Source organism: Theobroma cacao, chromosome 5, assembly GCF_000208745.1.
Source record: "Theobroma cacao cultivar B97-61/B2 chromosome 5, Criollo_cocoa_genome_V2, whole genome shotgun sequence".
Lineage (NCBI taxonomy): Eukaryota > Viridiplantae > Streptophyta > Magnoliopsida > Malvales > Malvaceae > Theobroma > Theobroma cacao.
The window spans coordinates 36,806,930-36,944,184 of record NC_030854.1 but is presented as its reverse complement, the minus strand read 5'-3'; the positions used below and the strand labels follow the sequence as shown (position 1 = coordinate 36,944,184).

The following is a 137,255-nucleotide window of genomic DNA, read 5'->3' as shown; positions in this document are numbered from 1 at the left end:
TATATATAGTACGTATATATATATATATATATATATATATATATATGTATAGCTAATGTATATATCTTAAATGATTCATATGTGCATATGCATGTAAAAAGACATTTTTTTGGGTTAGCTGCAAGCATTGAAGTTCAACAAAAATGGCGTCCATCGGTTTGGACTTGGATGTGAGGATGTTGTCACATTATTTGTCTTTTGTTTTGAAGCTGGATTCGGCTAGACTCCAGGGAAACGTTAAGTATGAGACTCTCCAAGCTATTGCAGTATAGTCCACGTAACTCAAAAGGTCTTCCAATTCCTCACAAACTGTTTCTAGCTAGGGTTTCTCGTCTTAGTCTTTCAATTATTCAAGTCCCAAGTACTACTAAAACAAGATGCAAATATATCTAAAGGACAACCAAGATTCAAGAGTATACTCCCGAGCAAGTGAACTCATCCCAACTTGGCCAAAGAGTCTAAAAATAGTTTGGCACTCTTTGCTATATAAGTGTGAATAAGTAATTAGTTGAAGTGGTTGATGTCAAGCTTCCAAGTACTTTGCCAGAGTTTGTTGGTATGGCATTAATGGGACCTTTCAGCCATGACCATCTTCTTGAATTTGGCAATACTCTTTTGTAATCAATGATGGATATATAGGTTTGATGCTGCCAGAGGTACAAATATATATTCACATCTTGACAATATTTGTACTTTATTTGTTCAGCAGCAGCTGATGCATGGAAATTGAAAAATGCCAACAGCTCAAAGAGAAATTTCAACTGCTCACGTTAGTGTAGGAAGCTACTAGTTTCTCTAGGAAAAATGAAAAGCTGGCTGGAAATTCCTTGAGCTACATATCGGGAAATTCAAGCTATACCATACTTTTGATCAGTGCCTCGAAAAGATTTCTTCCATTTTTGTGTTCATTGTTATTTCTCATGTGTTGGATGGATGAAATGGGCATTTGCATGATAAAATAGACAAAACTTAATCAGGTGAAATATTATTTTCAAGTCCAAAAAAGGCTGTTTCAAGCTAGGTTATACTGTTAGCATTTAAAAACACCTCATGACCATACACATATGTGCATGTGCGCACATGTGCAATCTCGATTTAAATGTATTTTGTAAGGTTTTTCTCTTTATAATTTGGATATTTAGATATTTATATCCTTATGATGTATGTGATATTATCATGATCAAGTGTAACTTTCACGTTTTAATTAATAGGTTCATATTTGTTAAAAATCTATAATATTAATATAATCAATTCTTGATTGAGAAAAAATGTGTGTGTGTGCACATATGTTACAAATATAAATATAAAAGAAATAAATAATTTTTCTTTTTTTAAAAAAGGTCATTAAATGAGATGCTAAAGCTTTAAAGAATATGAAAATGAATTAATAAAGATTATATATAGCATCCTTAATTTTTTGTGCACTAAAAAGAATGATATATACATTTGATTACAAAAGATTTTATAGTGCATATGATTTGCCTCTATCAGCATCACTGTCCTTGTTTGGCCATTCATAATAAAAGACACTATATGATGGTAACCAACTAGGATATGTCACATTGAGAACTTGTTCATTATAATATCTAACTTTATTATAAAGCCAAAAGGTGATTGGTATATAATGAATTAAATTTTTTTTCCTTTTTGCACTTATCCATGATTAGAACTTGAAAAAAATATACAAGAGGTTAGAATTGTTTGTTTCTTCTAGTAAAAAAAAAATCAAAATAACCCATAGTTTTCTGTACTAAAATTTTTTGTCAATTTAATCCTTTTATTTCAAATTTAGTTAATTTAATGACTGTACTCTTTGAGGTAATTAATCAGTTTTGTAGTAGAGGGATTAAATTGACCAAACAGCTATAATATAGGGACTTATGATGTACTTTAAAAAAAGAATTTCTATGCAATGGAGAAAAAATCAATTCATCTCTAATTTTTATCTCCTACCTAAATTTTGGAGTAATCAATGCAATGCATCGACTTTATCTCCTACCTAAATTAATTTTTAAAACAGTCAATAATTGAAAATTTTGAAAGACCTCAAACCTTAATTAATGATCTCATAAATCCTAAGCTTCTATGAGACTTTGACACAAATTCTTAAAAAAATTACAATCATTTAAAAAAAAAAAACAAAAAAAATCTGTCAATCTACTTCTTTTTGAACCACATCCATACTTTCGATTTTTTTTAAAAAGATCTAATTAATGATTGAATATATATATATATATATATATATATATATATATTATATATATATATATAGTTTCTCCATTATATTGGAAGTTGAAATACTCAAAAAAATTTATGATATTAAAATTTATATATAAATAATAACTTATGAGAAAACAAAAAATAATAATGGAAGTATCAAGAAAAAAGAGAATAGGAAGATTGCAACATTAACATTTAATTCATTTTACCACTTTATTTAATTTATATAGTAATTCCATCACTTCACGTACAGCTTGCGAAATTATGTTTCATAATTATAACCACATACATCATAATCAATACAAAGCTATTTATCTAAGTTGACTTTAATTTGTGCTTAGATATAGTATGCCAAATCTGTTTAGGCTCATCCTTCAATCTTTAGCTAATTGGTTCAAGTTGATTAAAGAAGCTAGCTAGCAACATTAATGCATCCTTCATCAACAATGTCATGATGGAAAGATCAGCTAACATTTGGAAAACACCAGATCAGAAAGAAGAGGAATTAATTGCAAGAACAATAAGCTTGAATTTGTTCTAACCCTGCATCCCATGAAAAGCTGACAACACAACAGCTCTGAGAGGTTAACTTACCTGCTTGGAGAAAAGAGAGGAGAAAGAAGATACATACAACATTACCAACATTACCAGGTCAATGGGAAATTCAAGGATTGGTACTTTCTCCAGCTCAGTTTGGGCCACTATTGACCATTAGGAGTTTTCTCTGGCTCATTTAAAGAGTCCCAGTTAACTTCTAAGGAAAAGTCCATGTTTGTTTATGTTCTAACGAACAGCTTAATTGCCGAAACCTGTTGACAGGAAAAGAGTGGAACTCGAGCCAAAAGCAACAGGATTGAATCTGGGTACCAAGACTCTCTTGCATGCCTGGCTACTAGCTATGTATGAAAGCAAAAGATTAATTATTTCTAGTTAACTGAAAGCTTTTTATAGGAGAAGAAGAGGAACTACTGGTTTGATTCATATTGGAATCAACTTAACAAGCCAACCAATCGGCTAGGACAAAGCTGCAATTTCAATATACAAGTGCCCCATTGGATCCAGCTCAGTCTCTGAGTATCAGCAAATCTCTTCAGAAATTCTACCACCACTTGAAAGATCAAAGTTAGGGTAATGATCCTAAGAAAGAGTTTATTCATTGAACACCTTGGCAGAGGACAAATGTGTTGAAAAGTGTTAATAAGACTACTAGTTGAAACAAGGCTTGACCAATGAGGTTCTTCCCATGAAAGTGGAAATAAGAGGCTTGGATCTGCCCAATGTAGGTGGCATTGTGATAAGATTTTCCTCCTCAGGTGAAGCTAAAGCCCCAAAGGCATCCATTTTTAAAGCTCCACCCACAATAATTGGGCCGCAGCAAGTGGAAATCCACCACAACAAGCCGATGCAGCAAGATTGATCATCAAGGCTGAAACTGAATGATGAATAGGTCATCTCATGGATTTTGTTTGTTGGGCTTAGTGAAACAGTCAGCCCAATCCTATGCCAATTGGGCTAGAATACAAAAAAAAGTATTTGCTCTTTTCCACAAATAAAAATAAGAATTTAATCGATTTTTTAAAATAATTTAATTTCTCGAGTAAGAGTTTATTATGTCAATACTGTTTCTTAAAAAATAAAATTTATTTTCCTCACCTATTTTTTTTAAAAGAAACTATTGCTGATCAAAAGATAAGGGCAAAAACTCCTTTGGCATTTATTAAAAAAAAAAAACCATAAAAAGGACAACCTTCCTGGAGATAAATTTTTGCAGTACAATGTTTGCAGAGTCTCGTCAAGGTCAGCCTCAAACCCTCCCTCTCTCTCTCTTGTTCTGTCTTTTTGTTGCTTTTTTCTGGTGATTTTTGTTTACATAGTTGGCTTTGGACCCCATATGTTTATTGAAAATGTCCTTCCATAAACTACCCATTTCAGCTTTTGCATCTAAGGTTCTGTTTTTTTTTTTTTTGCTGTTTTTCCATTGTATTTGATGTCTTTTACTGACCCACTTCAAGTTATCTTCATAAAGATGCCTCTTTTGCGTAATAGGGTGGCTTCTATTTTATCATTAAAATAGTAATCCTAATGGTAAAAATTGCCTTTTCCCACTTTAATTAATGGATGTAGATATGATATGCTGGAGCAAGCTTCTGGTCTTTGAATGCTTAATTATTATATAAGATTGTTTATAGTTTACTATATGTAAAAGTAAAAAAATTGAAATAATTTATAATGCCACTTGCTTCTGTGAGCCTTGGTTCTGTTTTGTTGTATATATATTTAGAACTGGAAGTGTAACAAAGTTCAAGAAGCAAGAAACAAAGAAAACTGAAGTTAGATAACCCATTATATAAAATCTCTTAGGATTGGAGAAAATTTCCCGTTAAAGGAATTAGGTGGCAGGGATATTGAGGTTGTTCCCTTATGTTATTCTATTAGCCTGTATGAGATCAGATTCATCGAACTTAATAATTGATATTGATACTGGTGTTAAACTAGGCGTTGTAACTTAGTTGATCTATTCCTGTGTTGCAGACAGCTTTTAGCTATTTATTATCAAAGGAGCTTAGTTGAGAAGTTGGAACTAGGAAGCACTTAGTTATTTGAGGAGGGTGTTAGGATACTTGAGTGATATTGAAACCATATACCTGCAGAAGCTCCAGGTTATTAGTTATTATATATGCGGTCATTAGGTTTGAGCAAAAGTTTGGAATTTTTCAATATTGGAGGAAGCAACCATGTTACGACAAATTCACCGTCTTTTGTGTGAGTCATGGGCCCCGAACATGTTTTTCTATCAACAATGTAGGACACCAATGATTGCTTTTCCACTTAAGAAACAGCCTGTCACTTTCAAGTGATAGGTTTTGTACAAGGTGCATACTTTGTGCTGATATAATTTCCAGTTTCTTTTTTTTTTTCTGAGGAGATTGCAACATACGTGTATCGCATTTGTTACATCAAGAATTTTTTGAAGGTCATGCTATGTGCTGAACAAACAGTAGAAAGGTTGACTGTAATTATAATGAGGTCATTGCAACTTAGGAGTGAAGTTCACTCTATTGATGTTGAGACAGCTGGAGTTTATACGAGGATGATGGTGTAAGGCTTCTTATAGCACCACTTTGTGCATCATGCATTCTCTCCCTTTTTTCCCTTAAAAATTTAAAATTGAGGGAATTTCATGATAATTACATCTTTTAAACATGTGATTGGTTCCTTGCAGTCCCAATCTGTATAACTTGGCAAGGAAGAATAGGTTTTTATTTATTTATCAATTTATTAATTCATGTTGGTTGCCTAAAGGACAATTCGTGAGATGGTTTTAGTTCTTCATAGATTTGCATTAGTAAGCTGGCAACAGAAAGAGAGGAATTCGAGTATGAGGTATGGACAACTCACTTTGTAAAGAAGGCACTAAAAGGTGTTTGCCACTAAACCTAGTCTTTCAAGAGATCATTTAGCTTTGTTATTGCTACTTTGCAGTCAAAAGAGAGTAAATCAAGGATTTACTCTGTGGTTAATGTAATAGGTACCTTCCTCATTGTCACACACAAACCAAAGATGATCAAACTGCTAATCAACTAAAGGGATCCTCTTTTCTTGATGCTAGCAAATTCTAAATAGAACGCTAAAACGCTAATTAAATTTTCTTATATACCTTGTAGAGTTAAGCCTTTAATGGTGGAATATTTGGATTGTTTGAAATTGTGTTTGTGTACCATTCATCATAAGATAGATTTATAAAGATTATTGTTCTTAAAAGAGCATGGACTACAAGATAAGCCTCACCTCATTATTGTGTCCACTAGAGAAAGCAAAAAGTTTTATGTCATATCTACTAGCATTTAGTCTACACTAGGAAGCCTAACCAGCATGCAGTTGTGTTCACCATTAAAAGCTTAATGAGATATGTAATTTATTTGTATGCAGAGATTGTTTTATTTCAGCATGGTTGAGTGCATAATAAGGTGGAAAACATGTTATTCGAAATTAAGACATGTGTAAGCAAGAAATGGTATCTTGATTCTTCACTTAGAAGCTTACAATCAACACTTAAAATGGAACTAGAATCTAGATAACTATTGACAAAATGAAATTGGAATCCTGGAACTGTAAAAGAAATAGCACTAAGGTTATCTTGTTATTCCTATCACCTAGATAAGAAAAGACTATCTCATGTGACTGACTTTTTGAGGATGCAAGAGGCCTTTGATCAGAGCATAGAAATGCTTCATACTGGAATCCACTTAACTAGCCAGCCAATTGGCCAGGATAAAGCTGCTAATCCAATACAAGAACCCCATTGCCCCCAGTTCAGCCTCTGAGTGTTAGCAAACCTCTTCAAGAATTCCACCATTACCACTTGAAGAATTATAGTTATGCCAACAATCCCAAGAAAGAGTTTGTTCTTGTGCAATCCCTTGAATATATTCTTTTTCTCTAGTTTTCTTGCATTAAACTCATTGAACACTTGGCAGAAGACAAAAGTGTTGAAAATGAGCGTGTTCTTGACCCTCTCATCCACACCGAAGACAGATTTTCCCCTGAACTGAAGGGTTAGTAGAACTGCAACTTGATACAAGGCTTGAGCGATGAGGTTCCTCCACATTATATTCGATATAAGGGGCTTGGATCGACCGACAGGTGGGTTTGTCATTAGATCATCTGTAGGTCGCTCAGTGGCCAAAGCTAAAGCCCCAAAGGTGTCCATTATTAGGTTCACCCACAATAGCTGGACTGCAGTCAGTGGGACTTCACCGGAAGATAATGCTGCAATAAAGTTGATGACTAGGGCAGCTACATTCACCGTGAGCTGAAACTGAATGAATTTCTGAATGTTGTTGTAGACACACCTACCCCACCTTAAAACTGTCACCACAGAGGTGAAGTTATCATCCAAGATGATTATGTCTGAGCTTTCTTTGGCAACTTCAGTTCCTTGGATTCCCATGGAAAGTCCAATATCTGCTTCCTTCAAAGCTGGTGCATCATTTGTCCCATCCCCAGTGACTGCTACAACATGACCTTTCTGCTTTAGACACTGTACCATCAGAAGTTTGTCAAACGGTGAGGATCTGGCCATCACACGGACTTTATTGATCTTCTCCATTCTCTCTTCTGGTGAGTAATTCCTGAACTCTACACCTTCAATTACAGCTTCGTTCACATCCTCGTGAGGTTGTAGAATGCCGCATTCAATTGCTATAGCTTTTGCTGTGAAAACATTGTCTCCAGTTATCATCTTGATACTTACTCCAGCATCTATGCAAGATTCTACAGCTCTTCTGACACCAGGACGACATGGGTCTTTCAAACCCACCAACCCTACCAAGGTCAGTCTGCTTTCTCCCAAAACCGGCTCGTTGTCCTCTGGAATCTTTGTGTGTGCAAATGCTATGCACCTCAAGCTTTTGGCTGCCATATTCTGAATGATTTTCCCGATTTCTGTCCTTTCTTCATCGTCCATGACTTTAACTGTTCCACTTCTATCATAATATTGTGAGCACATGGCCACTATCATCTCAGCAGCACCCTTCCAGTGTGTGTGTGTAGCACTCTCATTCTTTCTCCTTATCAAAACTCCACTCCTCTTTTTCTCTGAATTGAAGGCTGCTACTTGGATGACATCATAATCTTGCTCTGGGTTATCTACGTTCATGCCCAAATCTAATACAGCCCACGAGAGTATTGCTTTCTCAGTTGGACTACCAGAAATCTCAGGAAGTGATCTAGAATTTGGCTTATAAACAGTACCAGTTGTGTTTAAAGCAATCGCTTGTTGCAGTAACTCATGGACATTAGGTGCTATTTCTGTGGAAATACTATCCTTCATGCATTCTTTTCCTAGCCAAAACTCAGTAACGTTCATTTCATTTAAAGTAAGGGTACCTGTTTTGTCTGTGCAGATTGTTGTGGCTGAGCCCATTGTCTCACAAGCAGAAAGTTTTCTGACCATTGCATGATCAGCCATCATTTGCTTCATAGAATAAGCCAGAGTCAGAGTTACTGCCAAAGGAAGGCCTTCTGGAATTGCTACCACCACAATGGTAATTGCTGCAGAAATAATGTTCACCACTGAGTTCATTATGCTGTCTAGCTTGGTCTTGCCGTGGATATATTCTTTGTTTCCCTTGTCATCTTTTGTGTATCCAGTGAAGTAACGAATGAGCAAAACTGCAAGAACAAGTATAGCCACTGTCAATCCAATCTTCCCAATATAAGAAGTTAGCATGTTGAGGCGAGCCTGTAGTGGAGTCTCTTCATCTAAATCTCTGTTTATGGAACTCATCATCTCCCCCCATGCCGTATTCACGCCAACAGAAGTGACAAGCATAAAACCAAATCCGTCCATCACCTTTGTACCAGAGAGCATGAAAGGATTGTTGTTGCTATTGATCTCAACGTGGTCACTTTCCCCTGTCATGCTAGATTCATCTACCTTCAAAGAGTGTCCATCCAAGAACAATCCATCTGCCGGAATTTGATCACCAATTTTCAAGCACACAACATCACCCACGACAACTTCAAAGACTGATATAAATTGGCGGCATCCATCTCTGACTACTTCCACTCTTATATCACTACTCTCATTTGAAAGTTTCTCGAATTGTCTGTTTTGCTTAAAATTACTGCCAGCAGATATGACAACAACTAGAAAGACAGCAAAGATAATACTCCCACCATCATACCACCCGTCCTCTATGCCATGCTGCTTAATGCCAAAGCCCAGAGAGAGTATTGCACAAACCAGGAGCATGATAATGGTGGTATCCTTAAAAGCTTCAAAAATAAAGCTAAGAAGGCTTTTGATAGGTGGTTTCTGATACCTGTTGGCACCGAAGACATCCATCCTGTGCGCAAGATCAGCCTCATTGCCACTGATGCCATCCTTCTCATCAGTTTCAAGACTTACAGCAATCTTTTTCGCTCCTCCAAGTTTACGTAGGTTTTCAAGGTTCTTCTCTCTTACCATCTCTGTGAGTGTGTTTTGATCAACCCAGAGAGAAGGTAGGTGATGATCACTTGAGTCATGTTCATGGATATCAATGGCAATATAGGATAGAGTACGCAAGATCTGCTTATCGTTAATAACTTTCTTGTACAAAGAAACAAGAATCCTGGCAGAATATATGGCTGCAAAAACTGAACGCCACCGTCGCTGCTGACGTTTGGCCACTGGGGTATCACTTGCATCAGGCACGGCTGGTTCACCAGGTTTATGACATCTCAAAGACATGTTAAACGATAGGGAATGAAGGAGTAAAAGTTTATCAGAAGGACGAAAACTTCTTTAGGGTGCAGAAGGAAAAAACAAGATGGAAATTAAGAAAGAAGTACAAGGAGTCTGCAGGAAGTCAAAAAGAGTATGACCAAAGGATCGAATACTAGGGTTGTGATGGGAAGGAAACACTAGAATCATTGCATTTATATTCACCTATCGCCTTTCTTCCTGGAAATTTCATGCCTTCTTTCACTGTAGCTTCCCATTAACTGCCGTGGACCAAATTAACTTTGGGTTTAAGAGTTAATTTTTGTTTTGCATTTTTTATTTCCCTCCCGATTTCCTTGCCCATTATCGGTTAAGGAAGAAAGTTCTATGTAGTTTCCATCTGATATATCTGATACTGATAGGAACAAGATGTGATGCACGCAGTAAACTCTTCCAGGGCATGCATGCAGCATGCCAACGGGCTGAAAGGTCATTGCATGTGATTGATAGATAATAATAATAATTATTTCGATAAGGAAAGCAATAAATTGTGCAAGCAAAGTGGTGAAGAAGATACACGTGAGGGAGAAACTGTGCTGATTTTATGCTTCCACCCTTGTTCCTGGAAATAAACCTTTCTTTTTCATTCTCTTTAGTCAAGAGTTCACATTCTCTGTGATTACATTCCCCGCAATCAATAAATGTTGTTTCAAATTTATTTAAATCATGTTAATTAAAAATTACATAATATAATAAGAAATCTTATCACAAATATTATAGATATCTCACAGTGTCGTGCAGCTCTTTGCTATGAAATTTACATTAGTTGGTGAAGTATAAGACTTTGTGGAATTATCTCAAAAGAGGGAAAATCTCGTCAAGTTCAAGTCAAGGCAATGGGGAGAAGCTGTGACATATTTTTCCTTTTCTGTATCTAGCAATTTATAGCCAAATTTGGAAGGGAAATATAGTCTTTAGTGAGACTGGAATTTCCAATATTGACTTTGGCTTTTTGGTTTTGGTGTCGAGAAATTTCGGAAGAAAGTATTGTTTGGGCCCTCCGTCATATCCTTGTATTTAATTAATGAATTTATACAAAGTTAAAATATACTTAGTTTTATTTTATCAATCCATTAGTGTTTGTATTTAATATATTGTTAGTGTGCAGCTTTTATATATTATTAATAAATCAAATGTTGTCATTTCGTAACAAATAATTATAAAAATTGAAAACTCAAAAAAAAAAAATCATAATTTTAATAATATTTGAAAAGATTTTTAAATTTTAATTTTTACATATTTATAAAGTGATATTTTATATTTTAGTGATAGTATATAAATATTACACACTAATAGTGCATTACAAATTCGAGATTAAAAACATAACGCGGATATCAATATTAATTCATTCAAAAAAATTAAAAATTATAGCTTCATAATTAATACGATTGGTTTTATAATTGAAGAAAAAAGAAGAAAAATATTTAGACAACTCAATTTTCTAATCAACTCCTTTTAAATGTTGTTGTAGACACTTCGTCTCTTTACTATCATGAAAAATTGAATTTCTTAAGATTTTTTTTATAGCGATTTAATTAGATGCTATATTATTTTTAATTTAAAATATTAAAATAATTATATAAATTATCTAATTAAAGTTATCCTGCAATATTATTAATTAGTTAGAAATAATATTTATAATTATCTTAACATAAAAAAAATTAATTTCACGCGCATTCAAATTTGTTTATGTATCTGGAAATTTGTGCGTGCTTAACGTATGCAAACCAGCAAGTGACAATGTGGAATACATTTCTATGAAGTTACACCTTTTTTTGGAAAATGGAGAAGACTCAGCTTCTTGGTGACTTTGATTGAGACTGACTTTCAAGCTCATACCCTACGTTTTCCAAAGGATTGACTGACATGCAAATCCGAAATTTCTTCGCATTTTTTCGTCTTTGATTATATCCTTCATCAAATTGCTACCCATTCTCTAATTTTGTGTGAAAAAATACTCAAGAAATTCTTAGAGTGAGATTTACTCGACTTTAGGGTTTTGATAATCACGTGATTTAAGTTTGAAAAAAATTCTTAACCAGTATTGTTTAAAACCTGATCATTAAAAATTGAAGTATACTTTTCTTTTGCTTTACCGACAAAGCTAAACTTAACCATGTTTCCTTAATTTTTTTTCATTTTAAAAATTTTTTAATTAAATAATAAAAAATTTTAACATAAATATAAACAAGTGTCACGTGTCGAATTTTAATGATCTCAACTCCGATAACTTTCGGAATTGATTTGATTCCTTGTATGACTTAAACTCACGGGTTATGACACAAGTACATGCTTATGAAAGAAGAAAAAAAATACTTTTTAAAAAAGTTAGCATAATTTCACATTGATTTTAAACTTAAAAGGAGCACTCAACCTTTAAAGTCATGTCTTTTGCACGTAATATAAGTGCATGTTTTTTTTGCTTTTTGCAGTAGTTATTAGACTTTACACAACAAATTGACCTTGAACACAGTCATGCTAACACCCCATGAAGAAAAGCATATCACAGTACCAGTGCATGGAGCTTAACTAAACATTAAGTAACAAGGTCCTATTGCTCTTTGGACGTTTGTCCCATTGCTTTATGGAAAAACAACTTGGTGATTAAGGTTCAAACACACCACGTCATTGCTTCTATAGGCATAACTCTTTGTAATGGATTTGGAATTTAGGTGAAAATTGATATCCCTTTTAAATGTTTTGATTAGACTAAAAGGGAACTATGTACTATATCTATCTCATAATGCATATTTGGACATTTCATTCGTGATTACAATTTCCAATATCAACTTTATGTTGTTTCCACTACATAAAAGAATGGGCATTGAGCTTTTAGGTAGGAAGGCCTGCTACATTATGATATGTTTGCTGTATACATATGAAAAAGACTACAATTTTGGTCAATGTTAAGTGTTTGAAAAGTTATTTCCAGTCCAACAGTAGTGGCTTCTACACGTATAAGACTGGAAAACTGTTTGCAATTTTTTTCTGAAGGAAAAGCTTTTTGCATAAATTAATATTTTTTATAAACGCGTTATGGATAAAGAGTGTTTTCATGTGATACATTAATTTTAGTTAATTCAAATTATAATTAAGTTGAATTAATATTTGATCGCAATTATTCAAGTTTTATTTATTTTTTGATAAGATGATATACGTAAGTAAACGTTATAGTCATGTGAGATGACTATTGCAGAAGTAAAAGAAACTAGTTAACGAATTAAATATATCAATTAGCTATTCAAGGTAGATAAACCTATGCTTTAGTTTTTAGTTGTATCATTGATGTTGCTTATTGAGTAGTAATTAATTTGATTTGAATTTAGATATGGATTTTGAGTAATTTTTGCCACATATATATGTGTGTGTGTCTGTTTAGTAGTAATCAAAGCAGTGCTAAGGGGAGCTAGCTCCTGCAATGTAGTTCCCCTTTGAACACCTGTTTATCTCAAGAGTCATGTTGTGCCCACTTCCATGAACATTTGGAAGTGGTTTGTATAGAAAATCCCAGCAAATACTTTGATTGAATAACATAAGTTCATAGCAATGGTAGCGGTATTATCCAAGAAATGGGTTTGAGAACTGGAATGAGTGGTCCTTGCCATTATCACTCCAGCAATCAAAGTGTTGCTATTTAACAGTTTAATCTCGATTTGGATATGTATCCTTCAAGGTTTATGTCTTCGTAATTTAGATATTTAAGTGTTTATATCTTTATGACATTTACGATATTATCATGGTCAAGTGTGATCTTCACATTTTGACTAAGAGGTTTATATTTGTTAAAAATCTATTATATTAATATAATCCATTCTTGATTGAGCAAAAAATATATGTGTGTATGTGCCCATGTGTTACAAATATAAATATAAAAAAATTTATATTTTTTTCATTTTTTAAAAAAAGGGTAATTAAATGAGATGCTGAAGCTTTAAAGAATATGAAAATGAATTAATAAAGATTATATAACATCCTTAACTTCGTTTGCACTAAAAAGAACGATATATACATTTGATTACAAAAGATTTTATAGTGCATATGATTTCCCTGTATCAGCATCACTATCCTTGTTTGGCCCTTCATATTTAAAGACATTATACGATGGTAACCAATTAGGATATGTCACATTGAGAACTTGTTCATTAAAATATCTAACTTTATTATAAAGCCAAAAGGTGCTTGGTATATAATGAATTTAAATTTTTTCCTTTTCGCACCTATCCATGACTAAAACTTAAAAAAAAAAAAATACCATAGCTTAGAATTGTCTGGTAAAAAAAACATAAAAAAGTGTTATTAAAAATATTTTTAATAGTACATTTTAAAATATGTTATTTTAAGTCAAATTTGTTATAGTGTGTTCTCCGTCAACTGGATTTCTTCATGGTTATTGGCTATGGTTCCATCTCATGTAATTCACTTTTTCTGCTCCTTTTGTAACTATGATTTGTGATTCCCCCACTGCCCTTTCGCTTTGCCGTTGGAGAGGAACTTTTGTTTCCCTTTTGGCATCAGCTGGATGCTTTGTACAAACTTTTTGAGGCCACTGGTTTACCTATGTTCCTCTTTTATAATTATAACTATTGCCTTAAAACAAAAAGTACATAAGATAGTAAAAGTCTGATCACAAATATTGTATATATCCCAAAGTGTCATGCAGCTCTTTGTTATGAACTTTGCATTAGTTGGTGAAGTATTAGCCTTGTGGAATAATCTCAAAAGAGGAAAAATCTAGTCCAGTTGAAAGTCTAGGCCATGGGAAGTGGAAATTAATAAAGAAGCAAAAGGAGTATGAACAAGGATTGAATACTAGGGTTGTGACGGGAAGGAAGCGGTAGGATCATTGCATTTATCCTAACCTTTTGCCTTTCTTCCTGGAAATTTCATGCCTTCTTTCAAAGTAGCTTCCCAATTAACTGCCGTAGATGAAAATAACTTTGGGTTTAGCAGTTAATTTTTGTTTTGCCTTTTTTTTTCCCACCCGTTTTCCTTTCATATTATCGGTTAAGGAAGAAAGTTCAATGTAGTTTCCATCTGATATATCTGACACTGAGAGGAACAAGATATGTTGCATGTACGCAAAAAACTCTTCCAGGGCACGCATGCAGCATGCCACTGGGCTGAAAGATCATTGTTTGTGATTGATAGATAATAATAATAATTATTATTTCGATAAGGAAAGCAATAAATTGTGCAAGCAAAGTGATGAAGAAGACACACGGGAGTGAGAACCCTTGCTGATTTTATGGTTCCGCCCTTGTTCCAGGAAATAAACTTTTCTTTTTCGTTCTCTTTAGTTCAATTCATGTTCCTTGTAATTACATTTTTTACAATTATTAAATATTTTATTTTCTTTAATCAGGAGTTCAAGTTCTTGTAATTACATTCTTTGCAATTAATAAACATCGGCTTTATTCAAAATCATGCCAATAAAAAGATACATAAAACAGTAAGAAGTCTGATCACAAATGTTGTAGATATCTCAAAGTGTCAGTGTCATGTAGCTCTTTGCTATGAAATTTACATTAGTTGGCGAAGTATAAGACTTATGGAATAATCTCAAAGGGGAAAAATCTAGTCAAGTTCAAAGTTAAGGCAATGGGAAGAGGTGGTGACATATTTTTTTCTTTTCTGTATTTAGCAATTTATAGCCAAATTTGGAAGGAAATATAGTGTTTAGTACGATTCTAATTTCCAATATGAAATTTATGTCTTTCTGGTATTGGTGTCAAGAAATTTCCAAAGAAAGTATTTTTTGGATCTTCAATCATATCGTTATATATATTTAATTAATGGATTTTTACAAAGTTAAAATATAATTTTAATTTTATCAACTTATTAGGATTTGTGTTTGATGTATTATTAGTGTATAAATTTTATAAATTATTGATAAAACAAATGTTGTCATCTCATAAATAAATAAATTTAAAAATTATAAATGCTAAAAAATAAATACTCATAATTTTATATACACATCAATAGTGCATTACAAATTCGAGATTAAAAACAAAATGCCGACATCAATATTATTGTGTCCACTAGAGAACAAAAAGTTTAATGTCATATATATATACTAGTCATTAGTCTACACTAGGAAGCCTAACCTCCATGGGATTGTGTTTCCATTGAAAGCAACTGAGATGAGTAATTTATTTGTTTGCAGAAAGCATTTTATTTCAGCATTGTTGATTGCATAATAAGGTGGAAAACATGTTATTTGAAATTAAGACATGTATAAGCAAGAAGTGGTATCTTGATTTTTCACTTAGACGCTTACAACCAACACTTAAAGGGGAACTAGAACCTAGATAACTACTGACAAGAATCAAATTGAAATTCTGGATCAGTAACAGGACTAAGGTTATCTTGTTATTCCTACTACCTAGATAAATGAAAAGACTATATCATGTGAACTGACTGACTTTTTGAGGAAGCAAAAGCCCTTTGATCAGAGAAGAGAAATGCTTCATACTGGAATCCACTTAACTAGCCAGCCAATTGGCCAGGACAAAGCTGCCAATCCAATACAAGAACCCCATTGCCCCCAGTTCAACCTCTGAGTGGCCACAAACCTATTCAAGAATTCCACCAATACCACTTGAACAAGTATAGTCATGCCAGTGATCCCAAGAAAGAGTCCGTTCTTGTGCAAGCCCTTGAATATATTCTTTTTCTCTAGTTTCCTTGCATTAAACTCATTGAACACTTGGCAGAGGACAAAAGTGTTGGAAAAGAGCGTGTTCTTGACCCTCTCGTCCACATCAAAGATAGATTTTCCCATGAACTGAAGTGCTAGTAGAACTGCAACTTGATACAAGGCTTGAGCGATAAGGTTCCTCCACATGATTTTCGATATAAGGGGCTTCGGTCGACTCACAGGTGGCTTTGTCAAGAGATCATCGGTAGGTCGCTCAGTGGCCAAAGCTAAAGCCCCAAAGGTATCCATTATTAGGTTCACCCACAATAGATGGACTGCAGTCAGTGGGACTTCACCAGAAGATGCTGCTGTAATCGAGTTGATGACTAGGGCTGCTACATTCATTGTGAGCTGAAACTGAATGAATTTCTGAATGTTGTTGTAGACACACCTACCCCACCTTAAAATTGTCACCACAGAGGTGAAGGTTATCATCCAAGATGACTACATCTGAGCTTTCTCTGGCAACTTTGGTTCCTTGGATGGAAAGTCCAATATCTGGTTCCTTCAAAGCTGGTGCATCATTTGTCCCATCCCCAATGACTGCTACAACATGACCATTCTGCTTTAGACACTGTACCATCAGAAGTTTGTCAAATGGTGAGGATCTGGCCATCACACGGACTTTATTGATCTTCTCCATTCTCTCTTCTGGTGAGTAATTCCTGAATTGTACACCTTCAATTACAGCTTCATTCATATCCTCATGAGAATGTAGAATGCCACATTCAATTGCTATATCTTTTGCTGCGAAAACATTGTCTCCAGTTATCATCTTGATGTTTACTCCAGCATCTATGCAAGATTCTACAGCTCGTCTGACACCAGGACGACATGGGTCTTTCAAACCCACCAGCCCTAACAAGGTGAGTCTGCTTTCTCCCAAAACCTGCTCTTTGTCTTCTGGAATCTTTGTGTGTGCAAATGCTATGCACCTCAAGTTTTTGGCTGCCATATTCTGAATGATTTTCCCGATTTCTGACCTTTCTTCATCATCCATGACTTTAACTGTTCCACTTCTATCATAATATTGTGAACACCTAGCCACTATCATCTCAGCAGCACCCTTCCAGTGTGCGTGTGTAGCACTTTCATTCTTTCTCCTTATCAAAACCCCACTCCTTTTTTTCTCTGAATTGAAGGCTGCTACTTGGATGAGATCATAATCTTGCTTTGGGTTATCTACGTTCATGCCCAAATCTAATACAGCCCATGTATTGCTTTCTCAGTTGGACTACCAGAAATCTCAGGAAGTGATCTAGAATTTGGCTTATAAACAGTACCAGTTGTGTTTAAAGCAATCGCTTGTTGCAGTAACTCATGGACATTAGGTGCTATTTCTGTGGAAATACTATCCTTCATGCATTCTTTTCCTAGCCAAAGCTCAGTAACCTTCATTTCATTTAAAGTAAGGGTACCCGTTTTGTCTGTACAGATTGTTGTGGCTGAACCCATTGTCTCGGAAGCAGAAAGTTGTCTGACCAATGCATGATCAGCCATCATTTGCTTCGTAGAATAAGCCAGAGTCAGAGTTACTGCCAAAGGAAGGCCTTCTGGAATTGCTACCACCACAATGGTAATTGCTGCAGAAATAATGTTCACCATTGAGTTCATTATGCTGTCTAGCTTGGTCTTGCCGTGGATATATTCTTTGTTTCCCTTGTCATCTTTTGTGTATCCAGTGAAGTAACGAATGAGCAAAACTGCAAGAACAAGTATAGCCACTGTCAATCCAATCTTCCCAATATAAGAAGTTAGCATGTTGAGGCGAGCCTGTAGTGGAGTCTCTTCATCTAAATCTCGGTTTATGGAACTCATCATCTCCCCCCATGCCGTATTCACGCCAACAGAAGTGACAAGCATAAAACCAAATCCGTCCATCACCTTTGTACCAGAGAGCATGAAAGGATTGTTGTTTTCCCACTTTAATTAATGGATGTAGATATAATAAGCAGGAGCAAGCTTCTGTCTTTGCATGCTTAATTATTATATAAGATTGTTTATAGTTTACCATATGTAAAAGTAAAATAATTGAAATAATTTATTATGCCACTTGCTTTTGTGAGCCTTGGTTCTGTTTTGCTGTAAATATATTTAGAACTGGAAGTGTAACAAAGACGTTCAAGACGCAAGAAACAAAGAAAACTGAAATTAGATAACCCATCATATATAATCTCTTAGAATTGGAGCAAATTTTCCAGTAAAGGAATTAAAATAGATTACCAAGTGTTCTTTCAGTTGCTCTGGTAGTCAAATGTTGGTGGCAGGGATATTTAGGATGTTCCCTTATGTTATTCTATTATACTGTATGAGATCAGATTCATCCACCTCAATACCTGGCATTGATACTGGTGTTAAACTAGGCATAGTCGATCTATTCCTGTGTTGCGTACAGTTTCTATCTATTTATTATTAGAAAGGAGCTTAGTTGAGAAGTTGGAACTAGGAAGCACTTAGTTATTTGAGGAGGGTGTTAGGATACTTGAGTGATATTGAAACCAAGTACCTGCAGAAGCCTTTAGTTTTTTGAGGAGGGTGTTAGGATACTTGAGTGATATTGAAACCAAGTACCTGCAGAAGCCCCAGGATATTAGTTATTAAATATGCGGTCGCTAGGTATGAGCAAAAGTTATTCGTTATTGATACCAAGTACCTGCAGAAGCCCAAGAGTTTCCTCCTCAGGTAGAGCTAAAGCCCCAAAGGCATCCATTTTGAAAGCTCCACCCACAATAATTGGGCTGCAGTAAGTGGAAATCCACCACAAAAAGCTGATGCAACAAGATTGATTATCAAGGCTGAAACTGACTGATGAATAGGCCATCTCATGGATTTTGTTTGTTGGGCTTAGTGAAAGAGTCAGCCCTATCCTATGGCATTTGGGCTGGAATACAAATGGAAGCAGTTGCTCTTTTCCACGAATATAAAATAGCGAATTTTCCAGCCCAAGGGCCCATCCTCTACTCTGTTATTCCCCTTTTTTAACTAAATTATTATAAATATATTACTAAATAGGTAATTACAAAATAGTGCTGATTTTTTTAATGCTAAAAGTATCTAAACGTGCTATTTTTTTAAATGAAAATTAATCTAGTATAATATAATATTTTGAGAAAATACATTTTAAACTTCAAAGTTTGAGAATTATATTAACAAAAATATTAGAGATTAAACCCATGCTAAGTACAAGATTCAAGTTCTATTTTTTTGCTTAAAATTGTATATTTTGTGAAAAAAGCATAATATTCAAAAAAATCTTAAATTATTCAAAAAATTTTTTATTCTTTTATTGCATTCAATCATACTTTTATACATTTTATTTTAAATCAAATAAGTACTCATAACTAACAGTTGATTAACTATTATTAGTCAAAATATCATTTGTCATTTTATATTATGTATTGTTAACGTGACCTATTGACTTGTTGTAATGAATGGTGATGTAAAAAGTTGATGTGGCATGATCACTTACCCACATAACATTTTTATCTTTCACGTTAACATCACGTGAGTACAAAATGATAAATGATGTTTTAATTAATGATAGTTAATAAAACTAGTAATAACTTCTAATCATGTTTTATAAATTTATTTAAATATTTTTAAATAATTTTAGACATTTCTTAAATAAAAGTTTAACATGTCAATACTGTTTTTTAAAATTAAAATATTTTCCCCCTACTTTAAAAAGAAAAAGAAATTATAGCTGCGCTAAAGAAAAAAGCAAAGAACTCATTAGGCCTTCATAAAAAAGGAAAAAGAAAAAGAAAAGGAAAACCTTCATGTAGATAAATTTTTGCAGTGTAATGTTGTTTGCAGAGTCTCGTCAAGGTCTGCCCCAAACCTTCTCTCTCTCTCTCTGTCTGTCTCATGTTGTGATTTTGTTCAGATAATTGGCTTTGGACCCATAAAATGTCATTTGATAAATATACCCATTTCAGCTTGAAATTTGCCAGAAATCATGCTAACGAAAAAGAACATAAGATAGTAAAAGTCTGATCCCAAATATCGTATATATCCCAAAGTGTCATGCTGCTCTTTGGTATGAAATTTACATTAGTTGGTGAACTATTAGACTTGTGGAATAATCTCAAAAGAGGAAAAATCTAGTCAAGTTCAAAGTCTAGGCCATGGGAAGATGGAAATTAAGAAAGAAGTAGAAGGAGTCTTCAGAAAGTCAAAACGAGTATGAACAAGGATCGAATACTAGGGTCGTGATGGGAAGAAAACGCTAGGATCATTGCATTTATGCTCACCTATTGCCTTTCTTCCTGGAAATTTCATGCCTTCTTTTTCATTCTCTTTAGTTAAGAGTTCTTACATTCCCCGCAATCAATGAATCTTGTCTCAAATTTATTCAAATCATGTTAATTAAAAATTACGTAATATAATAAGAAGTCTGATTACAAATATTATAAATATCCTACAGTATTGTGCAGCTCTTTGTTATGAAATTTACATTAGTTGGTAAACTACAAGACTTATGGAATAATCTCAAAGGGGAAAAATCTAGTCAAGTTCAAAGTTAAGGCAATGGGAAGAGGTGGTGACATATTTTTCCTTTTCTGTCTTTAGCAATTTATAGCCAAATTTGGAAGGAAATATAGTCTTTAGTACGACTCTAATTTCCAATATGAAATTTATGTCCTTTTGGTTTTGGTGTCAATAAATTTTCAAAGAAAGTATATTTTGGGTCTTCAATCATATCTTTATATTTAATTAATGGATTTTTACAAAGTTAAAATATAATTTTAATTTTATCAACTTATTAGGATTTGTGTTCGATGTATTATTAGTGTATAGATTTTATAAATTATTGATAAAACAAATGTTGTCATCTCGTAAATAAATAAATTTAAAAATTGAAAATGTTAAAAAATAAATGCTCATAATTTTAAATATACATTAATAGTGCATTACAAATTCGAGATTGAAAACATAACGCCGATATCAATACTGTTGTGTCCACTAGAGAACAAAAGGTTTAATTTTATATATACTAGTCATTAGTCCACATTGGGAAGCCTAACCTCCATGGGATTGTGTTTCCATTGAAAGCTAATGAGATGAGTAATTTATTTGTATGCAGAAAGCATTTTATTTCAGCATGGTTGATTGCATAATAAGGTGGAAAACATGTTATTTGAAATTAAGACATGTATAAGCAAGAAGTGGTATCTTGATTTTTCACTTAGACGCTTACAACCAACACTTAAAGGGGAACTAGAACCTAGATAACTACTGACAAGAATCAAATTGAAATTCTGGATCAATAACAGGACTAAGGTTTTCTTGTTATTCCTACTACCTAAATAAATGAAAAGCTGACTGACTTTTTGAGGAGGTAAAAGCCCTTTGATCAGAGAAGAGAAATGCTTCATACTGGAATCCACTTAACTAGCCAGCCAATTAGCCAGGACAAAGCTGCCAATCCAATACAAAAACCCCATTGCCCCCAGTTCAACCTCTGAGTGTCCGCAAACCTATTCAAGAATTCCACCAATACCACTTGAACAAGTATAGTCATCACAGTGATCCCAAGAAAGAGTCCGTTCTTGTGCAAGCCCTTGAATATATTCTTTTTCTCTATTGTCCTTGCATTAAACTCATTGAACACTTGGCAGAGGACAAAAGTGTTCAAAAAGAGCGTGTTCTTGACCCTCTCGTCCACATCAAAGATAGATTTTCCCTTGAACTGAAGTGCCAGTAGAACTGCAACTTGATACAAGGCTTGAGCGATAAGGTTCCTCCACATGATTTTCGATATCAGGGGCTTGGATCGACTCACAGGTGGCTTTGTCATGAGATCATTGGCAGGTCGCTCAATTGCCAAAGCTAAAGCCCCGAAGGTATCCATTATTAGGTTCACCCACAATAGATGGACTGCAGTCAGTGGGACTTCACCAGAAGATATTGCTGCAATCGAGTTCATGACTAGGGCTGCTACATTCACTGTGAGCTGAAACTGAATTCTGAATGTTTTTGTAGACACACCTACCCCACCTTAAAACTGTCACCACAAAGGTGAAGTTGTCATCCAAGATGACTACATCTGAGCTTTCTTTGGCAACTTCGGTTCCTTGGATTCCCATGGAAAGTCCAATATCTGCTTCCTTCAAAGCTGGTGCATCATTTGTCCCATCCCCAGTGACTGCTACAACATGGCCATTCTGCTTTAGACACTGTACCATCAGAAGTTTGTCAAATGGTGAGGATCTGGCCATCACACGGACTTTATTTATCTTCTCCTTTCTCTCTTCTGGTGAGTAATTCCTGAATTGTACACCTTCAATTACAGCTTCATTCATATCCTCATGAGGATTTAGAATGCCGCATTCAATTGCTATAGCTTTTGCTGTGAAAACGTTGTCTCCAGTTATCATCTTGATGTTTACTCCAGCATCTATGCAAGATTCTACAGCTCTTCTGACACCAGGACGACATGGGTCTTTCAAACCCGCCAGCCCTAACAGGGTGAGTCTGCTTTCTCCCAAAACCTGCTCTTTGTCTTCCGGAATCCTTTTGTGTGCAAATGCTATGCACCTCAAGCTTTTAAATGCCATATTCTGAATCATTTTTCCGATCTCTGACCTTTCTTCATCATTTATAACCTTAACTGTTCCACTTCTATCATAATATTGTGAGCACATGGCCACTATCATCTCAGCAGCACCCTTCCAGTGTGTGTGTGTAGCACTCTCATTCTTTCTCCTTATCAAAACTCCACTCCTCTTTTTCTCTGAATTGAAGGGTGCTACTTGGATGAGATCATAATCTTGCTTTAAGTTATCTACGCTCATGCCCAAATCTAATACAGCCCATGAGAGTATTGCTTTCTCGGTTGGACTACCAGAAATCTCAGGAAGTGATCTAGAATTTGGCTTACAAACAGTACCAGTTGTGTTTAAAGCAATAGTTTGTTGTAGTAACTCATGGACATTAGGTGCTATTTCTGTGGAAATACTATCCTTCATGCATTCGTTTCCTAGCCAAAACTCAGTAACTTTCATCTCATTTATAGTAAGCGTACCCGTTTTGTCTGTGCAGATTGTTGTGGCTGAGCCCATTGTCTCGCAAGCAGAATGTTTTCTGACCAATGCATGATCAGCCATCATTTGCTTCATAGAATAAGCCGGAGTCAGAGTTACTGCAAGTGGCCAACCATCAGGAATTGCTACTGCCACAATGGTAACGGCTGCAGATATAATATCCACCACAATGTTCATCATGCCGTCTAGCTTGGTCTTGCCCTGAAAATATTCTTTGTTTCCCTTGTCATCTTTTGTATTTCCAGTGAAGTAACGAATGAGCAAAACTGCATGAACAAGTATAGCCACTGCCAATACAATCTTCCGGATATAAGAAGTTAGCTTGTTCAGGCGAGCCTGTAGTAGAGTCTCTTCATATAAGTCGCGATTTACGGAACTCATTATCTCCCTACATGCCGTATTCATGCCAACAGAAGTGACAAGCATAGAACCAAACCCCTCCGACACCTTTGTACCAGAAAGCACGAAAGGATTGTTGCTGCCATTGATCTCAACGTGGTCACTTTCCCCTGTCATGCTGGATTCATCTACCTTCAAAGGGTGTCCATCCAAGAACAATCCATCCACCGGAATTTGATCACCAGTTTTCAAGAACACAACATCGCCCACGACAACTTCAGAGACTGATATAAATTGGCGGTGTCCATCTCTCACTACTTCCACCCTTTTATCACTACTCTCCTTTAAATGTTTCTCGAATTGTCTGTTTTGCATAAAATTACTGACGGTAGATACGATAACAACTGGGAAGACGGTAAAGATAATACTTCCACCATCATACCACCCCTCTTCTATGCCATGCTGCTTAATGCCAAAGCCCAGAGAGAGTATAGCACAAACGGAGCGTATGATAACGTTGGTATCCTTAAAAGCTTCAAAAATAAAGCTAAGAAAGCTTCTGATAGGTGGTTTCTGATACCTGTTGGCACCGAAGACATCGACCCTGTGTGCAAGATCAGCCTCATTGCCACTGATGCCATCCTTCTCATCAGTTTCAAGACTTGCAGCAATCTGTTTCACTCCTCCAAGTTTGCGTAGGTTATCAAGGTTCTTCTCTCTTATCATCTCAGTGAGTGTTTTTTGATTAACACAGAGAGAAGGTAGGTGAACATCAATTGAGTTGCTGTCACAGATATCAATGGCAATATAGGTTAGAGTACGCAAGATCTGCTTCTCCTTGATAACTTTCTTGTACAAAGAAACAAGAATCCGGGCAGAATATATGGCTGCAAAAACCGAACGCCACCTTCGCAGCTGACGTTTTGCCACTGGGGTATCATCTGCATCAGGCACGGCTGGTTCGCCAGGTTTACGACATCTCAAAGACGTGTTAAACAATAGGGAATGAAGGACTAAAATTTTTTCAGAAGGACGAAAACTTCTTCAGGGTTCAGAAGGAAAAACAAGATGGAAATTAAGAAAGAAGTATCAAGAAGTCAAAAAGAGTATGACTAAAGGCCAGAATACTATGGTTGCGATGGGAAGGGAAACTAGGATCATTGCATTTATACTCGCCTATCGCCTTTCTTCCTGGAAATTTCATGCCTTTCTTTCACTGTAGCTATCCATGAACTACCGTAGACCAAATTAACTTTGGGTTGAAGAGTTAACTTTTGTTTTGCCTTTTTTCATTTCCCTCCCGAATTCCTTGCCCATGATCGGTGAAGGAAGAAAATTCTATATAGTTTCCATCTGACATATCTGATACTGAGAGGAGCAAGATAAAATGCACGCAATAAACTTTTCCAGGGCATGCCAACGGGCTGAAAGGTCATACACTTTGAAGAAGATACCGGGGGGGGGGGGGGGGGGGGGATGACCCTTGTTCCGGATATAAACCTTTCTTTTTCATTCTCTTTAGTCAAGAGTTCATATTCCCTGCAATTACATTTCCTATACTTACAAACGTGCGAGCAATCTTCCAACAGATTTTTGACCGGTTGAAAACGAAGTTTGGGTTAAAAAAAATCCTTATTGGTTGAAAGTGGTGTAAATTTTTAATATTCTAGCCCACATAGGGGTGGCTTTGTCATAAGATTTTCCTTATCGGGTAAAGCTAAAGCCCCAAAGGCATCCATTTTTAAAGCTCCACCCACAATAGTAACTGGAAATATACCAGGAAAAGCAGATGCAACATAATTTGTTAGTAAGGCTGAAGCGTTGGCAGTGAGCTGAAACTGAATGATGAATAGGTCATCTCATGGATTTTGTTTGTTGGGCTTAGTGTGAGAGTCAGCCCTATCCTATGCCAATTGGGCTAGAATACAATTAAAAGTATTTGCTCTTTTCCACAAATATAAAAAAGCCAATGTTCCAGCCCAACAGGTCCATCCTCTATTCTTTTTTTTTTCTATTTTTTTGAATTAAATTATTATAAATATATTACTAAATAGGTCACTAGTAAATAGTACTGATTTTTTTAATATTTAAAATGTTTAAAAATTGTTAATTTTTTAATAATATTATTTTTCATAATAAAAATAATATAAAATATTAATATGAAATTATAACATAATCATATAATATTTTAACATTTACACTAATATCACATTAATATCATAATTAATAATAATTAATTAATTATTAATTATAAAATTTATTTTATGTAAGATAAAATATAAAAAATTGATAAAAATAATAATATAAAAATTTATTTAAAATTTTTAAATAGTTTTATTTCTCGACTAAGAGTTTCTTACGTCAATACTGTTTCTTAAAAATTAAAATATATTTTCCTCACCTATTTTTTAAAAAAGAAATTATTGCTGCTCAAAAGAAAAAGCAAAGAACTACTTTGGCCTTTATCAGAAGAAGAAAAAAAAAACCAAAAAAAGGACAACCTTCATGGAGATAATTATTTGCAGTACAATGTTTACAGAGTCTCGTCAAGGTCAGCCCAAAACCCTCTCTCCTCTCTCTCTCTCTGTCTTTTCGTTGCTTTCTTCTTGGGATTTTGTTTACATGTATGGCTTTGGACCCCATATGTTTATTGAAAATGTCCTTCCATAAACTATGCATTTCAGCTTTTGCATCTTAGGTTCTGTTTTTTTTTTAGCTGTTTTTCCATTGAATTTGATGTTTGTTACTGACCCACTTTAAGTTTTCTTGATAAAGATGCCTCCTTTGCCTAATGGGGTGGCTTTTTTTTTATTATTAAAATAGTAATCTTAATGGTAGAAATTGTTTTTTTCCCACTTTAATTAATGGATGTAGATATGATAAGCTGGAGCAAGCTTCTGTCTTTGCATGCTTAATTATTATATCAGATTGTTTATAGTTTACTATATGCAAAAGTAAAATAATTGAAATAATTTATTATGCCACTTGCTTTTGTGAGCCTTGGTTCTGTTTTGCTGTAAATATATTTAGAACTGGAAGTGTAACGAAGACGTTCAAGAAGCAAGAAACAAAGAAAACTGAAATTAGATAACCCATCATATAGAAGCTCTTAGGATTGGAGCAAATTTTCCAGTAAAGGAATTAAAATAGATTACCAAGTGTTCTTTCCGTTGCTCTGGTAGTCAAATGTTGGTGGCAGGGATATTTAGGATGTTCCCTTATGTTATTCTATTATACTGTATGAGATCAGATTCATCCACCTCAATGCCTGGCATTGATACTGGTGTTAAACTAGGCATAGTTGATCTATTCCTGTGTTGCGTACAATTTCTATCTATTTATTATTAGAAAGGAGCTTAGTTGAGAAGTTGGAACTAGGAAGCACTTAGTTATTTGAGGAGGGTGTTAGGATACTTGAGTGATATTGAAACCAAGTAACTGCAGAAGGCCCAGGATATTAGTTATTATATATGCGGTCGCTAGGTATGAGCAAAAGTTTAGAATTTTTCAATATTGGAGGAAGCAACCATGTGACGACAAATTCACCGTCTTTTGCGTGAGTAATGGGTCCCGAATATGTTTTTCTATCAACAACCTAGGACACCAATGATTGCTTTTCCACTTAATAAACAGCCTGTCACTTTCAAGTGATAGGTTTTGTACGAGGTTCATACCTTGTGCTCATAGAATTTTTAGTTTCTTTTTTTTTTTTTGTGTAAATTGCCACATACTTGTATTGCATCTGTTGCATCAAGAATATTTTGAAGGTCATGCTATGCTGCTGAACAAACAATAGAAAGGTTGACTGTAATTATAATGAGGTCATTGCAACTTAGGAGTGAAGTTCACTATATTGCTGCTGAGACAGCTGGAGTTTATACGAGGATGATGGTGTAAAGCTTCTTATAGCACCACTTTGTGCATCATGCATTCTCTCCCTTTTTTCCCTTAAAAATTTAAAATTGAGGGAATTTGATGATAATTACATCTTTTAAACATGTGATTGGTTCCTTGCTGTCCCAGTCTGTATAACTTGGCACGGAGGAATAGGTTTTTATTTATTTATTAATTTATTAATTCATGTTGGTTGCCAAAAGGACAATTGGTGAGATGGTTTTAGTTCTACATAGATTTGCATTAGTAAGCTGGCAACAGAAAGAGAGGAATTCGAGTATGGGGTATGGACAACTCACTTTGCAAAGAAGGCACTAAAAAGTGATTGCCACTAAACCTAGTCTTTGAAGAGATCATTTAGCTTTGTTATTGCTACTTTGCAGTCAAAAGAGACTAAATCAATGATTTACTCCATGGTTAATGTAATAGGTGCCTTCCTCATTGTCTCACACAAACCAAAGATGATCAAACTGCTAATCAACTAAAGGGATGCTCTTTTCTTGAAGCTAGCAAATTCTAAATAGAACGCTAAAACGCTAATTAAATTTTCTTATATACCTTGTAGAGGTAAGCCTTTTATGGTGGAATATTTGGATTGTTTGAAATTTTGTGTTTGTGTACCTTTCATCATAAGATAGATTTATAAAGATTATTGTTCTTAAAGGAGCATGGACTACAAGATAAGCCTCACCTCATTATTGTGTCCACTAGAGAGAGCAAAAAGTTTTATGTCATATCTACTAGCATTTAATCTACACTAGGAAGCCTAACGAGCATGCAGTTGTGTTCACCATTAAAAGCTTAATGAGATATGTAATTTATTTGTATGCAGAGATTGTTTTATTTCAGTATGGTTGACTGCATGATAAGGTGGAAAACATGTTATTTGAAATTAAGACATGTATAAGCAAGAAATGGTATCTTGATTCCTCACTTAGAAGCTTACAATCGACACTTAAAATGGAACTAGAACCTAGATAACTATTGACAAGAATAAAATTGGAATCCTGGAACTGTAAAAGAAATAGCACTAAGGTTATCTTGTTATTCCTATTACCTAGATAAGAGAAGACTATCTCATGTGAGTGACTGACTTTTTGGGGATGCAAAAGCTCTTTGATCAGAGAATAGAAATGCTTCATACTGGAATCCACTGAACTAGCCAGCCAATTGGCCAGGATAAAGCTGCTAATCCAATACAAGAACCCCATTGCCCCCAGTTCAGCCTCTGAGTGTTAGCAAACCTCTTCAAGAATTCCACCATTACCACTTGAAGAATTATAGTTATGCCAATAATCCCAAGAAAGAGTTTGTTCTTGTGCAATCCCTTGAATATATTCTTTTTCTCTAGTTTCCTTGCATTAAACTCATTGAACACTTGGCAGAAGACAAAAGTGTTGAAAATGAGCGTGTTCTTGACCCTCTCATCCACACCGAAGACAGATTTTCCCCTGAACTGAAGGGTTAGTAGAACTGCAACTTGATACAAGGCTTGAGCGATGAGGTTCCGCCACATTATATTCGATATAAGGGGCTTGGATCGACCGACAGGTGGTTTTGTCATTAGATCATCTGTAGGTCGCTCAGTGGCCAAAGCTAAAGCCCCAAAAGTGTCCATTATTAGGTTCACCCACAACAGCTGGACTGCAGTCAGTGGGACTTCACCAGAAGATATTGCTCCAATAAAGTTGATGACTAGGGCAGCTACATTCGCTGTGAGCTGAAACTGAATAAATTTCTGAATGTTGTTGTAGACACACCTACCCCACCTTAAAACTGTCATCACAGAGGTGAAGTTATCATCCAAGATGACTATATCTGAGCTTTCTTTGGCAACTTCAGTTCCTTGGATTCCCATGGAAAGTCCAATATCTGCTTCCTTCAAAGCTGGTGCATCATTTGTCCCATCCCCAGTGACTGCTACAACATGACCTTTCTGCTTTAGACACTGTACCATCAGAAGTTTGTCAAATGGTGAGGATCTGGCCATCACACGGACTTTATTGATCTTCTCCATTCTCTCTTCTGGTGAGTAATTCCTGAACTCTATACCTTCAATTACAGCTTCATTCACGTCCTCGTGAGGTTGTAGAATGCCACATTCAATTGCCATAGCTTTTGCTGTGAAAACATTGTCTCCTGTGATCATCTTGATGTTTACTCCAGAATCTATGCAAGATTCTACAGCTCTTCTGACACCAGGACGACATGGGTCTTTCAAACCCACCAGCCCTACTAAGGTAAGTCTGCTTTCTCCCAAAACCTGCTCATTGTCTTCTGGAATCTTTGTGTGTGCAAATGCTATGCACCTCAAGCTTTTGGCTGCCATATTCTGAATGATTTTCCCGATTTCTGTCCTTTCTTCATCATCCATGACTTTAACCATTCCACCTCTATCATAATATTGTGAGCACATGGCCACTATCATCTCAGCAGCACCCTTCCAGTGTGTGTGTGTAGCACTCTCATTCTTTCTCCTTATCAAAACTCCACTCCTCTTTTTCGCTGAATTGAAGACTGCTACTTGGATGAGATCATAATCTTGCTTTGGGTTATCTACGTTCATGCCCAAATCTAATACAGCCCACGAGAGTATTGCTTTCTCAGTTGGACTACCAGAAATCTCAGGAAGTGATCTAGAATTTGGCTTATAAACAGTACCAGTTGTGTTTAAAGCAATCGCTTGTTGCAGTAACTCATGGACATTAGGTGCTATTTCTGTGGACATACTATCCTTCATGCATTCGTTTCCTAGCCAAAACTCAGTAACCTTCATTTCATTTAAAGTAAGGGTACCTGTTTTGTCTGTGCAGATTGTTGTGGCTGAGCCCATTGTCTCACAAGCAGAAAGCTTTCTGACCATTGCATGATCAGCCATCATTTGCTTCATAGAATAAGCCAGAGTCAGAGTTACCGCCAAAGGAAGGCCTTCTGGAATTGCTACCACCACAATGGTAATTGCTGCAGAAATAATGTTCACCACTGAGTTCATCGTGCTGTCTAGCTTGGTCTTGCCCCGGATATATTCTTTGTTTCCCTTGTCATCTTTTGTGTTTCCAGTGAAGTAACGGATGAGCAAAACTGCAAGAACAAGTATAGCCACTGTCAATCCAATCTTCCCAATATAAGAAGTTAGCTTGTTGAGGCGAGCCTGTAGTGGAGTCTCTTCATCTAAGTCGCGGTTTATGGAACTCATCATCTTCCCCCATGCCGTATTCATGCCAACAGAAGTGACAAGCATAAAACCAAACCCGTCGGTCACCTTTGTACCAGAGAGCATGAAAGGATTGTTGTTGCCATTGATCTCAACGTGGTCACTTTCCCCTGTCATGCTAGATTCATCTACCTTCAAAGAGTGTCCATCCAAGAACAATCCATCTGCCGGAATTTGATCACCAATTTTCAAGCACACAACATCACCCACGACAACTTCAAAGACTGATATAAATTGGCGGCGTCCATCTCTTACTACGTCCACTCTTATATCACTACTCTCATTTGAAAGTTTCTCGAATTGTCTGTTTTGCTTAAAGTTACTGACAGCAGATATGACAACAACTAGAAAGACAGCGAAGATAATACTCCCACCATCATGCCATCCGTCCTCTACGCCATGCTGCTTAATGCCAAAGCCCAGAGAGAGTATTGCACAAACCAGGAGTATGATAATGGTGGTATCCTTAAAAGCTTCAAAAATAAAGCTAAGAAGGCTTTTGATAGGTGGTTTCTGATACCTGTTGGCACCGAAGACATCCATCCTGTGTGTAAGATCAGCCTCATTGCCACTGATGCCATCCTTCTCATCAGTTTCAAGACTTACAGCAATCTTTTTCACTCCTCCAAGTTTACGTAGGTTCTCAAGGTTCTTCTCTCTTACCATCTCAGTGAGTGTTTTTTGATCAACCCAGAGAGAAGGTAGGTGATGATCGCTTGAGTCATGTTCATGGATATCAATGGCAATATAGGATAGAGTACGCAAGATCTGCTTATCGTTAATAACTTTCTTGTACAAAGAAACAAGAATCCTGGCAGAATATATGGCTGCAAAAACCGTTCGCCACCTTCGCTGCTGACGTTTTGCCACTGGGGTGTCATCTGCATCAGGCATGGCTGGTTCACCAGGTTTACGACATCTCAAAGACATGTTAAACGATAGGGAATGAAGGAGTAAAATTTTTTCAGAAGGACGAAAGCTTCTTCAGGGTTCAGAAGGACAAACAAGATGGAAATTAAGAAAGAAGTGCGAGGAGTCTTCAGGAAGTCAAAAAGAGTATGACCAAAGGCTAGAATACTAGGGTTGTGATGGGAAGGAAAACTAGGATCATTGCGTTTATACTCACCTATCGCCTTTCTTCCTGGAAATTTCATGCCTTCATTCATTGTAGCTTCCCATTAACTGCCGTAGACCAAATTAACTTTGGGTGGAAGAGTTAATTTGTTTTGCCTTTTTTATTTCCCTCCCGATTTCCTTGCCCATTATGGGTGAAGGAAGAAAGTTCTATGTAGTTTCCATCTGACATATCTGATACTGAGAGGAACAAGATATGATGCACGCAATAAACTCTTCCAGGGCATGCCAACGGGCTGAGAGGTCATACACTTTGAAGAAGAAACACGGGGGGGATGAACCTTGCTGGTTTTATGCTTCCACCCTTGTTCCTGGAAATAAACTTTTCTTTTTCATTCTCTTTAGTCAAGAGTTCACATTCTCTGTAATTACATTTCCCGTAATCAGTAAATGTTGTTTCAAATTTATTCAAATTATGTTAATTAAAAATTACATAATATAATAAAAAATCTAATCACAAATATTATAGAGATCTCAAATTGTCGTCCAGCTCTTTACCATGAAATTTACATTAGTTGGTGAAGTATGACTTTGTGGAATTATCTCAAAAGAGGGAAAATCTCGTGAAGTTCAAGTCAAGGCCATGGGGAGAGGTGGTGACATATTTTTCCTTTACTGTATCTAGCAATTTATAGCCCAATTTGGAAGGAAATATAGTCTTTAGTGACACTGTAATTTCCAAAATTGGCTTTATGTCTTTTAGGTTTTGGTGTCGAGAAATTTCAGAAGAAAGTATTTTTTGGGTCCTCAATCATATCCTTGTATTTAATTAATTGATTTATACAAAGTTAAAATATACTTAGTTTTATTTTGTTAGTCCATTAGGGTTTGTATTTAATATATTGTTAGTGTGCAGCTTTTATATATTATTAATAAATCAAATGTTGTCATCTTCTTAATAAATAAATATAAAAGTTGAAAATTCAAAAAAATAAATATTCATAATTTTAATAATCTTTTAAAAGATTTTCAAAGTTTTATTTTTACACATTTATAAAGTGATATTTTATATTTAAATGATAGTATATAAATATTATACACTAATAATGCATTAAAAATTTGAGATTAAAAACATAGTACGGATATCAGTATTAATTCATTCAAAAAAATTATAAATTATAGCTTCGTAATTAATATAGATACGATCGATTTTATAATTGAAAAAAAAAGAAAAGAAAATATATTTAGACAACTCAGTTTTCCAATCAATTCCTTTTAAATGTTGTTGTAGACATTTTGTCCCTTTACTAGCACGGAAAACAGAATTTCTTAAGATTTTTTTTAAACAATTTAGATTTTATATTGTTTTTAATTTAAAATATTTAAAAAAATTATATAAATTATCTAATTAGAGTTATCTTACAATATTATTAATTAGTTAAAGAAAATATTTATAATTATCTTAACATAAAAAAAAATTAATTTTACGCACATTCAAATTTGTTAATGTATTTAGAAATTTGAGCATGCTTAACGTATACAAACCAGCAGGTGACAATGTCGAATAAATTTCTATGAAGTGACACCTTATTTGGAAAATGGAGAAGACTCACCTTCTGATTGAGACTGACTTTCCATCCCATACCTTATGTTTTCCAAAGGATTGACTAGCATGCAAATCCGAAATTTCTTTACATTTTTTCTTCTTTGATTATATCCTTCATCAGATTGCTACCCATTGTCTAATTGTGTGAAAGAATAACTCAAGAAATTCTTGAAGTGAGATTTATTCGAATTTAAGTTTTTGATAATTATGTGGTTTAAGTTTGGAAACACATTAACTAGTATTGTTTGAAACCCGATCATTAAAAATTGAAATATACTTTTCATGTCTTCGCAATTTTTTTTTGATTTTTTAATTAAATAATAAGAAGTTTTAACGTAAATATAAACAGGTATTACGTGTTAAACTTTAATCGAATTTCGCATGGTCGCAACTTGAACAACTTTCAGGGTTTTGTATGGCACCTTGTATGACTTAAACCCACGTGTCGTGACACACGTACTTGCTCATAAAAGAAGAAAGAAAAAAAATTCTTTGTAGAAAAATTGGCTTAATTTCACATTGATTTAAAACTTAAAAAGAAGCACTCAACCTTTAAAGTCATGTCTAAAACTGCATTTTTTTTTTGGCTTTTTGCAGTAGTTATTAGCCTTTACAGAGCAATTTACATTGAATACAGTCATGCTAACAAAAGCATATCACAGTATCTAAACATTAAGTAACAAGGTCCTATTGCTCTTTGGACGTTTGCCCCATTGCTTTATGGAAAAACAACTTGATGATTAAGGTTTAAACACACCACGTCATTGCTTTGATAGGCAAAACTCTTTGTAATTGATTTGGAATTTAGATGGAAATTGATACCCCTTTTAAATGTTTTGATTAGACTAAAAGGGAGCTATGTACTACATCTATCTTTTAATCCATATTTAGGACATTTCATTCGTGATTACAATTTCCAATATCAACTTTATGTTGTTTCCACTTCATAAAAGAAAGGCCACTGAGAGGTCTTAGCTAAGAAGGCCTGCTACATTATGATATGTTTGTCTCTCTCTCTCTCTCTCTCTCTCTCTCTTTATATATATATATATAAGACCACAATTTTGGTCAATGTTAAGAGTTGGAAAGCTATTTCTAGTCCAACAGTAGTGGCTTCTACGCGTATAAGACTGGAAAACTGTTTGCAAATTTTTTTTTAAGGAAAAGCCTTTTACATAAATGAATATTTTCTATAAACGCGTTACTCAATACAATATAACATGAAGAGCATTTTCACATGATACACTAATTTTAGTCAATTCATGTTGCAATTATTTTTAGTTAATATCTTGATCGCGATTGTTTTGCGTTCTGTTTAGTTTTTTAGTGAGATGATATATGTAAACATAGTGACGGATTCAAAATTTTGTATGGAGGGTGACTAAAAAGTAATCATATAAGATTATAAATCAAGTCACGGATTGGGTTAATGATTCGATTCAAACTAACAAATTAATCATTCTTTAGGTAGTTAAGCAATGCATCTTTTCCTCTATAGGATCCTAACATATTATATTTAATAATGCAAAATATTCTAGTAAAGTTATGTCAAGTGCTCATACTTAGGTTAATCCAAGAAAATACATACTAAAGCCAAATCCTTCAAATTGTGATCAATAATGAACAATGTGTTATTAATTTTTTTGTAAATATCCATTTATGTTATCTATATCTAGATTTGGATGTAAATTAGATTGATCAACATTAGAATTTAATCCATCTAATCCCTTAGTATTATCTTCAATTTGTAAATTCTATTGAGATAAGGGGTTATTTGTTTATAAATAGGCATCTCATTTCATTTGTAAATACACACTTCAATAACATCTTCTTTCTCCCTCTAAATATTTTCTTTTTTCTCTTTCTTTAGTTGTTCTTTTAAGTTATCTTTATTTGTTCTTTTAAGTTATATTTCCATAACACGTTCTCAACATGATTCTCTAATTTTTTGGAATTAAACATATGCTTCCATATCTTCGAAGAACAATGGACATGGGCATATATTATTTAAATGTATCAAAATCAAATTTAATTGGTTATGTAGATGCAGAATATTCATTTGATCCATACAAAGCTCGGTCCAAAATAGGTTTCTTATTCATATGTGGAGGTATGACTATTTCATAGTGTTTTATAAAACAAACTATAGTTGTTACTTTTTCTAACCATGTAAAAACTTTAACAATGCATGAGTCAAGTCGTAAATGTGTCTGGTTAAGATTTGTAACTTAACATATTCGAGAAACATGTAGATTGTTAACCAAAAAGGAAATTTCAACATTGTTATATGAAAAAAACCCTACTTGTATAATACAGTTAAAGGAATGATACGTTAAAGGCAACAGAACAAAACATATTTCATCAAAATTCTTCTTCACTCATGATTTCTAAGGAAAATGTGATATTAGTGTTCAACAAATTCAGTCAAATAACGTAGATTTGTTCACCAAAGCCCTTTAACAATTGAAAAATTGGTATAAAAGATCAAAATACGTCGTTTTATAGATTTCTAAAATGCAATCATCAGAGGTATAAAATACGCACTGTACTTTTTTCTTTCATCAAGGTTTTTCCCATTAGGTTTTTCTTGATAAAGTTTTTAATGAGGTAGTATTTAAAAAACGTATTTTTGAAAAGAATTATATACTCTTTTTCCTTTACTTGGATTTTTTTTCATAAGGTTTTTTCCTTGTAAGGTTTTAACGAGACATATTCTTAATACAATGAATATTTAAGGGGAAATGTTATGAATATTTTTGTGAATATTCATTTATGTTATCTATAACTAGATTTAAATGTAAATTAGATTTGATCAACATTAGAATTTAATCCATCTAATCCCTTAGTATTATCTTCATCTTATAAATTCTATCAAGATAAGGGGTTATTTGCCTATAAATAAGCCTTTCACTTCATTTGTAAATACACATTTCAATAACATCTTCTTTCTCCCTCTAAATACTTTCTTATTTCTTTTTTTTAGTTATTCTTTCAAGTTATCTTTATTTATTTTTTTAAGTTATATTTTCATAACACAATGCATATTAATAGTTGAAGAAACTCATAGAACCTAACTTCGAGATTATAGTGTGACTTTTTGTTCAATCACTTTCAGATAAATTAAAAATACATAACAATAATTGAACTACAATATCTTTATAAATTCAAATATAAAAGAAAAATAATTAACAAATTTGGGCATACACAACAATAATTGAACTACGATATCTTTTATAAATTTAAATATAAAAAATAATTAAAAATTTTGGGCTTAGAAGGAATTGAGCCCAAGCCTTTAATTGAATGACAATATCTTTTATAAATTCAAATTTAAAAGAAAAATAATTAAAAATTTTGGACATACATAAGAATAATTGAACTACAATATTTTTTATAGATTCAAATATAAAAGAAAAATAATTAAAAAATTTCGATTTAAAAGGGATTGAACTCAAGCCTTTAATTGAACTATAATATCGTTTATAAATTCAAATATAAAAGAAAAGTAATTAAAATATCTGGACTCAGAAGGAATTGAACCCAGGTTTTTAAAATTTGATTTAAATAACTTACCACAATTCCAAATTAATTAATCAAATTTTTTTAGGGTGGCAAGGTTATATATTTTAAATTTTATACATATAAAAATAAAAAAAATTAAAAATTGGGGGGTGACGACTGTCACCCCTCTCCCTCTGTCCTTGCTTAAATAAAACGTTATGATGATATATAGTTGGATAAACCTAAGTTTCAATTTTTAATTGTTTCATTGATATTGCTTATTGAGTAGTAATTGATTTGATTTGAATTTTGATACTACTCCTTAATCCTTGCTGATATTTGTTGAAATGTCATGCCTTTTTGCTCTTAAATTGGATAATCGCAACCAATTGCCTGAGATTATATTAACAGAATAAACTTTAGATCAAAGAAACAGTTCTTTAGGACCTACCCTTTTGCAGATTTTCTTGTTACTATTCATTTTGGATTATTTGGGACAATTTTATTAGGTAATTAAGGCAGAAATTGGAGAAAAACTGACCATATATTTTCATCATTGCAGGCTGTTATAAGCTGTGTATGTCAAGGATTAAAAGCAATTCTTCCTTGGTTCTCAAGTTGGGGTCTTTTTTGTTTTTGGTCTTTCTTGGTTTTTTGTCGAGGTTGATCAGTGTGTAAATGTGTTAGGTGTCTTGATTGTGCAGATTCTCAGTTTTAAGGAGATGTTGTGCTTGGATTCCTATAATTGATTCATTGATTGGGTTTTTTGTGTAATGAAGAGACAATTTGCTTGGTTAAATGTACAGCTTTGGAAGGTAACTTTGTTGCCTCTGTTAATAAAATTCTTTACTTTTCAAAAAAAAAAAGAAGAAGCAATTCTTCGTTAATTACCTGATAATCTGCAAATGTTACCTTCTCAATAGACATGATTAACAATTGTTTAGGCAAAATCTTCCAAATTCAGTAAAATAATAATTCTTCTCAATCTTCTTGGACAAGTGATCTGTTTGCTTTCCCCCTCCAGCAAATTGGCAACAACTTTAGTGGCTACCATTATCTTTAAAATATCTCGCTGTTGGGCCATATGCACTCCAATCTTTAGGACTTCCTGCTGGTGGGATGGTACTCTCCAATGGTATCTGTTGCATGCATAAATGCCCTGATTATAGTTCTTTGGCAATCTCTTAGCACCTTCACTAGACCCCCCCCACCTCCCCTTCCTAGCCCTTTTGATTGCTTTTCTTTTTTCTCTTCCATGGTGGGGGTGTGAAGATAATATCTGGGATTCTGATGCGGTTGTAACACTCAAAGAATAACACTTTACATCCATATGATATTACTTTGAAGGAACTTTTTGATGTGTTTTCCTGGAACCTGCACTTTATCTTTTTCATGTTGGTGTCATTTTTGTTAGCTCTAGCTGGTGGAATATGGTGATTAGTTGCTTTCGATTAATTTCACAACTAAAGGCAAGAGGTATTGGCCCAAATTCTTCAAGTCAAGCCACTAGTTTAGGCACTTTCTAGTAAAACACAATATTTGCTAGTACTAGTTTGAAGTTGTGCTTTCCCTTGTTAATTATAATCTGCATGTTACAAACAAAAGAGAATGTAATTCAAAGCACATTTTCATGCATTTTGCAATAAGTATGAAAGCATTTGAAGTTACCCCAAAAATTCTGGAGAAAATTCCATTCATAACCAAAAGATGTGATAACTAGGAGCTAGATATATACAAGACATAGCTGGAATGTTCTGTTAAACAAATTGCTCTAGGACTAGTTATCTGTGACTACTGAAGAAGCTAAAATTAATTGTTAGTTTAACAAACCAGAGAGCAAAAAAAAAAAAAAAGAAGACAATCTCATAATGCCCCATATTTTATGATGAAGAAGCCCTTTGCTTTGGAAGCTGGCCGTCAACGGGAATGCACTTAACAAGCCAACCAATTGGCCAAGAGACAGCAGCAATGCCAATGCAAACCACCCATTGCTTCCAATCCAATCTCTCAGTATTGGCGAACTTCTTCAGAAACTCCACCATTACTGCTTGTAGAACCAAGGTAATTCCAATAATAGCTAAAAACAACTTGTTCCTTTGTATCCCCTTGAATATGTTCTTCTTCTCCAGATTCCTTGCATTGAACTCATTAAAGATTTGACAGAGAACAAATGTATTGAATATCAGGGTATCTTTAACCTTCTCAGCCACACCGAAAATGGATTTACCTTTAAATTGTAAGATCAGTAAGATAGCTACCTGATAAAGGGCTTGAGCAATGAGGTTCCTCCACATAACTCTGGTAATAAGTGGCTCAGTTCTACCCACAGGTGGCTTTTTCAAGAGATCATTGGTAGGTTGCTCAGTGGCCAAGGCTAGTGCGCCTAAAGTGTCCATTATGAGGTTCACCCACAATAGCTGGACTGCAGTTAGTGGGACTTCGCCAGAAGAGACAGCAGCGACAAAGTTGATGACCAAGGCAGCAACATTCACTGTCAGCTGAAATTGAATAAACTTTTGGATGTTGTTGTAGACACATCGACCCCACCTCAAAACTGTTGCCACAGAGGTGAAGTTATCATCCAAAATGACAATATCTGAGCTCTCTTTTGCCACTTCAGTTCCTTGAATACCCATGGAAAGCCCAATGTCTGCTTCTTTTAAAGCAGGAGCATCATTGGTACCATCTCCAGTGACTGCTACCACATGGCCATTCTTCTTCAAGCTCTGTACCATTAGAAGTTTGTCAAAAGGTGATGATCTTGCCATTACTAGGATATTTTCAACCTTTTTCTTTCTTTCTTCAGGTGAGTAATTTCTGAATTGTACACCTTCTACTACCGCTTCATCGTGCAAATTGTCATGAGAATCGAGAATTCCACATTCAAAAGCTATGGCCTTTGCTGTATGCATGTTGTCTCCGGTGATCATTTTGATGTTTACTCCCGCTTTTTTGCAAGATTCTACTGCTTCTTTGACACCTGGCCGACATGGGTCCTTCAGGCCAACAAGCCCCAACCACGTCAGTCCTGTTTCTTCAAGCTTTGTAGAAATCTGTTCATTTTCTTGTATAACATTTGTGTGTGCAAAGGCAATACACCTCAAGCTTTTATCTGCCATACTCTCAATAACCTTTCCAATCTGCATCCTTTCTTCATCATTCATGGAATTTGATATCCCATTTTTGTCATAATAATATGAACACATGGCTAGTATCATTTCAGCAGCTCCCTTCCAGTGAGTTGCTAGCACTCTGTCATTGCTTCTCCTTATTAGAACTCCGCTTCTTTTTTTCTCTGAATTGAAGGCCTCAACATGGATATGTTCACAACTTTGTTTTGGTTCGTCAATATTCAAGCCCAAATCCATCACAGCCCAGGAAAGTATTGCTTTCTCAGTTGGACTAGCATAAATTTCAGGAACTGATGTGGAATTAGGTTTATAAACAGTGCCAGTGGTGTTTAAGCCAACCCCTTCACTTAGTAATTGGAGGATGTTAGCTGCTATTTCTGAGCTCGGAGAATTATCGATAGATTCTTTGCCAAGCAAAAACTCCGTAACCTTCATCTCGTTTAATGTAAGGGTGCCAGTCTTATCAGTGCAGATTATGGTGGCTGAGCCCATGGTCTCACAAGCAGAGAGTTTCCGAACCATGGCATTATCCCTCATCATCCGCTTCATCGAATAAGCCAGTGTTAGAGTGACAGCAAGGGGCAAACCTTCTGGAATTGCCACAACTACAATCGTGACTGCTGCTGCAACGATACCAACAACTGAGTCCATCACATCATCAAACTTGGTCTTGCTTCCATTGTATTGGCTTTTCCCATTCTCATCTTTGGTGTGTCCTGTAAAGTAACGGATAAGCAAAACCAAAAGAACAAGTATTGCCACAGACAATCCAATGTTCCCAATATAAGTAGTCAGCTTGCTGAGGCGGGCTTGCAATGGGGTCTCCTCATTCAAGTCACGCCGTATAGAACTCATCATCTCACCCCATGCTGTGTTCATGCCAACAGAAGTGACTAACATGTAGCCATAGCCATCGGTCACCTTCGTACCCGAAAGCAAAAAGGGGTTCTTCTCATTAACCTCAACATGATCACTTTCTCCTGTCATACTGGACTCATCAACCTTCAACGAATGGCCCTCAACAAACAAACCATCAGCTGGAATCTGATCACCAATCTTCAAAGACACGAGATCGCCCACCACAAGTTTAAAGATTGATACAGGATGGTGTCTCCCGTCTCTCACCACTTGCACACGAATGTCACTGCTTTCATGAGAGAGCTCTTCAAACTGTTTACTCTGCCTGTAATTACTCACAGCAGAGACGACGACAACCAGGAAGACAGCTACAATGATGCTCCCACCATCATACCACCCCTCTTTCGGGCCATGCCGTTTGATTCCAAAGGCTAGAGAGAGGACAGCACAGACCAAAAGTATGATAATGATTGTATCTTTGACTGCTTCCAGAACAAAGCTAAAGAAGCTTTTCGCAGGTTGTTTCTGGTACTTATTTGCACCAAAAACTTTAGTTCGAAGCACAAGGTCGATCTCCTCACCTGTGGTTACCATTAGTTACCAAGAAACATGCTTAATGTCAGCCAATTTCTTGTCCCAAAAATATAAGCCTGTGTTTGGTAACAATTCATTTAAGATTAACATGCCAATTCCTACTTATAGTTGTCAAGAAACATTGATTTCTCTATATATACGTGTGTATGTATATATGTATGTACTACTTGAATATCTAAACTGATCTGGTACAGTTGTCCTACTGTTTTTCATAATTCGAAATTAAGTTACCGAAAGAAAATTTTTTCTGTGAAAAACACTTTAATGAAAACTTTAATGTTTTTTATTATTTGAATAAATTGAAAAAAATATTTTTTGAGAAGATGTCGAGGAAGGAAGAAGAGGGTGGAGGGTTTGTTTTTGAAAAATTACCTCAGGCTCCCTAGGTCAATGGGTGTGAACCAGAAATTTTTTCGGTTCACTTTTAATTTTCTCCTTCCAATTTATACTGATCACAGAAACAATTTACAGCATTCGAATAATATCATAAACATGCAATTCTATGTTCTCTAGAACTAATTCATATTCATTTCCTTGTATTCCCTCAAATTAACTACAAAGAAAAAGATAAGAACTTTTCTTAAATCCATGTTTATTTTGAGGGAGCATAGATGGATACTACATTAAGATAAAATCAATCTAATCATATAGTTTAATCATTAAATTGATATAAATCAATAAATCAGTAATATTAAAGTAACTATATATACGTCGAAAGACAAATATCTTTGATTTGATCTCTCAATTTGTTCGTTTTTTGTACAAAACATATAAAAATAAGATTATATTTTGAATAGGTAATAACCAAATTTAATTAACTTTCATATAACACAATAATTTATAATTTTAATAGTTTTAGTTTAATCTCATTACAGCCGAATTGGTTTGTTATTTTGTGTATATATGCAGGTTTGGTAAAAAAGTAAGTATTATGACTCTTTTTAGGCAGTTCTGTACTATTGTCATTTGTCGAGTAACTTTTGTAAATCTATTCATTAATCAAATATAATTTTAACTTGATGTAAAGTATTTAAATTCATATCACATCTTAATTAGTATTTACTTATTTTAATCAAATGTAAATATACTTTTTACTGAGAAAATGAATAAAGAAATTAAATTTACCATTTATTCCCTTCTTCAAATCACTTTGAAGGAGCGTGGCAACCTGCTTAACTCCTCCATACTGATCAGTCAAACTCTGCAAGCTCTTCTCTTTCACCATCTTGGCAAGACCCTGAGGATCGACGTCGAGGATAGGCACAAGTTCGTCGCCACTTCCTTCAATGTCGATGGTAACGAAAGAGAGGGATCGCAAAAGCTCGGCATTTTTTTCCACAACTTTCTTAGTCAAGCCAACGAGAAACCTAGTCACGGTTATGGCCGTAACCGCTACCCGCCACCTTCGTCTGTAGTGCTTCGAAGCTGGCGGCGGAGGGTCTTCTTGGAGGAGCATGGAGGGGAATTCGCTCGGTTTTCGCGACCTGAGAGACATGCAGTAAGAGGAAAAAAAAAAACAGAAAGGAAGAGAGGGTTTTGCTCTGGGCTTAGAGAAGGAACATGTACAGGTTTTATAGCGACGATTCGATTCTCGTCATCAAAGATGAAGTAAACGCGTCAAGGAAGTTGCACTGTAGCTTCCTCGACCAAAAACCGTTACAGTATTTATATAGCATGAACGATCAGATAAAGCATGAGGATTTACAAGGAAGGAACAAATTAAAATTCTTCTTGTGGCTTTTTAAGGCTAAGTTTCTAAGTTTAGTATATTCTCTAATAATAAGGGCTTTTTCAAAAAAGATAATAATCTCTATGAATATTCGTGTATTTGATTTAAAGGTACATATATGTGTTACTAATAAGAAATAAAGTGAGATTTTAAACTTATAAATACGAGTCTTACTTTATGTAATAGCAAGTTTTTTGGATTGTCAATATAAACCCGCGATACATGTCTTGTTAAATATATTGATAAATAATATACTAACTAAAAATCATGTAATTTAGATGAGACAACTACCTAAGCTCAATGTAAATTTTAATTATAGAGTACAAGAAAAATGCTTCAATCACACATTTTGTATGTCCTAATATAGATAGTAATACTTTAATAAATTTAATTTAAAAAATTGTTAGATTTAAATGTAAAGGAAGGAGGGGAAATATATTAAATGACAGAAGTTTATCTAAGCATATATGTATTAAAAAAAAACCGAATAAATTTATTTGATTGAAAATATTAAGTATATGATAGAGGACTTGTGTGCATAGTTTAAATATCTGGCCCTCTCAATAGTGAAACTTCAAGCCTGTGGATTCCTCATTCTTGATTTTCCTTTCTATATTTATAATTCCATAATATAGTCCCATATCTGGTCCTCTCAATAGTGAAATTTATTTTGATTCTGTTCATATATTGGTATATATATGTAAATAAATTCCATTTTCCTCTTTATTCTTCCTTCTCCTTTATCATGTTTTCAGATTATGGGACAAGTCTTAGACTTTACTACTTCAAATGTCAATTAAGGCCTCCTTGTGTTGCAAGATTTTGCAAAAGAGTGGGACAAGCATAGGATTGTGGGATGTGAAGTTGGCAAGAAATTTCCACTTAGATATTGGGAAGTGAATGTGATTTCTCTTGGTCTCTAGGTATAATTTCTTGTCAAAGAAGAAATACCCCCAAAAGGCCTGCATGATCACACCCTATGTCTAAAGAGTTGTTAAGACTTGTCTCTTATCAATTTATAAATCAATGACTTTGAAATTGACTTAGTTGAAACATGATATCATGTGCTTTGTGTCAAATTGATATAATTTTCTTTAGAATTCATATATTTCCATCAACGTACTGAAGGGGGAAAGTATATATATATTTATATATATATATATATATATATATATATTTCCATTTATGGATAGTTTAATGTTGGCAATAAAAAATCATAGGAGTGATCTTTGGGTAATAGCAGAAACATGTTGAAAAGAACTTCCAAAGAGAGATGTATACATGTCGGGAAAGAGAAGGTCCTATAGAATCAAATATTTTCACTAAGAAGCATGTGCATTATGCACCATATATAGCAAGTTCCCACTGATTTCCTTATTGTACATAGCAGGACTTTTCCACCATTTTTTTATATAAAAAGATCCAAAAAATTCAAACCCAAACTTGGAATTTGAATTCTGAGAACCTTTAAGCTTAAATTTAAAATTTTAGTGTGATAATCCGATTAACACAGTAGTTAGATTCTACTAGATATGGTTAGGAAAAGAAGAACAGGAGGCAACAAGATATAAAAATAAATTTGCTTTCTTTCAACCTTTCATCTTCATCATTTTAATTAAAAGGCAAAAAATTAGGTTTTTCTCTTTCTTTCCTTTTCTTTCCCCTTTCCTTCTACCAAACATTCTTAAGAAAAATTTAAATAATAATAAAAAAGAAAGTGGATTCCTCCACACCTTGATGGGATAAGGCATCTCCATTTGCCTTCGAAGCACGTTTCTCACTAATTCCCTTAGCCTTTCAATTATTTAGTCTAAAGCTTTTTTTTTTTATTTTATTTAATTTAAAAAAACATATTTTATGCATCCGAATATTGGGTTTAATAGTAAATATGCATATTTCTTTTCAAAAAAATAAATTTAAATATTTTTCTCGAAAAAACACGACTTTCTTTTTTCAACAATACTGAATTCAAACTAAGATGCCACAATTTGATTTTGGCTATCAGTTTGGCTCTTCGTAGGCAAGACGTAGAGGCAATAATATTCTTCTTCAGTATCATTGCTTGAGTGAAATACTATTGCTAGGCAAGAATCCACTTTAGTCAAGCATTCTTTTGAGATGCCTTGCACTCTAAGGTCAATGAAATTCTTGGGGTTAAATCAACTTTCCCTGGCCAATTGCATTTACCCTTTAAGTCTGTATATATACTACCAATTGCAATGCCCTAGACTCATTTTTCTAAGCCGGTGCATTAGTTTTCCACCCTTGTTAAAGAAGAAAGCGACACTACTAGAGAAAAAATCTTCCTTCTTCCCAATATATAATTAGAAAGAAGAAGGATAGTTAAATTAATTCATGGCACTAAATATTAATTAATCTATATACCTATCTTCTTACTTTCTTACTTTGCTTTTACTTGTACCTTTTGCTATAGCCTAGATTCGTGGTATCCTTTTAACTCAAGTCTTTCCTTACAAGTAATTCTCTCCACCTCTTTTTCCTATGGAATTGGAAGATGCAATGTCAACATTAAGGAGGAAGACTAAAGGAAAGTATATGAGAGAAAGATGAATCGAGCTTCAACTTTAAACTATTTTAAGTAGAAGATGGCCTTTTGCTTTTGACATATGAGAAAGAATCATATGAGTTTCTTTCCACTAATAGCAATTAATCCGATTGGTTACCTTTTCCTTCTATGTGAAGTCTAAAGTACACAGTGAGTATGCACTTAATCTGTCAATTGACTCATTTATTAACGAGAGATTAAATCAATTGATAAATTCATTCATTTCGATTGACAATAATTTTACACTCGTAACTTTTTATTGGAATTAATTTTTAGTGTACGATCCTTATAGAATAGGATATCTTATCTTAGCATATATGGGTCGGGAACTAAATGACCTATATAATTTCGGATTACTTGTGTTAATTCCTATCAATGAAGGCAAATTGAAGCCCTATGTTCAAGAAATAAGAGGAAGGTCTTACAGTACAAAATAACCAGTAAAAAGAGATGAATTTTCCTAAAGCTGTCTGAATGGGAAGATCTTCTCGCTATTCTAACTAGATTTCTCATAATGGTGTTAGTTGGTGCCGATGAATTTGACAATTGTGTCGGTTCGACAATTTGGATTTTTAAAAAAAAATCAAGATGAGTTAATTCAAAATATTAAGGGTGAAATCGAAGATAATAAATGTCGATTTAAATCTATTTTCATGAAATTTCGACAACAGGTTCGATGCGACGTTACAGCTTTTGACTCAACGCACACGGTAAAGACTCCAAAACAGCCAAGAAACCCGTAGCATCTTTTTACCACCATCCTTACTGTAAGCAAAGCACACACCCCAGATCAAAGACTATACAGGTTTAAAACCTGGCATGGACAGGTCGTGCACCCCTACATCACCCACTGATTTTGTGCCTCAGACATGCATATGCGAAGTAAGAAAACTACTTATCTCGACAAGCTCGAAAACTACCAATTCCAGGGCCTTCGGAAACAAAACCATATATGTTCCAATTTAGTTGCCAAAAAATATATTAACCCACCAATAAGTAAATTATTTATTTTGTAATATTTTGGTGTCTAAATTAATCTAAGATCTACTATAGCCGAATAAAAATCTTCTGTCCTCATTTGATTAAGGGTGTCAAGGGTAGGCTACCCGTTAATTTTGAAGTACCCGAATCCTAACCCTATAAAAAATCAATTACCCGAATTCTATTAACTACTCAAATAATTTTAAAAATTACTACCCTAATCCTAATCTTATTACATTTGTACTACCCATATTTACCCTAACTTGTTTGAAAACCTTATTAGATAAAAAATTTATTAAAATCTTATTCATGGATCCCCAATTACCTGAACCCGAATCCGTATACATGTACAATAATATTTCTCTACGTATTTTATAAAATTAACTATTAATTAAATTAATAAAAAAACACAAATAATCAAAATTTAAATTTAATAATCAAAAACAAAGATTTTAAACATAAACTTAAATAACTAAAAATAAATATCCAAATAACAATATAAACTTAAATAACTAAAACAAATATTCATACAACGATATAAATTTAAATAACTATACATAAAATTTTTCTTATTTAGGTTCTTGACCCTTACAGTGTAAGACATGGGTTGCTCTCACATCACATGTGTAAGGCATAAATGGTGGGAACCAAACAACAGCATTCTTACCAAAAGTCAAGTCTGAAAGTACTTATTGCAATTTAGGGTAATGAAAAACTCTCGAGTAAACTAATGACAACATTGACATTGGCATGTTCCATTAATTCCTAGGGTCTACACTTGAATATCTCCATCCATCAATTAACTTCAGCACAGAGTGAGCCTTGAGGATAATATATCATTACAGAAAACTTATGTTGAGAAGATTCTGACTACAAAGAGTTTTGGATCAAAGATTTGAAACAATAGCAACTCATCAACTCCAAAAAACTGTCTGAAGCAGTCAATAAACTAGTATCATTTTTCAGTAACAAACAATACTAATTGAAGCAGAAAATCTTGTTTGCATAACAATTATTAAGAATGAACCTAGTTTAACAAAATCCTATACCAAAATCTCAATTGGGGAAGAACAAGGGCGTGGGGCTTGGGGCGACACCGAGGCAACCGGCAGGGCGTGGCTGTGGCTGGGCGGCTAGGGAGAAAAGAAAGATGAACTGATGAAGGAATCGAGCATGGCGTGGTAGGCCGGCAGCTAGGGAAGAACAAGGGTGTGGGGCTTGGGGCGACACCAAGGCAGCCGGCAAGGCGTGGCTATGGCTGGGTGGTTGGGGAGAAAAGAAAGATGAATTGATGAAGGAGCTGAGTGTGGTGTGGTAGGCCGACAACTGGGGAAGAACAAGGGCGTGGGGCTTGGGGCGACACCGAGGCAGTCGGCAAGGAGTGNATATATAATGTATATATATTTAAAAACATTTCAAGTTAATTAATAATCATAATTTAATGAATTAATTTAATTAACTATAAAAGTTTATCTTTAATTATATGAAATTAAAAAATAATTAGATTTCAAAACTATTCTAAACTCAAAGACTCACTTTAAGCAGATATATTATAAGTTATAATTTTTGTAATGTTAATACAAAACAAAAAGTAAATACATTTATATTAAAAATTTATATAATAGTAATTATATTCCTTTGTAATATGATATGATATTCATATTTAATTAATAATCTAATAATTTTTTAATTTATATATATTAATCTCATCACATTAATAATTTGACTAATCATATTTTTAATATATTTGTCAACATTTAATAAAAGAAATTATTTGCCCACATGATAAAAGTGGATCATTTTTATTCAATTATTTAAATAATAATAAAATGTATATACGGGTATTATAATTGGGTTCGGGACGAGTACTCGCGAAACTCAAATATTATATAATCGGGTTCGGGTAACGAGTACCTAAAAAGTGATACCCGAATCCTACCTGAACTCGATTCGGATAATGAAATCACTATCCGAACTTGTTTCGAACCTGTTTATTGAGTACTTTAACTCGGTGTAACTGGGTCGAGTATCCGCGGCTACCCTCTGATAGGGTATCCATTGACATCCTTACATTTGATATCTCTTTCATATTATTATGTCACATGCTTACCCTTTTATTTATCAACATCTTACTTGGATTTAGCCATTTAGAGTGTATTGCGATTAGCTTTCAATGCAAAGAGTGGACAAATGACATAATAATAAGAAAGAGACGTCAATATAGAGATACCAAATGGAGACACAAAATTTTTATTCAATTCAATATTGTGGCGGGACGAGTTTGAATTAAGAAAAGATAAGAGTAGAGTTGAGTTCGGAATGGTCAAAAAATCATCTCGCCCTACCCCGTTGTCATGCCTAGATTATTAAGATGAATAGGAAAACCATCCTTTTGCCCCACTTAGGCCACAACCTTGTTGCATGCTAAATTTTAGCAAGTCTTATTCGTTTTAATTAATCTAATAACTTATTGTTTTTCCTCATCTAGCCTGGCCCAGGCTCAATTAGGATTTGGTGGGCTTATCTTCATTTGGGTTGCTTGGTGCCAGCCTTTTTAATTTGCTATATATGCTTCAATTGCTTACAAAAATTTGTCAGATTGAATCGTTTGATGAGATCAATGATCCAATATTTCTAGTTTCTACAATCATTAAGCACTTCCTTATTCATCAAAATTATAGAACATTATTGAAAACTCTATCATCAAGTCGAATCCAATGTAATTAATCCTACTAATTGGCCTCAAAATAGTACAGATTTCTATAATATTATATCAAGGTTACAAGAATCAATTTTCATTTCCTTAGTCATATTCTCTGGTCAGCCCTTCCTATTCTTAATTTAAGTATACAAAGAAGTTTAACTTATAAATACATGGGCATATTGATGAATCTAAACGCATGCAACCTAAGTTGTAAAACAATACTTTAATGCTAGCACATGAGCATTTAGCTCATTAGTTGATGTATGATTCCCTATTTAAAAAATAGGATTCGAATCTCCTTTCTTTTAATTATTAAAAAAAAATACTTTAAACCTATTAAGTTGCAGGAGAAGTAGTTGGTCAAGCAGCCAACATCATTCTAACGAATTCCTCATAATTAACTTGACCATCTCCATCCAAATCTGCCTCTCTAATCATCTGCTCTATCTCTTCATCTGTCAGCTTCTCTCCTAAGTTGATCATCACTTGCCTCAACTGCAAATACATTCAAAATTAACAAAGAAGAATATAAGGTACCTTTTTTTTTTTTTTGCAAATCAATGTCCTATTTGAAGGGTTAATTGAAGAATTAATCAACCTCAAAAGGCGATATGTAGCCATCTTGATCCTTGTCAAATACCCTGAAAGCTTCTTTTAGTTCCTCCTCTGCTTCTGCTTCCTATGAGCAAAGTGCAATAGAAAAAAATTCACGTAATCAGTCTTGCTTGCTGCTAAAAATTAAACTGTATTATCAAGCTGGTAACACCACATATGCATTACCTTCATTTTCCTTGCCATGAGATTCAAGAATTCCCCGAATTCTATAGTTCCATTACCATCAGTGTCAACTTCATTGATCATGTTTTGCAGCTCTTCTTCTGTCGGATTCTCATCCAATGACTTGATCGCGATAGCCAGTTCTTCCATGGTTATGCAGCCTATAGTATTAATTAACAAATCAGTCCAGAAGTAATTAAACAGAAAAGCATAAGGGCGCTATTTTCCCATTAAACAGAAGAACATATCTTAAGAAAGATAGAGAAGAAACGTTACCATCACCATCTTTATCAAAGAGAAAGAAGGCTTCTTGGAACTCAGCAATCTGTTCTTCAGTCAGGACTTCTCCCATGCTTGCTAATCAATGTAAAAACACCCAGCTGAAAATAACAGAAAGAAACAGTGAAGAATGCTTGGGTACCGGCTAGAACTTATGTTGAATCACAAGAGGGCTAGAACTTATGTTGAATCACAAGAGGTTCAAAGCATTTTATAGTGAAACAATGATGAAGACCAGAAGAATTGCAGTGAGTGAATTTCCTGAAAGTTGTTGGGTTTTATTAATTAATTTCAAAGTCCATTTCCATTCAAAAGTCTCGTGATTGGTTTTTGGGGTCATATTCAATGACGTTTTCCATGATATTTTTCAAAAGGAATTAGGCCTTTTGCAGCTTGCCTAGCATTATAATGACATGTGAATATTTTTGTTCCCATTAATAATATATGACTATTCACCATTTGGACCATGAAATTAATCTTTCCATGCATGCATATTTTCTGGGTGATGCATGCGCATACGGCCTTGGGATATAAACTATTACCTAGTTTTGCTAAGAGCTAGCTGCATTGAGTTGCAAGTCACGCCAACTTGGGGGACAAAAGTTAAATTAAATTACACTTTATCAAATACCCCAGAAATTTCATTTAATACTAGAAAACAGGGGATTTTAGCCCTGAAAATTTGCCTCAAAATCAGATAGTAGAATTTTTCTTTTCTTTTCTTTTCCCTTTTTTTTTTCTTTTGGCTAAATGGGTAGAGCACTATGAGTTGTATTGGTACCATTCTTCAGCCAAACCCTCTACAAGCCAAGTGGGGGCAAGTGGCAAATATAGACAGACTTTTTAGTTTGTCAAAGAAAATGCAAGCTAGGTTCATAGCTTCTCCCCATTCATGTTGTGAATTTCCCCTTTTTGACCTTTGATAAAATCAGCAAACTCCAAAATTAAAGCTTTTGCTTAGCCTTATCTATGTCAGCAACATTTTAAAAATTGTTATACTAATATTTTGTGATAATTGGAGAGTAGAAAAAAATTCACCAAGTTATCACGACTGGATCAACGAAGAGAAATAAAACTCCCTTTCACAATAAAAACAATAAACTTTTAACGTAACACGTAAAAAAATATCAATGAAATGATTAATTTGATTCGAATGAAATATAAAATATTAATTTTAAATGATATAAAATATTAATTTATTATTTGATGTCTTTTTCAACACTTTACAATTGAATCTTTCGTGGGGAAAAGTATGTTATCAAACATATCTTAGTCGGTGCTAACTACCACACGAAGAAATTAAAAAAAACACACTGTAAATGGTGTTTATATATTAATTTTTGAATTACATTGATCTGTCAATTTCTTGAGATTTGTTAGTCTTTTTATTTGCTATGGTTTTAATTCGTTGTCTCCATCAGTTTGTCCATGCAAAGAAACTTCAACATGCTAATTGAATTGATAAGGGGAGTAGTGGTTGACGAACTGAGACTGACTAATTCAAATAGAATTCTGGAACTTCGTAATGATCGAATGCCATATAATTTAATGGTTTCTTTTCTTGACCAATGTGTATTCATCGATTAGTTTGTTAAACTTTTGAAATAATTCAAGTTCATTGCAATTCTTTATTATGGAAATAAATTTCTTGAGAAAAATTAGTATAGCTATCGATTTAATCGTGTTTGAATTTTAATTTTAGGCACAAAGAAATAAAGTAAATCGAGAAAGTCAATAATTAATTATGACAGCTCAAACATATGCTTTGTACCTAAATCTCATCTTACCCTTAAGAATTTAAAATAAATCCAAGTGGTTATAACACTAAGATATTTGTTAAATGATATATAGTACTATTAATTAATTATGTGATTATTTGAAACTGATCTTAAGCAAATTGGACCCAGACTAGGGACCAAGCCAATGTGCAACTTTCTCTTCTTTCCTTGAACTTGGTCTGTATGCCGTACAATTTCAACATAGAGAAGGTGGACTTTCTTTTATTAGTTCATAACCATTTGTTGTCAGCTTATTCGTAAAATTGCATTATATTTCAAACTTGTGATGAACACGGCACTTTGACAAAATTTTCTGTTCCGTATCCATCAATTAAGATTTTTTTTTTAATTTTCGGGTAAATAAATCAAACAAATATTTCCACGACACTCGTATCAAAATGTCACATGGAATAATTACATAATGATTTTTTTTATTATTGTTGTTTTCTTTCTCTTTCTGTGTTGGTTAATGGATTTCATTTAGTAAATTATGATAGGCGAAATAGTTTTGAATATAAACAGTTGCCGTAAGGGTCAGGTTGGCTAAAGTTCTACTTTTGCCAGTCTGAAAGCTTTCCGGAAACTAGTCCCATGAGCTTGGACTTGATTGAGGGCGCTGTTTGACATTTCTCTTTGTGTTTGTTTCATTCTAATACCTGTTCTTTTCCAGGAGAAAAACAGTAAGGAAGAATGTAAGTGGTGGAGACAATCTCATACAGGGAAGCAGTTTCTTAAATTTTTTTTTTGAAATTTAATAATATATTGAAGCCAAAGAGAGATAAAAATCTTCACCTCTGGAAGTGAAAAGGAAAATTCATGGCTGTCACTCTCTGATCGTGAGAATAACAACCCAGAATCTCCTTCAAAAGTTCACCTAAAACACTATACAAAAACCAGGGAACTCATGGCTCCTGTACACGATAAAAAGCTCCCAAGAGCTCCCCTACAGCATGAGGTATCCCCATACCTCCCATAACCCATTTACAAAAGGATAAATTCACACCGTTTAATCACTTTTCAAGCATCAGCTGCCACGCCAGAAACCTTCCTTCCTCTAAAAGGTGCCACCAGCTAATTAAGCCCCCTGACAGACTTTTGTCCCCTGAAAATAGCAGTTTCTTAAATTGACCAATTAGAAACTGGAAGGGAAAAGAATCAAAGCCTCAGTTGCAGGGCCTAGCCAAGATGTCTGAATGGGTTGTTGCCCTGCCTTGCTAATTGCCTTGCTAATTGCCATCTTGAGGCCAAGCCGGCACTGCCAAGAAAGAGGGACAAAAAGGGTCACATCAACTCCTACATAACTTCAAGCAGAAATCATGAAACACCCTGTCAAAGAATGAAAACAAGCTTCCGTGTTAGTCAGACAAATGAAAGGCGATGAATCAATAAGAAAGAAAGAGGAGATTCTTGTTATACTTGAAACAAAAAAAGAACGAACATATTTTCTTCAGTAGGAATCTTAACAAGCACCTTTAAGATTAAATATGCTTTTATGTTTACTGTCCATTTCAGCAAGTACTGAAGAAAATTCAAAGATGATGCCAACTTGCCTGCATGGCCGGCCTCAGGGCCTTAATACCAATACATGTAAATAAAAAACACATCCAGGCAAATGCATACAAAACAGCTATGTACACTCACTAAATTTCTTCCCCATTTAGACTTCAAATCAACTTTATAGTTAGACATTTGTAAAGCCAGAATCCATATCAAAGAAAACGTTTCCTCATTTGTTCATTCCCATGGAGCTACCTTCCAACCTTTTACCTGATGAGGCTAGACCTGAGTGGATGAACAAAGGTGACAATGCATGGCAGCTAACGGCGGCAACCCTGGTAGGCCTCCAGAGCATCCCTGGCCTTGTGATCCTCTATGGAAGCATGGTGAAAAAGAAATGGGCGATAAACTCTGCTTTCATGGCCTTTTATGCCTTTGCGATGGTTCTCGTGTGTTGGGTAGGTTGGGGTTTCCGCATGTCATTCGGTGACAAACTTGTGTTTTTCCTAGGAAAACCAGCTGTTGCATTAGATGAGAAATTCTTGCTGGGGCGAGCGTTTCTGGGGTACTTTCCTACAGCGACAATGGTGTTTTTCCAGTCAGTGTTTGCAGCAATCACATTGGTTTTAATAGCCGGAGCACTTTTAGGGAGAATGAATTTTCGTGCATGGATATTGTTTGTGCCATTATGGTTTACATTTTCGTATACAATAGCAGCTTTTAGTATATGGTGTCCGGAAGGGTGGTTGGCGAAGCTAGGTGTTATAGATTTCGCCGGTGGATTTGTTATTCACCTTTAAGCAGGAGTTGCTGGTTTCACTGCAGCATTTTGGGTAAGCACCAATGCAACATTCTGTGGAAAGTTGGCTTTTCTGAAAAGGCCATTGAATCTGATGATTTCTTCCAGGTTGGCCCCAGAGCACAGAAGGACAGGGACAGTTTCCCTCCAAACAATATAATCCTGATGCTTGCGGGAGCAGGATTGCTCTGGATGGGGTGGAGTGGATTCAATGGCGGAGCTACGTTCGCGGCCAGTACTGTTTCAGCTCTCGCTGTCCTTAACACCCACGTTTGCACTGCCACCAGCCTATTGACATGGCTCTTCCTTGACAGCTTTTTCTTTGGGAAGCCCTCCGTGCTTGGCGCCATCCAGGGCATGATCACTGGCCTGGTTTGCATCACCCCAGCTGCGGGTATAAAATCTTTACCTGATTCATTTCTTTGCTCCAGGAAAATGAAAACAATATAATCAATGACAATAATATTTTTTATATACTAAACTGAGCATTTAACAGGTGTAGTCCAGTGCTGGGCGGCTATCCTAATGGGGATAATCTCAGGAAGTGTTCCATGGTACACGATGATGGTGCTCCATAAGAAGGTTAAGCTGTTGAAGCTGGTTGATGACCCCATGGCCATTTTCCACACTCATGCTATTGCAGGAGGCCTAGGAGGCATCCTCACAGGCTTCTTTGCGGTCCCAAAACTATGCCGTCTTTTCTACATGGCGCCGGATTGGGAAAAATACCTTGGCCTAGCATATGGTCTACAGAATGGTCGAACTTCTTCCGGATTTAAACAGATGGGAATCCAACTAGCAGCCATGCTGTTTGTGATTGTCTTAAATATCGTTATGACTAGCATCATTTGTTGGTTCATTGGGTTAATAGTCCCATTAAGATTATCGGATGAAGAATTGGAAATTGGTGATGATACCGTCCATGGTGAGCAAGCCTTTGCTTTATGGCATGATGGAGAGAGATTTGTCACTTCTAAACATAATAAAGTGTATGATACAGATGATTTCTCGTATGTAGGATCTGAATCCATAGGTGAAGTTCAAATGGCATGACAGTTAATATACAAGGCATTTAATAAGTAGCGAGATTGCATAGTTATTGAAGAACTGCTGTTTGAATTCATCTTCTTCTTTTTTTTAATTTTCTTTTTCTTCTGTTGATGTTGTTGGGAAGGAGGGAGGGGAATTTATTGTTGTATACCCCTAAATTGGAACAACCTGTTTAAGATTTTCCCAGCAACATGGTCTGTTCATTTCAAAGTTACCGTTGTTTTATAGCTTAAGTGAAGCTCAACATTCAATATCAATAAGCATTACTACAACAGCTCAATATCAGTAAGGCATGCAGCCATCAGAAAACAAAACAGAAAAGAAGAGCAGATAACAGAACTAAGGCAACCGAGCATGATATTCATTAACTGAAGTATGTGTAAAATGGAAAACTTTAAAAAGGAAGTTTAAACATAGCTTTTACACTGCAATACTGTTTCTCATAACAGGGCCTAAACATCAATTCAAAACATGCATTAGGTGCATAACTAACATTAACCAAGACAAAAACAGTGAGGCATGGGCATTTGACAGAAGACAAGGTTGCAAGTCTTCATTGTAAGTCTAAATTCAACAGTTACCATGAAATCTTGGTCTAAACTTTGGTAATGGTATGTAACAGTATCAATACATCAGTGGCTTTCCATAAAGAGGGAGTAAACTTTCAAAGTATGCATATTACGCATTTGAATCGTAACACAGACTTGGCAGGAAGGGTAGCCATGATCAAAAGGAGAAGATCTTCCAGCCAATAGTTGTTTATCAGGCTTGTCCGCGGCCTGCCATTTTTTATTTCTCTCTATCTCTGTGTCTCTCAAATTCTTTGTAAGAGGCTGCCATAAAACTGTAGCATAAATCAGACTGATTTTCTTTTAATATTTCTATTATTATTAGGGTAAATCTAAAAAACCTTGAATCATGTTTAAAAGGTAACTTGACTTTTTTTTTGTTTTAAAATTAGTTTTCTTTCTTTTAATTATTAAAGCTATCAATTAATAGATCAAAAAAACCAATTCTACATCACCCACTATATATCCTATATGAAATAGAGATAATGTCTTGTCTAAAAAATAATAACAATAAATATTTGCTCCTATATCTCTCAATTCTTTTAAAATCTGAGGGACCAAACATTATTTTAAGGGTTGACTACTAGTATTATTGTTATATCAATAACCCAAGCTTGAGATAGTAGTACATATATAAATACAACTATAAGAACATTACACTGAAAAAATAAAAAATTATGAAATTATTTCGACCTAGTTATCAACATCACTGTTCTGAAGATTTTATTTACCTCCATGGTTAACGTACAAATTTGAAGATAAAAAAAAAAAAAAAACCTCAACCATCAATTGTGCTTTGCACTACTACAACAGATTAATGTCAGTAAGGCATGCAGCCATAAATGAAGAGAAAACAGAGCAGAAAACAGAAAACTAAGGCAACCAAGACTGATATTCATCAACTGAAGTTTGTATACAATTGAAAGCTTTAAAAACAAAGTTTTAACATAGCTTTTGCACTGCAATGCTCTATATCATAATCAGGACCTAAACATCAATTCAAAACATGCATTAGTGCATGACTGACATTAACCAAGACAACAGTTAGCATGACATCTCAATTCAACCAGTGGCTTCCCATAAAGAGGGACTAAACTTTCAGAGTTTGCATAGTAATCAACCGAATTTTCATGTTGTATCAACACTTCACTATCACTTTGGCTTTCTGGGTCAAATATTTCCAAGTTCCTCCCATAACGTAAAACCAAAAAGGTTCCATCCTTGAGTTCTGCTATTCGAAATGCCAATGCAATTCCATATTCCGTTAATCCCCAATTAATAGAAAACATCTTCTCCCAAATTCCATTGCTTTGATTCATTATCCAAATATTCAGCAGCGTAGGCGGGCTCTTGTATTTTCCTTCTACTAGACATAGAGAGCTTCTCAAAGACAGTAACCCCATACGTTTCAGCGTTCTACGATCTGAGACTTCTGAGAAACAACTTGGGTGTGATATTGCTTGGAATTTCTCAATATGGAGATCAAAGGAGACGATCACCTCGGAAGGGTTAGCATGTCTAACGTCAAGGATATAGTGAAGTGCTCCATTGAGATAGACAGGTAGTTGTGCTGCCCTAATGAAGTAAGCAACTTCGCCAAGGCCCCTCCATGAAGCCCCAGCATCTGAACTCAATGTAAAAACCTCGCACTCGTGAATATGGTTTTCTTCTTTAGGTGTAAACAATCGTATAATTTTGCATTCTTTTGTAACTTGATCACGACCAAACCCTACTAAGAAATCCTTTGGGAATATTCGTACTGCAAAGAAGATATCAGAATAAGCTCTATTATTAGTTTCCTGCGAAGAAGATACCAAAGAAAACAGAGAGCACTTCAATTGCTCAAACCAGGCCATCTGGCCCTTAACCCTGCCCATCCCCTGCTTTGCAATTACTTCATTAAGGAACATTAACAGAACTATACACAATCCTATGTCTCTGAAATTCAAGGCAAAGATTGTCCTCTATAGAGCAAACACTATACAAACATGTTCTCACGGGATTATCAAAGTTAAGGGAACAAAAAGGCGTACCGAAAAAATCAACACTACTGGAAAAAACAGGGGAGAATCCCTTCTTTTGCATCTTAACAATCCGAAACTCTCTAGTTCGAGGATTGTAAACAAAGACATTAGTGATCCCAAATAAACAAATAATTCCATCGCAAGAATTGGACGTGAAGTAACGAAAACACGGAAGATGACAGATATTCGAAGAACTTTGTTTCAAACCTTTCCTGATCTTTGCTCCTTCTTCATCACCAACTTCGACATCGACGATGGCCATGGATTCCAAAACCTTGTGCATGGATTCGAAAACCATGCCCATAACGGGTCCAGTTGCTCTAGTGGCAAATATCAAGTGAGGGTAATCGTTTTTCTGCTGCTCTTCGAGGTGTTGTTCGATGAAATAAGGGTTGATGATCAGTGATAGCCAATGCACGGACACGCATTTGAATCGTAACAAAGACTTGGTTGGAAGGGTAGCCAAGATCAAAAGGAGAAGATCTTCAGGCCAATAGTTGTTTTTCAGGTTTGTTCCGCTGCGGCCTGCCATTATTTCTCTCTTTCTATGTCGTCTCTCAAATTCTCTCTAAGAGGCTGCCATGAAACTGCAGCATAAATCAGACTACGTTTCCTTTTTTAAAATTGTTGGCCGCTAGCCCCCCTCCCCTCCGCCTCTGACTACGTGGGCGAGGTTTTGGCAAGTTTTTGATGACGAGGGTCCTTCATCTTTTCGAGTTTTGAAGGGTACGGTGGGCTGTTGGTGTTTTGCTCCTCCTGGCAGGCTCGACGTTCTTTCATGTCTTGCTCGAGCCCTTCCGTCGTGAATCTCGGCTGGGTGGTCCTGCTTTTGTTTGGTTGACTCCATGCATTATGTGGTGGAGTATTCCTCTTGGTTGATGACTCCCCCTGTGTTTTCTCTTCCCCGCTCATGCCCTTCGTCCTGTTTAAGTCCAGGGTAGCACAATGAGCCATGAGGAACTTGTTCATGGGAATGTTGAGGTTGATGTTTCAGAAGGGCTGTTCTGATGCTCTGGTTTCTGTGCGAGGACTTAGGTCACTTGTTTCACTTTTCAAAAATAATAAAAAAAAATACAAGAACAGAGAGGCATGCATGGGCATTTGACTGATGACAAGGCTTGCAGGGTCTTCCATGCAAGTCTCAATTCAACAGTTAACAATGAAATCTCAATCAACCAGTGGCTCTCCATAAAGAGGGACTAAGCTTTCGGAGTATGCATAGCAATCAACATATTTCTCATGTTGTATCAACACTTCACTATCACTTTGGCTCTCTGGATCAAATATTTGCAAGTTTTTCCAATTACGTAAAACAAAAAAGGTTCCATCCTTGAGTTCCGCTGTTGGACATGCCAATGGAATTCCATTTTTCGTTAATCCCCGATTAATAGAAAACAACTTCTCCCAAATTCCATTGCTTTGATTCATTATCCAAATATTCAGCTGCCGAGACGGCCAGTAGTATTTTCCTTCTAATAGACATAGAGAGCTTCTCAAACGCAGTAACTCCATATGTTTCAGCTTACTACGATCTGAGACTTCTGAGTAACAACTTGGGTGTGATATTGCTTGGAATTTCTCAGTATGGAGATCAAAGGAGACGATCACCTCGGAAGGGTTAGCATGTCTAATGTCAAGGATCCAGTGAAGTGCTCCATTGAGATAGACAGGTAGTTGTGCTGCCCTAATGAAGTAAGCAACTTCGCCAAGGCCCTTCCATGAAGCCCCAGCATCTGAACTCAATGTAAAAACCTCGCACTCATGAATATCGTTTTCTTCTTTAGGTGTAAACAATCGTATAATTTTGCATTCTTTTGTAACTTGATCACGACCAAACCCTACCAAGAAATCCTTTGGGAATATTCGTACTGCAAAGAAGATATCAGAATAAGCTCTTTTATTAGTTTCCTGCAACGAAGATACCAAAGAGAAACAGAGAGCACTTCAAAAGCTCAAACCAGGCCATCTTGCCCTTAACCTTGGCCATACCCTTCTTTGCAATTACTTCATTAACAGAACTATACACAATCCTTTGTCTCTTAAATTCAAGGCAAAAATTAATCCTCTATAGAACAAACAATCTACAAACAGACATGTTCTCATTGGATTATTAAAGTTAAGGGAACGAATACGTACCGAAAAAATCAACACTGCTGGAAAAAACAGGGGAGAATCCCTTCTTTTGCATCTTAACAGTCCGAAACTCTCTAGTTCCAGGATTGTAAACAAAGACACTAGTGATCCCAAAGAAGCAAAGAATTCCATCACAAGAATTGGATAAGAAACAATGAGCACACGGAAGATGACAGATACTCGAAGAACTTCGTCTGAAACCTTTTCTGACTTTTGTTCCTTCTTCATCGCCAACCTCAACATCGACAATGGCCATGGATTCCAAAACCATATCAGGTTTAGATGCTCTAGAGGCAAATACCAATTGAGGGTAATCCTTTTTCTGTTGCTTTTCGAGGTGTTGCTCGATGAAATAAGGGTTGATGATCAGTGATCGCCAATGCATGGACACGCATTTGAATCGTAACAAAGACTTGGCTGGAAGGGTAGCCAAGATCGAAAGGAGAAGATCTTTAGGCCAATAGTCGTTTTTCAGGTTTGTTCCTCGGCGGCCTGCCATTATTTCACTCTTTCTATGTCGTCTCTCAAATTCTCTCTAAGAGGCTGCCATGAAACTGTAGCATAAATCAGACTGCGTGTCTTTTAATACTTCTATTATTAGGGTAAATCTAAAAAAACCTTGAATCATGTTAAAAAGGCACTCTGCCTTCTTTTAAATTATATATTTTTCTTTTAAGTATTATCTTTCTTTGTTAATTATTAAAAAAATTGATACATCACCTTTTATATATCAAATAGGCATCTCTAAGACACAATATCTTCTTTGAAAAATAAAAAAAAATAGAAAATCTGCTTGAGCTTGAGGGGTCAAAAGCTTCGAGGTTGTGTTAAGAAAAGAAAAATGTAAAATAGTAGTATATGTATAAGTACAATTATTAAAACATAAAAGTGAAAACATAAAAAATTATGAAATTACTTCGATGTTGATATCAATATCACTGTTTTTAAGATTTTATTTACATCGATATTTAACGTACAAATAAGCAATAAATTTTGAAGATAAAAAAAAAAAAAACTCAGTCATCAATTGTGTTTTGCACTACTACAGCAGCTTAATATCAGTAAGGCATGTAGCCATAATGAAAAAAAACACAAAACAGAAAAAGAAGAGCAGAAAGCAGAAAACTAAGGCAACCGGATCTGATATTTATTAACTGAAGTGTTCTGTACGATGGAAAGTTTTAACACAAATACACTGAGGCATGGGCATTTGACGGATGACCAGGCTTGCAAGTTGCAAGGTCTTCAATGCAAGTCTCAATTCAACAGTTACCATGAAATCTCAATTCACCAGTGGCACTCCATAAAGAGGGACTAAACTTTCGGAGTATGCATAGTAATCAACCGATTTTTCATGTTGAATCAACACTTCACTATCACTTTGGCTTTCTGGGTCAAATATTTCCAAGTTTTTCTTGTGACGTAAAACTAAAAAGGTTCCATCCTTGAGTTCTGCTATTGGAAACGCCAATGGAAATCTGTAATTCATCAATCCCCGATTAATAGAAAACAGCTTCTCCCAAATTCCATTGCTTTGATTCATGATCGAAATATTCAGCTGCCGAGATGACCAGTCGTATTTTCCTTCTACTAGACATAGAGAGCCTCTAAAAGACAGTAACTCCATATGATGAAGCCTACTACGATCTGAGACTACTGAGAAACAACTTGTGTGTGATATTGCTTGGAATTTCTCAGTATGGAGATCAAAGGAGACGATCACCTCGGAAGGGTTAGCATGCCTTTCGTCAAGGATCCAGTGAAGTGCTCCATTGAGATAGACAGGTAGTTGTGCTGCCCTAATGAAGTAAGCAACTTCGCCAAGGCCCTTCCATGAAGCCCCAGCATCCGAACTCAATGTAAAAACCTCGCACTCATGAATAGGGTTTTCTTCATTAGGTGTAAACAATCGTATAATTTTGCATTCTTTAGTAACTTGATCACGACCAAACCCTACTAATTGATACAATGGGAATACTCGTACTGCAAGGAAGATATCATTATAAGCTCTTTTATTAGTTTCCTGCAAAGCAGATACCAAAGAGAAACAGAGAGCACTTCAAAAGCTTAAACCAGGCCATCGGGCCCTTAACCCTGCCCATCCCCTGCTTTGCAAGTACTTCATTAAGGAACATTAACAGAACTGTACACAATCCTTTGTTTTCGAATTCAAGGCAAAGATTATCCTCTATAGAACAAACAATTTACAAATATGTTCTTGTGGGATTATCAAAGCTAATTTAGGTGACACAAACTTTTGCAATTCGAATGCCTGTATTTTAGGGAGAAATGAAAGAATCATCATGCAATCCTTCTAATTTATCTCTTCCAGCTATCTAAAACAATTCATGTTGAATTCTCTATTCCAATGCAGAGTCTAGTGAACACTTTGTTTTTTCTTTAATTCTATCTATCTAAACATAAAACAGGGAAAAAAAATGCGTACCGAAAGTATCAACGCTGGAATTATCAGGGGAGAATTCCTTCTTTTGCATCTTAACAATCCGAAACTCTCTAGTTCCAGGATTGTAAAGAAAGACGTTAGTGATCCCAAATAAGCAAATAATTCCGTTACAAGAATTGGACACGAAGTAATTAGCCGACTGAAGATGACAGATATTCGAAGAACTTCGTTTCAAACCTTTCCTGGTCTTTGTTCCTTCTCCATCACCAACTTCAACATCGACGATGGCCATGGATTCCAAAACCATGTCCATGTCGGGTTTAGATGCTCTAGAGGCAAATATCAATTGAGGGTAATCCTTTTTCTGTTGCTTTTCGAGGTGTTGTTCCATGAAATGAGGGTTGATGATAAGTGCTTGCCAATGCCTGGACACGCATTTGAATCGTAACAAAGACTTGGCAGGAAGGGTAGCCAATATCGAAAGGAGAAGATCTTCAGGCCAATAGTTGTTTTTCAGGCTTGTTCCGCTGCGGCCTGCCATTATTTCTTGTTAGAAATTTTTAAGAGAAGAAAATACGATTTTGAGGCATGTATTCCTTAAGGTATTTTTCAATCTTTGGATATAATAAGGTCTTTAACACACTTATCAAAAATACTGAAAATCGCAGCATAATAACATTGTTTATATAATAAATCAATCTATTGGTTATTCATGATTAAATTGTACTTGTTTTTTTTCATAATATAATTATTTTTTTATAATATAACTATTCAAAAGTTGTATTTAATAAGGTAATTATTTATAACTCTTCAATCACGATTTTTTATAAATTAATAATATTTATTATTTAATTTAAAAATTAAAATAATAAAAATTAATTACGTATTAATATTTTAATTCGAGAGTCTAAACACCTTCATTAACAACTATCTAACATTTCTCTCTATCTATGTTGTCTCTCAAATTCTCTATAAAAGGTTGACATGAAACCATTGCATAAATAAGATTACTTTTTTTTAATACTTCTACTATTAGGGTAAATCTAAAAAACCTTGAATCATGTTTGATTAAAAAGCACTTTGACTTTTTTGTTTTAAAAATTTTTTTCTTTTAATTGTTAAAAAAAACTATACTACATGAATTATTATATATCAAATCGATATCTTAAAACACAAATGTCTTCTCTGAAAAATAAAATAAATATTTACTCGTATATCTCTCAATTCTTTTAAAGTAACTTCAGAGATCAAACATTATTTTTAAAGATTGACTAATAGTATTATTTTGGTATAAGTATTATTTTATATTGAAATCTTGAATATTAAAATTTAGAGATTAAAACTCTTGAATGTTAATTCAATGGCTTATGTGAAACGATATAATTATGTGAGTGAAAGAACAAATGTTATGTTTTTTTTTAATATTTAGATTATTTGTGTATTTAATAATTATGAATGAATTATAAATTTCAATGTTGTAATTTGTAAAAAACAAAAATAATAAAATTTCAATTTTTTTGGTCTAAAACTGAACTGACTGAATCAATTCGATATTTGATCGATCCGATCTTCTTATAAGTTTGGTCGATTCTGATCAATTTTTTAAAAATATTTGATTCATTTGATGTTTAGATATAACAAACCAAATCGATCAAACTGACCAATTACCCACTTCTAGATATTAATATCACTGTTTTTAAGATTTTATTTATTATCTCCATCATTATATACAAATAAACAATAAATTTAAAGGATACAGAAAAAAAAAACTCAATCATCAATTGTGTTTTGCACGAACCCAATTCATTAAATACTAACCTTTATATGACAAGATTACTAAATTTTTGCTGTGATTGTTAAAATCCAACTCTAAACTCAATTATTGTACTCATTGTTTACTAACCCAACCATAAGAAAACACCCAACTGAACTGAAATTATACCCCATCTTTTCCAAGCTCAAGGGCCACCATTGTAGACTCCTCATCAAATAAGGAAAATGTTGGCTCCACAAACACTTCATTACCATTCACATTCATCTTCACAAGAAAGTCAGCACAGTAGTTAACTTCTGTGAAAAATAATTCATCAGCAATACTGCTTGAATAATGCTGCATTATTCTCCTAGTTTTGATGACTTAGCTCAATAATTAATGTTTGGTTTTCTTCTTTTCTTTTTCTTGGTTATTAGGTGAATGAGTAATGCAATAAAATGCAATGAACAGTTGAACACAACAAATTTCACACACACAAAAAAGGGGGAGTTTACTATAGTTGATTGAGTTTCACAGCTGGAAGAAATGAAAGCAAAACTTTCTTTAATGAAATTATTAGCATAAAGCATTGTAATTTAAGATCTCTACCCACTTATACCCAAATATTAAACACATCATATAGAGGGACTTAACTTTCAAAATATGCAGTAGACACAACTTTTCTCCAATGCGGTAGCACATCCCTCAACATTTTTCTCTTTAGATTGTGTAGTTGCAACCTCTGTTCATAATATTAGATAGAAAGCATTCTGTTATTAGGAGGCTTCACAACAATTATCAAATCCATCGAGTGCAACACCTCCCAAGCTCCCATGTTCTCATTCAAAGCTGGTGATGGGTTGCAATCTTTCATGAAAATCCATATGTTCTCATTCAAGTCTTGAACAATTTTGGACTTCGTTTTTGAGTTCTGTTTATCAGTAGTAACTAAAATCTTTTTTAATGATTACAATAATCAGATTTTAAACTTTTAAGTTTTGCAATGTTTTATTGGGGACGGGGTTCTGGTCCAGCGGTGATACGCCCACCACAAGAGCCAGGGAACGTTGGTGTCCAACCATGAGTCTGCTGCAGCAAGGGAAGGCCTGCGGATGGGGCTTTGGATGACATTGGGTAACTACTGGCTGCTGTGATTGGGTCTTGTTTTAATGTAACAATATTGTCAACAGGCTTTTGTGACCAATTGGGGAGGGGTCCTGACACTCTGCTTGGAATTGGCAGGGATGCCTACTGAGTTGTTGCATAGCACTACCATTACCACAAAAATGGTTATTTTTTGCTGACTTCATTGGAGCAGCGAATCAAATTCCAGCTTTTCACACAAAAAAAAATAATACATATTATTTACAACTCGATCAATACACCAGTGGCTCTCCATAAAGAGGGACTAAACTTTCAGAGTATGCATAGGACACAACCCTTCTTTCATGTTGTATCGATACTTCACTAAGACTTTGGCTCTCCGGATCATATATTTGCAAGTTCTCCCCAAAATGGGAAACAAAAAAGGTTCCATCATTGAGTTCTGCTATTGGAAATGCCAATGTAGTTCTACAATTCATCAATCCCAAAATAATAGCAAACAGTTTCTCCCAAACTCCATTGCTTTGATTCATTATCCATATATTCAGTTGCAGCCTGTATTCTGATTGTACTAGACATAGAGAGCTTCTCAAAGACGGTAACCCCATAAAATGCCGACGATCTGAGGCTTCTGAGCAACAACTTGGGTGTGATATTGCTTGGAATTTTCAGTATGGAGATCGAAGGAGACGATCACCTCCGAAGGGTTAGCATGTCTGACGTCAAGGATCCAGTGAAGTGCTCCATTGACAAGGACAGGTTGTTGTGCTGGCCTAATGAAGTAGGCAACTACGCCAAGGCCCCTCCATGAAGCCTCAGGATCTGAACTCAATGCAAAAACCTCGCACTCATGAATATGGTTTTCTTGTTCCTCTTTAGGTATAAACAATCGTATAATTTTGCATTCTTTTGTGACTTGATCACGACCAAACCCTACTAATTGATGCGTTGGGAATCGTTGTCCTGCAGAGAAGATATCATAATAAGCTCTATTATTAGTTTCCTGCAAAGAAGATACCAAAAAGAAACAGAGAGCACTTCAAAAAGCTCTAACCAGGCCATGTAGCCCTTCACCCTGCCCATCCCCTGCTTTGCAATCACTTTGTTCAGGAACATTAACAGAAGTATACGGAATCCTTTGTCTCTCGAAATTCAAGACAAAGAGTATCCTCTATAAAACAAACAATATACAAGCACGTTCTCATTGGACTATCAAAGCTAAATTAGCTGACACTATTTTTTTTATTTTTGAAAGGAAGTGGATTTCATTAAATCTGGGTGTGATAAATCATCCCCCCATGGCCAATACAAGGGACATAATTTCCAGGTTTATGCATCGGATTAAGTATGCATACTCCCCAACTTACAAAAAATTGGACAGCATCTCCCCTAAAAGTACATCATCCCACAGAAACAAAACACCCAAAACAAAAACAGACATTTCCTATACACTCTGAATATCATGGCCATGTACACAGCAACCATGCTGCCTTGCACAAGTAAAACACTGCACATTTAGATCCCGAAGAATTCCGCCCTAACGATGAATTTGAAAACCATACACACACAAAAATAGACACCATCATCATGAAAGAAAGGACCTGGCTTTAATTCTCGTGAACACCGTTGCTTTAATTCTATCTATCTAAACATAAAACAAGAGGAAAAAAACGCGTACCAAAGCAATCAGAAGAGTAGGAAGGACCACGGGAGGATCTCTTCTTTCCCCTCTGAAGAATCTGAAACTCTCTAGTTCCAGGATTGTAAACAAAGACATTGGTTAACTTCATTCTAGACTCCTCATCAATTAACTCACAGAAACACTTTCTAGCACAAACATTTGATTTTTATTCACGTCCATCTTCACAAGAGAGTCAGTACAGTTGTTAACTTCTCCGGAAAATATTTCATCAGCATTAACGAAAAACTGTGTGTAAATGCAAACAGCCAAAGCAAAGTTCCCAAGGTTGTTGGGTTCTTTCTGTTCTTTGGCAGAAGCCTAGTTAAGTGTAACCTGATTTAATTGAACATAGATCATTTATAACTTGAGCAATTGTACTGATGCTTGAATAATGCTGCATTATTCTCCTACTTTTGATGAGTTAGCTAAACAAATAATATTTGGTTTTTCTTTTTTTTTTTCCTTGGTTATTAGGTGAAAGAATAATGCAATAAAATGTAATTGACACAACACGTTACACACGAAAAAGAAAAGGGGTTTACTATAATTGATTGAGTTTCACTGCTGGAATAAATGAAATCAAAACTTCCTTCAATGCAATTATTAGCATACGGTAATGTAACTTAAGATCTCTACCCACTTTAGATACTCACATATCAAATACTAATTAACCCATGTGTTTTTCTGCATATAGAGGGACTAAACTTTCAAAGTGTTCAGTAGGCATTAATGCTCCACAATGCACTAGCACATCCCTGAACATTTTGCTCTTTGGAGTGTATAGTTGCAGCCTGCCTCCATAATAGATGGTAGAAAGCATTCCATTCTTATGCTCCGCAATTGGAATTCCCAATCGCCATTCGCTTACCGAAAACTTCAAATCAATAGAATGCAACATCTCCCAAGCTCCCATGTTCTTATTCAAAGCTGGTGATGAGTTGCAATCCTTCATGAAAATCCATATGTTCATCTTCTTGTTAGCAGTTAACTCAGCCAGGCAAAGAGAGTTTCTCAAAGGCATTAAGGCTTCCATATAGCATCTGTCAGAGTGACTATTCAGGCAACTCGGATGTGGGATTGCTCGGACTTTCTCTGCATGGAGATCGAAGGAGACGGATGCCTCCGAAATGTGCCTCATAACACAAGTTATCCAATGGAGTGCCCCATTAACATAGATAGGCGATTGTAGTGATATAACAAAGTAAGGTGCTTCACCAAGCCTTCTACATGAAACGTTAGGATCTGGACCCAATGTGAAAGCCTCACACTCATCAAAATTGCCAGGAGCCCTGGACCCAATGTGAAAGCCTCACACTCATCAAAATTGCCAGGAGCCCTTACCGATTAAACAATCGTACAATTTTGAATTGCTTAGTGACTTGATCCCGACCGAGCCCTATTGTTGTAGTCCTACCAGATGGTACACCTGCAAGGAATAGATATAGCAGAGCACAATTAATGCTTGTAACATAACAAATTCTTTCTAATATTCCCTTTCACAGAACAATCTCCATTACAACTTGACCCCCATACCTAACCAAATTCTAAACTTTAATTCGTTTGATATTGGCAGTAATGCAGACTATAGGAAAATCAAATTCATACCTTTCCAACCAAAGCCATAGGAAAAATGTCGAATCTCCCTCGTGCTAGGGTTGCAAACAATGATGGTTTCTGGTCCATAAAAGCAGAGAACTCCATCGCATGAATGCGACATGCTTAAATCGTATCCAGGGAGGTTTGTAAGTGTAATAGTCAAACCAGTGGTGACAACTTCACCAGTTCCCTCATCAGCTCTATCAACATTTATGTACATTGATTTTAAATCCACCTGACTTTGACTGATGATAGTGGCAAAAAGAAGTTGGGGGTCCTTTTTCTTTTGATTCGAAAGATGTTGTTCGATGAAATCTTGGTCGATGATCAATGACCGCCAAAGCTTGGAGACGCACTTGAATCTTAGTAAGGACTTGACGGGAAGATTGACAAATATCGACATAATGAGTTCTTCAGGCACATGAAACTCTTTTTGCCATTTTCGTCTACCATGGCTAGCCATATCTCTTAACTCTCTTGGTACCTCAGTTGAGGGAAAACAAACAAGTTTAAAACTTGAAGAATTTAACCTGAAACATGCCACTTAAACAATTGCTAATCCCAAATAGTAATTTCTAGGTTAAATAGTTGAAAAGGGTTTTTTGTATGAATCAACCAAAATGCAGTCGAGCTCTTGGATGTGAGTAGAAACAGAATTAGTCATAGTAATTGCTCGAGAATGGACTGATTATGCCTATCTAGAATGCCTCATTCTCACAAGAAAGTATGTCGTTCAAAAATTTTAGAAGTATCTAAAATGCCTATTTGGAATGCCTCTTCTCACATGAAATGTCGCTGTAGAGTAATGCTCCATGTTTAATTGTTTATTTTTATCTTACATAATATACATATATATATATATATATATATTATTAAACATATATATAAAAAAATCTGATTTAGATGTTAGCACCACACAAAAAAAAATTGACGTCGCACGGAAAAAAAAACAACTAAAAGGGTATCTTTAATTATGCTTTCTGAGGTGAAAAAAAAGCAAGGAGAATTGAAAATTTCACTGAAGCACGATGCAACTTGCAGATAAGTGTAAGGCTCATAATAGAGAAGTTTACAGACACCCAGACACAGTGAATCCACATGTGACTCTTTAGCCAAAGTAAAGAGAAATCGAAACTTATCCTTATTTGAACTTATCTTAGAGATTAGTTGTTTGAATTTGTTGAAGTCGGCAAAAATATGATCAAGTTCTTGGAAATGAGTAGAAAAGGAATTACTCAAACTGATGTTCAAGCTTCCATTTTAAAATACCAAACGACGGCAGACGTTGTGTGTTTCAAAAGTTGTGGCTGTTTGAGCGTTTCCGTTTTGAAATACCTAACGATGGCATACGCTGTGTTTTTCAGAAGTTGTGGCTGTTCGAGCTTCTCATAGCAAAGGACGCCCGCCGTTTTGAAATAGATAAGGACGGTAGACGATGTGTCTTTCAGAAGTTGTGGCTGTTCGAGCTTCTCACTTGTCGTTTTGAAATACCTAAGCACGGCAGACTCTATGTCTTTCAGAAGTTGAAGCCATTTTTCAAAAACGAAATGCACTTGCTGGGTTAGAAACTAGTATGGCAAGCGCAGCAAAGTCAAATAGGACGCCCGTGTTGTCTATTTACTTCTCTAGTTGACCTAAGGTAGTATTTTAAAATATTAGCCAAGGTTATGGAAGAACAAATGTGAGCCTTCAATTAAAGAGCTGGTTTGATCTTTTTCTTTTAATTTGAAAATTTTGGTAAATTACCACTAATATTGGAAATGGCTTCTTCTCTATTCTTTATTTGATTTCATTTGACTAAGGTTCTCATATATCCATAATCCTATGCATTTAAGATTCTCATTAAAAAAAAAGCCAAATTTGAAGAATCACCTCACTTGGCCATGGTTTGGGGTTGGAGCATGACATTGTAGAAATGTCGTGCGTGAAATGCTTGCATAATGCTAGTCTTTTGGTTTTTGGCATAATTTCTTTGCGCCAAAAGTATAGGTTTTGCCTGTCGAGTACAGTCGATTTCAACAATACTACTGCAAATTTTAATGCCATTGATGAATCATATATCTCTCTCTATATGAAAGGTCCAAATTAATCAGGTAATATGCTTTATATAAAACCAATAGGAGAATTATTACCTCGTCAAGGGAGGCAAGGTCATATGTCAGTTAAACGAACAATAGAGGAAATTAAAAAACAGAGCCCCAGACAATCAAATTGGCTAGGCAACTCCTACCTTGTCTTGGAGAATTACAACTATGATCAAGTATCTTTTTTTTGAAGATTAAAAGCATTTCCATTAAAGCAAGGTGAAATTCCTTATGTACACAAAAAGGAAGGGTCTAGGAGAAACTTGGTCCAGGTGCCCTTCCCGAAGCTTGGCATACAAAAAAGCCAACTGAAAACAAAATACTATACAACTACAAAAAATTGATATTAGCAAGATTCAAAAAAGCTACAGCCACCCTTAACAGCCAAAAAGGGAGAAGGGAGAGCAAGAGTGACAAACATGGCCATTTTGGATGTTTCTCCCTCTTGCAAATCCATACACAAGCAAAACAACCCAAAAAGCTGTCGGCCTTATCATGCAAAAAGTGATCCACACTAGCAACAATGCAGTAAACACAGTCAAAAGCATGCCCAATCACTCGAGCAGTTATGGGTACGCACAGAGCAAATCATGAGCTCTATCAATCCCTGACTTGGCAAGGTTATCAGCTACTGTATTACCTGACCTTGGAGTGTGTTTTATCTTCCAGCCAGCAACTCTGTCTTTAAGGGAAACAGTTTGAAAGATGAGTTGCCGTAGCTTCCATGGGGTTTTCTCAGGGAGTGTCATCCACAAGACCACATTCTTGGAGTCAGATTCAATGATAATACCAGCAGAGTTCGCCCATGAGGAGGCAGAAAACAGAATCATAGCCTCTCTCACTGCAAGGATTTCGGCAAGGTTAACATCTCCCCAACCTGCTTTCTTCGAAAAGGTCATCTTGACAGCCCCTTTGTTATCGCATAAAACTCCTCCAATTCCAAGATGACCTGGACATCCTCTAGCAGCCCCATCAGTATTAAATTTGAGCCAACTTGCAGGTGGACATTCCCAAGAGACCATGCTCTTAACCTTTCTCTTTGAGGTTGGAGCAGAAGCCAAAAATGAGTGGTAGCAATATCAGAAACGGTGTTGTCGCCAGGCCATTTGGACTTGACCCACCACGCCACTCTCAGTTTGACAATATCCAACACTTTCAACAAATCTCACATTTTCTCATCAAAAATCATTTCATTTCTATTAAGCCAGATGGATCAAATAATGACGAAGAAGGACATCCTTCACACTTTTCTCTTAACCAATTCCACATATTTAGAATTCCAAGCCTTAAAAAACGAAATAGGAAACATCAACATACAAGTGGTAATTTTCCATTCATGACACTACAAGCACCACAGCCTCCAAGATTCAATGCAAGAGAAGAAAAGATGGTTGACTGATTCCATTTCGTTGTAATTAGTCAAAAGCTATGGTGCAACTTAGTTTGAAACTTTTGGTGGATTTCCAATAATTTTGGAGAGGGCATCTTCTCCCTTCTTTGTTTGACTCCATGCGTACAGGTGTCATTTGGATCGTTTGTTTATTAGGTGAACTCAGCATGATCGTTGGGAATTGTGCAACATAGGCTGAGTGTTATATGCCGCTTTTTTATTTTTGTGCGGCCTGTTGTGTTTGTAACTCTACAGTTGTGATGAAGCCCAAATCAGATTTCATGCCATGGAAAGTCTTTAGACAGAATTACTAGAGACTTGAAATAGCATTGTGATTTTTGAAATGTTCTATTGGGGATGGGGTTCTGGCCTAGCGGTGATACTCCCACCACAGGAGCCAGGGGACGTTGGTGTCTAACCAGGAGTCTGCTACAGCAAGGGAAGGCCTGCAGATGGGGCTTTGGCTGACATTGGGTAATTACTGGCTGCTTGGTCGGCTCTTGTTTTAATGTAACAACATTGTCAACAGGCTTTTGAGATCAATCGGGGGGGAGTCCTGACACTCTACTTAGAATTGGCAGGTATGCCTGCCTACTGGGTTATTGTATAGCACTACCATTACCACAAAAATGGTAGTTTTTTGCTGACTTCATTGAAGCAATGAATCAAATTCCAGCTTTTCACATAAAAAAAAATAATACATATTATTTACAACTCGATCAATACACCAGTGGCTCTCCATAAAGAGGGACTAAACTTTCAGAGTATGCATAGGACACAACCCTTCTTTCATGTTGTATCAATACTTCACTAAAACTTTGGCTCTCTGGATCATATATTTGCAAGTTCTCCCCAAAATGGGAAACAAAAAAGCTTCCATCCTTGAGTTCTGCTATTGGAAATGCCAATGGAGTTCTATAATTCATCAATCCCCAATCAATAGCAAACAGTTTCTCCCAAACTCCATTGCTTTGATTCATTATCCATATATTCTGTCGTAGCCTGTATTCCGATTGTACTAGACATAGAGAGCTTCTCAAAGACAGTAACCCCATAAGCGCCATATGACGATCTGAGGCTTCTGAGCAACAACTTGGGTGTGATATTGCTTGGAATTTCTCAGTATGGAGATCGAAAGAGACGATCACCTCCGAAGGGTTAGCATGTCTGACGTCAAGGATCCAGTGAAGTGCTCCATTGACAAAGACAGGTTGTTGCGCTGGCCTAATGAAGTAAGCAACTACGCCAAGGCCCCTCCATGAAGCCCCAGCATCTGAACTCAATGTAAAAACCTCGCACTCATGAATATGGTTTTCTTGTTCCTCTATAGGTATAAACAATCGTATAATTTTGCATTCTTTTGTAATTTGATCACGACCAAACCCTACTAATTGATGCGTTGGGAATCGTTGTCCTGCAGAGAAGATATCATAATAAGCTTTATTATTAGTTTCCTGCAAAGAAGATACCAAAAAGAAACAGAGAACACTTCAGAAAGTTCTAACCAGACTACGTAGCCCTTCACCCTGCCCATCCCCTGCTTTGCAATCACTTTATTCAGGAACATTAACAGAAGTATACAGAATCCTTGGTCTCTCAAAATTCAAGACAAAGATTATCCTCTATACAACAAACAATGTACAAAGCTAAATTAGCTGACACAATATTTTTTTTATTTTTGAAAGGGAAGTGGAATTCATTAAATCTGGGTGTGATAAATCATCACCCCCATGGCCAATACAAGAGACATAATTTCCAGGTTTATGCATCGGATTAAGTATGCATACTCCCCAACTTACAAAAAATTGGACAGCATCTCCCCTAAAAGTGAATCATCCCACAGAAACAAAATACCCAAAACAAAAAAAGACAATTCCTATACACTCTGAATATCAAGGCCATGTACACAGCAACCATACTGAAAAATCATCAGCTGCCTTTCACAAATAAAACACTGCAACTATAGATCCCAAAGAATTCCGCCCTAACGATGAATTTGAAAACATACACACACAAAAAGAGACACCATCATCATGAAAAAAAGGACCTTGCTTTAATTCTATCTATCGAAACAAAAGACAAGGGGAAAATAATGCGTACCGAAGCAATCAGAAGAGTAGGAAGGACCACGGGTGGATCTCTTCTTTCCCATCTGAAGAATCCGAAACTCTCTAGTTCCAGGATTGTAAACAAAGAGATTAGTTTCCCCAAAGAAGCAAAGAATTCCATCGCAAGAGTTGGACATACAGTAACCATCAGGTGGAAGATGACAGATATTCAAAGATCTTCGTTTGAAACCTTTCCTGGTCTTTGCTCCTTCTTTGTCATCAACTTCAACATCGACGATGGCCACGGATTCCAAAACTATGTCTGTTGTAGTTCCAGAGGCAAATATCAATTGAGGGTACTCTTTTCTCTGTTGGTTTTCGAGATGTTGTTCGATGAAACCAGGGTTGATGATCAGTGATCGCCAATGCTTGGACACGCATCTGAATCGCAACAAAGACTTGGCAGGAAGGGTAGCCAAGATCGAAAGGAGAAGATCTTGAGGCCAATTACCCTCGTTTAGCAGGCTTGTTCTGCCGCGGCCTGCCATTATTTTTTCTCAATTTCTCTCTTGTCAATACAGGCGGCGATGGACTTTATACTTCTATTATTGCGGTAACACCAATGGTGTTTTTTTGTCTTTTTGTTCTATTATTTTGATCACTATTCACTTCCCCTGCAACTGCATTAGTTTGGAAATTTTGGTAATACCAGGAAAGCTTGAGTCTTGATGTAGACTTCAGAAAAATAAAAGTATTTATGTATAGGTACAATTATTAGAACATAGCATTGAAAATATAAAAAAAAAAAACTATGAAATGACTTCAATTAATAAGTGTTATTAAAATTTTATTCACTTTCATATCAACATCCATTATTTTAAATTCCCCGTCAATTAACTCGTAGAAACATTTTCTTGCACAAACATTTGATTTCTATTCACAGCTATCTTCACAAGAGAATCATACTGTAGTTTACTTCTCTCTGAAAAATATTTCATCAGTACTAACTAAAAAATATCAAAATACACTTCAATAGTCTCTATACAAACAACTATTATTGTACAATAATTGAACTGTATAAATACAAACAGCCAAAGCAAAGTTCCCAAGATTGTTGGGTTCTTTCTAATCTTGGGCAGAAGCCTGGTTACGTACAATAATTGAACATAGATCATATGTAATTGGAGCTATTATGCTGATGCTTGATAATGCTGCATTATTCTCCTACTTTTGATGAGTTAGCTTAACTCTGCTTTTTCTTCTTCTTTTTTTCCTTGGTTATTAGGTGAAAGAATAATGCAAAAAAAGGGGGTTTACTGTAATTGATTGAGTTTCACTGCTGGAATAAATGAAAGCAAAACTTTCTTTAATGAAATTATTAGCGTAAAGCATCGAAATTTTAGATCTCTACCCACTTACACATACTCACATATCAAATACTAATTAACCCTCTTTTTTTTTGCAGATAGAGGGACTAAACTTTCAAAGTATGCAGTAGGAGCAAATGTTCTCCAATGCGATAGCACATTCGTGAACATTCTTCTCTTTGGATTGTATAGCTGCACCCAGTATCCATAATAGTTGGTAGAAAGCATTCCGTTCTTGTGCCCCGCAATTGGAATTCTCATTGGCCAATCGTGTACCCTAATCTCCAAATCAATAGAATGCAACATCTCCCAAGTTCCCATTTTGTCATTCAAACCTGGTGATGAGTTGCAACCTTTCATGAAAATCCATATGTTCATCCTCTTGTTAGCATTAGTTAACTCAGCCAGGCAAAGAGAGTTTCTCAAAGGCTGTAAGGCCGCCTCGTATCTCTTAAAGTCATTATCCAGACAACTCGGATGTGGGATTGCTTTGAATTTCTCTGTGTGGAGGTCGAAGGAGACGATTGCCTCCAAAGGGTGTCTCCTAAAACTAGTGATCCAATAGATTGCCCCATTAACATGGACAGGCCGTTTTGCTGATGATAAACTGACTGAGTAAGGTGCTTCACCTAGCTTTCTTCGTGAAACCTCTGGGCCTGGGCCCAATGTCAGAACCTCACACTCACTAAAATCGAGATAGATCCCTTCCGGACCAAACAATCGAACAATCTTGAACTCCATTGTGACTTAATCCCGATCAAACCCAATTGTTTGATCCAAACAGATTGCTTCGCCTGCAGGGAATAGATATAGTAGAGCACAGTTAATACTTGTAACCAAACAAATACTTTCTAATATTCCCCTTCACAGAATAATCTCCATTACAACTTGACCCCTATTCCTAACCAAATTTGTAACTTTAATTCGTCTGATAATAAGCGATAGTAATGCAGACTATAGGAAAGTCAAATTCATACATAACCAATCTAAGGGTTTCCAAAAATGAGAGTCAACTCCGTAGGCCCAACGTTGAATTTCCCTCGTGCTAGGGTTGCAAACAATGATGGCTTCTGCTCCATAAAAGCAAAAAACCCCATCGCATGAATACATCATGCTAAAAAACTTTTGGGGAAGTTCTTCAATCGTCATCCTCGAACCATCGATAACAGCTGCACCAGTTCCCTCAGCAGCTCCATCGACATTTATGAACATTGATTTCAAAGCTATCTGCTGACCCCGAACATCGGCAGAGGCAAAAAGGATTTGAGGGTCCTTTTTCTGTTGGTTCGAAAGATGTTGTTCGATGAAATCTTGGTCGATGATCAATGAACGCGAAAGCTTGGAGACACTTGAATCTTAGTAAGGACTTGACGGGAAGGTTGACCAATATCGACATAATGAGTTCTTCAGGCACATGATTCTCCTTCTTTTGCCGTTTTTGTCTACCATGGCTAGCCATATCTCCAAACTCTTTGACGCAGGTAAGGTACAAAAGCAGGTAGCTCAGTTGAGGGAGAACAAAACAACTTTATAACTTGAAGAATTTAATCAGAAACAAGCCACTTCAATAAGTGTTAACCCCAAATATAATTTCTAGGTTGCGTAGGTTAATTATTTGATATCCTAATATATATAAAAGAAATAGCTAAACCGCCATATATAAAATTATTTACCAACTAAATTTCCTTAAAAAACTTTTTTTTTTTTTTGCTAAGTCGAAGAGATTTTATTAAGATTTCAAAAGGAATACAAAAACTATAAACAAGCAATTAAACTAGTATTAGTAAGGAATATTGAAGAAGTTCAGTTATACATAAACATAATTACTTATAAAATATCTGAAAAAAAAAATCAATTAGGTCCTAAGGTTTTAAACCCGAAATCCTTTTTTAAAGCAGGTTGATTGTATTCAATTAGAATAGGAGTAGCCTAAGCATCATAATAATCACACCTAATGCTACCCATACATTCTGGGTGCTTACTTCTCAGTTAGTCGATACCTTTGACAAAAAATTGATCTCCAGAACTCTATATATATAAACCCCTTTACACCTTTTAAACAGAATTTCTGACAGTCTGCCCTTTACCTTGGATGTACAACTAGCATATGTCGTGAACCCTTAGGATCCTGTATTATTAGTGTATGTTGGATTTGTCACCTCCTATTTTGAAAACAAACAAACTCAATTTGCAACACTGAGAACCTAACTTCCATAGTATAGTGTTTGGGTTAAGAACCTGTCTAACCACATTGGTTGATGGATTAGACCACTTTAAGACAGTAAAAATAATAATCGTCTCTCTAATTGCTTATTCAGCCACATTAGAATTCACGATACCAACTGCTTTTGAAAACATGATTTTCAGCCTACCTTTCTCATCACAGATAACAACCCATCTGCCAACATTACTCGAGTTTCCTAATGAAGATCCATCAATATTAAATTTCATTATACTCGTCAATAGTGACGGTTCTTACCGGACTAAAAGAAAGATTGAAGCATCCCTATCTCCATAGGCCCATGGTTTCTACGCCTCTATACTGGAAAAAAAAAATCAGTTAGTGGTTTCATTTAATACCCTTTTACAAAGGATGCAATCTCGGCCTTACAAGGACTCGTAAACAGAAGTAGAATATTCAAAAACCTGAAAATTCCAAACTAAACCTAATATATAAAAAGAAAACAGAACTAAATTACTAATTAACAATTCTCGACATAAAAAAAAAAAACAAATAAAGAACAATTTAGTTCTATCCACTTCATTTTTGCAAGAGTCTCCGCACAATATTATTAAAAAACAAAACAAATCTTTTATCTATTTAATTTTTTGATTATTTATTAATATTTAAATTTTTAATCTTAACAATAATTTATAGATAGAATCGATCGGTTCAATTTAAAATTTATATGTTTATATATCTATCCCATTTTTGTAGATTACTAATCAATTAAAATATAATCAATCTTGTTTACTTAATCATTAAAATATCCACTATTTTCAAATTTTCAGTTTATGATTTCAAATATTAAAGAGGGTTTTTTTTTTCTTTTTTTTCTTTTTTGGATAATATCAAGACCTAAAAATTGGAAGTGGACTTTACACCAAAGTGGGCCCAAATGACATTGAAACCCTCATGAGAAAAACCAATGCCCGAAACCGCGTAAGCCCACTTGACTTTGGTGTCTTCAACAATGCCCATTTCCCACGTTCATGTCCCCTTACCTCTTTTGCCCTTGTTTCCTTTGTTAAATTACAACAAATTAAAGGTATAAGATTCAACCTTTATCTTGTAGAACAAATAAAATTAACCCAAAAAATGGAAAAATATATATATTCTACAAAGAAGACTTTAGTTAAGACTAGATCAAACATATGTTAAATACTAAGTTGTGTACAAAAATCACTTCATTTGCCATGAATGGTACAACAACGTATATATATTTTTCGAGTCTTAAATGAATTAATTGATAAACTTGTTACATATAACTTTTTTTGTCTGTAAAAATTATTGTTAGTTTGTAATTAAATTGTTGACGGATAAATATTGAAATTTATTATAACTGTTTTGCTCTTATACTTATTAATAAAAAATCATATGCTTTAAAAAAAATTAATTGATTTTGATTGATGAAACAAAAGAACTTGTAAATTTTGACTTGCATATGACAAGGTCACATTAAGGAACCATTTGTTACATACAAGCCACCAAGCACATGATATCTTATATGGGAAGGAATCATTAACTTTAGTAATAAAGGAAATGGGAAAAAAATTTAAAAAATTGTGAAAGCAAGTTGTTGGAGTTGCTCAAAAAATAAGCAATTCTTATGATTCCATTTCCCTTTAACTCTCTATTGAACTAATTGATCTTTCGTTCTTCTTTATTTCTACATCTAATTTAATATATAAAGATGTCAATGGATTTTTTATAATCAGATACTTTATATTATTTGAACCGATTAGGTAAAATTAAAGTATCTTATAATTAGTTTCAGGTAATAAAATTATTACTCGTCACAAGTTTAAGTAAGACTTGACGGTGGACTTAGGGTTTAAGAAATTATGGAAATAATAATATTTATTAAGATTTCAAAAAATAAAATAAAATCTTGATATTTCAAAAAAAACAGGGGCATTTGTGATATTTTATCAAAATATAAGTCCCAAACCAAAATCCAAGCTCAAACTATAAAACCGAACAAAGAAACGTACGAAACAAAACCAAGATAGTCTACAAACAGTACATCTCTCAGCTTTGTCTGAAACTGAAATTATCTCTTCTCTCTCTCTCTCTTACAATGTCTGAAGGAGGTTTAACGGTGCTTGATGGAACCCATCTACGATCACTCAATCTCTCTTTGCCCGAACTTAACGGCAGCGTAACGGGAGCTCAACTCCTCGAAATCGCTGACTCCAAAGCCTCCAGCTCTCTCTTTGGCCTCTCATTGCCTCAAAAAGTCAAAGCCTCCGCTCTTTCTCGTGTCACCGCCGGCGCCGGCGATGATGATGTTACTTTCCGGAAAAAGGAGCTCGCCGGAGAAAAAGCGTCTAAGGTTCTGTCTGACTACATCTCTGCCATTGCTGATGGTTTGAAAGGTAAGGGAGGACTAACTCAGCTTGATTGCTTGATGATTAAGATTATCAAGAAAAGTTAAACTTTTTGGCAATTTTAATTTTTGGGGTGATTTTATGATCTGGGTTATTTTGACTTTATGTAATTGTTTCTTTTTCTTGACTTTTTTTTATCAAAAAGCTAAACTTTATGGCATAGTTTAATTGTATGGTGATTTCCCGATCTGGGTTTTTTCTTTTCTGGCCTTGAGTTTATTTTAATTATTGATTTTTTTTTATATATGGTTTAGATGATCCCCTAGTGGTGTCAATATTGGATGGGAATACTTTGAAGCTGCTTTTGGAGGATGAAGATGATTATGCTATGCTAGCAGAGAATCTGTTTACTGATTTGGATATAGAAGATAAAGGAAAGATTCGCAAGAGTGAGATAAGGAAAGCACTTGTTCAGATGGGAGTTGAAATGGGGATTCCTCCTTTTGCAGGTTACTCCCTCCATTTCCCCATCTTTTGCTGTGTAGAGTCAATGTACAGTATTGTCTGTTGAACTTTGATCGCATGTGATCGAATTGAATGCAATTGGTTAAAGTCAGTTATGGATCAAACATCTAATACCTTAACCAATAAAATATTTTTCTGTAAAGTGATAGATTAAGAGAATAAGTTCTTTCATCTCTTCCTTGAGTCCACTTGTGCCGGTCTCTTGTCATTTGAAAGGGCATGTTTGACACCATAATTTGAACACGAGAATAGCATGCTATGTGAGAAATGGAATTCTTGCACAATGTGAAATGTTCATGTAGCATAAACTCACACATCCTACTCATGGATTTTACTTGGTTTGAGCATGCGATTTTGTCTCCAGCATCATCATTATGACTAAAGTTAGAACACGAAAGCTTCTCGTTTCCCTTCTCTCTCATTGCTTTGGGAGTTGTTATTCTCCCGAAATTAGGCAAAAAATTTTCAAAATACTGCACGTCCCTGCTGCATGGCTGACTCTCGTAGCATTGGAACCTGATTTTTGTGTTTACCATTAAAGAAAGAAGGAAACATCAAGAGAATAAACATATTGGGAGGTAAACAGAAGTATTGGAATATTAATTCATGACTGGAGAAGTATCTGACCTAAGTGCCCAGAAATACTTCATTCAATAATCATAAGTTTTGGCTAGATTCAGTCATTTCCTATATGATGGTGAAGTTTCTCTTTTTTCCGTTTTTATTAGAGTTTTAAATCAAGATCACAGTCTACTGTCCACACAGGTCACATTGGTGTCAAAATACCATAATCAATGGTCTATGGAAACTCTCTCAATGATTGTTGCATGGATGCATTGTAATATTTCCATTACTTTTGCAGTGTTGATTATTCTCAGTGAAACACTAAATAACCATCATCCTAACTGGCATGAATGATGAATGATTGCATATTGGTATGTAAATCGGTGGCAAGCATGCATCCATTCAAGAGCTGCCGAATGAATCAGTGATACCTATTAGCACACTAGAGTCGGTTTTAGTCACTTAGCTTGTTCCCTGGAAAAAGAGTGCTAGTTATTTTTTTGTGTATTTTGGTGTTTCCATGCTGAAAACAAGTAGTATAATTCATGGAGATTTTGGAGAAAAAAGTTAACATGTCTTAAATCCAGAAGCAAGAGTAGGATTCAGATCAGCAACAGAGTTACACACTTTAACCCCTACTACTTACCATGGACTTGTTAATATCTGATATTTGTGCTCATTTCCAACAAAAATTGATAAAGGTTAACTATTGTTTGAACAGAATTTCCTCTGCTAAATGACATCTTAAAAAAGCATGGAGCTGAGGGGCAACAAGAATTGGGCCAAGCACAATTTGCTGAATTACTTCAGCCAATTCTGCAGGAAACAGCAGATGCATTGACTGAGAAACATATTGTTGTCATCCAGAACATCAAGGTTGTCAATGGTTCTGACCTAAGAAAGGTAGATCATGAACTTAATCTTTTTTTCTTTTCTTGTTTTCCCTCATATGAAGAGCATTCACTTTTTGAATTTTATGTGTAATTACTAACTTTTTTTATCATTTCCATTTCAAACAAAAAAGCAATAGGAAAAAAAAAAGGTTTTCTATGAGTATCCATGGTGACAAAACTCCTTTCTTAAAAGACTAGGAGATCAGTTGAAAAACTTGGATATAATTTTGGAAATCTTATAATGTGAATAATTAAGTTTTTGCTTACCTGATTCCATGTAGTTGGGGAATCATTACTTCATGGTTGTTGGGAATTATCAAGTTTTCAGACAAAAGGGTAAATTCTGATGGCTTTCAGTTTAAATATTGCAGCTCTTGGCAGATGAGAAGCAATTCAATGATGTCATACAGAGGGTTTTGCAGGAAAAGAAGAGTGGAAAAGATGAGCTAGGGAAGACAGAGCTAATCAGGAGTTTCCTTGAGAAACATGGAAAAGATTTGGGCTTGCCACCAGTAGAATCCAATGAAGCTGCAACTCTTCTCTATGATGCAGTATTTTCTGAAGTTGAAAGTGAGGAGAGTCCTGCACAAGTGGAGGATGAATTTCGGGAATATGTGAAAGACGTCCTCAAGAAGTTTGCAGAGCAGCTTGAAGCCAATCCCATCTATTGTGACCTTGACAATTAAGGGAATGGCTGCACTTTGAATCCATTTCTTTGATTGGCAGATCATGCTTGTAGTTATCCGGCATTTGCTTCTCTCCACAGGGGTGATTATGTTAATATTTATCTACCTATTAGACATTGTATACATGGTAATTGGGTCTTTGTCGCGTCTTTGATTCACACTGTGCTTTGATGACGCCCCCCACTGCCCAAATTTCCTCACTTCTGAACCACATTACAGCAAATATAAAATGACCTTATGGCCATGCATGCTGGCTATTGTCATTGTTTTGATTTCTAGATACTTGTGCTTTGTTATGCCTATTTATGTAAGTAACAGAACACCCTGGCTTGGCATATCCATTGTTCCAAGAAAAAAATTATTGAAGATGAAATTCTATGGAGCAGAATTCTACATTGAAAATTGTTTTCCAGTAGTCTACTCTGGGTAGAGTACCGGTATGCTTTAACCAGACATACCCGTTATGATACCAAGTGATGCAGGGGGTGTAGGTCAAGTACAAAGATGCTGGCAATCAGATAATCCTCAGATCTATTTAGTTTTCATTTCAAGACAAGACGGTCAGTTAGCTGATTAACAGTGTTCCTTCGGATACAGATCAGCCATTACCTCATCATACCAGGGGGTAAAAAAATAAGAAACTTGTACAAAATGAACTGCCGTTGTACTGCAGCTGATAAGTGGTGGAGAGTTGCTATGACAGCGAAGGAATAGAAAGGACTGGGGTGATTTACTCAACTACTTATCAAAGCTGAAAGCACCTTTTTTCAGAAGAATCACACCATGCCGGTTTGATGTTTTTGCCCCCACAAATGCTGGGGTCAACTATCAAGCCAATTGCTGAGTATTCTGTCATTTTCTGCCTTTTCAGACTGCATTGGGAGCCGCTATGCTACCACGTAGACAAGATTGGCCTCCCTTATTTTTCCCCGTGAACCTTTAGCCCCTTCAATTTAGCCACGTATGGTATTATCTCTGCAATTTTTTGAACCACGGAATCTGACGACTTAAGTACTATCAGCTCTCACCATCTTGGAATTAAGACAACATTAAAATTAAATCATGACAATGAATTTCAGGCCCAGATGTGACCTTAAAAAAGGGTCCAAAAAGTGACTAAAAATACTTTCCTGGATGCCTATTGACGATTAGCAAACTCAAGCTGTCAAAACAAGTTTGGCCTGGAGGGAAGGAAGTTATTTGAGATCAAATGGCAGTTAAGAACACATAAGGAAGCATTATGGAGCCTTGGAATATTATGAGGGAATATCCCTCAAGTGAATGTGATATGTTTTGGTCTACTTCAAAATGTGGAGGATGAAGATCAGTGTTAATATATTCTAGAAATCATAATCCATAGAAAGAAACATTTAAGGGACCACCAGTGAAGCAGATGGGCTAAAATCCATCAGTTTTCAATACAACCCTGTTTGTTCCCCCTGGGTTGCATAGAGCCACATGCACTGCTGGTAAATAACTAATGAATTCATATAACCATGAAAAATAGCTTCATACTCATAGCAAGTTCATATATGTCAATGAAGCACACAGTTTGTAAGCACCATATGACTGAGAAACATAGTCATTATGAATCAATGCTTAAACCCAGAAACGAATTTTATTATTTAAAGGCTATCAAGCCAAGCATACCATCTTACAACAGCAGGCTACCACGGAAAGCTCCTTTGAATACAGTGGGGGCATATAAGCTTCCCCTTAGACGATGACCATAGTACACCAACTAAATACCAAAAATAAATAGTCAACCTGACACTGGTTGACGCATTCCTATTCATTGCCATTAGCATAGCTATACCATAATAAAACTTGGCTTTAAAGCAACTATACGCTACTTCATTCTTTGCCGTCTGCAGCACGAAGTGAGCCCAACTGAACTGGTGCTTGAGTTCCCACCACCTTAGATGACCCATAAATAGTCAGGTCAATGCCTTGAGACTTCTCTTTCTCAATTTGTTCCTTGATCCAGAAGTATGTAATCCTCAGGCCATCCTACAAAACAATAAATTTAGATACTCCATAAGTGAAAGAGGCACTTGATAGAAAACTAGGCAATGACCAGTGAAAGGGATGACTTTGAACTTTTCTACTTTTCTGTACACATTCCATTGATTATCTTTACCGGCAAAGCAACCACACTGTATGCCAAACTTAAAGGTCAGGGGGAATCTTTAAAATACGAAAATCAAGTGAGATATCATAATTCAGTTACCTTCAACCTCATCGTAGGAGCCCACCCAAGTTTTTCTTTGATCAATGTATTGTCTGAATTACGACCACGGACACCCTCTGGACCAGGGATATGATGAATTGGAAGCTTTTTATCCTCAAAGCTAAGAACAATCTCAGCCATCTCATTCATGCTAACCATCTCATCGCTTCCAATGTTCACAGGCTCACGGAAATCAGACATCGTCAATCTGAAAACATTAATGTATTAAAAGGTTGATCACTAACATTCAATCCCAACTTTCCAAAGGGATGGCTAAAAACACACTTACAAATGAGATAGCATACATTGGTTCAGAAGGCAGAAAACATCTTTCCTAACAATTTTCTATTGTACTTGATATAATAAGAAATACGCCCATTTTTTGATATCCTACCTCCAATTAATTGCTAAAAAGAGGAAACCACCTTTCTAGTAAATGCATTTAAACACTGCAATGGTGCATAGCAGGCAAATGTATGCAAATGTCTAAGGCTCAAGGTTTATGGCGGTATTTAAGTTGCTTACTCGACCAACATAGCAAACTGCAAAAACAAAATTACTTATACCTTATTGAATTCCTGTCTCATATATATTATAAGCCAAATCCATGCGGATCAACATTAATTAAAACCAAAAACTTTGGTTTTTCCTTCTAGTTTGTTGCCTAAAATATGAGTTTCAGAGGGAGGATTACCTAAGTACACCTTCTACACATTCATCAATGAAGGTGAAAGATCGGGTCTGAAGACCATCTCCCCACATCTCAAACTTGTCGGTGGATGTAATAGCTTTTCTGCAAAAGGCAGCTGGAGCCTTCTCCCTTCCACCTGTAAGACAGATATTGGTATGTTTCAAAAGCAACAAAACACATAAGCACCCAGCAAAGAAAGAGTTTACCTTTCCATGTTCCAAAAGGGCCATAAATGTTGTGGAACCGTCCAATGCGACATTCAATTCCAAAGTCTTTAGTGTAGTGCTTGCACAACTCCTCTGTCGCAAGCTTCTCCAAGCCATAAGCATCTTGAGGCTAAAAGCCAAGTAAAAATATAAAAATCAGTAATTATATCACATTCATTAATCAAGAATAAGAGTACTGGATGGTAGTTAATGACTAAAGGTAACAAACCTCAGCAGGCCAGGCATCGGATTCTTTCAAGCTCACATTAGTCTCCAACTGCTTAAATTCAGGGTAGATACAAGCACTGGAGGCATAGAAAAACCTATCCAAACCAAGATGTCAAGTGTTGAACCAACTTTAAACTTGAAAGTGAATATGCAACCAATAAAAGGCAAACATACAGAGCAACAATCCAACAAACCTCTTAACTCCGTTGATCCTAGCAGCCTCAAGCATGTTGAAACTGATCATTGTGTTGTTGTACATAATGACAGAGTGATTGGACTGAATAAAACCCATCCCACCCATATCGGCAGCAAGGTTGAAAACATGATCCACTCCATTGGTAACTTTCAAGCAATTGTCCATGACCCGAAGATCCGCGAGATGGAATTCATGACAAAACATATCTTCAGTCATGTGCTCATTCTTCTTCCAGTCAGAAGCAATGATGTAATGGCCTTCACTCTTCAGACGTCGAGCAATGTGGGATGCAATGAACCCACCTGCCCCAGTAATTGAAATTCGGAGTTTCTCAGATGGCCAGTAAGGCTCCCTCTCCAGGGCCTCATAGGTGTAAGCACCATAGTTGGTCCCATCAGCACTTCCCATTCTGCGTATGCTCAATTATGAACATCCATTAGGCACAATTAAATTTTGAAGAAGCAAAAGCAGGAGGCAAATGAAAAACCAAATTAATGCTACATACCATCATGCAATGACCCTTTTAGTACGACAAAACAAAGATCAAAAAGAAAATAAAATGTTCAGATGCAATCTTAAAAGAGTAGAAAATCTCTACTTTAAGCAAAAAAATTCAAGAAGAAAAAACATACAACAGCAACTCACATCCCAGTATATAAAGGAAATCATAAAATAAGTAACACCCAAAAAGTACAAGGACCAAAAATTAATAGAAGTGATATAGTTTAAGAATATAAAATTTCAAGCTTTTGTATTTCTATGCATTCCTTTAGCTAGTAAAGCCAAAATGCACGAAGAATTTTATATTATCAGCCACATAATTTACAAAATCTTAAAAAAAAAAAGTCCCAATTCAGAAAAAACGTGCTGAAAACAAATCACAGCAATCTTCCAAAGTTCTTTTTAAAAAAGAAAAACACATCTTGACAAGCAAATCTTTCCTTCTTTTTGGGACTTAACAAGCAAATCTTAAAGCAATAAAAGTTACTGCTAAAATCAGCTAATTTGCTCAAAAGTTTCAAATTTTGCGTAGAAGGAAAATAAACAAACGCAATATCTCAAAAGAATATGAACCCAAAAACTTGTTAAATATAAAAGTACCATAAAAAAAATCCTCATCCTTAAAGCATGAGAACAGAGAATCCAAAAATGTGAGGCAGAGGGTCAATAAACATGCGATTAAAAACAAACCCAGAAAAAGTTAAGCCACAAATAAAGAATGGAAGCATTGAGAAACCAAAGAAGATCGAGGAAAAAAATCCTCAGAAACAGAGCAACGAAACAGGGGAAGGGGAAACCAAGGAAAACCCAGCACATATTTTTACCTGAAACGAGTTAAAAGTTGGGAACTTTTGAAGAGAAGAGATAAATGCAAGGAGCGAGAAAGGGAGGAAACTTGAGATAGGAGACGAATGGGTATGGATTGTGAAGCCTGTAACGCTCTCCTTTCTATAAATAGAGAGAGAGCCACCATGGACCCGGGGGCAGAGTTCTTAAAAAACCAATTCTTTTATTACATATTATTACTCTATAGTTTTCTTTTTAATTATTTTATTTTTTCAATATTTTTTAGAAAGACTTGGAGAGAGAAAAAATGATTAAGTGAGAGAATGTCTTTTCCTTTTTTTTATTTGTTATTTTTTTCTTTTTTATTTGGATTTAATTCTTTAAAAAAAACTACTATGAAAAATAAAACTTTTACTAGTTTTGTTAAATAAAAAGTAAAAAATTTCGAGTTTAAATATTAATATGAGTGGACTTTGTTAAATTTTATATTAACTTTTTAATTATATCATTTTACAAGTTTTGCCATTGTTTTATACTATACATATTATAGAAATTCAAGTAAAAAGGTTTATTTCATAATTGAAACAATTTAATATATTGTTGATTGAGTAAAAAAAAATTAGGTTTTCTGAAATTAATAATAAATTCTCAAATCACACAAAATCTTTTTTTTTCATTCTATGATAATGATGTGTTTGTACGTGAATATTTATTGTTTATATATATATTTTATAATAATTACATATATTGTTTTCTAAAACATCAAATTCAAAAAATAAATAATTGAAATTTTATAATATTAATTATAAATTATTCTATACAATTAAAATTATTTAATATTATTAAAATTAAGACAATATCTTTTAATAAATATCACTCTATACAATTAAAATTCTTATTTACAAATTGAATAAATCTTATCAATGTTTAAAATGAAAAAAAATTAAAATGACAATTTAAAAATATAGTGGACAATTAATTATATATGTGTATATATATATATATAAAGATAGGAAAAATAAAATTTACTTTCTTCTTTTCTTTTTCCCATTGAGAAACTTTCTTTTTGTGGCAAGAATAACTTTGTTTATCATCTAGTGTAAATATTAAAAAATAAAAAAGGGGAAGTTTTATGATATTTTCCAACATTTTAAACCCAACAATAATATAAAAAAATAATTATCCAAACAATTAATTTCTATTTTTGGCCCTATTGTTAGTTTGCATCAATATTTTCCTTAGATTGCGAAATTTGGACTCATTAATCCTTTTGAAATTGTGGGCAAGGGGTGGCCGCTACCTCAGTGGGTCATTCGCTCATGAGGGAAAATTCCTAGAAAGAGGCTTGGAGGTGAAGGCTTTGTTTGGTTTCGGGACCCAGCGAAATTACTTGGAAAGTGCTTTTCTCTTTGTGAATTTTGGTTTGTTTCACCACAATTGCCCACCAAAGACGTAGTCATTAACAGTAAACCAAACACTGCTCTAAACCAAATAAACACAATAGGGTGGACAATTCCAAATATATTTTTTTATGAAACTTTTTTTCTCGTACCAAAATGCATTAAATTTCGAACAATACAGTAGACTATGGATTATAACTTTCTTCTAACTTTGTTTGTTTCGATTTTTAAGGTTCAGATTTAAGATTCCCGTTCGGGTATACATCTTATGAGATAAAGTCTAGCTCTGATTTTTTGTTGCCTTGGATACCACAGTGTAAGATTATCACATGAGTGCATGTCTGTACTATAATCAAGTACTATTTTTTATGGACACACATGGATCCAATATCTTGATGAAAATGTGGCCACAAATTGGAAATATTGTTGAAGAATGAGACTTCTCAATCGAAGGAAAGGCCCACCCTCTCATAGTGAAAATGCAATTACTTGAATGGAAGTGATGATAGATGCCAAAAACAAAAATTAGGTCTAAATAATCCTTTTTTTTTTCTCTAATGCAATAACCCTTTTATGAATAATTATTGTTCAACAAATTTTCCAAATGGGGAGTTATGTTCCTCCATCAATATTCTTTTTCTTTAATTATTTTTTTTAACATAAATACCTTATCCACTTCCACATGATTCATAGTTAAAACGTGGGTTATCGCTTCACCTTTTTTATGGTTTGCAAGTCAATATTTTGGCACAAATTTTCAAACACAATGATTGAGACAGAAGACATTAGCCTAATAAAAGATAATATAATAATTGAAATTTTTATTTAAAAATTTAAATAAACTTTATTTTTTTATTAAATTTAATCAAGTTTTTTTTTTTATTTTAAGTCAAATATGTCATTATAACTATAGAATTTTTTTTTTATAATTAGAAGAAGAGGAATTTGAATTTTACTCTTTAAGTAGAGGGATTATACACTAACTAATAGATCAAATACTCAAGTATTCATTATAATTAACGATTGATTGATTGTTATTAGTACAAATAACACTAGTCATTTTATAGTTTATCACAATTATTATAATATCATGTCATATTAAAATATCATATCATTATTATTATGATACAATAACCTATTAATGAAAAGCGATATTTTCAGTAATAATAATTAATTAATTATTAATTTAAAAAACTTATTTGTCTTAAAATAAAAATATAATAACTTAAAATACTATAAAAAATAAAAATTTATTTAATTTTTTTAATAATTTAAAAAAAAATTAGATATTATGTCGTAATAGTTATACCTACACGCCTACATTTTTATGTTGTATGAATTCAATCATTCTTACCCGACAAGAGAATATTGTATGAAAAACATGTTCCGTGTAAGGAAATATCACCACTTTTTTTTTTAGATTTATGACATGCAACTGTAATTTTTAACACAATAACTTATTTTTGGCTCACCAATTTCAGCCCCATTGAGAAATATTTTATCCATAGCAATTAGCAACCCAACACACAATGTGTAAAAGTAATCCAACTTATCATAAAACATGAGTACATATCGAGATTTGAATAGAATCAAGATTTACGATATGGAATAACTATCTTGTAGTACAACTATATGAAAGGGAAATTTTTTTTTGATGAATGAACTAATAGAAATTTTTGGTTGAAAAAATAGCAAATTAGATATTGATACAAAAATCTTGAAAAATAAAGATATAATGTTTTAAAAAATCTCTGAACTATTCTTAAATTTTAAATTAACTTTTATTGTTTATTACGTTCATTTAAGTCAAATAGATTTTTATAACTAATAATTAATTTAATTATTATTTTTATATCTACATGGCGTTGACGTGGAGGGTAAAAATGTTATTTGACCACACAATCATATTACAGTAACATATCATGTACCATTCATTATAACATTTAACATGTCATGACATTGTGACATAAAAAATGACAAATGTCGTTTTTACGGAGGATTATGAGTTAGTCAATTGTTAATAATAAATGTTTAGTTGATCCAAAATGAATATATAAAGACCTGTTGAAATGTAATAGAAGAAATATTTATTTTAAAATTTTCGAATAATTTAAAATTTGTTTAAATATTATACCAAAAAAAAAAATTTATGTAACAAAAATGAATTAGAGACCACTGAATTTAACCCAAAGAATGTTACCAAAGCCCCAAGAAAGCTCAGGCTTGGCCCATATATTTTGAGGCCCAATACCTTCCGGGTTTGGTTTTAGACTAAAATCCAAGAAAACCTTGGCTCCGTTCAAATATAATCATTGAAAAGTCAAAAAAGAAAAAGGAAAAATAATATAAGTTTCTCTCCGTCTTGCTCGTCGATCCGAAGCTCTGAGAAAAGGTTCGATCTTTATTTATTATTTTTTTAAATTTTTTAGTAATCGTTTTATGTTTATTAGATTTGTTTAGATAAATTTTAGTAGTAATTAAATCTGTTTGGACACTGAGAAAATCGAGCAGTAGGAAAAGATAAAACAAAAAAAGGACATAAATAAAATTCCTTTGGCCTTAGTCTAACAAAGATAGCTTACAGGATTCACCTCAGCCAAATTTTACTTTTCTTTTCCTTTAATTTTTGGAAATCTTTGCTTCAAAGATTGGTTTTTTAACTGTTAAATTATATATTTTTTTAAAGAAATGGCGGGAAGAGCACAGATTCCTACATGCAATTCAGCACTAATTGCAATGATTGCTGATGAGGTAAATGGAAATTAATTTAATTTTTTTTAATTTTTTAGTATAATTTTGATGTTTTGAGTTTATTTTATTTTGATGTGATGTAGGATACAGTGACTGGATTTTTGATGGCTGGAGTTGGAAATGTGGATTTAAGAAGAAAAACCAACTACCTAATTGTGGATTCGAGTATGATTTTCGGTTTATTTCTTTACAGCTTTCATCGAATTTTCAAGTATTTTTATGATTCCTTGCAATGCTTATGATTACTCTATAATTAGAGCACTCCAGTATTTGACTTGATTCAGTAGTAAGTGCATATATCTCTGTGCAAAAGATTGGATTCGAATCTCCCCTTTCCCAAATCAAATAATAATTGCCCTACTAGCTGATCAGAGCTAGGTAGGACTTAATTGTTACTGGACGGGAATTGTAGGTAGTTCAGTTCAGTGGCTGTTGAACCTCTGTTTCCATAGCTGTTGAACATTTGTAATTAGATATTAATCATAAAACAAGAGATATGCTCATAGATAGTATTTTAAATCAAATTGAATTTATTTCAGAGCTGTAATGTCGTTTTCTTCGAAGTTTCCATTATGTTAGGTGTAATTCACTTATGCTACTCTTTTCTCAACTTGCAAGGGATGGTTCTGAGCTTTATATGCATTTTTATATAATGAAACACCCATAGCCATAAGGCTGCTCTTGAGATGCAGATAAGTGCCAAATATTAGTTGTGGCCACAATTGTAACTGTTTTGGCTTATCAGTTTTCCAGATTGTGAGAAATTCTTAGTAGCTGTTTAGGGGTGTTCTGAAAAGTATGGCTTCAAAAGTAAGAATTTTAGATAGCGGATGGTACCATGGTACTTTGTAAGGGAATGAAACTAGTGTTCATCCTACTGCTTTTCAATATAACTAGCTCATTTCATATTTCTGTTCAAAACTTTCACTATATATCTTCTGTCTGCCTTTTTTTTGTTTGCTAATAGTAGTTTTCATGTTTCTGCTCAGAAACAACAGTGAAGGCAGTCGAAGATGCATTCAAGGAGTTCACCACAAAGGATGACATTGCTATTATTTTGATCAGTCAATATGTAAGTTATTCCTCATAAGTATGTTGTCTAATAATATGAAAGCGGGTTATGCTCACTTCTGTTGACCATGATGAGGAAATGATTCACAAACCATTTGCTACTATCACTTAATGACTGGTTATGGAGTAATCACAGCGTAAAATCCCTGTTGCATAATCACATTATTCTAATTCCCTTGTCATGTTTCTTAGAATCATTAACAGGCATAGCCAGCCACTCTGGTAAGTCAGGCAATTTGAGTTGCCTGGTTAGCCATAGTCAAATGAAAATTGGGAAGGGAACTTTGACAGTAGCTTGTTAAGCAGAGAGTTGTCTTATGTCCTAGTAGTATATCATACTAGCATGTATTGCAATCTCTGGGTTTACTTCAAAGCTCTTATCATTTCTGAGAACTAACTCTTCTTCTGCTCTATCAGGTCGCAAACATGATACGGTTTTTAGTTGATAGCTATAATAAGCCAGTTCCAGCAATTCTCGAAATCCCTTCAAAGGATCATCCTTACGATCCTGCTCATGATTCTGTTCTTTCACGTGTGAAGTATCTCTTCTCGGCCGAATCCGTTGCATCTGGAAGGCGTTGACCATGTCCTACCGGTATGCTTATCAAATTCCAATTATGGTATAGGACCATAGTTGATTTAGCTGCAAAAGTCTCTGCAAAATCATACACCATCATAAATGATATCATCGATGTACTTCCCTGTGATTGATTTTTCAGCCTCTTGTGCATCGAATAACCTCTTCATTTCTTGTGTATGTTGTATTTATTGAGTACCAGAATCTGTGATCAAGGTTACAAGAACAGCATGAATAAATTTGCCTGTAGAAGGCAAAGAAGCTGATTATTTTCATCATATTCCCTTTGAAGACCCCTCTTGGTGCTAGTTGTGGGCTTCTGGCCTATGCTGTGTTTGGTTTGTTAATTCCATGAACTCTATAAGACTTGAACAAGCAGTAAACATGAAGGACTTCCTTGCTTTGTACCTTTACCCCTTGAGGTGAGATAAGCATGATAAGCTCATATCAAGTTGGACACAACTCAATCACGAACAACCAAAATGATTAATAATTGTTTAACCGATAAGCACAAAGCACAATCATGGTTTTCTGCTTAATTATGAAGAACTTTTTTATTCCTTTTCTGTAATATATTTTTAATATTTTTTTTTCTTCATAAGGTGATTGCCAAAGAGAATTTTACAACCTAATTAGTTGAATTTTAATAATTTTTCTTATCATGATTGTTTCATTTCGAGAGTAATACCGTAAAGAAAAATTAAACGACACACGTGATGATAAGTGAAACTTAAATTTTTTTTTACGAATATTTAAATTATTTCTATGGTAAATTATCGATATATACATTCGTAATTTGGAAATTAGTGTGTGATAAATGGTAATATGGTTTTGTTGGTAATAATAAATTAGTTTAGATAAATCATTGAAATAAAAAAGTGAATAGTAATTATAATTTGGACCAACCAAGACTTTAAACAAAACCGTCCCTTGCAAAAGGAAAAAGGCTTTACCCTTTCAAACTTGGTGGGGAAACCTTGCAATTAAAGCTTTACTGTCAACATTCATTCCCACTTTTATTTTTTTCTTCTCTTGTTTTGTCATTAATGGAAAACACCCACACCCACTAAAATGCCTTTGTAGGCCCCAACATGTTTGTTTAGTACCCCAAATAACTGTGTTAAAAAAGGGTATTAATCATGACAAAGGCATGTAAACAAACACAACTTAGATATTGCCTTTAAAAAAAAGAAAAAGAAAAGTAAACTCTACCTAATTCCTAATGATTTTAGCTTTTCTTACATAATATTCTGTGATTTTTTTTCTCAATTAATGTCCTGAGAATACTTTTTTTATATATAAATTAACATCTTCTGCATAACTTGTGTTCTGATAGGAAATTGGATTGTTAATTTTCTTTGGTAAAATTATCAAAATATTCTCAATTTGAAATTAATCTATTTGTTCATATTTATGAGTATTTTTTTTGTAATTCTATCAAGCAAACTTAATAATTTAATCCTCGTGAAAAATAAAAGTTAAGGTGTTAATTGGAAAAAAAAATATTTGTAAGGTGCACTGTAACAAGTGTAGGTAGAGTTTACCTAAAAAATAAAATATTTTTATTTTTATTTTGTTATTTATAAATAAAAGAATGATTTTTAATTAAAAGCAAAAAGTTGTATTTAGATGGACTTTGAGGCTGTAGGGCTTGGGGTGGATACCATGGGGCCCACCAAATTGTGGGGGCCCATTGAAACAGTTATCCAGAAAAGAGCCGCCTCATCTCAAGGGGGATTTTGGACCTGTCGTCCCTTCCTATCCAATGGGAGTTCTATACTTTCTTCTAAAGATTCTTCTATGTGCTTCTAATGACCACGTATGTTTCTATAATTAAATAATAATAATAATAAAAAAAAACCAAAAACCCCCATTTTTCTTTTTAAAATAAATGTATAAAAATATTGATTTAATCAATTAATTCATTTGTCTCGATATAGAATGAATTAGATTCGGTATTGTTCAGAATATACAAGAAGTAATGAAACAATGTATTTCTGATTATTTGTTTTTGAATTTCTTTAATCATAAAAAAGAAAAAAATAATATATTTTTTATTATTCAATTGACTAAAAATGGTTGAACCAATTTCATTTTTTTTTAAAAAAAAGGGAATTCAACCAAATGTCTTTGTTGTTTGGTGGCTACTAGCTAAGCTTTAAAGGTATTTTTAAAATAGGGTAACAATTTTGGTGGATAATAATAAGAACACCTTAGACCATAAAATACTTTTATTTCCAAATTTAGGGTTTATTTAATTGCCATTGACTTTTTTTCCCAAATTTCAATTGCCAATCATGCAAAAAGATTTTCTGTCTTTCTCCAACAACTAGCAATTACAATAACTCAATAACTGCTTTCTATTTATTTTTTTTGCTTTCAATAATTCATAAATTTTACGAAAACCCATTTTCTTTTTTATTTTTTATTGTCAACAAATATTTAATAGGTAAAAAAGAACAAAATATTTTATTTTACAGATCGATCTTAATTGTACATACCAATCTTTGATTGTACAAATTGATCCTCGATCATACATTCTTTACATCCATTTTATTAAATATGTTAACTTATGTATAACACATATAAATCTACTTATACAAAATTTTAATAAGTGAAATAATAATTCAAAAAAAGAAAAAACAACTTATCCAACTCATTGTTGTATCAAGAAATAGGGGTGAGTAAAATCAAATTAAATAAATTACCTATTCAAATTAAATGCGATTTTGGTAAAACAGTTTGGTTTAATTGATTTATTAGATCAATTGGTCCAAAATGTTAGGTTCAATTAATTTTTTGATTAGTTATCGATTTTAAAATTTTATACCAATCCTCCCAAAAAAAACTNNTTATAAATCTGTATTAATATAAAATTACAAGTTATATATTTTAAATAATATAATTTATATGTTAATATTATAATATATGATAGTAAATATTCTATATTAATATGTTGTAATTATTACAACTTAGAAATATTTCGTAATATAAAAATGTTATAAATATATATATATATATAATTTATAAATAAGTATTACTATAACTCGTAATAAATTTTATTTATTTGATTACATTTTATAACTTTATTAATTGTTATTTTAGTTTTTATAACATGTTATTTATAATTAGTTATTATTTATATAAATTTTGATATAAAATATTATAACATATAAGTTATGCTATTCATTTTATATATACAATAACGTAATATTATATATATATAATTTATATATAAATATTACTATAAATTATAATAGACTTTATTTATATAATTACACTTAATAATTTTTATTAATAATTTTTTTAATTTTTATAATTAATTATTATTTATACAAATTTTGATATAAAAATTAAAATATTATAACATATAAATTATGTTATTAATTCTATATATATAATAAAGTAAAATAATATATATACATATTATAATTTCTAAAAAGAAAATAGTAAAATTTTAATTTATTAATTCAAAATCAAATTAATCAAATCAATTTGATATTTTTTTATATTTAACTAATTTTAATCAATTTTATAAAAATATTTAATCTATATATTTTTTTAAGTACAACGAGTCAATCCACCTAATTCACCCATCTCCTCACGCCTACCGCGACAATCTTAAAGACAAGGGCACCGAAATTTACTCTCCTTATCCATTTGGAAAATGGGAATGGCCCCACATTTCAATATTCCAAATTAAAAAAAAATAAAAAATTGAGAAAAATTCTAAATCCCAATCCTTTTGACACACATCTGAATCAGCACATAATAAAAACAAACCACCCTAAACGACCCAACCAAGCACAAGAATGGATAGAGTCTTCTCTGTCGAAGAAATCTCCGACCACTTCTGGTCCTCATCCTCCGCCGTCTCGGCCGCTGATGACGATAAGAAACCTGGCTCTAAAATGAACCGTAGTGCTTCGGAGTGGGCTTTTCAGCAGTTTCTTAGAGAAGAAGCTGACAGGAAAGGTGAAGATAAAAAAGAAGAAGAGGAGGAGGCTAAGGAAGAGCTGAAGAAGAAGGAGAATGGGGTAATGACTTCGTCTAATGGGGGTTTAGAGAACAAAGATAAAAATAATATTCCGGTGGATTCAGAGGAATACCAGGCTTTTCTTAAAACCAAGCTTAACTTGGCTTGTGCTGCTGTAGCCATGTCAAGGGTAATTCTTTTCTTTTCTTTTTTGGTTTTTTTTGTGTGTTTGGATGATGAGGAGGTGAGGGCAATAAAGTAGGAAAACTTTTGATCTCTATTGTTTATTTTCTTTATAAAAAAATGAAAATTTTTCTGGTTTATGTTTGTTTATTAAGAAAAGTTAAAGGGAAAAGAAAAGGGAAGTGAGGGAAGTATGGATTTTTGACTTGTTTGAAGTGACATTTTGGTTTCTGCTTTCTGGGTAATGAAAAAGCTAGCTTCTTTTATCTAGATAGGTTCTAAATACTAGAGCTTCGGTTTTTTGGGCCAGTGTTGGTTTGTTCTAATTTTCTGGGAAAATCAAGGTTTTCTGGTAAGGTGTTGTTTTGCTTTTTGGGTAATGGAAAGGTTACCATGGATTTTCTTTTTTGGTCATAGAAAAGGTTCCAACATGATTTACTCATTAGTTTAGTTATGTTGATGATTTGTCTCGTTGACCTCTTGGTACCAGTAAATCATGAAAAGCTAATTTTTAGTATTGTATCAATAGTTTATTTTCCTAATTTATGATTGGTGGTGGGTATTTTTGCTCCCTTGGCTTTGGAGTTTGTGAATAAATATGGTTGAGATGATTTTTAAATGATTTTTAAATGATTTTAGCGTGTAAGAAAAGTGTCTTTTTCCTTAGAAGAGTTAAAATCCTGATAGGACAAAGAAAGAGCTGGAGATCAGTTGGGCATGGGCTGTACATAGCAATTTTTTTGATGATTTAACCAAAAACCAAAAGCAAGGAACCAAAATGCCTAGGAAGGATTGTGCTTGAGTTGACCAATGACCATGCCTCATAAAAAATAGGAAAACAATTGAGTAAAAGTCGATTAAAACTAAGTTCCACTGTCTGAAGCTTGTTGAACAGAAAGTAAGGAATAGAAAGGGCTATTTTTAGCATGAAAGATCTTCTAAGGGGCTTTTTGATGGAAATTTGTTTCAGAAAGGACAACCTAGCAAATAGAAAATCCTAGATCTTATTAGTGGCTTCTACACTCTCGCTGTTCTCATTGGATGATTGGCTTTTAGGAACATCTGAATAAAATATATGCATTGAATCATAGATGGAAAACAAAAAGCAAACACTGATCAGCAACTGACTTTTAGATAACTCTCTCATCCTTCAGGATACTGTGTAAGTATGAAATTGTACTAGGTTGTAAACCAATTCATGAACTTCTTTTTGTATCTTTCAAGTTTTTCTTTGATGCATCAAAAGCAGATATATGCATGACATGATTCTTTGTTTCATGTTGTCCAGAAAACATTTTGGTTTCAGGTGTCATTTTTTTCCCCAACTAAAAGTCAATTAAGCTCACAATATTTTGTTTTTCATCTTTTATGCCTATGTTCTTAGTGTAAAATGTAGGATCTATCTTCATATTGCTTTGTCTTAGTTAAAAGGTTATGTGAAGCCCTTTCCCTCTTATTCTCTTAATTTTTGTAAACTGTGGACTCATTATGTTATTTAATATATGCATGTCAAACAGGCATCTTTTATAAAATCCCAAGACTCTGCTGCTAGAGCCGACAGTGGATCACAAGCTTCCAATTCTCCACAATTGGGATCCAAAGCTACTTCTAAAGGTTTAAAATCATCACTGAAGTTTCTTATTGTGCAGCTGTTCTTTCTGCTTCCCTTAACAGTGTTCATGGTGGTAGTGTGCATTTGAGTATAATGAGTAATGCAATTTTAAGTTTGTTCTACTGGATATATAGGAGCTGGCAATAAGGATGGTAATGCACCGGTTGAAATTCCTTCTTTGCCAAATGGACAGAAGAAATCTGTAGCTCAGGTGAGGCCAAGCACGAGTGGATCATCAAGAGAACTGTCAGAAGAGGATGAAGTTGAAGGGGAAAATGAAACAATGGAGAACATGGATCCTGCTGATGCAAAACGTGTAAGGAGGTAACCATTGCTTCTTTTGCATTGCTGATATACTGGGTCATGTATGTTTTAAATTGGTATGGTGAATACTGTGGTAGCTTCAAATCAAATATTCAAAATATTCCATTTAACTTCTTGAAAATGTTTGTCCTCATCATTAATTTGGCATATTCATGCTTCAGATACTTACTTTGTTTAGTTCTATTCCCACCAATTGTTCTATATGGTGGTTTTCAGGATGCTTTCCAATAGAGAGTCAGCTAGGCGCTCTAGAAGAAGAAAGCAGGCCCATTTGACAGAACTTGAGACACAGGTGTGGTGCTTTTCCCAATACATTTTAATTGTTTTCCAAATTTTATGGTTTCTCTTACAGATAGAAACATTCTAAGAGCCTTAACTCTTCAAATTCAAACTCATAATTATAAAATGATGCCAGGATCTCAACCTTTAAATATAGTATGCAGATTATATTACAAAGCAATGGACTCTGTAGTCAACACAAAGGCTTTAATCCATAGCCTAAGAGGAGAAACACTTTTAATTCAAATGGATATGACTAGATCTCATTCACTTATACCTAGAACAATTCAATGGCATGAAGTATAACTTCTAAATAGATGGAAAATAGAAGATGCTACAGAACCTGTAGTTGTCCAAAATACAGAAATAAGTTCAGTTATAGATGTCCTAATCCATTATTTAATGTAGGTTGGTCAACTAAGAGTTGAAAATGCAAGCTTAATGAAGCGTCTCGCTGACATTAGCCAAAAGTACAATGAAGCAGCTGTGGACAACAGAGTTTTAAAAGCTGATGTTGAAACATTGAGAGCAAAGGTAGGTGACTCATTGATATATTTGGTCTTAAAGTTGAGTGTCTTGGTGGATGGGAACTTTTCAGAGACCACCGATGCCTGCTTAGACCTTGCGAGGCTCACACCCAGTCAAAATTTTGGCTTAAAAGCTGAGAGTTATCATCGGTTGATACAATGAGCCTGCAGTTTCTTTTTTCAAGCAAAATTTTTGTAGCTCTCTGTATACCAGATGTAGTTGAAACCTGTACTTAATACTATGCCCATTGGTGAATTGTTTTTCCAGGTAAAAATGGCTGAGGAGACAGTCAAAAGAATCACTGGTTTGAACCCACTGTTACATGGCTCGCCTGAGATATCAACAATGGCCATGTCATCATTTGATGGTAGTCCCTCTGATACATCAACTGATGCTGCTGTTCCTGTGCAAGACGGCCCAAAGCATCCCTTATATCGGGCTGCTGCAAACAATCCTATATCCGCTCATGACCTGAGAGTCAGCAATGCATTGGCAGACATTTCTTCAGTTGAAAACATACAACCAAATTCTGGAGGATCAACAGTACCGGGAAACAAAATTGGTCGGACAGCGTCTCTGCAGCGAGTGGCTAGTTTGGAGCATCTGCAAAAGCGGATCCGTGGGGGCGTAAGCCCCTGTGGGCCTAAGTCCAATAGGGAGCAGTAGTAACAAACAACACAAGCATAGTGTAAGAGAGTTTTACTGAAGAATGTCTTGGAATGACCAACCTGCAGTATATTTCTGGTTTAACATGTGGCAAACAATGTTATTCTTTATGTTAATCATGTAGTAGTGCAACTGCTAGATTTAACCTTTCAATTAATTATGTGATGTCTGTTAAGAATGGCTAATCAATACAGTCGTCGATTTTTCCATTGCCATTTCCATATCGGCATCTCTCAAGGGATACCAGAAAAACCTATATGGTAAAATTGGGTCGGCTGTTCTGTCAGGTATGAAACCCGAGCCCAGCCAGGGAAAACAAGTTGTCTACAACAAAAAGATTAAGGACCTTGGTCTGCTATGGGCAGGCAGGTGGCCCTTTGAAGGACTGTTAATATAAATCAGTTTATGCGAATATGGCTTAAATAATTTCATATCCAAATACAAATTTTCCAGGAAAGCGAGGTGGAAGAAGGGATAAGAAGATTCTGTTCTCCCAAAGGATTGAAAGAATTAGGTGCGAACATGACATGTTGAACAGGATCAAATGGTGAATCAATTACTTGAGGCCACTAGCCGAGGCCCCCCTCCCTCTTTTAATACTAATTGCCAGTGATCCTTTTATTTGTTACAAGGGAGAGACACAACAAGAAAGAAAAAGATCATGCTAATTTTTTAGTATTACCTTTTGACTAACATTCTGCGAAAACTTAGGCAAACTATTCAGCCTAATTCACACACCATACTGCTGCTGCAGGAGAAAACATTTCCATCTTCCTTGCCTGTTCTAAATTCTATCATCTTTTAACATAATACATGCTGTTCCCTTTTGGTGGCTCATTCTTTTTTTTTTTTGGCCCAGTCTTTCAGTGGCTCTTTATGTGCATGAAAAATCAGCTTGAGAATCCTTTTTGAAAATGTATGAACATTGAATTCTTTCTCCAGTTAGTCTCTCCAGTATAACTTCTTCTTTATTTCTTTCATTGCCTCGTTTTCCTCTCTCAATTTGCTCATTGCACTCAGAGAAAAACCATGTTGCAACTTCTCTTTCCATATCCAATAATTGAGTCCTACTTCCACACCTACAACCTGTCAAGGTGATTGCTGATGGTTTGTATGGAACTACCACCAGGTTCGGTTTCTACCCTCTTTAACTTCATTTTCTTTCTTACCATCTCCACTTGCTGCCACCTTCCAGCCGAAGCATAAACATTTGATAACGCTACATAGTCCTCACTGGTCGTAGCCATATCTACATAAGAATTTGGAGGCTTAAGTCGGAGCAGAATCTTCCCCACTTTCTCAGCCATTACAACATCTCCATGAACATTGCACGCACTTAATAAACTCCTCCACAATATGGCATCAGGTTTCACTGGCATCTCTATGATAAAATCATACGCTTCATTTAGATGTCCTGCCCTGCCTAAAAGATCAACAATGCAGCCATAATGTTGTATCTGAGGCTTGAGACAAAACCTGCTTCCCATACTGTGAAATAAATGAAGTCCCTGTTCAACAAGCCCTGCATGACAACAAGCTGAAAACAAGCTAGTGAAAGTCACAGGATTTGGTTTAACACCAGAACCCTCCATTGCATCCAAAAGCTCCAAAGCTTCCTCCCCTCTCCCATGAACAGCTAACCCAGTTCCCATGGCAGTCCAAGTCAAAACATTTTTCACTCTCATTAGCCTAAAAACGCATAAAGCACTATTAATGCACCCACATTTAGCATACATGTCAACAAAACCAGTTCCAATAAAAACATCATTTTCAGGCCGAAAAAATGTCTTCTCTATAAAACCATGAATACAAGCACCACTATAAAGCTCTCCCAATTGAGAACAAGCTGAAAGAACACATACCATGGTAGTATCAGTAGGTTTCACCCCAGAAACATCATTTAACATGTCTCTAAACAGCACCAAAGCTTCCCTACAACATTCCTTAGCTCTCTCCTTTTGTGAACAATAGCCTTTGATTATGGCATTCCATGTAACACTACTTCTCTCAGTCATTTCATCAAACACTCTTCTTGCTGACAAAATATCCTTATTTTTTGCATAGAAATGAATCAATGTAGTCTCTACCAAAAGGTTTGACATAACACCAAATTTCAAAGCTTTTACATGAATTTGTCTCCCTAACCATAGTGTTGATAATGAATGTGATCTAGCACAAGCTCCAAGCACAAAAATAAAAGTAAAATCATCAAAAACTAAATGCCCTTTGGAAACCCAGTTGGCAAAAGTAATGATTGAGACTTTGGGTTGGCTGCATCTTAGCAAAGTGTTGAAAAGGAACAAACTTTGGGTGTCAAACTGTTTGTTTACCAACTGGGCATATTTGGTATTTTGTGGAGAGGGTGAAAAGCAGTAGTTTTCAATTAGTTTGGCCAAAAAGGAGGGTTCTTTGAGGCCATTGATGATTAACTGAGCATGGATTTGTTTTATATGATGTGAGGGTATTGGGCTTTTGAGATTTAAGAGAGGCAGGCAGCTGAATCTTGGGAGCGAGTGCATGTCCCCATAAGAGTTAATTGTTGAGTGTAAGTTCTTTTTGGAGGATTTAGAGGTATAGAGCATAAAATGTTCAGTCTTGATGCCTTTACTTGAAAGTGGGTACAGCTTCTTATGCAAAAAAGGCAGCTTTGTTCTTTGGCATGGACATACGACCAAAATAAACTGATTTTTCTCCTCCAACATGTAGCAATTGTCAAATTTGTACATACATTTCCAAACACTGTAAAAAGTTTGCTTTTTCCTCTTTACATTTTCTTTGGCTAATACTATCAAAAGATTTATGTGTAAAATGCCAAGTTAAAAGTCAAATCTTCTTTGGTTAAATATCTCATGGACTCCATAGGATCCCTAATCATACACACCCTCCCAAGGTTACAGACCCCATTAATAACATCTTCTAAGTACCCTTACAAAGAAGTTTCTTTCTAAATCAAAAATAAGAAAAATGTGAGTATTTATTTTATGAAGAAAAATGAATTTACTGTCTAGCCACCACCTACCACATGTATACCTTAAATATCTGTTTCTGTGTGTATTTAAACAGATACAGTCAAAACTCAGAAAAGGACAAAACTTGATATCCGCCAGGCTCCAAGTCCCCAACCTTACCCTTTCTGTTTATCTTTTCATCTTGGAAGTGGAACTCTCCTGCCCAAAACCCTTACGCACACATATAAAACTCTCTCACTTGAAAGAAGATCCAGAAACCCTTTCAACTCAAAGATCTTGACAGACTTAGGAAAACCATGGAGATCACTTCCATAACTCTCTCTCTCTCAAGACCCCTACCACCTTCACTTCCCTTTTCTTCAGCTCACTCTAATTTTATGACCTGCAGTAACAGCATTTCTTTGTTGAACAAAACCAAATCTCAAAACAAATCTGTTTTTGTCGTTGGTCAACCAAGAAGGGGAACAAGAGCTGAACCTGCCAAAAGGGGTCTTACTTGCAATGCTTTGTTTGGTCTTGGTGTGCCTGAACTTGTTGTTATTGCTGGAGTGGCTGCTCTTGTTTTTGGACCAAAGAAGTTGCCTGAAGTTGGGAGGAGTATTGGGAAAACTGTCAAGAGCTTCCAACAGGTTTGTTGATTGCCTTATCTGGGTTTTGCTTGATAGTACGAAAACTGAAGGAAAATGATCCAGAGTTTGAATCTTGCTATTCAAAAATGTTTCTTTTGTTATTTGGTTGTTGTAAAATGGAAGCTTTGATGTTGTTGCTGAGAGATCTTAGGAGAACAATGAAAAGGAAACAAATTTTGACTTTTGTTGTGCTTTTTGATTAAGTGACCAATTTAAATTTGAACCAACTAGATTACTTTGTTGTGCTGAATTGATTGGGGTTCCATTGGAAAGAAAATTGAGCTAAGAGAGGATAGATTTACTTGTGGTATTTCTTTTGTGAACTGTTAAATTTAATTTTCAAATTTCTGATTGTATCTTAAATGTCCTATTTTTTGGGAAGTTACTAGATTAAAGGTATTGTCTTGATGCATTTTATTCCTAGTTATCTGCCATTTCTTGAATTGTTGCTAAAGACAGCTCAACAGGCTTTGTTTCTGATTGAAGGGGCAAGCAAATAACTAAATATACATTACACACTAATATTTTAATAAACTGAAAGTTAGTACAATCTTGTTTACTTCAAAGCTCTAGACCAATAGCAATATTCTTGACATTAGTTTTAGTTCTTGGCAGATAGATTCATTTATTGTAATTGCCCCAATAACATTCGGGAACTATTGACCTTGTATACTAAGAGTTTTCTAGAAATTTTATATTTCTTTTCCTAACATGTTTAAGAGAAGAATGCAATGGTATTACCTTTGAATGGGTTGTCCATGGTCCACACATTGTGTTTAGGGAACTTTATCCAAATAAGAAGCATGGTATAGTAGATATTAGTTAAACTGCATTGCACTTGTTATGGGAAATAGGATTGGTGGGTTAGTTTTTATCGCATTTCATGGATTATAACTGGAGTAGTTCCTTTGCTTTTAAAACCTAGGATTGACTTCAGCCAAACTTGGGTGGTCACTAGTTTTAATACTTATCAGTCCCAAATACTGTGTCACCTCCCCTCTGATGTGCTGTCATCTCTTCGACTTGAAGTGTTGCATGCAAGTTGCCACCAGAAGTTCCTAGCATAGTAGGTCTGCACATTATCGGTTAATTCTTTATTTCAAACCCACAGGAATCATAAAGCAAGAATGAAATCAACTTGTTGTACTAAAACAAGCAACAAAACAAAAATAGAATAATTCTTGTGTTTTCCAAACAATGAAGGGAAACCAATTGGAAAATAAAATCTCAATCTGAGTTTCATTTTTTATGACCTATTAAAACAACCTGCCACTATGTTGACCTTATATCAGCGTAAAACTCAATTCCTTTGTACAACCCCTTTGAGTAACATGTAAAGAGTTAAGAATCAAGTGAAATCTTTTTTTTTTTTTTTTTGGGGGGGGGTGGTGTGGGGAGCAGTTTGAGATTGGAGATATAGGATACCTGGAGCTGCTGTAATTGATTATTGGAGTCATCTTGAACTTTGTTTTCTTAAGGGTTTTCAGATGTAATGTAAAACCGATCATGGGCTACCAAAACAATTTCTTCTTAGCTGTTCAGAAAACAAAATGTAAAATTAGGATAATTTTACCAAGGATAAAAAAATAATAATGACATGTTACTTTATTATGTTGGAAGCTTGACAATGTATTAACCTTGAAGCTTTACACTTTAAGTTGGCTGAATGCTGACAATCAACATTTCCCTGGTCAGTGGACAGCAGAAATGATGATCCATGCTAAGATATGATCTTCTCTTGAGATGCGAGTTTTTAAGTCCTAGAAAAACATATCCATCAATCTTATTTAGACAGAAATTATCTAGTTTTCCCAGAAGGATTATGCTCACTGGTTCTTGTTACTGAACTTTTTATTCTTTTAGTAAAACTATATTCTTTTGATAGAATTATTTGAATGCCATTCTCAAACTTCATTGTACCTGTCTTTTTGTATCCCAATTGCTAATGAATATATTCTTAGTTTGGTCAAACTAATCCTAGAAGCTTTTGTTGTTATCATCTTAATTTCAAATGTGTCATGCCTCCTTTACTTCGAATTGCTAAAGGATATTTTTGTTTGTTTGGTCAAGTTAAGTTGAGTAGAATCTCTTTGTACCGTGCCTGTTTTAGTCCAAGTTTCTAGATTTAGTGGGCAAAATATGAAGAAACACGTAACTAGATGACTGGAAATTGGAATTAAGTCTGGCTTTCTTTACTTTCTTTCCAATTTCGAGGAGGTTCTTTTGATTTGTTCAGTGAAAAGGAATGCCATTTTGATGTCCAGTAATTGATGTGAGTTAGAGATTAGTGATACTGGGTGTCGTGATTTCCTGAGAAGCATTTCCTTTTAAACTGATATTCAAGGCCATTTTATATGGCTCATGTTGAGCATTATGGTTCATTAATAACATTCTGATTGCTCATGCTGAGTATGGTGTCTCCTTGTTAGTGACTTGACTTAATCTTTCATGTAGAGTTCATGAATTACCCTTGATATAGCCCTTTTAGATGGCATTCTTTTTGTTGTGTTCCATGATCATTTTTTGGTATAGTTTGCTCTTTAAGCTTTTGTTTGGGAAACAAAAGGGGAAGGGAAGGAGAGGGAATGGAGGGGGAGGAGGAAAGAGGGAAGGAGAGGGTAGTGTTCCCCCTGTTTGGATTTCTTAAAAATAAAGAGGGAAAGACGAAGAATTAAGCACTGGAAAGGGAAGGAAAAGGTGACTTATCCTTGGCCTATAGATAATTTGTTAAACATGTGTATGAGACATTAGTTCACTTGTCTATACATTCAGTTTCCAATTAGCTCACACATAAGCTGCGTTAACAATTACCGTAAGATTTTTTCTTATATGTTGCCTCACTGTTTCCAAGTAATGTTTCTTAGATGCAGCCTTGCTGACATTCTTCATGGTTGATAAGATTATATTTGATATCCCACAACATTTTGCAGGCTGCTAAGGAGTTCGAATCTGAGATCAAAAAGGGTCCTGAGTCTCCAACAGAGCCATCTGAGGAGAATCCGACGGCAGTTATCGAAGAGAATAAACAAGATGTTGAGGTCTCCAAGGAGAGTGTATGAGATTGTAAAACCATCATCTAGTTGGTACAATTTCTTAATTCATATCTGTTGTATCGATGAGCTTAGAACAAATAATTTTGAACCTAGATAAATTATGTTAGCAGTTTTTTTTCAATGGTAAGACCATCACTTGATACATTGTTTCCAGTGCATGTTTGAGAAATTATGGTTTTAGTATCCATTGACCAAACTGACAAGTTCGAGTGCTCCGGATTTTTATCCTGCACGAGAGCTATAGCTCAGATGGTTGAGATGTCGGAAGTCGGGTCAAGATCATAGATTCGAGTTGTAATGCTATGTTCTTGTGTCACAGTAACCCTTCAAAGAAAGTAAGCAGGATGCTTCAATCTCACATCGCATAGGTAGGGAAATCCTGTAAAGCCTATAAACGTGGGAGTTGCAGTGTGGTACTTGCATTGCATTAGGCTTAAAAAGAAAAAAAAAAGAAAATCTCCAAGTATCTGTTCTGGCTGAAGGATGGACTGAGAAAAAGCTGCTTTTGTGCTTATTTTATATTGTCTCCAGAGCAAGAATCATAGCTGCTATTATTGATTAATGATCTGTAGTTTCAGCCTGAGCCCACTTCCCCATTCTTTCCCCTTGGTGGGTTAGTCTGAGCCCACTCAAATTGACTTTCTTCTTCTCTTCCTCTAAATTATTCACTGGTGGGCCAAGAATCATTGTTTCTTCTTGAGATGGACCCCATCCTTAGCACAGGCCATTTTCTTTAATTTTCTTGATTAGGTTGGTAATCACGTGTTAAGAAAACTGATTAAGATCCAAAGAAAGGGATTAAGGTTTGATTAGACAAAAAAACAAATTGGAAGCATTACTGGTTAATTAATCACTCTGATCTAGACCTAAGTGGCCCACTCATTTGATCACTGAAATGGAGAGTACCATCTATTGGACATGATGGAATCTCATATACACCACATAAAAAAAATTTGCAATCCTCCAATTTTTAGCTTAAGAGAAAGGGATGGGGGCAGAAAGTAGGTGAGGGATTAAAAAAGTAAATAAATAAATAAAAATTAATAACAACAATTAAATTAATAGCAAATTTGTGATATATAAATGCCTTTCTTCTAATTTTGTAATGTATAGATAACACACGCTTTAAAAGGTATTTGTATGATTTGGATTCTAATGTGTCACATAGCACAAATTATATAGAAAAGACAATAATAAATAAATAAATAAATAGAGAATAAAAGGAAAGAAAGCAAATAGTATAAGATAAACATATTGCTCCAATTTGTCTCTTGATGATGAAAAGATCCACTTAGATTATTGTTAAATTTTAATTAATTCTTAAATATTAAACTTTGTTCTCAATCTACATAAATTTGATATAAAATAGGATTTTTTTTATTTTTAAAATAAGTATTGTTGTTAATCACATACCTAAATCAATGTTAAACTAGTTTTTTTTTGTAATTAATTTACCATATACCATACACTTGATAATTTTAGATACGACATTTTAGTATTATATAAAAATAATATAAAATTAAATGAGTTTAGGTTTAAGATTATCGCGTTTTATGTATTAGTTTTATCTATACATTTAAGATATGACAATTATGTGATTTAAACAAGTTAAAACCCGTTTAAGATTTTTCTAACTCATTTAGTTAATTAAATTATCATACAAATCCATATAAGCGTTTTATGAACATTTTTAATACAATTCAAACAAATCAATAATATTATGCCTACTTAAACTAACTATTAATAGTGTTACGTCATATAAAATTTAATTTAATTTTTATAATACATGTATTAGTCGTGTTGTATAATATGTTTAATAAATATGTTAATGTACGTGGTTAGATTTTGATTAATTAAATTAATTACGTCGTATATGATGAATTAGAAGATTGAATATATTAGTATATTATTATATAGAATAGAAAATGGCCTTCATCAATTCTTCAATCCTTTGATTGTTTCCGCACGCTCTTCCATGCGAGTTGGCTTTAGTTCCCGACTCTTTTATTTTCTTTTCCTTTCCAAAAGGAAAGCTTTCCCATTACACTCTCTCTCTCTGTCTGGCTTTAAAGCCATAGCTCACAACACAAACCAAAGCTACTCTCTCACAAAACACAAAGTAAGACTCAAAGGCCAAAACAAGACTAGGAAGAAACACTCTTTCCAGTTTCAGTTTCTCTTCTCAAAACCCTCTCTCCTTCTATCTCTCTCACAACTTCCCCTTTAAACCATAAAGAAAACAGTAGAGACCAACACTAAGAAAAAGGCAGTGAATTGAAAATTCTTCTTGGAATCCGCAATTCTCTTTCCGGGTTATCGGGCTCCGGATCTGCCACCCATTTCACCAACACCCTTCACCTTTCTTGGTTACCCCGTTAAAACCCCATAACTTTCTATAAACCCACCAAGAAAAAAAAGAAAGAAAAAAAAAAGAGAGAAAGAACCAAGTTTTTAGAATCTCTTCCCACTGCCAAAAACATTGAAAAACACTTCTTCTATATACAGTAAAACTCAACGACAAAGTCTTTTATATATATATATATATATATACAAGTGACAGAGGGCAGTTGCTTTGTTAGTGATAAGACATGGCAGGTAATCAACAGGAAGGGTTAGGTGATGATTTCTTTGAGCAGATCCTGGCAGTGCCACCAGGCTACGGTGGTGGTGCTGGTGGTGGAGGTGCTAGTGAAGTTGGTGGTGCCACGTTGCCTATGGTGTTACAGTTAGGGTCAAGTGGCGGTCCAGCTGGTGGCAGTGGTGGTGACGGTGGTGGTGGAGGGTTTAGAGGGATGGGAATTGGTGTCGGTATGGGAATGATGCCTCTGGGTTTGAATTTGGAACATGGATTCTTACGACATGAAGATGGAGTTGTAGTTGACAGCAACAACAATAACAGCAACAATAATAACAATAATGCTTCTTGTTCAGCTGCTTCTGCTGTTTCTGGAATCAGTGTATGACATTCAATATCTATCTCTTTCTTTCCATCTGTGCCTATTTTTGTTTGTTTTCAGTATCTTCCCTTTACTTTTTGAAGTTGGGTATGGGAAAATTGCTGCATAATTTGTTTTGTCCTGGAGTAATGAATTATTTCAGGATTGGCAGTTTTGGGTTGTCCTTTTTCTATTATTTTTAGTTCCTTTTTTCTTTCTCAGTTGTATGAAGAATAAATACAAAAAATGATTTCTTTCTCTTTCTTTTGAGTCTGAGAACAAACAGTCTACTCTGGGGTATGGACATGTAATAATGGTAGAATCTTAGCAAAATTTTCTTTTTTTCAAAGATTTGTAAATGATAGGATAGGATATTAGGTACAAAGGCTATTATTTTAAAACGGATTCTGAATTTTTCAGCTGCTTTCATGCTCTGGAAATTCAAACCTAAATCTGTGCACCTAACTTTTTTTTCTCTTTCAAGGTCAGCTTTTTCCCATTGGGAAATTCTCCCAACTTTCTTTGGACTTACACCTTTCAAATTTGAACAAAAGTTTCTGCATAAAGGTTTTATATGCTTAAAATGAAGAAAGTTAGAAGAGTAATTCAGTCATTGGTGTGTCTTTGTAACTTTGCTCATGGTGGCAGGAGAGAGATTCCATGCATATGACAAGCTTGTTTCCACCCTTTGGACAAATGCAAACTCAGCAAATCCGTCCTTCACCTCCCCCTCCTCAGCCTCCTCCCCAGCTTCACCAGGTGAACTTAACTTTTTTGGACGAAAATGCCCTTGATATTTGGCTTAAAATGGTCCAACTAGGGGCCTGTGGCATTGCTTTCTCTTTTTGTTCTCTTTTTCTTTTAGGGTGTACTGTAAAATCTGACCTTTTTGTACGGTTCATCATGATTAAGGTCAGGGGTATATTTGATATTTGGGAAAAATCTAGGGTTTTTTTTTTTTACTATTCGGTGCTCTGCACGCTCTTTTGAGGGAGAGTGGGGGTGAAAGGAAAAGTAAATTACTGACAACAGAGAATGTGCCGTGCACGTGTGACTTACTCCACACGTGCGTGGAACTCTGCAATTATCATCTCATCTGGGTTTCAAAGGTAGGGCGTGAGTGGTCCTTTTCAGCATTTGTGGTGATAATCTTGGTCAAGAAATAGCTTTCCACGCTCTTTCAGTGTTTGATAACAAGCGCGTGTCAACAATCGCATCAAAAAACGTTGACTTTGAGTTTCCAGTTTAATTAAAGAAAGGGCCCAGGTCAAATGTTTGACTTATGCGGATGACTGCATTGTTTTGGTTAAGCCATTTGGATATCTTTGTGTCAATTTTTAATTTGCAGATTTTTGGCATGATTTTGGGGAATAAAATTTCTTAGTTTGCTGATTTCCCATTGGCGTGGAAACTTTTCTTGTTTGACTTCGAGCTCTAGAAAGTCGGTGATTAAGTTCATAAGAAATTATAGAAGTACCCTTGGTTAGATTTGCGTTAGTTTCGAGTCTTAATCAGTTTTAGGAAGCTCGATGATGAAATTTAATCTCGAGAATCCTGAATGAAAGTGTATGGAGTAATTTAATCATCGAATCCATTCACCGAGTCATGTTTCCAACATTGAGATTTGAGAACTATTAGTTCATATGCTCTTTTGTGCTTAATGCTTACCTGAATCCAGCTCTTCAGATGATCTTAAACTTATATGATATTTTGAACTAGGCAAGTGAGCCATCTGTACAGAATGGTTAAAAGTCTACTCCTTTATGAACATTAATACTGACCAAAACTTTAGCCTTTGAAGCTGTTTTTTTTCCCCTTTTCCACACGCTGTCGTAGTTGCAAATTTCTTGCTTTTAGTATGCATCTCCATCATGTTTGCTAATGGTCCCTAACACCACACAATCCATTACATCCTGATGCAGCAATTTCATAGCCAGCCAACATCAGGTCCAGTTGCTGCTGCACCGCACCCACCTGCCATCCGTCCAAGGGTGCGAGCAAGACGAGGACAGGCAACGGATCCGCACAGTATTGCTGAGCGGGTAAACTTGATTTTCTATTTCATAAAACCTATAATTATGTTACATGGGGCTTCTGTCAAGTCAGAGTTCTTTTATGAGGTGCTGCTTAGTTCCTTTTCGTTGAAGATGCTTGCTATGATCTTTCTTTGACATCCTTTTTTTTTATATATATATTTTCTTAATAATGAAGCTTGGTATCTTTTTCTTTTTGGATGAAATAAATCTTGGTAATCTGTTCATTCTTTTGTTTAATTAGTCTTTATCTTCTAGTTATTTGTATATGTTCCTTCTTTACTTACAAGCTTTTGCACCTGGGCCCCCTCCCTCCACATCCTTCTGTCAATGCAGTTACGCAGAGAAAGAATCGCAGAAAGAATGAAAGCTTTGCAGGAGTTGGTTCCTAGCTGCAACAAGGTTTGGACATGCTCGGCATAATTTATAAATGATTTATGTCTACTTGTTTGCTGCTCTTATTTCATTCTTCTTCCTGGTATGTAAAAAAGTAAAATAAACCGACTTATTCTGTCCTACTGGTTGCTGTTTTTCTGCTTTAGAGTGGAATTTTTTATTGCTCTATCTTATTGACCAAAGCCAAAGGCTAGAGCTTCTAGTTGTTTAGTATTTGGAAGTGTTCTGTTATCTTAAGACTTCTCCCTTGCCCCAAGTTTTGTTACGTCTGCTTCTACATGGCGAGATGAATATCATGAAAACTTTTCCATTTTCAATGAAATCCATGGAGTTCGTGCTACTGTTCAATTTTGAAATGATGGGGGAATCTGTTTGTGGCATCTAAGATCCGTATTTGCTGATGCATTGCTAAATCTTCTGCAGACGGATAGGGCAGCCATGCTTGACGAAATTGTAGATTATGTGAAGTTTCTAAGGCTTCAAGTCAAGGTATTAACAATCAAAATCTCGATTTCAATCTTGATGTGACTAAGATTCATTGTTCTTCAAATGGTTGTTGTTAAATAGTCTTTCTCAGTAAGTTAAGAAAGGAATCATTTTAAAGATACTTCAGTTGCAAATATCTTCTGAGATTTCATTTTTAAGCATTCCATTCTCTCCATGTACTTTAAGAACACTTAACTGAATTCATCACTGCTATTGAAGAACTCATCATTGCTGCTTTTGCAATAGAATTTTCTTTAAGCCTAAGAATTTTAAAAAATAAAAACAAAAAGGAAGAAAAAAAGCCCTCATCATCACTATCTAAAAGTTCCTAACTAATTTGAATTAGTTGTTCCGATAATGTCTTTCCAAAGTCTTTAGCAAGTCCTTTATCTCAGGTAGGGCCCTCCTGCTGAATCCTATACACATCTATGAAGACCTTAAGGCATTCCTTTATGTGTAGTAGTTACAATGTCATACTGAATTGACTCTTGTCTGGTGTCGGAATCTCAAAGCTGAAAATAAGTCATTATCGAATAGTAAAGAATGTGAACTGCATTACTGTTACTTGGAATAGTAAATAATGTGAAACTGGATTCTACTGTTTCTGCTTTTGTCCCACAGCAAATTTCTGTTATCAATTATATTCACAAAATGCCATTAATTTCGTTCAATGTTTGAACAGGTCCTGAGCATGAGCAGACTCGGTGCAGCAGGTGCCGTGGCTCAGCTTGTAGCTGATGTGCCACTATCATCTGTCGAGGTAGTGCATATGGAAGAATCATGATTCTGAAATTTTCCTTTCATTTTGTGAACCTATAAAAAAAAGAGAAATCATGCTATGAAAACATGCAGAATGTAGTATTGAGCATGCAAATTTCCATGATTAGGAACCAAACTATTGAGTATGCATGAAACCATAAGAACTAAGTGAAAACTTGTATGTACAGCTATCTCTGTTGTTGTCATAATCCCTTGTCACTTCGTAGTTTGCAAATGTAAATTCTCTTCGGGTCCCATACGTTGCGCTTGTATACTAGGATATACATGTACATTCGACAGGTCATTTTCGGCAAATCTATTAACTGGATCAAGTAGTTGGCTGTCTTTTTCAGATGTACCGTGTTTTCTAAGTTTTGTTTTCCTTGATTTACTTTTTATCTTTCTGTGAATAGGGAGATGGCATAGAAGGTGGAACCCAGCCTGCCTGGGAGAAATGGTCAAATGATGGAACTGAACAGCAAGTGGCTAAGCTGATGGAAGAAGACATTGGAGCTGCCATGCAGTTTCTTCAGTCCAAGGCACTTTGCATCATGCCCATATCACTGGCCTCCGCGATCTTCCGCACACACCAACCGGACGCACCAACGATAGTGAAACCCGAATCAAGCACCCCTTCATAGAGCAAAACAACAGCATGATGCAACCGCGTGTGCATGCCCGTAAAAATGACTCCTTACCGTGCATTTTGGGGTCCCAAATCCTGTAATAGTCCTGTCCTGTACTCACACGCGATGGCTATTTCGTGCTTTGGTCCAATCTTTGGAACACTCATTGGCAACATCAATCAAGTCAGTGCAACCTTTTCCATCCTTCTTTTTTCCAGTTTTGTTCCAAAAGCAAAGAAAAAAAAAGGAGTGTTTTCCATGCCTATCTTGAAAAAAAAACTTGGAAAGGCATCTTGATGTTACACTCCATGGTGTAGTCAAGGGAAAAAAAAAACTTTTCAAAGGTTTCATTGATGTTTTCCTCTTCTAATATCCATAGCTGGGTGAGTGGAGGATGACCCAAAAAAAAAAAAATACTGAGTGGTGGGAACTCGCTTTCTTTCTTTTTGTCTCTGGGATAGTGGGAAGTGGGACCATTGAAAAGGGATGGATAGGTATGTGTATGATGCATTTGCAGAAAAATTTTAATTCAAGTTGAAATTTGATAATGGACTGCTTTGTGGGAACTTTCTGGTTATTCATAAAGAAGTTTGCTAAACACTGTGTCTAAGGTTGAGCTTGTTGTTTCTACAAAAGTGAGGTGAGCCCCCTTTTTGAAATTTTGCTGAATGGGATGAGTTATTGGAGAGAGAAAGGAGGCAGAGAAGCTGTATGTTTTTTTTTTTTTTTGTAATGTATACATCTACTACCAAAAAGGGGAGGGGGAGGGGGTAAAGGATGTGACACTTTTCTTCTTATCTGGAATAGTACAAAAAGAATTTAATCTGGTGGTGAATGATGATCACTCTGGAGAATTCAACCTAAATTCCAAAGTGTCAACTGCATATTTTATGGGAATATGCCTTTAGTTGGGGAGAAAAGAGGATAAATATGAAACATAAAATATTACACAATTTATGGGTTTTGAGGCTTTTGGTTTGACAGAAAGGATAGCGATTCAAGATAAAAGATTTCACATATTCAATTTCGTGATAATTAAAGGTTATGTTTTTGGAGTTTGTGATATTAAGGATTTTTTTTTTTTTTTAAATGTTACGATTTTCAAATTCGTAATAATTATGAGATCTTTATGAAAGTGTTATTTTCTTCAAGTTCGTGATACTTAAAGACTCTTCGAGTTCTTGATAATCAAAAAAAACTTATAAATAATCTTTTCAAGTCCGTAATAATTAAGGTTACAAAAGTATTAGGAACTTGGACATTAACTTTCATTTGGCTGATATTACATTATCAAAACCCTATGTGACTGGAAGAGGAAACAAACAAATTGGACTTCCAAAGCACAATGAGTTAAAAATCTTGGGACACTTTGAAAAGGATAGGAGCGGTAACACATCTTCAAGTCGAATCCTCATAATTGTTGAAGAAGAACCCTACTTATAACTTTTTATCATGCTTTAAATCTTAGAAAATATCTTTGAGGCTGAGAGCTAAGGATTGCTAAAAAGAACTTCCTTAAAAGAACTTGCCAGTTGTGTGATATTAACACTAATCAAATTTACAGAGAAAATGCTAATTAAATCACTAGACACAAGTAAAACTTTTTCTTCAAACTTGTAGTTACATGATGCTACCAAAAAAAAGGCTCCTAGGATCTGTGAATCCGTCTTTGCCCACACCATCTCTCAATCCTTGAATGCACAAATGAGTGCTCTTTGTACATGGTCTGCCACTGCCCTCAACCTTCCTTGAGCAGCATCTCCTGCTGTACACCCACTAACCTCCACAGTTCGAGCCACCCTCTGCTTGCATTTCTCCCAGTCATCGAGACGCAACCAGCACGCTCGTCCTCCATGGCTTCCTTCCATGCCAAGAAAGGACACGCTGGGGTTTTCACCAAATGAATATCTTAATCTCACTGAGATGCAGTACGGCAGCCAAGCAGCGCCACCAGCAGCGTTTATATGAGGTATATGGGCAGGGTCAAGTACAACGGTCAGTGCAAAATCCACGGAGTTATGAGGTCGATCATAGTGGATATTGCTTTTAGTCATGGATGAACTTTCGGAACTATCATCAACATTTACCCCAGTATGATTTTCAAGACATAACTCAATTCGGGGTTTCTGTGCAGGAGCTATATCTCCACCTTGTGTCTGGGCTAAACCTTTCTTCCATGCTATTAATTTAAGGAATTCTCTTAAAACTGATATAGGTAACGTGAGAAGAGTAATGAATGATGCAACTCGTGAGGCATCATAGGGTTCTGATGCAACGCGGCGACTGAAGTAGTCACATATCTCACATATTTCAGATTGAGTTAATTCCTCTTGAGCATTAGCATTGTTTTGTTGCTGCTGTTGCTGCTGCTGCTGATTGAAGCGCTTCACACTAAGAACCTGAAGAAGAAGTTGAACTCTGTGGACACTTACAGCAAACACATAGCCCCTGCAGAAAGAGAAGCAATCAGATGACTATCCAAACACAGATTTCCTCCATATATAATAACTGAAAATCAGCCTAAAGAGAAAGGAGCATTCCAAAAGAAATCAAACAATCAACAATGTTGCACTGTCCTCCCCTGTTTCACTGTCTCATTATCCAGCCAAGGCTATGTGCCAAATGAATCCCAATCAATTATATTATACTTTTCCATCTCTATTTTCATCCCATACTTTTATTTGGTTAGCTAGCCATGTTCGCTGAAATCTTTCTATTTTCTAATTTTTATAATAAAAAAAAGCTTAATAATCATATGGAAAGGAAACAATGTGGTCAGTTAGGAAGTCAAATCCCATACTACAACTTGAAGCTGCAAACACTCATCTGAAAGCAGTTCCTGTCTTCCCATAGTGATATCAGCACACAAAATAGCCTAAGACTGACCACCATGTCTTCTGCATAACTCTCTCTACTGAATTCATTGTCTTTCAGGAATTACAATGCAAGACACAATAGATTCAACCAAATTTTCAGATGGTCGAAACACACCTAGCCATGCGAACCAACAGGAAACTTCTACAGGAGGTTGACACATTCAATGCTAGGCATCTGTACCTTTATATTGGTCATGGTTAGAAGTAATCCTAATTATCATATCTTGTACATAAATTATTATCCATCTATTGGTCCCAAGGGCAATTGAAGCAACCAAATTAATCATGTACTTTGAACATAAAGCCAGCAAATTCATCAATATAAAGAGAAAACAAGAACTAAAGACAGAAGTTTCCTGCGTGTGGGAAAGGTAACTAGAGAAACATATTGTGACTGTAAATTTAGAGCTTTCATTATCTTACCCCACAAAGAAACGCAAGGCAGGCTGTTCCAGGTCCAAGTTCAAAAGTGTGCCTTCATTCTCCTTCAAGATTGATCCCAGGATCTCTTTCAGAAGATCTGGTAACTGGGCAAATAACCATAGAACTCCAAGGTACTTGAGAATACCCCTCAGAACCTTCTTAAGAGCAACAACAGGAACCCATCCACCTCCATATCCTCCATCATCACCAAGACCAATAATAGCTGTATTCAGTTCCCCCCTTACATGTGCAGGAACACCACTACCAGGCGATCGACGTATTGGTAATCCCGAGCTCACAACAGCCAGATTTGGTGATCCTGGAAGGGCATTTCCCACACGGTTTAAACCAGCTACCTGATTTGCTGCCCTAGACATTGCTGCCGAAGTAGGGAGATTAACTCTATTTCCATTTGCTGAAAGCTGTGGACCTGAATTCAAGTTTGGATTGTTTGAATTTGCCAGGCCAACTGTTTGTTGACCACTGGTGAAACCAGAATCTAATCCATTTAATTCTTGGGCAACATGCTCCATAATGAAAGGCCTGAACTGTGGACATGGTAAGGACCCTCCGACAGAAGATCCCCCCGCGGGTGGTGTTGCAGGTGGTGTCGCTGGTTGCAGCCAAACCTGATCTCCAGCAAAGCATCGCATGTCAACTGCAAAACGCTTGCGATATATTATGCGTATCCAATATGGACCACGTAATACAACAGAAACATCAATGGGCAACAGTGAGCTGGGGACAATGCCAGGGCCACCTCTCCCTGGAGGGGCAACTAACATTCCAGCCCCATGGAGGCCATGATTTCCCAGAGAGCTTGCGGAACCAGATGCAACAGGATTTCCTGCTGGACCAGAAGCAGCCTGATTAACATTTGTAGTTGAACTACTTGGCAGAAGTCCCTGGGATGGTATGTAACCTGACTGTTTTGGCATGGAAGAAACAGCTGCAGATGCTCCAGGGACTCCTGGAGCAGGACTAGCTCGAGCAGGCCGAGTTGCAGCTGCAAGAGCATGCAAAGGTCCTGCAGTAAGCCGAATGCAGTCCAAGAGGGATGCAACTTCAGCTCCATCTATGAAATCTTCCAAAAACTGTACAAAGCAACTGAATAAATTAGTGCATTTATAGCAATCATAGGTAACTGGAACCAAGAAAGGTTAGATTTGAACCCAAGCCAAGTTCCTGTACTATCCAGAATACAAAGTAATCTACATTATATTCCAAAGTTGAAAAAGTATCATGTGTTTAAGATGAAAAACATTCCCCATTGCTTATGTGAGATTAGCTTATTCATATTTATCAAGCCACATCTCATAAGTTATCACACACTGCTACAATGTAGTTCACAGGAAATTTCCATTGAAACCCTACTTAAACACATACATGTAGGTTACTGGTTTACTGATCAGTTGAGGGAACTCCTTATGCTCATAAATGATCAACCTTTATATCAGTCCACTTCCAACAAAATGATGCAACAACTTTAAGATAACAACCATTTGTCCAAAAGCTAGCAAAGTAAAAGGTATTAAAGTATTCATCCAAGCATCAAAGCCCGAGATTTGGCTCATTGGTTGGTGCATGATCTCCCTACTTTAAAAGCAAAGTTCAAATCCCCCTTCACCCAATTACAGGAAAAAAAAAATCAACCAAGATGGCACCGGTAACCTTTCATTCAGTGTAATTCTGAAAAACTCAGAATAAATGCCACTATCTTAAGCCCATCTAACATTCTTAGTCAAGTTCTTAGGGAAAAAAAAGAAAAAAGTTAAAGATAGGCCAAGACATTTTGTAATTTTACATAAGGAAAAAGAAACATGGAAGAAAATTAATAAGTTGCTCACAAATGATACCAATAAAAAATGAATAGGACTGGCATAGGCCATAGAACATATGAATGTGTCATGGAGATTATACCGGAGGATTGTATTCAAACACCAAATCAGAATGAAAAGCATGATTAAAACTTATGTATAAAATAAAGGTAAAATAAATGAGAAAAAGTACTAGATGAGGAAAAATTTCAATTTAAAAAGAAAGAATTAGAAAAACAAACCTTGGTATGAGGCCAAAGTTGGTCAGGGGACACATGCATTGTGCAGCCTTCTTTACCTGATTCCCACTCCACAACAAAGCGAGCTAAAACACCTGATCCAAAGCAAAACCACAAACTCAACAGTCCTACGGCCTCAATTTTGAAAGACCTTCTCATCTGTTCTGATAACTTATCAGCAACATCAACAGCACCTTTGCCTCCAACTGATGCTTTAACATCAGAGTTTGCACTGCCTTCGTCAGGTTTCTCATCTGCTCTAACCCCAAGCAATTTCCGCATCCCAAGAGCAAACATTCTAGCATTAGAGAGCCTTCGTATATCTGCCACCAGATTCTTAATACTATCTGCCTCAACAGATTGATAGCTCAGAACAACACCATCTGGATCATAACGAATATGAGAATCCACATCAGATGTATTGGCTATGCGTACGCCAGAACCCCAAGGTGTATTATTACCTCCCTTCTGAAGTTCCCACAAATCTCTAAAGTGTTGGTCATTTATCTTGACATCCCAGGACATGCGTCCAGGCCTGCCAAGTCGCAAGCATATATGCCGCCATGAATCACCTCGGGCAGATGGAAGTCGGAACCATATATTGGAGGATGCATTTCTTAGACCCACTTCTTCAACATATGGAATGTCCAGTTCCTCCATCTGGCTAGTTAGTCTTGCATGTTTAATACAGAGTGAAGAATGTCTTACCACATGAAGAAGAGCAGAAACATAGATGCAAGAAGGTGCATTCCCTTTATTTGCTTCAGCTATAAGATTCCCATAACTGTATACTTCAGTTTTATTGATCATTTCTGTAGAAATAAGCACCTGTGATGAAGGCTGCTGGGTGTAAGCCACATCAGAGGTTTTCTTTCTCTTACGAATTCCTGCATCAGCCTCTATGCCTTGGAGAGATGGAATCAAACTCAACATATCTGAAACTGTACGCTTTCGTGGATTTTTGTCATGTTTGGCAACATCATGAGAAGTACCATGACAAATTGGAGTTTCTGCTGCCTGGGCTGCAAAAGGTGCATTTTGCCAGTCAATTATACCTAACCATAAAACAAATTTAAACAGACAGATCCAGAAAAAGGATGAACTCAGAGAAGGTATCTTACATACGGGTGGTGAAGCCAAAGGGCTTGATCCAGCAAACCTAACAGATGCAGTTAGATTTGCGGAGGATGAGCTTCTAGGTCCATTAGGCTTTGCAATTTGTGCAGAGACTCGAGGAACAGTTGGTCTGGGTGGAGATAATAGTCGAGATGACCTACTTGCTGACAGTGCATCCTTTGAAGTATCATTTAGCAATCTCAACTGATCTTCATCCAATGCTCCAAGCTCAACTGAGTGATTAGATCTAAGAGAAGCCAGATCCTGATCAGATTTTGAAGTGGATAGCTTCTTCGCAGATGTGCCTCTTCCTGTACCAGAAGACAATGAACCAAAAGAACTAGACTGAAGTGAGCCCTTCAGACCACTTGATGGATATAATGAACTACCATAATGAGTGGCTGGACTTGATACTTTTGCAACATTATTAAGCTGTGAGACCTGCAAACCCACTTCCCACTTTGGAGAGGGTGTTCCAGCTTTTACACCATGAATATTCATCGGGACAGAACCAAGATGAGAAGCAGGAGATGAGCTGAATGAAGAAAAATTCTGAGAAGGAAAAGGAGTGGCAGATGTCCCCTTTTCAGTTTCAAAAACTTCATCAACAATTGATGAAAAGCTTAATGAAGGACCCCCAGAAATCTGCATAGAACTATCTAGGTTGAATTCAGAAAGAAGGCCATGTTCAGAGGTCTGATTTGGACCCCCAATATTAGGCAAATATGAAAGTAATTTTCCCCAGTCAAGTATGCTTAAATTTGTTTCATCTTCAAGCATCTGCATCTGGCTAATGTCAATTTTCTTGATGCGCAACACATTATTCAAGTCATTAAATGACGGACCCTTCCCTGATGGATCTGGCTGAGTCTCTAGCAGTTTAAACAGAGGCTTGAAATCCTTATCAAGTTCCATCAGCAGAAAATAAGAACTCTCACAGTCAGGAAACCCCATTACCAGTACAGCAGAACCATTCACAAGGTTCTTGGGCACCTTCACTGCAGCAAAACCATGTTCATAGACCTACAAGAATCAAACATCCAGATTCATTAATTTATAGCAAACAAACAAATGAAACACAAATGCAACTATACAGCAATTAGTAACAACAAACAAAAAGGCAGGAGTTGATTACTTCGAGGCCTAAGAATCTGCCAATAGAGGCAAATAGATGTAATATACTTTTGCTTCTCAGGCTAGTAAAAACATCAGCCGCTGTCATCGTTCCTTGATTTAAAGCTTCTTCACAATCTAACAATGCTGAAGGTGAGAGAATATTCTGGGATGACTGGAGAAGAAAGCGGCCATTCCTGCAATCCAAAACAAACTTTCAATAATCCTAAACTAGGCAAAGACATGCTCATTAACACAACTAAGTACAAGTGTAAAGATGACAGCTCAAAAGTCATTAAATGGAAAAAATTAACAAGGTGAGAAGCAGCAAAAGAATCACCAAGTACAACTGAAAGTGCCCCATTGTTATTTTCTGAGAGAGAGGCGTGAAGGGCATCCTCGAAAGTCAGGTACGAGTAATACTCAAGTGGCAAAAGCAGAAATAATACATCTGATAACCTAGAAAAGAAAATTTCTTGCTAGGTTTGATCCCAGTAAAGCCAACTCTTCCAACACTTCATATAATAATATCTTCTTCTACTTCCAAAACATTTTGAAAACCATGCACATATCTCTAAACATAAAATTTCTTAAAAGAACTTCTTGCTAGATCAAGCAAGTAAAATTCCCTTGCCAATTTTAAGTTAAGAAACAACACTGTTGCTTAGTTTTCTGATAAAATATAAGATACTTTTCAATCTAGAATGGACCCAACTCATGGATAACCGGTAAATTTTAGTAATGAATGAAACCCTTACAGTAAAAGAAAGGTTCCATTAGCCCTGTGAAAATGAAGAACCAAGTTAACTGGTTCTTGTGCTAGTGAAAGCCAGAGACAACACTCATCAAAGTGCACAGCAAATATGTTTGCAGGCTGAATTGCTAGATAATCCAACCTCACTTCAATGGCAGAACGTCAAATTTCAAGCGCAGCAACAATCTTAGAATCTGCTTGCATGAACCATAGTTCCTACACTTACCATGGTCTAAAACAAGGACCACTGAAACTCTTCTAGGAATGTGACCAAATCCTTCCATAGTTAAACAGGCATGCATATAGCTTTCCACATGCAACTAATTACCTGGATCTTAAATTACTTACACAAGGAATTACATTCTCAATGCTAAATGCTATATCAACTAGATCATAGAAGTGAACGCTATGGGCACTGATCTTTTCTGTTTTTCCTTCATATCAATAGGTTCCTAATGTTGAGAATGGATTACTAAAGGCAAGTGCACACATGTGGTAGAGGAGAGCAAAGTGAAAAAAATCAAGTACTAAACACAGAGGAAATTATACATTATTTGAAGGGGTAAAGAATAGAACCTTATGTTTATTCCAAGGGTAAAATATGATGAGCCATAAGCACGGACACGTAATACTTCTTGCCCCTCATGCTCCTTATTGTCAAGCTTAGCATCCTTCTGCAGCACAAAATGGAGAAAAGAGAAGTTACCACAAAGTATCATCGGTGATACCAGAATCACAAACTCGAGCAACAGACTATAGTGATGAAAGCAGGTTTTCAAAGACAAAGTAATGAAACAACAACACTATAGTTTTTGCCCATGTATATTCTATCTCCTAATATAGGATTGTGTTGGTGGAGAAAAAAATAGCAAAATTCTTTTTTAAGTGCCAATTTGCGAGCAGCATCATAAGGAAATTCATCACTTTCACATGTAAGTGACAGTAATTTAAAAAAAAAAAAGAAACACACAAGATCTTTTATACACAACATATATACATACAAAGAATCATTTAAACCTTTTTAAAAACAATCAAGTCCAATTGGTTGATTCTTTTTTCCCCATTGAAGATAGGACAGAGATAAAAATCTCCAGTTAAATTGAGAGTTAGACGTAAAGTGAAAAAAACTTTGTCCTTAGGCTCCATGACCATTCATGCATGATCCTTTACTATGACATTCCTGAGTAAGTTGTCAGCAAATAAACCCATAATAAAAGGGAAGCAACCTTTTTATGCTCACTGTCAGGTTCATCAGCCTGTGAGTGGAGAACAACATCACTAGTAGCTCGGCAAATCTGCACATTTTTCACCAGCTCCTTCTGAATTTCCAGCAGGCGAGTATATCTATTGCACGATATAGCTCTTAACAGCAGCTTCTCAACATCAATGCAACTTTGGTCAAGGGAGAACGCTGCCTCCTTGCCAGTTAATGGGTCTATAACAAAAGTGCTATGTTGACACTTAATCTGCAGGTCTGGTCCAGGTTCAATTTTTATATATGGGCAAGCTCCTGAGTCTGAAGCACCCGAGTTTTTATCAAAATCTAACCAATAGACAAGTTTTAATCCTGGAGTTCTTAGACCAGCAGAATCAGATTCATTATCTTGATTCACCTGTGTGGAACCACCACTTCCTCCATCAGATATCAGCTCAAAGCGAATAGCATCTTTCCATCTCCCTTGTCGAAGTGCCTGTACTTGCCTTATCACAGTGTCCATAACAAGTGCAACACAAAGCTCATGCAGAACTGAGTATAAGGTATTGAATGGATTCTCTGCTGCAGACATTCTGCGTTCTAAATCATCACCAAGAGCATGCCTTCTCATCTCTTCTAGTTTCACAAGCCCACTTCCCTCACCAACAAGTAATTCTAAATGCAAAATCCTCCACATTGATAGGTGTCCTCGATAACCAAGAGTAACTAACACCTTAAATTCGCCATCTACACGAAGCAGAGCTGTACCATTGGAAACTTTCACTTCAGAAATTTCCTTGGGCAGTGAAACTTCAAGTAATTTAGAGCGTACAAGTGTGTCCAGCTTTCTCAAAGCAGGCTTCTGCTGATCTTCACTTAATGAGCTTTGCATACCCACAGCTTCTATAGATTTTGGTAAACGCTCATATGATCCTGTGAGTAGGACTTCAACAGCAGATGGAACATCATAGACAGGGGCCCGAGCTTGCTGTAGCCCCTCATGCATGAAGAATAACGAGTCTGCAGCCTGGGTGAAACATGTATCATGACTTGACAAAGTAGATACCAATTGCTGGCAATACTGTATCAATGGAACCTGCACATCACAAGATAAGGCTAAATATGAACATATATAGCTAATATGTCAATTAATTCCCATGTGGAGAAGACTCAATGGAATTTTATTAAAGAATCAGAAATACATACTTACTTTCACACACAATTTAGTAGTAGCACATCATAAGAGTTTAACTCCTTAAATGAGTCAGATGATACTTGCTCTTTGATGGCCCAACAAACACGATTAAAATGATGTAAAACATTAATTAATACTACAAAAGCCTGCAAAATCTTAAGGTGCATCTTCATATGATATTCAACTTCCACAGAGTCTACACTTATATCGAAGGATTATACCATTGAAGTTGATAGCTACACTGAGTCCAACTACTATAGTGGCATGATCTAATGGGTTGGCATAGAACATTGAAGTCATAAAAGGCGTTGCAACTCGTAGCATGGTTAATAGAAGTAAAAAAGTAAGCATATCCATAATACTCCAGCATTCGTCAGGTAAACTCTTACACCTTCGTCCTCCCACTATAAATCTATTTGAGCACATTACTAGTTTTTTGAATAAGAGATGGGCATTAAAACAACCAAAACTGACTCTTGATTAACTTTTCACAGCATTTGTTTTCCAAATATTTGTATTTCTTCCTCCTCCTTCCATGACTCTCAAATACTAAGCTGAAATTCCATAACAGTACCTCATTTCTACACTTCAAGGGATTCGGATTCACTAAAATTAGATACATTACAAAGCCAGATACAAAAGAAAAATTACACTTAAATTAAAAAATAAATCTTTAGTTCCAATTTCAATAGCTCGGTAATCAAACAACTAAAAACAAAGATTCTACCAGTTTAACTGAGTCACTGATTTAAAACGCAAAACCAACAATTCTTTTACCACAAAAAAAACAAAAAAGGAAAGGAAAAAAGAAAGAAAAGAACTCAAATCTTTTAAAACAGAAAACTTTAATTTCAACAAAACCCACAAATCTTTTAGCAAGACAAAAGGTGAAACCCAGCTAGCTAAGTGAGCTCGAGGAAAACACAAGCGAGTCGAACTCACCTGCTGACACCACTTAGCAAGAACATTGAGTCTAAGCATCCGTTGCTGGGTCTTGACTATATACTTAAGGAGATTAATCTTCTTCTCCGTATCCGATTGGTCGCTTGATTTCGATTTCTCCACGAGTTCTTGCAATGACAAGAACGATTCCTCGGCTGCTCGGCTCACTAAACTCGAGAACTCCACCGTCTGTTGCCCTAACTCAGCCATTTGAAAACCAAAACTCAAAAATTCCCCCACAAAATTTTAAATTTTGACGCCAATTAGGGACTCTAGGGTTTCGAATTGGATCTGGGTTTCATTAAGAATGCATGAAAATTACTGCTTTTGAAGTTCCCCTCTCAATCTTTCTCTCTCTCCCTCCTCCTGGGTATTTGTTTGGGGTCTCTCATGTAAAAGAGAGACCTTTCTTCCTTTTAGGTTCTGGCTTTGGGGAGAGAAAGAGAGAGGCAAAAAGAAAATTTTGGATGTAGGAAATGACGAAAAAGTTTACTAAAGACAAAGAAAAATGGAATTGCCACGTCAGCTTTGAAAAATGATTAAGATTAAGTGGACAAATATTTGTTTTTTTCCCTTTGCTAATAATACCCTGTCCACTATTTTTTTTCATTTTTTGTAAATTAAAATTAAATTAATTTTATGAAATTTGAATATTTCAATTTTGTATTAAATTTATTTAATTATATATTAATTTGTTGATTGATTTATTTATTTTAATAATTTTTTATATTTTATAAATGTAACTTCGTAAGAAAAATCTAAAAAAATTAATACTTAATTTAGCTGTATTAAATTCTATAGATCAATCTTTCCATTTATAAGAATTTTTTTATCATTTCATATTTTAATTCTTATTTATTTATTTTGAAAGTATCGAGAGACACATTTAAATTTAAAAAAAAAATGGCTAAATGTAGATTTTACAATAAAGTTTTACATTCATTTTCTTACTATTGCATGAAAATGTCAATGAAACAAAGCTATGAGTTTTCAATGCATCATTTTGAAAAATAACTAAATTTTTTTTTATCTAATTAGATATTTAAACGGGTGTGGATATTTACCTGATAATAAGTAAGCTATCAAGGTTCAAATTCGAATAGAAAATTTTATAAGTAGTTAGATAATTGTCAAATTCAACTATCCTACTTATTAATAGGGTTTGAGATACTGTATTTCAAAATTACTTGCATCTTACTTGTTGACAACCCTAGTAATACTAGAGAATCCCAACCGAGATAGGGTAATTTATAGATTTCCCATCCATTGAATTTGTCTTTTGTTTTGTTTTTTTTTCCAACTTTTTGCATGAAGCATAGAAACCCTAACTATGAACCAATACCATTGATTTGCATTTTTCAACTATCAATTTGATGGTGTCATGGCATTTTCTTCAACAATAAAACAAGAGGAATAGTTAGCCCAAGATTGGTGCTTGACAATCAAAGAAATAAAAAACGCCTGCACAGAGTTCTGCTGCAGTCAAAAGTTTGGAATGAGGAATTGGGCTTTATTTGAGAACATGAGGCTCATGGTTGACTCATGGATTCATAAGAGAAACATCATAAGAAAACTATTCTTGGGCCTGACATTTTTGTTGGACTAAAATTTGTGACAGCAGTTCCAAAGTCTGTGTTAATAGTTTAATGGACCTGACAAAATGGAGCCTATTGCAGCCCACCAAGAGAGTGAAATGACTATAATAACATGTTCTTGCTTTTTTTTTCATATTTTAATATTTTTTTATATATGTTAAAAAAATAAAATTTCCCTTTAAAAGTTGATAATTAATTTATACAGACACTAAGTCTACCAAGATTTTTAAAATATTTACAAATAGATGTTGAGTTCATTGACAAATCTTTACGGGTTCACATTTTCAATTTAAAAAACACATTTGTTAAGTGGTAGAGATGTGAGATTCATGACATTTTATCCACTCAATTATGCAATACTCTCGTTATATGTAAAGCTCTACTTCGACTTTTGTATCTCTCATAGGATCTCACATAAGTGAAGATTCGAGTTTACATTGATACCATATTTCATAGGTTTATGTTTTTAACTCAAAAAACATGTCTATAGATGATAAAAAAATTCATAATTTATATACCCAATACTTATCCCATTTCTTATAGATATGAGATATGGGACACATGAGCTAATTTAAAGAAGAAGAAGAAGAAGAAAGGGAGAAATTAACATTAATTAATTTGACCATTTATTAAGAAAATCAATTGTTTCATGTAATGTTAGAACTATTTGGGAATTTGAGACTTGTGTTTAGTCTCTTCCTTTCCATTCCTAACTTTAAACAAAATCCTCTTACATGGTTTATATTTTATGAATTTTCTTCTTTGAACTCCAAAATTTCCATGTCATTTCTCTTTCAAGATTGATTGATCATATATGGATAAAGATTATAGACCAAAGGGAGAGAAAAAAGAAAAAAAGGGTATTTTGATTTATATCCTTTCAATAAGATAATTTTCCCTTTGATACATAATTCATGGAAAAAAAAAAAGGAAAATCTTATCATGGACTTCATATATTTTCCTTTGTACAAAATCCATAAGGAGAAAACATGAGCAAACTATACATGAAAAACTTTGACAAAATCCTATCAAACTTCTTTGTTGCCAATCAACAAAGAAGAAAACTCGTTTGGATCTTATAGCTGAAGGGTTCTTCTCTCTCTTCATGTGAGCAACGGATTAATTTCTTTCTCCATCACTTGTAAATGGCTTTGAGACTGCCAATTTTGTTCATACAACACAACCCAACCCTCTTGCTTCTGATCCTTTCATTATCCTCAGCCTTTTGCAGGAATTTGTGAACATTCTGCATTGAGAAATGAAACAGAATTGTAAGCTTTTCTTCTTCTTTTTTGGTTGAAAAATGAATTGTAAATTGATTGAGCCAAAAAGAAAAAGTAACAGGGAGAGAAGAACTTACTCCCATGGAACATCTCCAACCAACATCCAGTCACCATCTTTATCTTCATAGGTGGGTACAAATTCTGATCCATTGTATCCTTCCCTCTCTGAATATTCACCTGATAATTAACAACAATAACAAAAAAGTTAGCTAAATATTTATATAATTTTGAAAAATAAAGAAAAATGAAAAAGAAATAAGTGCGGCATGTTTACCAACTTTGAACTTGAACATGTCTTCGAGGGCCTTGAGCAATTCTGGGTAGCCCTTGTACACCTTCAAATCTATCTTTCTAAGATAAGGAGCTCCATCCATGCTAACTTTGACATAGATCCCAGCAGCTTCAGCCTCAGTTTTCTTTGGTTGGAGGCAGTTTTTCCTGTAAGATCGGATTGGTGGCCACCCTACAACTTGTGCCCTGAAAACATTACATGACACCCAGCCCTATTAGTAACCATTAAAACTAGAAAACATGATTTATTTTTCCTATCCTGATTAAAAAAAAAGATTGCTTACTTGGATGGTGGAGCAGTTTCCTGGTCACATTTCCTAGCATCTGCCACATTAGAATTGTCACCAGAAACAGATTCTTCATTCATATCAGGCAAGGCTCTTTTGTTACTCTTACCACTTGCAGATGTTTGCTCCTCAGAGGTGCCCGGCAGGCCTAGTCGGAGCGCGGTAGCATCAAGGTTAAGATCTTTCTCAAATGCCATAGCTGAATTCTCTCTATTGTTTGTACAATAATTCTTGCTTACAATATCAAATGATCTTGAGGTAACTTGATAGCTGATTGATGGACTCAATGGAATGAGGCTTTTTCTACAAAGATTTGAAAGGGAACTATGGATGATATAACTCTGGACATGTTTGCTATGAATTCCTCTATATATAATTCAAGGAAAGCTGATGATCAAGTTCTTAAGGTTGAAGGAACATTCATGTGTGGTTGGCCTTGGGAAATTTCAATGGTACTTTATAGATGAGAATATGGTGATTAAAGCCAAAGGACATTATTTAAAAAATTAATATCCAAAATCAGTTAACAAAATAACGCGTTCGTTGTTACATGTTACGTATTCATATAAATAAGGATTAAGAGTTTTATAATTTTGATTTAGATTAAATTAAGATCATTACATGACATTTACAAATATTAATCAATAGATTAACTTGAAAAATATGATTAAGGGACATTGATGGGGAGAGTGGAGCTCAAGAGCCCTAAAGAGAGAGTGATCAAAGAGGGAAAACTTTATGGGGGGCAAAGGTATCTTTAGTACATGAATTTGGACATGGGGCAGCTAAGGTGTTTGTCACATGAACAGCACAATTGAGCGAGTTGTCTTAAAATTATGGGGACAAGGTTAGGACAAAGCTTAGCAGCCCATATTGAAGTTTTTGAGATCAGAAAGATAAAGAGGTCTAAGATGAATTCATCAGTTCCAAGGGAAGAAATCTAGAGCGTTCGATACAATGACCGGTGTGTGTAGATTCCAATTTGACTTGGGTTGGGTCCACATGGGTTGTTGTTGATGGGTCAGGTAAGATCTGATTTGGGGCTTTAATTTTGATCCATCGTTATGGGTTCTCTTACATGTGGGCATGGTCACCCTCTTTGAACCATTGCCTCATTTCAAGGACATTGCTCATCAACATGATCATTTCAAAGAAAATCTTTAAAATAAATTAATAAAAAGTCCTTTATGACATTATACACAAAAGGGTAGAGATTAACAACCCGACATACTTAATTAAAAAAAAAACAATAAATAATTAAATTCATCTATGAAATCTATAATTTTTTTTTGTTAATGTATAAGATAATAATCTTAAATGGTAAAAAGACCTATCAAGTCTCTGTACTCTTTAATTTTCTTCAATTTAATCTTTGTACTCAAAATCAAAGCAATTTAGTCTCTTGATTTGAAAAATTTCGTCAATTTAATCCTTTACTTTAATGGTATTTAGTTTTGTTGTTAAAGAATGACATCAATGATGACGTCAGCATTGACGTGTCATATTTTGATGACGTGACAATACCACGTGGCATCGAGTGATAGTGTGTTAATATCACGTGGCACTAGATGATGATGTGTCAGTGCTGACATGGCATTGACATACTGACATGTCAATGCCACATGGTCGATCAAAAAAATTTCAAAAAAAATCTGTCACGTCATAGGAACAAAATTAAAAAAAATATATAGTATGAGGACTAAATTGAACAAAATTGAGATGTTGAGGGACTAAATTGAAACAAATTTTGAAAAATACAAATCTTTAAATAGATTATTGATATACTTATTAATAAGCTAAATATTTAAGTGTAAAAGATTTATGGTGTTGCAAAATATATATAAATATTTTCTTACTTAATTATTTGATTGTAAAACATATAAATTAATTTATCTTTTTTACAAAAATTAAGTTTGAATTCTCCTTTTATAAATTTTTTTTTTAAATTTCATACCTGAAGTCAAATTTAAATGAATAACTTATATTACGTTAAAATAAAATAATATAAAATGACGAAATAAATTCTTTTTTCTTCTATTTATAATAGTATAAAAATTTGAATTTATTTAATTTAGTTTTTAACTTGAGTTAAAGTCAAATTAGCAAAATATATTAATTTAGTTTTTTCTTTTAAAAAAATGAAGAACTGGTATATAGAGTTAGTGATGATTATAAAAATAATTTCTCATTTTGACTTGTTTAATTTGGACATAACAAACCTCTTATTACAATCATAGAATCTGAGCGTCACCCTTCTAATATTTTATTTATTTTTTATGCTTTTATTTTGCTTAATATTTCAAGTTATATTTTTTAAGTTGAAATTTCTTAGATTAAAGACTACATTTATAGTGGATGAAGTTAAATATAACTGTAAATATTTGTACCATTTTATTTTATTAATAAAAATTTTGTAGATTCAAATTAATAATTTAAATTTAAATTTAGTATAATTTGATTGTGGTTTTTGAATTTAAATAAAATTGTTTATAAGAAATTTTGAGTAAATTTAAATAAAAGATAAATTGGGTAAGAGTTGAATAATTTTAGAAGAATGTACATTTGTAAATTGTGAAAGTTATAACTAAATCAACATATTTTACTAATTTGAGTAAATTTAAATAAAAAGTAAATTGAATAAGAGTTAAATAATTTCAAAAGAATGTGTATTTATAAATTATGAAAGTTGTAACTAAATCAACATATTTAGTCATTTTATATTATTTTTATTTTAACGTAATGCAAGTTATTCATCTAAATTTGACTTTAGGTATAAAGTTTCTTCAAAATTTTTTTATAGAAGAAGAATTCAAACTTAATTTTTGTAAAAATGATAAATTAATTTACATATTCTAGAATCAAATAATCAAGTAAGAAAATATTTATATATATGTTTTAACATCATAAATCTTTTACACTTAAATATTTGGTTTATTAATAAGCATATCAATAATCTACTTAAAAATTTATATTTTTCAAATATTTTTTCAATTTAATCCCTCGACATATCAATTTTGATCAATTTAATCCCTATACTATATATTTTTATTCAATTTAATCCTTATGATGTGGCAAATAAATTTTTTTGGAATTTTTTTGACATGCCACATGGCACTGACATGTTGGCATGTCAGTACCATATCAGCACTGACACGTCATCATCTAGTGCCATGTGGCATTGCCATGTCATCACTCGATGCTACACGGCTTACTATGTCATCAAAATGTGACACGTCAGCATTGACATCATCTTTTGACGATAAAATTAGATGTCGTTAAGGAAAGAGACTAAATTGACAAAATTCTCAAAATTAAAGAATTAAATTGCTTCAATTTTGAATATAGGGACTAAATTGAATACAATTGAAAAGTATAAAAAATGGATAGGTCTTTTGACTAATCTTAAATCTTTTTACGACAACAAAGCAAAAATCATTCTCAAATCTTATCACATTCGACTTTATAAATAAATGGAGCCAAGCACTTTCATTTGAAGTAATATCGATGGCCCTCCATTCTATCATTTTTCTTGATTAAAGAAGCAATGGAAAAGAAAAAATGGCTCTTCCATGAGGTGAAAGGGTGGAAATATTTGGGGTTTGCTAATCTCCAAACAATTATGATTTGACATATGATTTATATGTTGTAACTAATCAATTAATTAGAATTTTGTTTGTGTTGAGAAATTGACAACAATCATAGAGACCTATAACCAAAAGAGGCCTGTCATGAGAGTTTCCATTGATTCATTTGCATTTAACAAATGGGAAACTCTAAAGGATTAACCTTTTCTTTTTGGGGATAACTTAGGGAATAAGCTTTGGGTATAGAATTAGTTCTATTTTTTAACTAGCTAGCTAGCTAGGTGGTCAATAAATAAAAGATAGAATAGTGCATGGAAAGTTCATCAAAAAGGAGGAAACATCCTTCTCAATTACTCTATTTTTGCTTCCTCCTTCTATATATATAGGCAAAGAAAGCAAGAAGAAGCACTAGAAAAACATAAAAAGATATCTGCTTGATTTTTATTTATAATTAGGGTACATAAAATTTTCTTTCCCGATCTCTAAGTTTTAACTATAATTCACTTTTAATCTATTAGTATTAGAAATAGACAATTTATGTTGAATACATAAATTTTGTTATTAATTCATTATTAATGTTTTTGTTTATTTAATGATGTGACATCAATTTTGAAATAATTTTACTCTAAATTTGTGAAAAGTGAAACGACAAAGAAGTAAACGAAAAAAGATTATAAACAATTGAGATACATGGTTTTGATCGTACACATTTAGCCATATATCACACCGACACCAATCTCAATCGTTCATCACAATTGTTCAACCGGAATCATGCATGCCCGCAGTTGCTTTCATGTGCACACACGAGCGCGTCAAAACATTGAATAGTCAGGGCCGCCATTGGCAAAGTTTTCCACTTCTCTACAGCTAAGAGTTTTGATTTGCTGAAGCTCATTATCCTTTTGGGAAGGACCACAGGGCACAGGAGGGTCCCCCAATTCTTGTTGATATACATTATGAGCTTTTCTCTCTACACTGTCCGGCTGGGGTCTCTCCTCCAGTTATTGCCAGCCAATCAACCCCGTCTCTCTTTGTTGCCTTTGGGACAGAATTTGGGTCCCATGAAAACCAACCCCAGCTAATTTTTCATTATCATTTGCCTAATTGCCTTTACTAATTTTTTGTTCCTTTTTTTATGATTAATATTCTCTTTTTGGAACATCTTTTAGTTTCTTGCTTATTTCGTTTGTTCCCCAACAAGTAAACATAACTTAATTAATTATGCTTGTATTTAATCAAATTCCTAGCTTATTAATTAATTTCAAAGCAACTTTGATATTATTCAACTAGCTATAAATTATCATATTCCAAATGGACCCTAGGTTTAGATTCATTTGTGTCATGTTTTGATATTAACTATATATATATAAAAGATTCGAATGACTTAACCTGGGGTGGGAAATGCATTGAATGATGATGGATCTAACTAGGACTTCCTTTTTTTAACATCTACGTTATTGTAAATTCATAATAGACATCCTAACCATAACGTAAAAGGAATGAAAGGAAAAGAATTTTTGTATGATTCATTGCACCTAAAATTTTTCAATCCCTTTCTCAATAAAATCTTGTTAGGGTACGAGGGCGACAATTCACTCGTGAGCTTTGTATTGCCACGTTTGGTTCTTAATTGCCAAGACGTGCGTCGGATTTCATGATAGGAACATGATGGTAAGAGATATATTTATTTTTATATATGTAACTAATGTTCTTGGAAAGTGATGATTTTCATCAATGTTTTTGGCTATGAATATTGATTATATATCTTTTTTTTTGAACGGTATATTGATTATATATGTTAATCAAATTGTATTTTTGTTTTGCCAATAGAAGTATATAGAACTAGAATTGTTTTGATTACCCAAAAAAATTTAGAAGGAACAAACATTGTTTTTGATTTTTACCCTTCAAACCCTTCTCACTAATAGTGAGAATTAACGCATTCTAAGATTCAAATTTTATTGTATGTTATGCACAGTGATCAAGTTAGAAATTTACATGAAAAATAATTAAAGATTAATCATCGACATCATGAATTATATATTTTAAATTTTATATATATTATAATAAAAAATTAAAAGATAACGACCATCACCCGTCACCCGTCACTACGTTGGCTTTGGTACTGATTATGCGTGTTAAAAATTATTTGATTGTGAATTAATCAAACCACTTTCAACAGTTTGAGTTGAAAGCTTTGTTTTTTTCTATTATTGAAAACTTTTTGGGGTTCTTAAAGTCTCCACACGAGTGAAATAGGTTAAAATGATAGATGGAATATTTAAAGTAAATAAACAGTTGAAATTTGTTTGGTTGTGCACTTCCTTATCCTCAGGTCACCGTTCCAATTATATGCCTGACTCGAATTTCAAAGCTTATGGAGGTGAAGTCGCCATCCTCCCCCTTCCCATCACAAAAGGCAAGCATTGAAAAGAGACCAATTAAGTTCTTTGTTGGTATTCTCGGTTTTGATGGACAAAGCTAAAGATGGACGCATGCATGTGATTGCTTTGCCACACAATACTGATCGAAACATCTTCAAAAGTTTTGAAAAACCTAAACTTCAAAGCACCAACCATGACCTTTGGGTTTTTTTTGCCAATAACCAAACCATAGTCTTACATTTTAATTAAAACATTTGATTTAATAGTTTTTAGAAATAACCCTGATTTGATTTAACAACCGTAATTTTAAAACTCTTTCTTAAAAAAATTGAACGAAAATTAAAATTTGAATCTCTTTTCTTTACTTAAGACTTCTTAATTCGATTCTATTATTTATATATACAAAAATTGCATTCGAATTTTGTTATATTAATAAATGGATGCATCCCATAGTAGTACATTTCTTTTTTTTTTTTCTTTAACCCTTTGTCCTATCATCCTTAAGCTCAAAGCTCTATTGTCGAGTCCCTATCCTTTTTATCCTCACAAGCAAAAAGTTTAAAAGACATTAAACTCTATATATATGTATGGAGTGGCTACAAGTAGCTGACTTTTCTATTGTATCATCCCCTCGCATAAATCTTATAGTCAAAATAATTGTTTTGAAAAATATTAAATTTATCCGACGGTTTAATAATCTAAAAATTAAACGTCAAATAAAATTATTAATTATTATTTTCGTATCATTTGTAAATAATCGGACAATCGATACATCGGGCAACCTAGCATTGCTTTTTTCTTTTTTCCTTTTTGGGGTCGAAAGGAAAGAATAACTTTGGGGGCATTTGGCTTAGACTAAATGGGAGGAACGAAGACACTCAAGCGTCTTCCCAAAGAGGACAGTACGGACCATTTGGATAGATAAGAATCTCTGTGAATTGTACAAAATAGACTCCTGAGAAGAAGAAAGAAGGGGAAAAAAAGAGGTGAAATTGACCATAAAAAGAGAAGAAAAAAAAACCCTTATATTAATGGACACACGTGTGGTGTCTGAAAAGATGCTGACAGTGTTTTAGGGATGTGGTACCATAGT

At 34.8% G+C, this 137,255-nt stretch overlaps 18 protein-coding genes and 3 pseudogenes across 20 annotated transcripts; 6 read left to right on the top strand and 15 right to left on the bottom strand.

Moving 5' to 3' along the window:
* Positions 6,185–10,052, bottom strand: LOC18600207 (calcium-transporting ATPase 12, plasma membrane-type). The gene has a single exon (XM_018122298.1). It carries the CDS (start codon positions 9,455–9,457, stop codon positions 6,452–6,454), a length of 3,006 nt encoding a protein of 1,001 aa, XP_017977787.1. The 5' UTR covers positions 9,458–10,052; the 3' UTR covers positions 6,185–6,451.
* Positions 15,955–18,897, bottom strand: LOC18507201 (annotated as a pseudogene).
* Positions 21,562–25,311, bottom strand: LOC18600209 (annotated as a pseudogene).
* On the bottom strand, positions 28,333–32,221 carry LOC18600208 (calcium-transporting ATPase 12, plasma membrane-type). The gene has a single exon (XM_007030526.2). The coding sequence runs from the start codon at positions 31,608–31,610 to the stop codon at positions 28,605–28,607; it is 3,006 nt and encodes a 1,001-aa protein (XP_007030588.2). The 5' UTR covers positions 31,611–32,221; the 3' UTR covers positions 28,333–28,604.
* LOC18600206 (calcium-transporting ATPase 12, plasma membrane-type) lies at positions 38,538–43,129 on the bottom strand. Its single transcript, XM_018120617.1, has 2 exons — positions 42,570–43,129; positions 38,538–41,431 (listed from the first exon to the last, which is right to left on the bottom strand). Exons 1-2 carry the CDS (start codon positions 42,937–42,939, stop codon positions 38,742–38,744), a joined length of 3,060 nt encoding a protein of 1,019 aa, XP_017976106.1. The 5' UTR covers positions 42,940–43,129; the 3' UTR covers positions 38,538–38,741.
* Positions 49,457–50,708, bottom strand: LOC18600205 (calmodulin). The gene is made up of 4 exons (XM_007030523.2): positions 50,478–50,708; positions 50,205–50,362; positions 50,023–50,103; positions 49,457–49,919 (listed from the first exon to the last, which is right to left on the bottom strand). The coding sequence occupies exons 1-4, from the start codon at positions 50,551–50,553 to the stop codon at positions 49,785–49,787; spliced, it is 450 nt and encodes a 149-aa protein (XP_007030585.1). The 5' UTR covers positions 50,554–50,708; the 3' UTR covers positions 49,457–49,784.
* On the top strand, positions 54,001–55,743 carry LOC18600204 (annotated as a pseudogene).
* LOC18600203 (F-box/LRR-repeat/kelch-repeat protein At1g09650) lies at positions 57,202–58,729 on the bottom strand. Its single transcript, XM_018121086.1, has 2 exons — positions 58,172–58,729; positions 57,202–58,053 (listed from the first exon to the last, which is right to left on the bottom strand). The coding sequence occupies exons 1-2, from the start codon at positions 58,727–58,729 to the stop codon at positions 57,202–57,204; spliced, it is 1,410 nt and encodes a 469-aa protein (XP_017976575.1).
* Positions 59,365–60,829, bottom strand: LOC18600202 (putative F-box protein At2g02030). Its single transcript, XM_018121085.1, has 3 exons — positions 60,362–60,829; positions 60,176–60,262; positions 59,365–60,105 (listed from the first exon to the last, which is right to left on the bottom strand). The coding sequence occupies exons 1-3, from the start codon at positions 60,827–60,829 to the stop codon at positions 59,365–59,367; spliced, it is 1,296 nt and encodes a 431-aa protein (XP_017976574.1).
* Positions 61,613–63,275, bottom strand: LOC18600201 (putative F-box protein At2g02030). Its single transcript, XM_018121084.1, has 3 exons — positions 62,777–63,275; positions 62,586–62,602; positions 61,613–62,353 (listed from the first exon to the last, which is right to left on the bottom strand). The coding sequence occupies exons 1-3, from the start codon at positions 63,273–63,275 to the stop codon at positions 61,613–61,615; spliced, it is 1,257 nt and encodes a 418-aa protein (XP_017976573.1).
* Positions 72,908–75,116, bottom strand: LOC18600199 (F-box/LRR-repeat/kelch-repeat protein At1g09650). Its single transcript, XM_018120606.1, has 2 exons — positions 74,443–75,116; positions 72,908–73,756 (listed from the first exon to the last, which is right to left on the bottom strand). Exons 1-2 carry the CDS (start codon positions 74,936–74,938, stop codon positions 73,062–73,064), a joined length of 1,191 nt encoding a protein of 396 aa, XP_017976095.1. The 5' UTR covers positions 74,939–75,116; the 3' UTR covers positions 72,908–73,061.
* Positions 75,830–76,498, bottom strand: LOC18600198 (F-box protein At3g07870). Its single transcript, XM_018121083.1, has one exon. It carries the CDS (start codon positions 76,496–76,498, stop codon positions 75,830–75,832), a length of 669 nt encoding a protein of 222 aa, XP_017976572.1.
* On the top strand, positions 79,983–83,272 carry LOC18600197. Its single transcript, XM_007030515.2, has 4 exons — positions 79,983–80,356; positions 80,623–80,817; positions 82,119–82,300; positions 82,662–83,272. Exons 1-4 carry the CDS (start codon positions 80,059–80,061, stop codon positions 82,974–82,976), a joined length of 990 nt encoding a protein of 329 aa, XP_007030577.2. The 5' UTR covers positions 79,983–80,058; the 3' UTR covers positions 82,977–83,272.
* Positions 84,562–88,002, bottom strand: LOC18600196 (GDP-mannose 3,5-epimerase 2). Its single transcript, XM_018122066.1, has 7 exons — positions 87,853–88,002; positions 86,526–86,936; positions 86,333–86,426; positions 86,104–86,233; positions 85,901–86,033; positions 85,207–85,414; positions 84,562–84,986 (listed from the first exon to the last, which is right to left on the bottom strand). The coding sequence occupies exons 1-7, from the start codon at positions 87,999–88,001 to the stop codon at positions 84,831–84,833; spliced, it is 1,281 nt and encodes a 426-aa protein (XP_017977555.1). The 5' UTR covers position 88,002; the 3' UTR covers positions 84,562–84,830.
* LOC18600195 (V-type proton ATPase subunit F) lies at positions 91,509–93,904 on the top strand. The gene is made up of 5 exons (XM_018120598.1): positions 91,509–91,606; positions 91,901–91,965; positions 92,049–92,130; positions 92,955–93,037; positions 93,454–93,904. The coding sequence occupies exons 2-5, from the start codon at positions 91,903–91,905 to the stop codon at positions 93,616–93,618; spliced, it is 393 nt and encodes a 130-aa protein (XP_017976087.1). The 5' UTR covers positions 91,509–91,606; positions 91,901–91,902; the 3' UTR covers positions 93,619–93,904.
* LOC18600194 (light-inducible protein CPRF2) lies at positions 97,380–101,396 on the top strand. The gene is made up of 6 exons (XM_007030512.2): positions 97,380–97,779; positions 99,290–99,386; positions 99,519–99,708; positions 99,925–100,000; positions 100,396–100,521; positions 100,783–101,396. Exons 1-6 carry the CDS (start codon positions 97,426–97,428, stop codon positions 101,179–101,181), a joined length of 1,242 nt encoding a protein of 413 aa, XP_007030574.2. The 5' UTR covers positions 97,380–97,425; the 3' UTR covers positions 101,182–101,396.
* Positions 101,830–103,928, bottom strand: LOC18600193 (pentatricopeptide repeat-containing protein At3g18970). The gene has a single exon (XM_007030511.2). It carries the CDS (start codon positions 103,905–103,907, stop codon positions 102,261–102,263), a length of 1,647 nt encoding a protein of 548 aa, XP_007030573.2. The 5' UTR covers positions 103,908–103,928; the 3' UTR covers positions 101,830–102,260.
* On the top strand, positions 104,283–107,985 carry LOC18600192 (sec-independent protein translocase protein TATA, chloroplastic). The gene is made up of 2 exons (XM_007030510.2): positions 104,283–104,779; positions 107,710–107,985. Exons 1-2 carry the CDS (start codon positions 104,447–104,449, stop codon positions 107,836–107,838), a joined length of 462 nt encoding a protein of 153 aa, XP_007030572.2. The 5' UTR covers positions 104,283–104,446; the 3' UTR covers positions 107,839–107,985.
* LOC18600191 (transcription factor UNE12) lies at positions 109,837–115,634 on the top strand. Of its 2 annotated transcripts, XM_007030509.2 has the most exons (7): positions 109,837–110,789; positions 111,417–111,527; positions 112,691–112,810; positions 113,138–113,203; positions 113,621–113,686; positions 114,366–114,443; positions 114,856–115,634. In XM_007030509.2, exons 1-7 carry the CDS (start codon positions 110,421–110,423, stop codon positions 115,081–115,083), a joined length of 1,038 nt encoding a protein of 345 aa, XP_007030571.1. In that variant the 5' UTR covers positions 109,837–110,420; the 3' UTR covers positions 115,084–115,634. The 2 variants fall into 2 exon arrangements, with proteins under 2 accessions (XP_007030571.1, XP_017977373.1); XM_018121884.1 differs by lacking the exon at positions 111,417–111,527.
* Positions 116,503–127,192, bottom strand: LOC18600190 (mediator of RNA polymerase II transcription subunit 14). The gene is given in 9 exon segments (XM_007030508.2): positions 116,503–116,777; positions 116,780–117,516; positions 118,368–119,461; positions 120,427–121,445; positions 121,545–122,562; positions 122,675–122,849; positions 123,983–124,080; positions 124,633–125,697; positions 126,739–127,192. Coding segments are annotated over 9 exon segments (5,505 nt in total). The 5' UTR covers positions 126,949–127,192; the 3' UTR covers positions 116,503–116,688.
* On the bottom strand, positions 129,182–130,638 carry LOC18600189 (auxin-responsive protein IAA4). 2 transcript variants are annotated; one of them, XM_007030507.2, is made up of 4 exons: positions 130,192–130,638; positions 129,895–130,093; positions 129,694–129,793; positions 129,182–129,579 (listed from the first exon to the last, which is right to left on the bottom strand). In XM_007030507.2, the coding sequence occupies exons 1-4, from the start codon at positions 130,389–130,391 to the stop codon at positions 129,551–129,553; spliced, it is 528 nt and encodes a 175-aa protein (XP_007030569.1). In that variant the 5' UTR covers positions 130,392–130,638; the 3' UTR covers positions 129,182–129,550. The 2 variants fall into 2 exon arrangements, with proteins under 2 accessions (XP_007030569.1, XP_007030568.1); XM_007030506.2 differs by having other exon boundaries at positions 129,891–130,093; positions 130,192–130,636.

Bases quoted from the DNA above. Each gene is read 5' to 3' on its own strand.
- LOC18600196 (XM_018122066.1), bottom strand. From the start codon at position 88,001: ATGGTGGCTCTCTCTCTATTTATAGAAAGGAGAGCGTTACAGGCTTCA. The intron at 86,034-86,103 runs GTAAACTCTTTC...TCTGTCTTACAG, and splicing joins CCCTTTTGGAACATGGAAAG to GTGGAAGGGAGAAGGCTCCA. The intron at 84,987-85,206 runs GTAACTGAATTA...ATTGTTTTGTAG, and splicing joins CTCCTACGATGAGGTTGAAG to GATGGCCTGAGGATTACATA.
- LOC18600199 (XM_018120606.1), bottom strand. From the start codon at position 74,938: ATGGCAGGCCGCGGCAGAACAAGCCTGCTAAACGAGGGTAATTGGCCT. The intron at 73,757-74,442 runs GTACGCATTATT...TCTTCTCTGCAG, and splicing joins CTACTCTTCTGATTGCTTCG to GACAACGATTCCCAACGCAT.
- LOC18600197 (XM_007030515.2), top strand. From the start codon at position 80,059: ATGTCTGAAGGAGGTTTAACGGTGCTTGATGGAACCCATCTACGATCA. The intron at 80,357-80,622 runs GTAAGGGAGGAC...TATATGGTTTAG, and splicing joins CATTGCTGATGGTTTGAAAG to ATGATCCCCTAGTGGTGTCA. The intron at 80,818-82,118 runs GTTACTCCCTCC...TTGTTTGAACAG, and splicing joins GGGGATTCCTCCTTTTGCAG to AATTTCCTCTGCTAAATGAC.
- LOC18600198 (XM_018121083.1), bottom strand. From the start codon at position 76,498: ATGGAGTTCAAGATTGTTCGATTGTTTGGTCCGGAAGGGATCTATCTC.
- LOC18600201 (XM_018121084.1), bottom strand. From the start codon at position 63,275: ATGGCAGGCCGCAGCGGAACAAGCCTGAAAAACAACTATTGGCCTGAA.
- LOC18600202 (XM_018121085.1), bottom strand. From the start codon at position 60,829: ATGGCAGGCCGCCGAGGAACAAACCTGAAAAACGACTATTGGCCTAAA. The intron at 60,263-60,361 runs GTTTTTTCCAGC...TTTGTTCTATAG, and splicing joins AAAAGAAGGGATTCTCCCCT to AGGATTAATTTTTGCCTTGA. The intron at 60,106-60,175 runs GTTAAGGGCAAG...TCTTCGTTGCAG, and splicing joins CAAAGAAGGGTATGGCCAAG to GAAACTAATAAAAGAGCTTA.
- LOC18600207 (XM_018122298.1), bottom strand. From the start codon at position 9,457: ATGTCTTTGAGATGTCATAAACCTGGTGAACCAGCCGTGCCTGATGCA.
- LOC18600203 (XM_018121086.1), bottom strand. From the start codon at position 58,729: ATGGCAGGCCGCAGCGGAACAAACCTGAAAAACAACTATTGGCCTGAA. The intron at 58,054-58,171 runs GTGAGAACATGT...ATTGCAAAGCAG, and splicing joins CCCTTAACTTTGATAATCCC to GGGATGGGCAGGGTTAAGGG.
- LOC18600193 (XM_007030511.2), bottom strand. From the start codon at position 103,907: ATGTACAAATTTGACAATTGCTACATGTTGGAGGAGAAAAATCAGTTT.
- LOC18600191 (XM_007030509.2), top strand. From the start codon at position 110,421: ATGGCAGGTAATCAACAGGAAGGGTTAGGTGATGATTTCTTTGAGCAG. The intron at 113,687-114,365 runs GTATTAACAATC...ATGTTTGAACAG, and splicing joins TTCTAAGGCTTCAAGTCAAG to GTCCTGAGCATGAGCAGACT. The intron at 114,444-114,855 runs GTAGTGCATATG...TTCTGTGAATAG, and splicing joins TGCCACTATCATCTGTCGAG to GGAGATGGCATAGAAGGTGG.
- LOC18600192 (XM_007030510.2), top strand. From the start codon at position 104,447: ATGGAGATCACTTCCATAACTCTCTCTCTCTCAAGACCCCTACCACCT. The intron at 104,780-107,709 runs GTTTGTTGATTG...AACATTTTGCAG, and splicing joins CTGTCAAGAGCTTCCAACAG to GCTGCTAAGGAGTTCGAATC.
- LOC18600195 (XM_018120598.1), top strand. From the start codon at position 91,903: ATGGCGGGAAGAGCACAGATTCCTACATGCAATTCAGCACTAATTGCA. The intron at 92,131-92,954 runs GTATGATTTTCG...GTTTCTGCTCAG, and splicing joins CTACCTAATTGTGGATTCGA to AAACAACAGTGAAGGCAGTC. The intron at 93,038-93,453 runs GTAAGTTATTCC...CTGCTCTATCAG, and splicing joins TTATTTTGATCAGTCAATAT to GTCGCAAACATGATACGGTT.
- LOC18600206 (XM_018120617.1), bottom strand. From the start codon at position 42,939: ATGTCTCTCAGGTCGCGAAAACCGAGCGAATTCCCCTCCATGCTCCTC. The intron at 41,432-42,569 runs GTAAATTTAATT...TGGTAACCACAG, and splicing joins TTTGAAGAAGGGAATAAATG to GTGAGGAGATCGACCTTGTG.
- LOC18600205 (XM_007030523.2), bottom strand. From the start codon at position 50,553: ATGGGAGAAGTCCTGACTGAAGAACAGATTGCTGAGTTCCAAGAAGCC. The intron at 50,363-50,477 runs GTAACGTTTCTT...TTAATACTATAG, and splicing joins CTTTGATAAAGATGGTGATG to GCTGCATAACCATGGAAGAA. The intron at 50,104-50,204 runs GTAATGCATATG...CTTTGCTCATAG, and splicing joins TCATGGCAAGGAAAATGAAG to GAAGCAGAAGCAGAGGAGGA.
- LOC18600194 (XM_007030512.2), top strand. From the start codon at position 97,426: ATGGATAGAGTCTTCTCTGTCGAAGAAATCTCCGACCACTTCTGGTCC. The intron at 99,387-99,518 runs GTTTAAAATCAT...CTGGATATATAG, and splicing joins ATCCAAAGCTACTTCTAAAG to GAGCTGGCAATAAGGATGGT. The intron at 99,709-99,924 runs GTAACCATTGCT...GGTGGTTTTCAG, and splicing joins GATGCAAAACGTGTAAGGAG to GATGCTTTCCAATAGAGAGT.
- LOC18600189 (XM_007030506.2), bottom strand. From the start codon at position 130,391: ATGGCATTTGAGAAAGATCTTAACCTTGATGCTACCGCGCTCCGACTA. The intron at 130,094-130,191 runs GTAAGCAATCTT...TAATGTTTTCAG, and splicing joins GAAACTGCTCCACCATCCAA to GGCACAAGTTGTAGGGTGGC. The intron at 129,580-129,693 runs GTAAGTTCTTCT...TTCTCAATGCAG, and splicing joins GTTGGAGATGTTCCATGGGA to AATGTTCACAAATTCCTGCA.
- LOC18600208 (XM_007030526.2), bottom strand. From the start codon at position 31,610: ATGTCTTTGAGATGTCGTAAACCTGGTGAACCAGCCATGCCTGATGCA.